Raw genomic sequence first — 144,179 nt, forward strand, 5'->3', positions numbered from 1 at the left:
AAATACCCCTGTCTGGGGGGGGTCCACTTTCCCCCAGTCTGTGGGGGGTCCACTTTCCCCCAGTCTGTGGGGGGGTGGGGTGGAATAGTCCACATTCCCCCAGTCTGTGGGGGGGGGAATAGTCCACTTTCCCCCAGTCTGCGGGGGGAGGAGGGGGGTGGAATAGTCCACTTTCCCCCAGTCTGCGGGGGAGGGGGGAATAGACCACTATCCCCCAGTCTGTGGGGGGGGGAATATTCCAGTATCCCCCAGTCTGCGCGGGGGGGAGGGAATAGTCCACTATCCCACAGTCTGTGGGGTGTGGAATAGTCCACTTTCCCCTAGTCTGCGGGGGAGGGGGGTGGTGGAATAGTCCACTATCCCCCAGTCTGTGGCGGGGGGGAATATTCCACTATCCCCCAGTCTGCGGGGGTGGGGGGAATAGTCCACTTCCCCCCAGTCTGCGGGGGGGGGGTGTGGAATAGTCCACTTTCCCCCAGTCTGCGAGGGGGTGGGGAATAGTCCACAATCCCTAAGTCTGCGGGGCGGGGAGGGGGAATAGTCCACTATCCCCCAGTCTGCAGGGTGGGGGGTGGTGGAAGAGTCCATTATTCCCCAGTCTGCGGGTGGGGGGGTGGAATATTCCACTTTCCCCCAGTCTGCTGGGGGGGGGGGGGATGGAAGAGTCCATTATTCCCCAGTCTATGGGGGGGGTGGAATATTCCACTATCCCCCAGTCTGTGGGGAGGTGTGGGAAGAGTCCATTATTTCCCAGTTGGGGGGGGTTGTGGAAGAGTCCACTATTGCCCAGGTGGGGGGTGTGGGAGAGTCCACTATTGCACAGTCTGTGGAGGGGGGGTGGGGGTTAGGACTGGGAAGAGCCCACTATCCCCCAGACTGCGGGGGGGAGCATTATTCTCCAGTCTGAGCACTCCCCCGCCGTTCCGGGGGCTCTCTGTCGACGTTGGGCTTGTGTACGTCTGTCTCCAGGACCCCAGAGGCTTCTAATCCCTCAGGCCCAGCTCCCAGGCCCTGCCCGCACCGTCCGTCTCCCCCAGAGGCTCCCGCAGCCGAGGTGCTGACCGGCGGGAGTCCTGGACGTCCCATTCTCGGCCCGTATAAAGTTAGGTCAGGCCCCCCGCCCGGCCCACTGACTCGAAAAACAGCCTCGCTGGGTCCCTCCCCTCCCGATCCTCCCTGCCACATCGTCCTGTGATTTACCCCGACTGACAGATCCAGATACCCTTTCTAAATATACCGGCTCCGAGCACCGCTCTCTTCTGGCAATACTCCCTCAGTACTGCCCCTCCGACAGTACGGCACTCCCTCAGTACTGCCCCTCCGACAGCGCAGTACGGCACTCCCTCAGTACTGCCCCTCCGACAGTGCAGCACTCCCTCAGTACTGCCCCTCCGACAGTGCGGCACTCCCTCAGTACTGCCCCTCCGACAGTGCAGCACTCCCTCAGTACTGCCCCTCCGACAGTGTGGCACTCCCTCAGTACTGCCCCTCCGACAGTGCGGCACTCCCTCAGTACTGCCCCTCCGACAGTGTGGCACTCCCTCAGTACTGACCCTCCGACAGTGCGGCACTCCTTCAGTACTGCCCCTCCGACAGTGCGACACTCCCTCAGTACTGCCCCTCCGACAGTGCGACACTCCCTCAGTACTGACCCTCCGACAGCACAGTACGGCGCTCCCTCAGTACTGCCCCTCCGACAGTGCGGCACTCCTTCAGTACTGCCCCTCCGACAGTACGGCGCTCCCTCAGTACTGCCCCTCCGACAGTGCGGCACTCCCTCAGTACTGCCCCTCCGACAGTGCGACACTCCCTCAGTACTGCCCCTCCGACAGTGCAGTACGGCACTCCCTCAGTACTGCCCCTCCGACAGCACAGTACGGCACTCCCTCAGTACTGCCCCTCCGACAGTGCAGTACGGCACTCCCTCAGTACTGCCCCTCCGACAGCGCAGTACGGCACTCCCTCAGTACTGCCCCTCCGACAGTGCGGCACTCCCTCAGTACTGCCCCTCCGACAGTGCAGCACTCCCTCAGTACTGCCCCTCCGACAGTGCGGCACTCCCTCAGTACTGCCCCTCCGACAGTGTGGCACTCCCTCAGTACTGCCCCTCCGACAGTGCGGCACTCCCTCAGTACTGCCCCTCCGACAGTGTGGCACTCCCTCAGTACTGACCCTCCGACAGTGCGGCACTCCTTCAGTACTGCCCCTCCGACAGTGTGGCACTCCCTCAGTACTGACCCTCCGACAGCACAGTACGGCGCTCCCTCAGTTCTGCCCCTCCGACAGTACGGCGCTCCCTCAGTACTGCCCCTCCGACAGTGCGGCACTCCCTCAGTACTGCCCCTCCGACAGTGCGACACTCCCTCAGTACTGCCCCTCCGACAGTGCAGTACGGCACTCCCTCAGTACTGCCCCTCCGACAGCGCAGTACGGCACTCCCTCAGTACTGCCCCTCCGACAGCGCAGTACGGCACTCCCTCAGTACTGCCCCTCCGACAGCGCAGTACGGCACTCCCTCAGTACTGCCCCTCCGACAGCGCAGTACGGCACTCCCTCAGTACTGCCCCTCCGACAGTACAGTGCGGCACTCCCTCAGTACTGCCCCTCCGACAGTACGGCACTCCCTCAGTACTGCCCCTCCGACAGTGCAGTACGGCACTCCCTCAGTACTGCCCCTCCGACAGCACAGTACAGCACTCCCTGAGTACTACCCCTCCGACAGCACAGTACGGCACTCCCTCAGTACTGCCCCTCCGACAGCACAGTACAGCACTCCCTGAGTACTACCCCTCCGACAGCACAGTACGGCACTCCCTCAGTACTGCCCGTCCGACAGCACAGTACAGCACTCCCTCAGTACTGCCCCTCCGACAGTACAATACGGCACTCCCTCAGTACTGACCCTCCGACAGTACAGTACGGCACTCCCTCAGTACTGCCCCTCCGACAGCACAGTACAGCACTCCCTCAGTACTGCCCCTCCGACAGTACAATACGGCACTCCCTCAGTACTGCCCCTCCGACAGTACAATACGGCACTCCCTCAGTACTGCCCTGGGAGGGTCAGCCTCGATTATTTTGTGCTCAAGTCCCTGGAGTGGGACTCGAACCCACGAGCTTCTGACTCAAACGAGAGTGTTACCGACTGACACACAGCTGACACTGTCAAGTAGACCCTCATTACTGGGCTCAATGCCGATTACTGGGACACTGCCAGGGATTGAGGGAGTAACGTGTGAGTGTTACTGTTTGACGACAGAGCCTGCCGTGTTTGCGAGTGTCACAATCCTATCAGAGATGGAGCTGGGACCTTTGGGAAGCGGACAAAACATTTACATTCATCACTTTTTCAACAGCGGGTGACCTGTTGCGAGAGAGCTTGCTCCCTCGAAGGTTGACAAGAGGCAGAAGTTCTCAGGTCATTTCATAGGCAGCCCCTCGGAATCGAGGAAGACTTGCCTCCACTCTAACACGAGTTCTCGGCTGACTGAACAGTCCAATACGAGAACCACAGACCCTGTCACAGGGTGGGACAGATAGACGTTGAGGGAAGGGGAGGGTGGGACAGGTTTGCCGCACGCTCCTTCCGCTGCCTGCGCTTGCTTTCTGCGTGCTCGCAATTGGCGACGAGACTCGAGGTGCTCAGCGCCCTCCCAGATGCACTTCCTCCACTTAGGGCGGACTGGTCTTTGGGCCAGGGACTCCCAGGTGTCGGTGGGGATGTTGCACTTTATCAGGGAGGGGTGGTCCCTTGTAACGTTTCCTCTGCCCACCTTTGGCTCGCTTGCCCGTGAAGGAGTTCCGAGTAGAGCGCTCGCTTTGGGAGTCTCGTGTCTGGGGCATGCGGACAATGTGGCCCTGCCCAGCGGAGCTGGTCGAGTGTGGTCAGTGCTTCGATGCTGGGGATGTTGGCCTGGTCGAGGACGCTAACGTTGGTGCGTCTGTCCTCCCGGGGGATTTGCAGGATCTCGCGGAGACAGCGTTGGTGGTATTTCTCCAGCGACTTGAGGTGTCTACTGTACATGGTCCATTCCCTCCAGTAATGTGAGATTATCTGTAACGTATTGGTGTCATGGGTTCTTAGCTTAAGAATTCCTGCCAACACACCACAAAGAACTAGTTGGTTTATTTAGCAAGGGTTTAACAATCACACTGCACATTACCGGTTCATCCACCAGGCTCACAACCACCTGCCCCATTGTGGATCCCCTGAACCCAACTGGCTGGGGTTTTATTGATTCTTAAGAACATAGGAACTTAAGAAATAGGGGAAGGAGTGGGCCATTCGGCCCCTCGAGCCTGCTCCGCCATTTAATACGATCGTGGCTGATCCGATCATGGACCCAGCTCCACTTCCCTGCCCGCCCCCTTATCGGTTAAGGAACTGTCTATCTCTGTCTTAAATATATTCAATGTCCCGGCTTCCACAGCTCTCTGAGGCAGCGAGTTCCACAGATTTACAACCCTCTGAGAGAAGAAATTCCTCCTCATCTCAGTTTTAAATGGGCAGCCCCTTATTCTAAGACCATGCCCCCTAGTTCCAGTCTCCCCCATCAGTGGGAACATCCTCTCTGCATCCACCTTGTCGAGCCCCCTCATAATCTGATACGTTTCGATAAGATCACCTCTCATTCTTCTGAATTCCAATGAGTAGAGACCCAACCTCCTCAACCTTTCCTCATAAGTCAACCCCCTCATCTCCGGAATCAACCGAGTGAACCTTCTCTGAACTGCCTCCAAAGCAAAGTATATCCTTTCGTAAATACGGAGAGCAAGACTGCACGCAGTACTCCAGGTGTGGCCTCACCAATACCCTGTATAACTGGAGCAAGACTTCCCTGCTTTTATACTCCATCCCCTTTGCAATAAAGGCCAAGATACCATTGGCCCTTCCTGATCACTTGCTGTACCTGCATACTATCCTTTTGTGTTTCATGTACAAGTAACCCCCAGGTCCCGCTGAACTGCGGCACTTTGTAATCTTTCTCCGTTTAAATAATAACTTGCTCTTTGATTTTTTTTCTGCCAAAGTGCATGACCTCACACTTTCCCACATTATACTCCATCGGACAAATTTTTGCCCACTCACTGAGCCTGTCTGTGTCCTTTTGCAGATTTTTTGTGTCCTCCTCACACCTTGCTTTTCCTCCCACCTTTGTATCGTCAGCAAACTTGGCTACGTTACACTCGGTCCCTTCTTCCACATCACGTGGCTCGCTAATAGACTCCCAATGCACCAGCTCTGCCAAACTTTGAGCATCCTTGCCGGTGCGCACATCACAGTGTCCTGCACTGGTTAACCGAGAACCTGAAAACAGATGTATCACGATCTATTTCTGTGGCTTCTGCCACTCAGAGATAGCAATGTCAGCGTGCCTCGTGGTCCCAGATAAAGATAGTACCATGTCTCTCCTTTATAAGGACATCTCAGCGAGTTGCACAAAGTATCTGAATATTGGAGACCCCTTCTCTTCCAAACAGGGCGTTTCTGAACCAATATTTTGTATCAGTCTTTACGGTAGAGGACACTAACAATATTCCGACAGTGGTTAGTCAAGGGGCTATAGGGGGAGTGGAACTTAACACAATCACAATCACTAAGGAGGTGGTTCTCAGTAAGATAATGGGACGAAAGGCAGATAAATGTCCTGAACCTGATGGATTGCATCCGAGATTCTGAAGAGAATCTCCAAATTTGCGGATGACACTAAGTTGGGTGGCGGTGTGAGCTGCGAGGAGGATGCTGTGAGGCTGCAGAGCGACTTGGATACGTTAGGTGAGTGGGCAAATGCGTGGCAGATGAAGTATAATGTGGATAAATGTGAGGTTATCCACTTTGGTGGTAAAAACAGAGAGACAGACTATTATCTGAATGGGGACAGATTAGGAAAAGGGGAGGTGCAACGAGACCTGGGTGTCATGGTCCATCAGTCATTGAAGGTTGGCATGCAGGTACAGCAGGCGGTTAAGAAAGCAAATGGCATGTTGGCCTTCATAGCGAGGGGGTTTGAGTACAGGGACAGGGAGGTGTTGCTACAGTTGTACAGGGCCTTGGTGAGGCCACACCTGGAGTATTGTGTACAGTTTTGGTCTCCTAACCTGAGGAAGGACATTCTTGCTATTGAGGGAGTGCAGCGAAGGTTCACCAGACTGATTCCCGGGATGGTGGGACTGACCTATCAAGAAAGACTGGATCAACTGGGCTTGTATTCACTGGAGTTCAGAAGAATGAGAGGGGACCTCATAGAAACGTTTAAAATTCTGATGGGTTTAGACAGGTTCGATGCAGGAAGAATGTTCCCGATGTTGGGGAAGTCCAGAACCAGGGGACACAGTCTAAGGATAAGGGGTAAGCCATTTAGGACCGAGATGAGGAGAAACTTCTTCACCCAGAGAGTGGTGAACCTGTGCAATTCTCTACCACAGAAAGTAGTTGAGGCCAATTCACTAAATATATTCAAAAAGGAGTTCGATGAAGTCCTTACTACTAGGGGAATCAAGGGGTATGGTGAGAAAGCAGGAATGGGGTACTGAAGTTTCATGTTCAGCCATGAACTCATTGAATGGCGGTGCAGGCTCGAAGGGCTGAATGGCCTACTCCTGCACCTATTTTCTATGTTTCTAAGTAGCGGCAGTGATAGTGGATGCATTGGTTGTAATTTACCAAAATTCCCTGGATTCTGGGGAGGTCCCAGCAGATTGGAAAACTGCAAATGTAACATCCCTATTTAAAAAAAGGAGGCAGACAAAAAGCAGGAGACTCCAGACCAGTTAGCCGAACATCTGTGGCTGGGAAAATGCTGGAGTCCGTTGTTAAAGAAGCAGTAGTGGGACATTTGGAAAAGCAGAATTCGGTCAGGCAGAGTCAGCATGGATTTATGAAGGGAAGTCATGTTTGACACATTTGCTGGAGTTCTTTGAGGATGTAATGAACAGGGTGGATAAAGGGGAACCAGTGGATGTGGTGTATTTGGACTTTCAGATGGCATTTGACAAGGTGCCACAGAAAAAGTACGGGTATTACAGACCCTGTCACGGGTGGGACAGACAGACATTGAGGGAAGGGGAGGGTGGGACTGGTTTGCCGCACGCTCCTTCCGCTGCCTGCGCTTGCTTTCTGCTCGCAATTGGCGACGAGACTCGAGGTGCTCAGCGCCCTCCCGGATGCACTTCCTCCACTTAGGGCGGACTGGTCTTTGGGCCAGGGACTCCCAGGTGTGAGTGGGGATGTTGCACTTTATCAGGGAGGTGTGGTCCCTTGTAACGTTTCCTCTGCCCACCTTTGGCTCGCTTGCCCGTGAAGGAGTTCCGAGTAGAGCGCTCGCTTTGGGAGTCTCGTGTCTGGGGCATGCGGACAATGTGGCCCTGCCCAGCGGAGCTGGTCGAGTGTGGTCAGTGCTTCGATGCTGGGGATGTTGGGCCTGGTCGAGGACGCTAACGTTGGTGCGTCTGTCCTCCCGGGGGATTTGCAGGATCTTGCGGAGACAGCGTTGGTGGTATTTCTCCAGCGACTTGAGGTGTCTACTGTGTATGGTCCAATGTAACCCCTCAAAGCTGAAGTCGGCAAAAAGGGGCAAACCATTGTAACGGCCCCCAAGTCACTGTCTGTTTTGAGCTCAACATAGAAACATAGAAAATAGGTGCAGGAGTAGTCCATTGGGCCCTTCGAGCCTGCCCCACCATTCAATATGATCATGGCTGATCATTCCCTCAGTACCCCACTCCTGCCTTCTCTCCATACCCCTCCTGATCCCTTTAGCCGTAAGGGCCACATCTAACTCCCTTTTGAATATATCCAACGAACTGGCCCCCAACAACTTTCTGAGGTAGAGAATTCCACAGGTTCACAATTCTCTGAGTGAAGAAGTTTCTCCTCATCTCGTCTTAAATGGCTTACCCCTTATCCTTAGACTGTGTCCCCTGGTTCTGGACTTCCCCAACATTGGGAACGTTCTTCCTGCATCTAATCTGTCCAGTCCCATCAGAATTTTATATGTTTCTATGAGGTCCCCTCTCATTCTTCTAAATTCCAGTGAATATAAGCCTAGTCGATCCAGTCTTTCTTCATATGTCAGTCCTGCCATCCCGGGAATCAGTCTGGTGAACCTTCGCTGCACTCCCTCAATAGCAAGAACGTCCTTCCTCAGATTAGGAGACCAAAACTGAACACAATATTCCAGGTGAGGTCTCACCAAGGCCCTGTACAACTGCAGTAAGACCTCCCTGCTCCTATACTCAAATCCTCTCGCTATGAAGGCCAACATACCATTTGCCTTCTTCACTGCCTGCTGTACCTGCATGTCAACTTTCAATGACTGATGTACCATGACACCCAGGTCTCGTTGCACCTCCCCTTTTCCTAATCTGTCACCATTCAGATAATATTCTGCCTTCCTTTTTTGCCACCAAAGAGGATAACCTCACATTTATCCACATTATACTGCATCTGCTATGCATTTGCCCACTCACCTAACCTGTCCAAGTCACCCTGCAGCCTCTTAGCATCCTCCTCACAGCTCACACCGCCACCCAGCTTAGTGTCATCTGCAAACTTGGAGATATTATACCCTATTCCTTCGTCTAAATCATTAATGTATATTGTAAATAGCTGGGGCCCCAGCACTGAACCCTGTGGTACCCCACTAGTCACTGCCTGCCATTCTGAAAAGGACCCGTTTATCCCGACTCTCTGCTTCCTGTCTGCCAACCAGTTCTCTATCCACGTCAGTACATTACCCCCAATACCATGTGCTTTAATTTTGCACACCAATCTCTTGTGTGGGACCTTGTCAAAAGCCTTTTGAAATTCTAAATACACCACATCCACTGGTTCTCCCTTATCCACTCTACTAGTTACATCCTCAAAAAATTCCAGAAGATTTGTCAAGCATGATTTCCCTTTCATAAACCCATGCTGACTTGGACCGATCCTGTCACTGATTTCCAAATGCGCTGCTATTACATCTTTAATAATTGATTCCAACAATTTCCCCACCACCGATGTCAGGCTAACCGGTCTATAATTACCCGTTTTCTCTCTCCCTCCTTTTTTAAAAAGTGGGGTTACATTAGCTACCCTCCAATCCATAGGAACTGATCCAGAGTCAATAGACTGTTGAAAAATGACCACCAATGCATCCACTATTTCTAGGGCCACTTCCTTAAGTACTCTGGGATGTAGACTATCAGGCCCCGGGGATTTATCGGCCTTCAGTCCCTTCAATTTCCCGAACACCATTTCCTGACTAATAAGGATTTCCCTCAGTTCACTCTTCTCGCTAGACCCTCGGGTCCCCTCAAATCCCCTCGCCGTGAAGGCCGACATGCCATTTGCCTTCTGCACCGCCTGCTGTACCTGCATGCCAACCTTCAATGACGGATGTACCATGAGCCATGACTATCCCTTTCTCTTCCCTCTTGTACTCGGCAGCAACCCGATGATGGCAGCCAGCCAGATGGATCTCAGCAAACGCAGGAGAGCGAGGATGGCAAGGCCCAACCCAAGCGGCTTCACGTTTCCAACATACCCTTCAGATTCAGGGACCCCGACCTCCGGCAGATGTTTGGGGTGAGTTTGTGAGGCCGTATTGAAGACGCGTCACGGGGGCCTTGTCTGACGTAAGAGGGCTGGTATCTTGGCCTTTATTGTAAAGGGGATGGAGTATAAAAGCAGGGAAGTCTTGCTCCAGTTATACAAGGTATTGGTGAGGCCACACCTGGAGTACCGCGTGCAGTTTTGCTCTCCGTATTTACGAAAGGATATACTTTGCTTTGGAGGCAGTTCAGAGAAGGTTCACTCGGTTGATTCCGGGGATGAGGGGGTTGACTTATGAGGAAAGGTTGAGGAGGTTGGGCCTCTACTCACTGGAGTTCAGAAGAATGAGAGGTGATCTTATCGAAACGTATCAGATTATGAGGGGGCTCGACAAGGTGGATGCAGAGAGGATGTTCCCACTGATGGGGGAGACTAGAACTAGGGGGCATGGTCTTAGAATAAGGGGCCGCCCATTTAAAACTGAGATGAGGAGGAATTTCTTCTCTCAGAGGGTTGTAAATCTGTGGAACTCGCTGCCTCAGAGAGCTGTGGAAGCCGGGACATTGAATATATTTAAGACAGAGATAGACAGTTTCTTAACCGATAAGGGGGCGGGCAGGGAAGTGGAGCTGGGTCCATGATCGGATCAGCCATGATCGTATTAAATGACGGAGCAGGCTCGAGGGGCCGAATGGCCCACTCCTGCTCCTATTTCTTATGTTCTTCTGTCCAAGGTACGGTTGATGGTCTGGTCACCATGTAACTTATGGTGAAGAGGGTGGGATCACCTTCGGACAATGTCCCAGTACATAATTTAGGTTGGGGTCACCAGGAGGTCACTGCCAAAAAGATAGCTAACAGTAAACAGAGAGTCGGGATAAATGGTTCATTCTCTGGTTGTCAATCAGTAACTAGTGGGACCGCAGGGATCAGTGCTGGGGCCCCAACTATTTACAATCTATATTAACGACTTGGAAGAAGGGACCGAGTGTAACGTAGCCATGTTTGCTGACGATACAAAGATGGGAGGAAAAGCAATGTGTGAGGAGCACACAAAATCTGCAAAAGGACATAGACAGGCTCAGTGAGTGGGCAAAAATTTGTCCGATGGAGTATAATGTTGGAAAGTGTGAGGTCATGCACTTTGGCAGAACAATAGAAAAGCAAATTATATGTTATTATTTAAAAAGAAAGACTTGCCTTTATATCGCGCCTTTCTCGACCACTGGACGTCCCAAAGCGCTTTACAGCCAATGAAGTACTTTGGGAGTGTGGTCACTGTTGTATTGTGGGAAACGCGACTGCCAATTTGTGCACAGCAAGATCCCACACACAGCGCTGTGATAATGACCCGGATTATCTGTTTTAGTGATGTTGGTCGAGGGATAAATATTGGTCCCAGGACACCGGGGAGAACTCCCCCTGGTCTTCTTCCAAATAGTGGCCCCGGGATCTTTTACATTCTCCTGAGAGGGCAGACGGGGCCTCGGTTTAAGGTCTCATCCCTCAGTACTGCCCCTCCGACAGTACAGTACGGCACTCCCTCAGCACTGCCCCTCCGACAGTGCGGCACTCCCTCAGTACTGCCCCTCCGACAGTACGGCACTCCCTCAGCACTGCCCCTCCGACAGTACGGCACTCCCTCAGCACTGCCCCTCCGACAGTGCGGCACTCCCTCAGCACTGCCCCTCCGACAGTACGGCACTCCCTCAGCACTGCCCCTCCGACAGTGCGGCACTCCCTCAGTACTGCCCCTCCGACAGTACGGCGCTCCCTCAGTACTGCCCCTCCGACAGCACATTACGGCACTCCCTCAGTACTGCCCCTCCGACAGTACGGCACTCCCTCAGTACTGCCCCTCCGACAGTACGGCACTCCCTCAGTACTGCCCCTCCGACAGTACGGCACTCCCTCAGCACTGCCCCTCCGACAGTACGGCACTCCCTCAGTACTGCCCCTCCGACAGTACGGCACTCCCTCAGTACTGCCCCTCCGACAGTACGGCACTCCCTCAGTACTGCCCCTCCGACAGCGCAGTACGGCACTCCCTCAGTACTGCCCCTCCGACAGTACGGCACTCCCTCAGTACTGCCCCTCCGACAGTGCAGTACGGCACTCCCTCAGTACTGCCCCTCCGACAGTACGGCACTCCCTCAGCACTGCCCCTCCGACAGTACAGTACGGCACTCCCTCAGTACTGCCCCTCCGACAGCGCAGTACGGCACTCCCTCAGTACTGCCCCTCCGACAGTACAGTACGGCACTCCCTCAGTACTGCCCCTCCGACAGTACAGTACGGCACTCCCTCAGCACTGCCCCTCCGACAGTACAGTACGGCACTCTCTCAGTACTGCCCTTCCGACAGCGCAGTACGGCACTCCCTCAGTACTGCCCCTCCGACAGTACGGCACTCCCTCAGTACTGCCCCTCCGACAGCGCAGTACGGCACTCCCTCAGTACTGCCCCTCTGACAGTGTGGCACTCCCTCAGTACTGCCCCTCCGACAGTGCAATACGGCACTCCCTCAGTACTGCCCCTCCGACAGTGCGGCACTCCCTCAGTACTGCCCCTCCGACAGCGCAGTACGGCACTCCCTCAGTACTGCCCCTCCGACAGTACGGCACTCCCTCAGTACTGCCCCTCCGACAGCGCAGTACGGCACTCCCTCAGTACTGCCCCTCTGACAGTGTGGCACTCCCTCAGTACTGCCCCTCCGACAGTGCAATACGGCACTCCCTCAGTACTGCCCCTCCGACAGTACAGTACGGCACTCCCTCAGTACTGCCCCTCCGACAGTACGGCGCTTCCAGAGTACTGCCCCTCCGACAGTACAGTACGGCACTCCCTCAGTACTGCCCCTCCGACAGCACAGTACGGCACTCCCTCAGTACTGCCCCTCCGACAGTACGGCACTCCCTCAGTACTGTCCCTCCGACAGCACAGTACGGCACTCCCTCAGTACTGCCCCTCCGACAGTACGGCACTCCCTCAGTACTGCCCCTCCGACAGTACGGCACTCCCTCAGTACTGCCCCTCCGACAGTGCGGCTCTCCCTCAGTACTGCCCCTCTGACAGTACGGCACTCCCTCAGTACCGCCCCTCCGACAGTACGGCACTCCCTCAGTACCGCCCCTCCGACAGTACGGCACTCCCTCAGTACTGCCCCTCCGACAGTACGGCACTCCCTCAGTACTGTCCCTCCGACAGCGCAGTACAGCACTCCCTCAGTACTGCCCCTCCGACAGCGCAGTACGGCACTCCCTCAGTACTGCCCCTCCGACAGTACGGCACTCCCTCAGTACTGTCCCTCCGACAGCGCAGTACAGCACTCCCTCAGTACTGCCCCTCCGACAGCGCAGTACAGCACTCCCTCAGTACTGCCCCTCCGACAGCGCAGTACAGCACTCCCTCAGTACTGCCCCTCCGACAGCGCAGTACGGCACTCCCTCAGTACTGCCCCTCCGACAGTACGGCACTCCCTCAGTACTGCCCCTCCGACAGTACGGCACTCCCTCAGTACTGCCCCTCCGACAGTACGGCACTCCCTCAGTACTGCCCCTCCGACAGCGCAGTACGGCACTCCCTCAGTGCTGCACTGGGAATGTCGGTCTGGATTTATGAGTTCAGATCGCTGGATTGGGACTTGAACCCACAACCTTCTGACTCAGGGGTAGTGTGCGACCTCAGTCAGTAAAGAGGGGTCCAGTTTGTCTTTGCAATTGATCTCTTGCACAACACGGTATGGATGTATCTGTTGGCAACCCATGTGATGTTCCAATCACGTGTACTAACCCGTTTCTTCTTTTACTTCGTAGCAATTTGGTAAAATTCTGGACGTTGAAATTATCTTTAACGAACGAGGATCGAAGGTTTGTATGACAAGAGCGTATGTTTTCCTCATTATTTGCTGCGTCAATTCTCTTCCCATTCTTTCTCAGTCCGTTTGCTTTCATTCTTGTCCTTCAACTAGTGTGCAAGGTCATTTTTCGAGTCTACCCTGCTGGGATCAGTGCTGGGGCCCCAACTATTTACAATCTATATTAGCGACTTGGAAGAAGGGACCGAGTGTAACGTAGACAAGTTTGCTGACGATACAAAGATGGGAGGAAAAGCAATGTGTGAGGAGGACACAAAATCTGCAAAAGGACACAGACAGGCTCAGTGAGTGGGCAAAAATTTGTCCGATGGAGTATAATGTGGGAAAGGGTGAGGTCATGCACTTTGGCAGAAAAAAATCAAAGAGCAAGTTATTATTTAAATGGAGAAAGATTGCAAAGTGCCGCAGTACAGCGGGACCTGGGGGTTACTTGTACATGAAACACAAAAGGTTGGTATGCAGGTACAGCAAGTGATCAGGAAGGGCCAATGGTATCTTGGCCTTTATTGCAAAGGGGATGGAGTATAAAAGCAGGGAAGTCTTGCTCCAGTTATACAGGGTATTGGTGAGGCCACACCTGGAGTACTGCGTGCAGTTTTGCTCTCCGTATTTACGAAAGGATATACTTTGCTTTGGAGGCAGTTCAGAGAAGGTTCACTCGGTTGATTCCGGAGATGAGGGGGTTGACTTATGAGGAAAGGTTGAGGAGGTTGGGCCTCTACTCATTGGAGTTCAGAAGAATGAGAGGTGATCTATCGAAACGTATCAGATTATGAGGGGGGCTCGACAAGGTGGATGCAGAGAGGATGTTCCCACTGATGGGGGAGACTAGAACTAGGGGGCATGGTCTTAGAATAAGGGGGCCGCCCATTTAAAACTGAGATGAGGAGGAATTTCTTCTCTCAGAGGGTTGTAAACCTGTGGAACTCGCTGCCTCAGAGAGCTGTGGAAGCCGGGACATTGAATATATTTAAGGCGGAGAGGGACAGCTTTATAATCGGTTGAGAAACTCTCTATCCAGCGGAGCTGGTCGAGTGTGGTCAGTGCTTCGATGCTGGGGATGTTGGGCCTGGTCGAGGACGCTAACGTTGGGGCGTCTGTCCTCCCGGGGGATTTGCAGGATCTCGCGGAGACAGCGTTGGTGGTATTTCTCCAGCGACTTAGGGGTGTCTACTGTACATAGGTCTGGTGATATGTACCATCGATGTAATGCTGCGATTCTAATCTTCATTGACAGGGGTTTGGCTTTGTTACCTTTGAGAACACTGTGGACGCAGACCGAGCTCGGGACAAGCTGAATGGGACCATCGTGGAGGGCCGTAAAATCGAGGTGTGTATGCATTGCCGTTCCCATCGTCAGCGTCGGGTTTGGCAACGTTTAACCGGGAGCGGCCGTCTTAGTGATCACCACGTGTCCGAACTCACACCCAGTCAGTGAGCACAGGGGGTGATGGGTGAGTGGGACTGGGTGTGAGTTAGGACACGGGGTCAGTGAGCACAGGGGGTGATGGGTGAGTGGGACTGGGTGTGAGTTAGGACACGGGGACAGTGAGCACAGGGGGTGACGGGTGAGTGGGACTGGGTGTGAGTTAGGACACGGGGTCAGTGAGCACAGCGGGTGATGGGTGAGTGGGACTGGGTGTGAGTTAGGACACGGGGTCAGTGAGCACAGGGGGTGATGGGTGAGTGGGACTGGGTGTGAGTTAGGACACGGGGTCAGTGAGCACAGGTGGTGATGGGTGAGTGGGACTGGGTGTGAGTTAGGACACGGGGTCAGTGAGCACAGGGAGTGATGGGTGAGTGGGACTGGGTGTGAGTTAGGACACGGGGGCAGTGAGCACAGGGGGTGATGGGTGAGTGGGACTGGGTGTGAGTTAGGACACGGGGACAGTGAGCACAGGGGGTGATGGGTGAGCGGGACTGGGTGTGAGTTAGGACACGGGGCAGTGAGCACAGGGGGTGATGGGTGAGTGGGACTGGGTGTGAGTTAGGACACGGGGCAGTGAGCACAGGGGGTGATGGGTGAGTGGGACTGGGTGTGAGTTAGGACACGGGGGCAGTGAGCACAGGGGGTGATGGGTGAGTGGGACTGGGTGTGAGTTAGGACACGGGGTCAGTGAGCACAGGGGGTGATGGGTGAGTGGGACTAGGTGTGAGTTAGGACACGGGTCAGTGAGCACAGGGGGTGAAGGGTGAGTGGGACTGGGTGTGAGTTAGGACACGGGGTCAGTGAGCACAGGGGGTGATGGGTGAGTGGGACTGGGTGTGAGTTAGGACACAGGGCAGTGAGCACAGGGGGTGATGGGTGAGTGGGACTAGGTGTGAGTTAGGACACGGGTCAGTGAGCACAGGGGGTGAAGGGTGAGTGGGACTGGGTGTGAGTTAGGACACGGGGTCAGTGAGCACAGGGGGTGATGGGTGAGTGGGACTGGGTGTGAGTTAGGACACAGGGCAGTGAGCACAGGGGGTGATGGGTGAGTGGGACTGGGTATGAGTTAGGACACGGGGCAGTGAGCACAGGGGGTGATGGGTGAGTGGGACTGGGTGTGAGTTAGGACACGGGGTCAGTGAGCACAGGGCGTGATGGGTGAGTGGGACTGGGTGTGAGTTAGGACACAGGGCAGTGAGCACAGGGGGTGATGGGTGAGTGGGACTGGGTATGAGTTAGGACACGGGGCAGTGAGCACAGGGGGTGATGGGTGAGTGGGACTGGGTGTGAGTTAGGACACGGGTCAGTGAGCACAGGGGGTGATGGGTGAGTGGGACTGGGTGTGAGTTAGGACACGGGGTAAGTGAGCACAGGGGGTGATGGGTGAGTGGGACTGGGTGTGAGTTAGGACACGGGGCAGTGAGCACAGTGGGTGATGGGTGAGCGGGACTGGGTGTGAGTTAGGACATGGGGCAGTGAGCACAGCGGGTGATGGGTGAGTGGGACTCGGTGCGAGTTAGGACATGGGGCAGTGAGCACAGCGGGTGATGGGTGAGTGGGACTGGGTGCGAGTTTGGACACGGGGTCAGTGAGCACAGGGGGTGATGGGTGAGTGGGACTGGGTGTGAGTTAGGGCACGGGGTCAGTGAGCACAGGGGGTGATGGGTGAGTGGGACTGGGTGTGAGTTAGGACATGGGGCAGTGAGCACAGCGGGTGATGGGTGAGTGGGACTGGGTGCGAGTTTGGACACGGGGTCAGTGAGCACAGGGGGTGATGGGTGAGTGGGACTGGGTGTGAGTTAGGACACGGGGTCAGTGAGCACAGGGGGTGATGGGTGAGTGGGACTGGGTGCGAGTTAGGACACGGGGTCAGTGAGCACAGGGTGTGATGGGTGAGTGGGACTGGGTGTGAGTTAGGACACGGGTCAGTGAGCACGGGGGGGGTTGGGTGAGTGGGACTGGTTGTGAGTTAGGACACAGGGTCAGTGAGCACAGGGGGTGATGGGTGAGTGGGACTGGGTGTGAGTTAGGACATGGGGTCAGTGAGCACAGGGGGTGATGGGTGAGTGGGACTGGGTGTGAGTTAGGACACGGGGCAGTGAGCACAGGGGGTGATGGTTAAGTGGGACTGGGTGTGAGTTAGGACACGGGGACAGTGAGCACAGGGGTGATGGGTGAGTGGGACTGGGTGTGAGTTAGGACACGGGGTCAGTGAGCACAGGGGGTGATGCGTGAGTGGGACTAGGTGTGAGTTAGGACACGGGTCAGTGAGCAAAGCGGGTGATGGGTGAGTGGGACTGGGTGTGAGTTAAGACACGGGGTCAGTGAGCACAGGGGGTGATGAGTGAGTGGGACTGGGTGTGAGTTAGGACACAGGGCAGTGAGCACAGGGCGTGATTGGTGAGTGGGACTGGGTATGAGTTAGGACACGGGGCAGTGAGCACAGGTGGTGATGGGTGAGTGGGACTGCGTGTGAGTTAGGACACGGGGTCAGTGAGCACAGGGGGTGATGGGTGAGTGGGACTGGGTGTGAGTTAGGACACGGGGTCAGTTAGCACAGGGGTTGATGGGTGAGTGGGACTGGGTGTGAGTTAGGACACGGGACAGTGAGCACTGGGGGTGATGGGTGAGTGGGACTGGGTGTGAGTTAGGACACGGGTCAGTGAGCACAGGGGGTGATGGGTGAGTGGGACTGGGTGTGAGTTAGGACACGGGGACAGTGAGCACAGGGGGAGTTTGGGTGAGTGGGACTGGGTGTGAGTTAGGACACGGGGACAGTGAGCACAGGGGGTGATGGGTGAGCGGGACTGGGTGTGCGTTAGGACACGGGGTCAGTGAGCACAGGGGGTGATGGGTGAGTGGGACTGGGTGTGAGTTAGGACACGGGGTCAGTGAGCACAGCGGGTGATGGGTGAGTGGGACTGGGTGTGAGTTAGGACACGGGGCAGTGAGCACAGGGGGTGATGGGTGAGTGGGACTGGGTGTGAGTTAGGACACGGCGTCAGTGAGCACAGGGGGTGATGGGTGAGTGGTACTGGGTGTGAGTTAGGACACGGGGTCAGTGAGCACAGGAGGTGAGGGGTGAGTGGGACTGGGTGTGAGTTAGGACACGGGGTCAGTGAGCACAGGGGGTGATGGATGAGTGGGACTGGGTGTGAGTTCGGACACGGGGTCAGTGAGCACAGGGGGTGATGGGTGAGTGGGACTGGGTGTGAGTTAGGACACGGGGTCAGTGAGCACAGGGGGTGATGGGTGAGTGGGACTGGGTGTGAGTTAGGACACGGGGCAGTGAGCACAGGGGGTGATGGGTGAGTGGGACTGGGTGTGAGTTAGGACACGGGGTCAGTGAGCACAGGGGGTGATGGGTGAGTGGGACTGGGTGTGAGTTAGGACACGGGGTCAGTGAGCACAGGGGGTGATGGGTGAGTGGGACTAGGTTTGAGTTAGGACATGGGTCAGTGAGCACAGGGGGTGATGGGTGAGTGGGACTGGGTGTGAGTTAGGACACGAGCCGTGAGCAAAGGGGGTGATGGGTGAGTGGGACTGGATGTGAGTTAGGACACGGGGTCAGTGAGCACAGGGGGTGATGGGTGAGTGGGACTGGGTGTGAGTTAGGACACGAGCCGTGAGCAAAGGGGGTGATGGGTGAGTGGGACTGGATGTGAGTTAGGACACGAGGTCAGTGAGCACAGGGGGTGATGGGTGAGTGGGACTGGGTGTGAGTTAGGACACGGGGCAGTGAGCACAGGGGGTGATGGGTGAGTGGGACTGGGTGTGAGTTAGGACAGGGGGCAGTGAGCACAGGAGGTGATGGGTGAGTGGGACTGGGTGTGAGTTAAGACACGGGTCAGTGAGCACAGGGGGTGATGGGTGAGTGGGACTGGGTGTGAGTTAGGACACGGGGCACAGTGGGTGATGGGTGAGTGGGACTGGGTGTGAGTTAGGACACGGGGACAGTGAGCACAGGGGGTGATGGGTGAGTGGGACTGGGTGTGAGTTAGGACACGGGGCAGTGAGCACAGGGGGTGATGGGTGAGTGGGACTGGGTGTGAGTTAGGATACGGGGTCAGTGAGCAGAGGGGGTGATGGGTGAGTGGGACTGGGTGTGAGTTAGGATACGGGGGCAGTGAGCACAGGGGGTGATGGGTGAGTGGGACTGGGTGTGAGTTAGGACACGGGTCAGTGAGCACAGGGGGTGATGGGTGAGTGGGACTGGATGTGAGTTAGGACACGGGGCAGTGAGCACAGCGGGTGATGGATGAGGGGGACTGGGTGTGAGTTAGGACACGGGGTCAGTGAGCACAGGGGGTGATGGGTGAGTGGGACTGGGTGTGAGTTAGGACACGGGGTCAGTGAGCACAGGGGGTGATGGGTGAGTGGGACTGGGTGTGAGTTAGGACCCGAGGTCAGTGAGCACAGGAGGTGAGGGGTGAGTGGGACTGGGTGTGAGTTAGGACACGGGGTCAGTGAACACAGGGGGTGATGGGTGAGGGGGACTGTGTGTGAGTTAGGACAAGGGGTCAGTGAGCACAGGGGGTGATGGGTGAGTGGGACTCGGTGTGAGTTAGGACACGGGGCAGTGAGCACAGGGGGTGATGGGTGAGTGGGACTGAGTGTGCATTAGGACACGGGTCAGCGAGCACAGGGGGTGATGGGTGAGCGGGACTGGGTGTGAGTTAGGACACGGGGTCAGTGAGCACAGGGGGTGATGGGTGAGTGGGACTGGGTGTGAGTTAGGACACGGCGTCAGTGAGCACAGGGGGTGATGGGTGAGTGGTACTGGGTGTGAGTTAGGACACGGGGTCAGTGAGCACAGGAGGTGAGGGGTGAGTGGGACTGGGTGTGAGTTAGGACACGGGGTCAGTGAGCACAGGGGGTGATGGATGAGTGGGACTGGGTGTGAGTTCGGACACGGGGTCAGTGAGCACAGGGGGTGATGGGTGAGTGGGACTGGGTGTGAGTTAGGACACGGGGTCAGTGAGCACAGGGGGTGATGGGTGAGTGGGACTGGGTGTGAGTTAGGACACGGGGCAGTGAGCACAGGGGGTGATGGGTGAGTGGGACTGGGTGTGAGTTAGGACACGGGGTCAGTGAGCACAGGGGGTGATGGGTGAGTGGGACTGGGTGTGAGTTAGGACACGGGGTCAGTGAGCACAGGGGGTGATGGGTGAGTGGGACTAGGTTTGAGTTAGGACATGGGTCAGTGAGCACAGGGGGTGATGGGTGAGTGGGACTGGGTGTGAGTTAGGACACGAGCCGTGAGCAAAGGGGGTGATGGGTGAGTGGGACTGGATGTGAGTTAGGACACGGGGTCAGTGAGCACAGGGGGTGATGGGTGAGTGGGACTGGGTGTGAGTTAGGACACGAGCCGTGAGCAAAGGGGGTGATGGGTGAGTGGGACTGGATGTGAGTTAGGACACGAGGTCAGTGAGCACAGGGGGTGATGGGTGAGTGGGACTGGGTGTGAGTTAGGACACGGGGCAGTGAGCACAGGGGGTGATGGGTGAGTGGGACTGGGTGTGAGTTAGGACAGGGGGCAGTGAGCACAGGAGGTGATGGGTGAGTGGGACTGGGTGTGAGTTAAGACACGGGTCAGTGAGCACAGGGGGTGATGGGTGAGTGGGACTGGGTGTGAGTTAGGACACGGGGCACAGTGGGTGATGGGTGAGTGGGACTGGGTGTGAGTTAGGACACGGGGACAGTGAGCACAGGGGGTGATGGGTGAGTGGGACTGGGTGTGAGTTAGGACACGGGGCAGTGAGCACAGGGGGTGATGGGTGAGTGGGACTGGGTGTGAGTTAGGATACGGGGTCAGTGAGCAGAGGGGGTGATGGGTGAGTGGGACTGGGTGTGAGTTAGGATACGGGGGCAGTGAGCACATGGGGGTGATGGGTGAGTGGGACTGGGTGTGAGTTAGGACACGGGTCAGTGAGCACAGGGGGTGATGGGTGAGTGGGACTGGATGTGAGTTAGGACACGGGGCAGTGAGCACAGCGGGTGATGGATGAGGGGGACTGGGTGTGAGTTAGGACACGGGGTCAGTGAGCACAGGGGGTGATGGGTGAGTGGGACTGGGTGTGAGTTAGGACACGGGGTCAGTGAGCACAGGGGGTGATGGGTGAGTGGGACTGGGTGTGAGTTAGGACCCGAGGTCAGTGAGCACAGGAGGTGAGGGGTGAGTGGGACTGGGTGTGAGTTAGGACACGGGGTCAGTGAACACAGGGGGTGATGGGTGAGGGGGACTGTGTGTGAGTTAGGACAAGGGGTCAGTGAGCACAGGGGGTGATGGGTGAGTGGGACTCGGTGTGAGTTAGGACACGGGGCAGTGAGCACAGGGGGTGATGGGTGAGTGGGACTGAGTGTGCATTAGGACACGGGTCAGCGAGCACAGGGGGTGATGGGTGAGCGGGACTGGGTGTGAGTTAGGACACGGGGTCAGTGAGCACAGGGGATGATGGGTGAGGGGGACTGGTTGTGAGTTAGGACACGGGGTCAGTGAGCACAGGGGGTGATGGGTGTGCGGGACTGGGTGTGAGTTAGGACACGGGGTCAGTGAGCACTGGGGGTGATGGGTGAGTGGGACTGGGTGTGAGTTAGGACCCGAGGTCAGTGAGCACAGGAGGTGAGGGGTGAGTGGGACTGGGTGTGAGTTAGGACACGGGGTCAGTGAGCACAGGGGGTGATGGGTGAGGGGGACTGTGTGTGAGTTAGGACAAGGGGTCAGTGAGCACAGGGGGTGATGGGTGAGTGGGACTCGGTGTGAGTTAGGACACGGGGCAGTGAGCACAGGGGGTGATGGGTGAGCGGGACTGGGTGTGAGTTAGGACACGGGGTCAGTGAGCACAGGGGGTGATGGGTGAGTGGGACTGGGTGTGAGTTAGGACATGGGTCAGTGAGCACAGGGGGTGATGGGTGAGTGGGACTGGGTGTGAGTTAGGACACGGGGCAGTGAGCACAGCGGGTGATGGGTGAGTGGGATTGGGTGTGAGTTAGGACACGGGGCAGTGAGCACAGGGGGTGATGGGTGAGTGGGACTGGGTGTGAGTTAGGACACGGGGTCAGTGAGCACAGGGGGTGATGGGTGAGTGGGACTGGGTGTGAGTTAGGACACGGGGTCAGTGAGCACAGTGGGTGATTGGTTAGTGGGACTGGGTGTGAGTTAGGACACGGGGTCAGTGAGCACAGGGGGTGATGGGTGAGTGGGACTGGGTGTGAGTTAGGACACGGGGGCAGTGAGCACAGGGGGTGATGGGTGAGTGGGACTGGGTGTGAGTTAGGACACGGGTCAGCGAGCACTGGGGGTGATGGGTGAGTGGGACTGGGTGTGCATTAGGACACGGGTCAGCGAGCACAGGGGGTGATGGGTGAGCAGGACTGGGTGTGAGTTAGGACACGGGGTCAGTGAGCACAGGGGATGATATGTGAGGGGGACTGGTTGTGAGTTAGGACACGGGGTCAGTGAGCACAGGGGGTGATGGGTGTGCGGGACTGGGTGTGAGCTAGGACATGGTGTCAGTGAGCACAGGGGGTGATGGGTGAGTGGGACTGGGTGTGAGATAGGACACGGGTCAGTGAGCACAAGGGGTGATGTGTGAGTGGGACTGGGTGTGAGTTAGGACACGGGGTCAGTGAGCACAGGGGGTGATGGGTGAGTGGGACTGGGTGTGAGTTAGGACACGGGGTCAGTGAGCACAGGGGGTGATTGGTGAGTGGGACTGCGTTTGAGTTAGGACACGGGGGCAGTGAGCACAGGGGGTGATGGGTGAGTGGGACTGGGGGTGAGTTAGGACACGGGGTCAGTGAGCACAGGGGGTGATGGGTGAGTGGGACTGCGTTTGAGTTAGGACACGGGGTCAGTGAGCACAGGGGGTGATGGGTGAGTGGGACTGGGGGTGAGTTAGGACACGGGGTCAGTGAGCACAGGGGGTGATGGGTGAGCGGGACTCGGTGTGAGTTAGTACACGGGGTCAGTGAGCACAGGGGGTGATGGGTGAGTGGGACTGGGTGTGAGTTAGGACACGGGTCAGTGAGCACAGGGGGTGATGGGTGAGTGGGACTGGGTGTGAGTTAGGACACGGGGTCAGTGAGCACAAGGGGTGATGGGTGAGTGGGACTGGGTGTGAGTTAGGACACGGGGTCAGTGAGCACAGGGGGTGATGGGTGAGTGGGACTGGGTGTGAGTTAGGACACGGGGCCGTGAGCACAGGGGGTGATGGGTGAGTGGGACTGGGTGTGAGTTAGGACACAGGGCAGTGTGCACAGTGGGTGATGGGTGAGTGGGACTCGGTGTGAGTTAGGACACGGGGCAGTGAGCACAGCGGGTGATGGGTGAGCGGGACTGGGTGTGAGTTAGGACACGGGGCAGTGAGCACAGGGGGTGATGGGTGAGTGGGACTGGGTGTGAGTTAGGACACGGGGTCAGTGAGCACAGTGGGTGATGGGTGAGTGGGACTGGGTGTGAGTTAGGACACGGGGCAGTGTGCACAGGGGGTGATGGGTGAGTCGGACTGGGTGTGAGTTAGGACACGGAGCAGTGAGCACAGGAGGTGATGGGTGAGTGGGACTGGGTGTGAGTTAGGACACGGGGTCAGTGAGCACAGGAGATGAGGGGTGAGTGGGACTGGGTGTGAGTTAGGACACGGGGTCAGTGAGCACAGGGGGTGATGGATGAGTGGGACTGGGTGTGAGTTAGGACACGGGGTCAGTGAGCACAGGGGGTGATGGGTGAGTGGGACTGGGTATGAGTTAGGACACGGGATCAGTGAGCACAGCGGGTGATGGGTGAGTGGGACTGGGTGTGAGTTAGGACACGGGGGCAGTGAGCACAGGGGGTGATGGGTGAGTGGGACTAGGTTTGAGTTAGGACATGGGTCAGTGAGCACAGGGGGTGATGGGTCAGTGGGACTGGGTGTGAGTTAGGACACGGGGTCAGTGAGCACAGGGGGTGATAGGTGAGTGGGACTGGATGTGAGTTAGGACACGAGCCGTGAGCAAAGGGGGTGATGGGTGAGTGGGACTGGATGTGAGTTAGGACACGGGGTCAGTGAGCACAGGGGGTGATGGGTGAGTGGGACTGGGTGTGAATTAGGACACGGGGCAGTGAGCACAGGGGGTGATGGGTGAGTGGGACTGGGTGTGAGTTAGGACACGGGGCAGTGAGCACAGGAGGTGATGGGTGAGTGGGACTGGGTGTGAGTTAGCACACGGGGCACAGTGGGTGATGGGTGAGTGGGACTGGGTGTGAGATAGGACACGGGGACAGTGAGCACAGGGGGTGATGGGTGAGTGGGACTGGGTGTGAGTTAGGACACGGGGACAGTGAGCACAGGGGGTGATGGGTGAGCGGGACTGGGTGTGTGTTAGGACACGGGGTCAGTGAGCACAGGGGGTGATGGGTGAGTGGGACTGGGTGTGAGTTAGGATACGGGGTCAGTGAGCAGAGGGGGTGATGGGTGAGTGGGACTGGGTGTGAGTTAGGATACGGAGGCAGTGAGCACAGTGGGTGATGGGTGAGTGGGACTGGGTGCGAGTTAGGACACGGGGTCAGTGAGCACAGGGGGTGATGGGTGAGTGGGACTGGGTGTGAGTTAGGACACGGGTCAGTGAGCACAGCGGGGGGTTGGGTGAGTGGGACTGGGTGTGAGTTAGGACACGTGGCAGTGAGCACAGGGGGTGATGGGTGAGTGGGACTGGGTGTGAGTTAGGACACGGGGTCAGTGAGCACTGGGGGTGATGGGTGAGTGGGACTGGGTGTGAGTTAGGACACGGGGTCAGTGAACACAGGAGGTGATGGGTGAGTGGGACTGGGTGTGAGATAGGACACGGGTCAGTGAGCACAAGGGGTGATGGGTGAGTGGGACTGGGTGTGAGTTAGGACACGGGGCAGTGAGCACAGGGGGTGATGGGTAAGTGGGACTGGGTGTGAGTTAGGACACGGGGTCAGTGAGCACAGGGGGTGATGGGTGAGTGGGACTGGGTGTGAGTTAGGACACGGGGTCAGTGAGCACAGGGGGTGATGGGTGAGCGGGACTCGGTGTGAGTTAGTACACGGGGTCAGTGAGCACAGGGGGTGATGGGTGAGTGGGACTGGGTGTGAGTTAGGACACGGGTCAGTGAGCACAGGGGGTGATGGGTGAGTGGGACTGGGTGTGAGTTAGGACACGGTGGCAGTGAGCACAGGGGGTGATGGGTGAGTGGGACTGGGTGTGAGTTAGGACACGGGATCAGTGAGCAAAAGGGGTGATGGGTGAGTGGGACTGGGTGTGAGTTAGGACACGGGGTCAGTGAGCACAGGGGGTGATGGGTGAGTGGGACTGGGTGTGAGTTAGGACACGGGGCCGTGAGCACAGGGGGTGATGGGTGAGTGGGACTGGGTGTGAGTTAGGACACAGGGCAGTGTGCACAGTGGGTGATGGGTGAGTGGGACTGGGTGTGAGTTAGGACACGGGGCAGTGAGCACAGCAGGTGATGGGTGAGCGGGACTGGGTGTGAGTTAGGACACGGGGCAGTGAGCACAGGGGGTGATGGGTGAGTGGGACTGGGTGTGAGTTAGGACACGGGGTCAGTGAGCACAGTGGGTGATGGGTGAGTGGGACTGGGTGTGAGTTAGGACACGGGGCAGTGTGCACAGGGGGTGATGGGTGAGTGGGACTGGGTGTGAGTTAGGACACGGGGTCAGTGAGCACAGTGGGTGATGGGGGAGTGGGACGGGGTGTGAGTTAGGACACGGGGTCAGTGAGCACAGCGGGTGATGGGTGAGTGGGACTCGGTGTGAGTTAGGACACGGGGTCAGTGAGCACAGGGGGTGATGGGGGAGTGGGACGGGGTGTGAGTTAGGACACAGGGCAGTGAGCACAGGGGGTGATGGGTGAGTGGGACTGGGTGTGAGTTAGGACACGGGTCAGTGAGCACAGATGGTGATGGGTGAGTGGGACTCGGTGTGATTTAGGACACGGGGCAGTGAGCACAGTGGGTGATGGGGGAGTGGGACGGGGTGTGAGTTAGGCCACGGGTCAGTGAGCACAGGTGGTGATGGGTGAGTGGGACTGGGTGTGAGTTAGGACACGGGGTCAGTGAGCACAGGGGGTGATGGGTGAGTGGGACTGGGTGTGAGTTAGGACACGGGGTCACTGAGAACAGGGGGTGATGGGTGAGCGGGACTGGGTGTGAGTTAGGACACGGGGCACAGGGGGTGATGGGTGAATGGGACTGGGTGTGAGTTAGGACACGGGGTCAGTGAGCACAGGGGGTGATGGGTGAGTGGGACTGGATGTGAGTTAGGACACGGGGTCAGTGAGCAAAGGGGGTGATGGGTGAGTGGGACTGGGTGTGAGTTAGGACACGGGGCAGTGAGCACAGGGGGTGATGGGTGAGTGGGACTGGGTGTGAGTTAGGACACGGGGCAGTGAGCACAGGAGGTGATGGGTGAGTGGGACTGGGTGTGAGTTAGGACACGGGTCAGTGAGCAAAGGGGGTGATGGGTGAGTGGGACTGGGTGTGAGTTAGGACACGGGGCACAGTGGGTGATGGGTGAGTGGGACTGGGTGTGAGTTAGGACACGGGGCACAGGGGGTGATGGGTGAGTGGGACTGGGTGTGAGTTAGGACACGGGGACAGTGAGCACAGCGGGTGATGGGTGAGCGGGACTGGGTGTGTGTTAGGACACGGGGCAGTGAGCACAGGGAGTGAGGGGTGAGTGGGACTGGGTGTGAGTTAGGATACGGGGTCAGTGAGCAGAGGGGTTGATGGGTGAGTGGGACTCGGTGTGAGTTAGGATACGGGGTCAGTGAGCAGAGGGGTTGATGGGTGAGTGGGACTGGGTGTGAGTTAGGACACGGGTCAGTGAGCACAGGGGGTGATGGGTGAGTGGGACTGGGTGCGAGTTAGGACACGGGTCAGTGAGCACAGCGGGGGGTTGAGTGAGTGGGACTGGGTGTGAGTTAGGACACGGGGTCAGTGAGCACAGGGGGTGATGGGTGAGTGGGACTGGGTGTGAGTTAGGACACGGGGTCAGTGAGCACTGGGGGTGATGGGTGAGTGGGACTGGGTGTGAGTTAGGACACGGGGTCAGTGAGCACTGGGGGTGATGGGTGAGTGGGACTGGGTGTGAGTTAGGACCCGAGGTCAGTGAGCACAGGAGGTGAGGGGTGAGTGGGACTGGGTGTGAGTTAGGACACGGGGTCAGTGAGCACAGTGGGTGATGGGTGAGGGGGACTGTGTGTGAGTTAGGACACGGGGTCAGTGAGCACAGGGGGTGATGGGTGAGTGGGACTCGGTGTGAGTTAGGACACGGGGTCAGTGAGCACAGTGGGTGATGGGTGAGTGGGACTGGGTGTGAGTTAGGACATGGGGACAGTGAGCACAGGGGGTGATGGGTGAGTGTGACTGGGTGTGAGTTAGGACACGGGGTCAGTGAGCACAGGGGGTGATGGGTGAGTGGGACTGGGTGTGAGTTAGGACACGGGGTCAGTGAGCACAGCGGGTGATGGGTGAGTGGGACTGCGTTTGAGTTAGGACACGGGGGCAGTGTGCACAGGGGGTGATGGGTGAGTGGGACTGGGTGTGAGTTAGGACACGGGTCAGTGAGCACAGGGGGTGATGGGTGAGTGGGACTGGGTGTGAGTTAGGACACGGGGTCAGTGAGCACAGAGGGTGATGGGTGAGTAGGACTGGGTGTGAGTTAGGACACGGGGTCAGTGAGCACAGGGGGTGATGGGTGAGTGGGATTGGGTGTGAGTTAGGACACGGGGTCAGTGAGCACAGGGTGTGATGGGTGAGTGGGACTGCGTTTGAGTTAGGACACGGGGGCAGTGAGGACAGTGGGTGATGGGTGAGTGGGACTGGGTTTGAGTTAGGACATGGGTCAGTGAGCACAGGGGGTGATGGGTGAGTGGGACTGGGTGTGAGTTAGGACACGGGGTCAGTGAGCACAGGGGGTGATGGTTGAGTAGGAATGGGTGTGAATTAGGACACGGGGGCAGTGAGCACAGGGGGTGATGGGTGAGTGGGACTGGGTGTGAGTTAGGACACGGGGTCAGTGAGCACAGAGGGTGATGGTTGAGTCGGAATGGGTGTGAGTTAGGACACGGGGGCAGTGAGCACAGGGGGTGATGGGTGAGTGGGACTGGGTGTGAGTTAGGACACGGGGCAGTGAGCACAGGGGGTGATGGGTGAGTGGGACTCGGTGTGAGTTAGGACACGGGTCAGTGAGCACAGGGGGTGATGGGTGAGTGGGACTGGGTGTGAGTTAGGACACGGGGTCAGTGAGCACAGCGGGTGATGGGTGAGGGGGACTGGGTGTGAGTTAGGACACGGGGTCAGTGAGTACAGGGGGTGATGGGTGAGTGGGACTGGGTGTGAGTTAGGACACGGGGTCAGTGAGCACAGCGGGTGATGGGTGAGTGGGACTGGGTGTGAGTTAGGACACGGGGTCAGTGAGCACAGGGGGTGATGGGTGAGTGGGACTGGGTGTGAGTTAGGTCACGGGGCACAGGGGGTGATGGGTGAGTGGGACTCGGTGTGAGTTAGGACACGGGGTCAATGAGCACAGGGGGTGACGGGTGAGTGGGACTGGGTGTGAGTTAGGACACGGGCTCAATGATCACAGCGGGTGATGGGTGAGTGGGACTGGGTGTGAGCTAGGACACGGGGTCGGTGAGCACAGAGGGTGATGGGTGAGCGGGACTGGGGGCGAGTTAGGACACGGGGTCAGTGAGCACAGCGGGTGATGGGTGAGTGGGACTGGGTGTGAGTTAGGACACGGGGTCAGTGAGCACAGCGGGTGATGGTTGAGTGGGACTGGGTGTGAGTTAGGACACGGGGTCAGTGTGCACAGCGGGTGATGGGTGAGTTGGACTGGGTGTGAGTTAGGACACGGGGTACAGGGGGTGATGGGTGAGTGGGACTGGGTGTGAGTTAGGACACGGGGGCAGCCGAGTTTTGGATCGTCTCACGGTCTGGCTGGATTGCCGTAATGGACGTTGGTTTTGTGTTTCAGGTCAACAACGCAACAGCCCGTGTAGTGACGCCCAAGAAACCACCGACTCCATACATCAATGGTAGGTGGAGAAAACGCGGGGCGAGGTGCCGTGGATCGTGAGAACCTTCTGACAAAGCACCTTCGGTGTTCTGCGTGACTAACTGGGCCGCGAGTGATTCCTGAACCTCGCGACACTTAATCGTCTTTCCGGTCGTTGACATTTTCTGCATTGGCTCTGAACTCCCGTTGAATGTACATCAGAACATAAGAAATAGGAGCAGGAGTGGGCCATTCGGCCCCTCGAGCCTGCTCCGCCATTTAATACGATCGTGGCTGATCCGATCATGGACCCAGCTCCACTTCCCTGCCCGCCCCCTTATCGGTTAAGGAACTGTCTATCTCTGTCTTAAATATATTCAATGTCCCGGCTTCCACAGCTCTCTGAGGCAGCGAGTTCCACAGATTTACAACCCTCTGAGAGAAGAAATTCCTCCTCATCTCAGTTTTAAATGGGCGGCCCCTTATTCTAAGACCATGCCCCCTAGTTCTAGTCTCCCCCATCAGTGGGAACATCCTCTCTGCATCCACCTTGTCGAGCCCCCTCATAATCTGATACGTTTCGATAAGATCACCTCTCATTCTTCTGAATTCCAATGAGTAGAGGCCCAACCTCCTCAACCTTTCCTCATAAGTCAACCCTCTCATCTCCGGAATCAACCGAGTGAACCTTCTCTGAACTGCCTCCAAAGCAAGTATATCCTTTCGTAAATACGGAGAGCAAAGCTGCACGCAGTACTCCAGGTGTGGTCTCACCAATACCCTGTATAACTGGAGCAAGACTTCCCTGCTTTTATACTCCATCCCCTTTGCAATAAAGGCCAAGATACCATTGGCCCTTCCTGATCACTTGCTGTACCTGCATACTATCCTTTTGTGTTTCATGTACAAGTAACCCCCAGGTCCCGCTGTACTGCGGCACTTTGCAATCTTTCTCCGTTTAAATAATAACTTGCTCTGTGATTTTTTTCTGCCAAAGTGCATGACCGCACACTTTCCCACATTATACTCCATCGGCCAAATGTTTGACCTCCTTGTGACCTCCTTCTGTTCCCAGGATGGAAGCTGAACCCGATGGTCGGAGCTGTCTACGCCCCGGAAATATACACAGGTAACAAAACCGAAGACGTGCCTTTATATAGCGCCTTTCTCACCACCGGACGTCCCAAAGCACTTAACAGCCAATTAAGTACTTTTGGGAGTGTGGTCGCTGTTGCATTGTGGGAAATGCGGCCAATTTGCGCACAGCAAGCTCCCACACCCAGCGATGTGATAATGACCCGGAAAATCTGTTTTAGTGATGTTGGTCGAGGGATAAATATCGGCCCCAGGACACCGGGGAGAACTCCCCCTGCTCTTCTTCCAAATAGTGGCCCCGGGATCTTTTACATCCTCCCGAGAGGGCAGACGGGGCCTCGGTTTAAGGTCACACCCGAAACACGGCACCTCCGACAGTGCGGCACTCCCTCAGTACTGCCCCTCCGACAGTGCGGCACTCCCTCAGTACTGCCCCTCCGACAGTACGGCACTCCCTCAGTACTGCCCCTCCGACAGTGCGGCACTCCCTCAGTACTGCCCCTCCGACAGTGCAACACTCCCTCAGTACTGCCCCTCCGACAGTGCGGCACTCCCTCAGTACTGCCCCTCCGACAGTGCGGCACTCCCTCAGTACTGCCCCTCCGACAGTACGGCACTCCCTCAGTACTGCCCCTCCGACAGTGCGGCACTCCCTCAGTACTGCCCCTCCGACAGTACGGCACTCCCTCAGTACTGCCCCTCCGACAGTGCGGCACTCCCTCAGTACTGCCCCTCCGACAGTACGGCACTCCCTCAGTACTGCCCCTCCGACAGTACGGCACTCCCTCAGTACTGCCCCTCCGACAGTGCGGCACTCCCTCAGTACTGCCCCTCCGACAGTGCGGCACTCCCTCAGTACTGCCCCTCCGACAGTACGGCACTCCCTCAGTACTGCCCCTCCGACAGTGCAGTACGGCACTCCCTCAGTACTGCCCCTCCGACAGTACGGCACTCCCTCAGTACTGCCCCTCCGACAGTGCAGTACGGCACTCCCTCAGTACTGCCCCTCCGACAGCACAGTACGGCACTCCCTCAGTACTGCCCCTCCGACAGCACAGTACGGCACTCCCTCAGTACTGCCCCTCCGACAGTACGGCACTCCCTCAGTACTGCCCCTCCGACAGTACAGTACGGCACTCCCTCAGTACTGCCCCTCCGACAGCACAGTACGGCACTCCCTCAGTACTGCCCCTCCGACAGTACGGCACTCCCTCAGTACTGCCCCTCCGACAGTACAGTACGGCACTCCCTCAGTACTGCCCCTCCGACAGTGCAGTACGGCACTCCCTCAGTACTGCCCCTCCGACAGTGCAGTACGGCACTCCCTCAGTACTGCCCCTCCGACAGTGCAGTACGGCGCTCCCTCAGTACTGCCCCTCCGACAGTACGGCGCTCCCTCAGTACTGCCCCTCCGACAGTACGGCACTCCCTCAGTACTGCCCCTCCGACAGTACGGCGCTCCCTCAGTACTGCCCCTCCGACAGTACGGCACTCCCTCAGTACTGCCCCTCCGACAGTACGGCACTCCCTCAGTACTGCCCCTCCGACAGTGCAGTACGGCACTCCCTCAGTACTGCCCCTCCGACAGTACGGTGCTCCCTCAGTACTGACCCTCCGACAGTACGGCCATCCCTCAGTACTGCCCCTCCGACAGTACAGCGCTCCCTCAGTACTGCCCCTCCGACAGTACAGCGCTCCCTCAGTACTGACCCTCCGACAGTACGGCACTCCCTCAGTACTGCCCCTCCGACAGTACGGCACTCCCTCAGTACTGCCCCTCCGACAGTACGGTGCTCCCTCAGTACTGCCCCTCCGACAGTACAGCGCTCCCTCAGTACTGACCCTCCGACAGTACGGCCATCCCTTAGTACTGCCCCTCCGACAGTGCGGGGCTCCCTCAGTACTGCCCCTCCGACAGTACGGCACTCCCTCAGTACTGCCCCTCCGACAGTACGGCACTCCCTCAGTACTGCCCCTCCGACAGTACGGTGCTCCCTCAGTACTGCCCCTCCGACAGTGCGGCACTCCCTCAGTACTGCCCCTCCGACAGTACGGCACTCCCTCAGTACTGCCCCTCCGACAGTACGGTGCTCCCTCAGTACTGCCCCTCCGACAGTGCGGCACTCCCTCAGTACTGCCCCTCCGACAGTGCGGCACTCCCTCAGTACTGCCCCTCCGACAGTACGGCATTCCCTCAGTACTGCCCCTCCGACAGCACAGTACGGCCATCCCTCAGTACTGCCCCTCCGACAGTGCGGCACTCCCTCAGTACTGCCCCTCCGACAGCACAGTACGGCACTGCCTCAGTACTGCCCCTCCGACAGTACGGCACTCCCTCAGTACTGCTCCTCCGACAGTACAGTACGGCACTCCCTCAGTACTGCCCCTCCGACAGTACGGCGCTCCCTCAGTACTGCCCCTCCGACAGTACGGCGCTCCCTCAGTACTGCCCCTCCGACAGTACAGTACGGCACTCCCTCAGTACTGCCCCTCCGACAGTACGGCACTCCCTCAGTACTGCCCCTCCGACAGTACGGCACTCCCTCAGTACTGCCCCTCCGACAGTGCAACACTCCCTCAGTACTGCCCCTCCGACAGTACGGCACTCCCTCAGTACTGCCCCTCCGACAGTACGGCACTCCCTCAGTACTGCCCCTCCGACAGTACGGCACTCCCTCAGTACTGCCCCTCCGACAGTACGGCGCTCCCTCAGTACTGCCCCTCCGACAGTACGGCGCTCCCTCAGTACTGCCCCTCCGACAGTACAGTACGGCACTCCCTCAGTACTGCCCCTCCGATAGTGCAGTACGGCACTCCCTCAGTACTGCCCCTCCGACATACGGCACTCCCTCAGTACTGCCCCTCCGATAGTGCAGTACGGCACTCCCTCAGTACTGCCACTCCGTCAGTACGGTGCTCCCTCAGTACTGCCCCTCCGACAGTACGGCCATCCCTCAGTACTGCACTGGGAGTACAAACATCGATTATGGGCTCAAGGCTCTAAAGTGGGCTTTGAACCCGTGGCCATCGGACTTCGAGACAGGAGTGCTAACCATTGAGTCCTGGCTGACACAGGGAGAGAGTCTCGGTGAATTATCGAAACAGACAGGTGTATTCCGCTTCGAAAATGGTTCAGATATCACTGCATATCGTGATCAGAACAGATATTGTCCGAGAGGGTTTGAGTATAAAATTAAAGATGCTTTACTGCAATTATAGAAACACATAAAATAGGTGCAGGAGTAGGCCATTGGGCCCTTCGAGCCTGCACCACCATTCCCTCATTCCCTCAGTACCCCACTCCTGCCTTCTCTCCATACCCCCTGATCCCTTTAGCCGTAAGGGCCACATCTAACTCCCTTTTGAATATATCCAACGAACTGGCCCCCAACAACTTTCTGTGGTAGAGAATTCCACAGGTTCACAATTCTCTGAGTGAAGAAGTTTCTCCTCATCTCGGTCCTAAATGGCTTTCCCCTTATCCTTAGACTGTGAGCCCTGGTTCTGGACTTCCCCAACATCGGGAACATTCTTCCTGCATCTAACCTGTCTAAACCCGTCAGAATTTTACATGTTTCTGTGAGATCCCCTCTCATTCTTCTAAACTCCAGTGAATATAAGCCAAGTCGATCCAGTCTTTCTTCATATGTCAGTCCTGCTATCCCGGGAATCAGTCTGGTGAACCTTCGCTGCACTCCCTCAATAGCAAGAACGTCCTTCCTCAGATGAGGAGACCAAAACTGAACACAATATTCCAGGTGTGGCCTCACCAAGGCCCTGTACAACTGTAGCAACACCTCCCTGCTCCTATACTCAAATCCTCTCGCTATGGAGGCCAACATGCCATTTGTCTTCTTCACCGCCTGCTGTACCTGCATGCCAACTTTCAATGACTGATGTCCCATGAAGGTTCACTCGGTTGATTCCGGAGATGAGGGGGTTGACTTATGAGACAAGGTTGAAGAGGTTGGGCCTCTACTCATTGGAATTGAGAAGAATGAGAAGTGATCTTATCGAAACGTATCAGATTATGAGGGGGCTCGACAAGGTGGATGCAGAGAGGATGTTTCCACTGATGGGGGAGACTAGAACTATGGGGCATGGTCTTAGAATAAGGGGCCGCCCATTTAAAACTGAGATGAGGAGGAATTTCTTCTCTCAGAGGGTTGTAAATCTGTGGAACTCGCTGCCTCAGAGAGCTGTGGAAGCCGGGACATTGAATATATTTAAGACAGAGATAGACAGTTTCTTACCCGATAAGGGGACGGGCAGGGAAGTGGAGCTGGGTCCATGATCGGATCAGCCCACGATGGTATTAAGTGGCGGAGCAGGCTCGAGGGGCCGAATGGCCCACTCCTGCTCCGATTTCGGTGGTTCCGATGTAACCTCCATTCTCTCTGCTCCCCCATTCAGTGGCTGGATTTCCGTACCCTATGGCGGCCGCTGCCCCAGCAATGGCCTACCGAGGAGCTCACTTAAGAGGTCGAGGACGAGCTGTGTACAACACGATCCGCACAGCGACGGCTCCATCACCCATGCCAGCCTATGGAGGGTAAGTGCGGCTCATCACCTCGCCAAACACGTCCGTTGTTAAGGCCAGAGACCACCCGTGAGGGGAGGGGAGACCAATGGGCTATTAGTTCAAGCGATCACTGAATTATCGTCGCGTCTCACAGCCAATCGCCGCGCTTTGCCAGCCCTGGGTCGTCTGAATGCATCATCAGAGGCAGTCCCTCGGAATCGAGGAAGACTTGCTCCCACTCTAACACGAGTCCTCGGGTGACTGAACATTCCAACACGAGAGCCACAGTCCCTGTCACAGGGTGGGACAGATAGACGTTGAGGGAAGGGGAGGGTGGGACTGGTTTGCCGCACGCTCCTTCCGCTGCCTGCGCTTGCTTTCTGCGTGCTCGCAATTGGCGACGAGACTCGAGGTGCTCAGCGCCCTCCCGGATGCACTTCCTCCACTTAGGGGCGGACCGGTCTTTGGGCCGGGGACTCCCAGGGTGTGGGTGGGGATGTTGCACTTTATCAGGGAGGGGGTGTGTCCCTTGTCACGTTTCCTCTGCCCACCTTTGGCCCGTTGGCCCGTGAAGGAGTTCCGAGTAGAGCGCTTGCTTTGGGAGTCTCGTGTCTGGGGGGCGTGCGGACAATGTGGCCCCGCCCAGCGGAGCTGGTCGAGTGTGGTCAGGGCTTCGATGCTTCTGAATGAACTTTCCAATCAGCCCCACGTTCCTGCTCTTTACCCATCACTGTGCAAAATGACTCCACTTCCTGTATGTCCAATGCCCTTTTGAACGTCCCGACATAGCCTGCTCTCACCGACCTTTCAGGCGGCGCGTTCCATAGAAACATAGAAAATAGGTGCAGGAGCAGGCCATTGGGCCCTTCGAGCCTGCCCCACCATTCAATATGATCATGGGCTGATCATTCCCTCAGTACCCCACTCCTGCCTTCTCTCCACACCCCCTGATCCCTTTAGCCCTAAGGGCCACATCTAACTCCCTTTTGAATATATCCAACGAACTGGCCCCCAACAACTTTCTGTGGTAGAGAATTCCACAGGTTCACAATTCATCTCGGTCCTAAATGGCTTACCCCTTACCCTTAGACGATGTCCCCTGGTTCTGGACTTCCCCAACATCGGGAACGTTCTTCCTGCATCTAACCTGTCCAATCCCATCAGAATTTTATATGTTTCTATGAGGGCCCCTCTCATTCTTCTAAATTCCAGTGAATATAAGCCTAGTCGATCCAGTCTTTCTTCATATGTCAGTCCCACCATCCCAGGAATCAGTCTGGTGAACCTTCGCTGCACTCCCTCAATAGCAAGAATGTCCTTCCTCAGATTAGGAGATCAAAACTGTTCACAATATTCCAGGTGTGGTCTCACCAAGGCTCTGTACAACTGCAGTAAGACCTCCCTGCTCCTATACTCAAATCCTCTCGCTATGAAGGCCAACATACCATTTGCCTTCTTCACCGCCTGCTGTACCTGCATGGCCAACCTTCAATGACTGATGTACCATGACACCCAGGTCTCGTTGCACCTCCCCTTTTCCTAATCTGTCACCATTCAGATAATAATCTGCCTTCCTGTGTTTGCCACCAAAGTGGAGAACCTCACACTTATCCACATTAGACTGGGACCATTCTGCTCAATCGGCCTCTGTCGCCTTTCTAAGGCATTCACATCATTCCTAAATTGGACACAAAACAGCCCTTGAGGCCGAACATGTGGTTGATAAACGATTAACAAAACGTGCTTGTTTTTCTCCTCGATGCCTCTGTGTATAAAGCGCGTATGTATTTTAACTGTCTTCTCAACCAGCATTGCCACGTTCAAACACATGTGTGGACACTGAGTTCCCTGTTCCCGCACCAAATTAGCAATGGCACCGTTTATTTTATGTTACCTCTCTCGGTTTTCCCTCAAAAGTGCAACACCTCACCTTTCACTGTGTTTAACTGCACTTGCCGCTTGCCTGCCCAGCTCACCTGTCTGTCGATGTCCTGCTCTGTAATTACTGTCTGACAAATGTTCTCCAATTGAATATTGGGGAGGACCGAAGCCATTGCTTTCGGTCCCTGCCACAAACCCCGTTCCCCCGGCCCCCTGACTCCCTCCCTCTCCCCAACTCCGATCTGATGCTGAATCAAAACATTTCACACCCCGCTGTTGTATTTGACCCTGAAATGAGCTTCCAGCCACATATCTGCAGCGTAACTAAACCCGCCTGTTTCCCGCTCCGTAACATCGCACCGTCTCCGCCCCCCTGCCTCAGCTCTTCCGCTGCTGAAGCCCTCATCCGTGCCTCGCTCCCCTCCAGACTTGACCGCTCCAACGCACTCCTGGCCGGCCTCTCACGTTCTACCCGACGTAAACTCGAGCTGATCCAAAACGCGGCTGCCCCCGTGTCTTAACTCGCACCCAGTCCCACTCACCCATCACCCCCTGTGCTCACTGACCCCGTGTCCTAACTCACACCCAGTCCCACTCACCCATCACCCCCTGTGCTCACTGTCCCTGTGTCCTAACTCACACCCAGTCCCACTCACCCATCACCCCCTGTGCTCACTGACCCCGTGTCCTAACTCACACCCAGTCCCACTCACCCATCACCCTCTTTGCTCACTGACCCCGTGTCCTAACTCACACCCAGTCCCACTCACCCATCACCCCCTGTGCTCACTGACCCCGTGTCCTAACTCACACCCAGTCCCACTCACCCATCACCCCCTGTGCTCACTGACCCCGTGTCCTAACTCACACCCAGTTCCACTCACCCATCACCCCCTGTGCTCACTGACCCCGTGTCCTAACTCACACCCAGTTCCACTCACCCATCACCCCCTGTGCTCATTGACCCCGTGTCCTAACTCACACCCAGTCCCACTCACCCATCACCCCCTGTGCTCACTGACCCCGTGTCCTAACTCACACCCAGTCCCACTCACCCATCACCCTCTGTGCTCACTGTCCCCGTGTCCTAACTCACACCCAGTCCCACTCACCCATCAGCCCCTGTGCTCACTGACCCCGTGTCCTAACTCACACCCAGTCCCACTCACCCATCACCCTCTGTGCTCACTGTCCCCGTGTATTAACTCACACCCAGTCCCACTCACCCATCACCCTCTGTGCACACTGACCCCGTGTCCTAACTCACACCCAGTCCCACTCACCCATCACCCCCTGTGCTCACTGACCCCTGTCCTAACTCACACCCAGTCCCACTCACCCATCACCCTCTGTGCTCACTGACCCGTGTCCTAACTCACACCCAGTCCCACTCACCCATCACCCACTGTGCTCACTGACCCCGTGTCCTAACTCACACCCTCCCACTCACCCATCAACCCCTGTGCTCACTGTCCCCGTATCCTAACTCACACCCAGTCCCACCCAGCCATCACCTCCTGTGCTCACTGTCCCCGTGTCCTAACTGACACCCAGTCCCACTCACCCATCACCCGCTGTGCACACTGACCCCGTGTCCTAACTCACACCCAGTCCCACTCACCCATCACCCCCTGTGCTCACTGCCCCGTGTCCTAAATCACACCCAGTCCCACTCACCCATCACCTCCTGTGCTCACTGTCCCCGTGTCCTAACACACACCCAGTCCCTCTCACCCATCACCCCCTGTGCTCACTGCCCCCGTGTCCTAAATCACACCCAGTCCCACTCACCCATCACCCATTGTGCTCACTGACCCGTGTCCTAACTCACACCCAGTCCCACTCACCCTTCACCGCCTGTGCTCACTGACCCCGTGTCCGAACTCACACCCAGTCCCACTCACCCATCACCCCCTGTGCTCACTGACCCCGTGTCCTAACTCACACCCAGTCCCGCTCACCCATCACCCCCTGTGCTCACTGACCCCGTGTCCTAACTCACACCCAGCCCCGCTCACCCATCACCCCCTGTGCTCACTGACCCGTGTCCTAACTCACACCCAGTCCTACTCACCCATCACCCCCTGTGCTCACTGACCCCATGTCCTAACTCACACCCAGTCCCACTCACCCATCACCCTCTGTGCTCACTGACCCCGTGTCCTAACTCAGACCCAGTCCCACTCACCCATCACCCCCTCTGCTCACTGACCCCGTGTCCTAACTCACACCCAGTCCCACTCACCCATCACCCCCTGTGCTCTCTGACCCCGTGTCCTAACTCACACCCAGTTCCACTCACCCATCACCCACTGTGCTCACTGACCCCGTGTCCTAACTCACACCCAGTCCCACTCACCCATCACCCCTTGTGCTCACTGACCCCGTGTCCTAACTCGCACCCAGTCCCACTCACCCATCACCCCCTGTGCTCACTGACCCCGTGTCCTAACTCGCACCCAATCCCACTCACCCATCACCCACTGTGCTCACTGCCCCGTGTCCTAACTCACACCCAGTCCCACTCACCCATCACCCCCTGTGCTCACTGACCCGTGTCCTAACTCACACCCAGTCCCACTCACCCATCACCCCCTGTGCTCACTGACCCCGTGTCCTAATTCACACCAGTCCCACTCACCCATCACCCCCTGTGCTCACTAACCCCATGTCCTAACTCGCACCCAGTCCCACTCACCCATCACCCACTGTGCTCACTGACCCCATGTCCTAACTCACACTCAGTCCCACTCACCCATCACCCCCTGTGCTCACTGACCCTGTGTCCTAACTCACACCCAGTCTCACTCCCCCATCACCCCCTGTGCTCACTGACCCCGTGTCCTAACTCACACCCAGTCCCACTCACCCATCACCCCCTGTGCTCACTGACCCGTGTCCTAACTCACAACCAGTCTCACTCACCCATCACCCCCTGTGCTCACTGACCCCGTGTCCTAACTCACAACCAGTCTCACTCACCCATCACCCCCTGTGCTCACTGACCCGTGTCCTAACTCACACCCAGTCCCACTCACCCATCACCCACTGTGCTCACTGACCCCGTGTCCTAACTCACACCCAGTCCCACTCACCCATCACCCACTGTGCTCACTGCCCCGTGTCCTAACTCACACCCAGTCCCACTCACCCATCACCCCCTGTGCTCACTGCCCCGTGTCCTAACTCACACCCAGTCCCACTCACCCATCACCCGCTGTGCTCACTGCCCCGTGGCGTAACTCACACCCAGTCGCACTCACCCATCACCCCCTGTGCTCACTGACCCCGTGTCCTAACTCACACCCAGTCCCATTCACCCATCACCCCCTGTGTTCACTGACCCCGTGTCCTAACTCACACCCAGTCCAACTCACCCATCACCCCCTGTGCTCACTGCCCCGTGTCCTAACTCACACCCAGTCCCACTCACCCATAACCCCCTGTGCTCACTGACACCGTGTCCTAACTCACACCCAGTCCCACTCACCCATCACCCCCTCTGTGCTCACTGACCCCGTGTCCTAACTCACACCCAGTCCCACTCACCCATCACCCCCTGTGCTCACTGACCCCTTGTCCTAACTCACACCCAGTCCCACTCACCCATCACCCCCTGTGCTCACTGCCCCGTGTCCTAACTCACACCCAGTCCCACTCACCCATCACCCCCTGTGCTTACTGTCCCGTGTCCTAACTCACACCCAGTCCCACTCACCCATCACCCCCTGTGCTCACTGCCCCGTGTCCTAACTCACACCCAGTCCCACTCACCCATCACCCCCTGTGCTCACTGACCCCGTGTCCTAACTCACACCCAGTCCCACTCACCCATCATCTCCTGTGCTCACTGACCCCGTGTCCTAACTCACACCCAGTCCCACTCACCCGTCACCCCCTGTGCTCACTGACCCCGTGTCCTAACTCACACCCAGTCCCACTCACCCATCACCCACTGTGCTCACTGCCCCGTGTCCTAACTCACACCCAGTCCCACTCACCCATCACCCCCTGTGCTCACTGACCCCGTGTCCTAACTCACACCCAGTCCCACTCACCCATCACCCCCTGTGCTCACTGACCGACATTGTCTCCCGGTTGAGCAACGCCTCAATTTCACAATTCCCCATCCGTGTTTACAAATCCCTCCATGGCCCCTCGCCCCCTCCCTATCTCTGTAACCTCCTCCAGCCCCTACAATTCTCATCCTCCTGTTCAAATCCCTCCCTCGCCCCCCTGCCTATCTCTGTCACTCCCTCCAACCCCTACAATTCTCATCCTCCTGTTCAAATCCCTCCCTCGCCCCTCCTCCCTATCTCTGTAACCTCCTCCAGCCCCTACAATTCTCATCCTCCTGTTCAAATCCCTCCCTCGCCCCCCCTCCCTATCTCTGTAACCTCCCCCAGCCCCTACAATTCTCATCCTCCTGTTCAAATCCCTCCCTCGCCCCTCCTCCCTATCTCTGTAACCTCCTCCAGCCCCTACAATTCTCATCCTCCTGTTCAAATGCCTCCCTCGCCCCCCCTCCCTATCTCTGTAACCTCCCCAGCCCCTACAATTCTCATCCTCCTGTTCAAATCCCTCCCTCGCCCCCCCCTCCCTATCTCTGTAACCTCCTCCAGCCCCTACAATTCTCATCCTCCTGTTCAAATGCCTCCCTCGCCCCCCCTCCCTATCTCTGTAACCTCCTCCAGCCCCTACAACCCCCCGAGATGTCTGCGCTCCTCTAATTCTGCCCTCTTGACCATCCCTGATGATAATCGCTCCACCATCGGTGGCCATGCCTTCTGTTGCCTGGGCCCCAAGCTCTGGAACTCCCTCCCTAAACCTCTCCGCCTCTCTACCTCTCTCTCCTCCTTCAAGACGCTCCTTAAAACTGACCTCTCTGACCCAGCTTCTGGTCATCTGTCTCTAATATCTCCTTATGAGGAAAGGTTGAGGAGATTGGGCCTCTACTCATTGTAATTCAGAAGAATGAGAGGTGATCTTATCGGAACGTATCAGATTATGAGGGGGGCTCGACAAGGTGGATGCAGAGAGGATGTTCCCACTGATGGGGGAGACTAGAACTAGGGGGCATGGTCTTAGAATAAGGGGCCGCCCATTTAAAACTGAGATGAGGAGGAATTTCTTCTCTCAGAGGGTTGTAAATCTGTGGAACTCGCTGCCTCAGAGAGCTGTGGAAGCTGGGACATTGAATATATTTAAGACAGAGATAGACAGTTTCTTAACTGATAAGGGGGCGGGCAGGGAAGTGGAGCTGGGTCCATGATCGGATCAGCCATGATCATATTCAATGGCGGACCAGGCTCCTGCTCCTATTTCTTTTGTTCTTTTGTTCTAACGATACATTTCTGTAACACTGCTCTGTTCTTGTGTTTCTTTGAATTGCAGAGTTGTGTACCAGGAGGGTTTATACGGGACTGATGTTTACGTAGGTATCCTGCCATTGTGTGCAACGCTGCTGAGAAGTGCTTCACAACTAGTCTTTTATTCTGTGTGTTATTGCTCTCTCTCTCTCTACCTCTGTCTCTCTCTGTCTCTGTCTCTCTCTCTCTGTCTCTCTCTCTCTCCCTCTATCTTTCTCTCTCTCTATCTCTCTCTCCCTCTATCTCTGTCTCTCTCTGTCTCTCTCTCTCTCTGTCTCTCTCTCTCTCCCTCTATCTTTCTCTCTCTCTATCTCTCTCTCTCTCTATCTCTGTCTCTCTCTGTCTCTGTCTCTCTCTGTCTCTCTCCCTCTCCCTCCCTCCCTCTATCTCTGTCTCTCTCTCTCTCTCTCTCTCTCTCCCTGTCTCTCTCTGTCTCTCTCTCTGTCTTCCTCCCACTCTCTCTCTCTCTCTCTCTCTGTCCCTCTCACTCTCTCTCTATCTCTCTCTCTGTCCCTCTCTCTCTCTCTCTCTCTCTCTCTCCCGCTCTTTCTCTCTCTGTGTCTCACCTTGCCACCTACATAAATCGGTGCTCATCTAAAACTCGGCTACCCTGTGTCCTAACTCACACCCAGTCCCACTCACCCATCACCCCCTGTGCTCGCTGACCCCGTGTCCTAACTCACACCCAGTCCCACTCACCCATCACCCCTGTGCTCACTGCCCCGTGTCCTAACTCACACCCAGTCCCACTCACCCATCATCCCCTGTGCTCACTGACCCCGTGTCCGAACTCACACCCAGTCCCACTCACCCATCACCCCCTGTGCTCACTGACCCTGTGTCCTAACTCACACCCAGTCCCACTCACCCATCACCCCCTGTGCTCAATGACCCCGTGTCCTAACTCACACCCAGTCCCACTCACCCATCACCACCTGTGCTCACTGACCCCGTGTCCTAACTCACACCCAGTCCCACTCACCCATCACCCCCTGTGCTCACTGTCCCGTGTCCTAACTCACACCCAGTCCCACTCACCCATCACCCCCTGTGCTCACTGACCCCGTGTCCTAACTCACACCCAGTCCCACTCACCTATCACCCCCTGTGCACCGTGTCCTAACTCACACCCAGTCCCACTCACCCATCACCACCTGTGCTCACTGTCCCCGTGTCCTAACTCACACCCAGTCCCACTCACCCATCACCCCCTGTGCTCACTGTCCCCGTGTCCTAACTCACACCCAGTCTCACTCACCCATCACCCCCTGTGCTCACTGCCCCGTGTCCTAACTCACACCCAGTCCCACTCACCCATCACCCCCTGTGCTCACTGACCCCGTGTCCTAACTCACACCCAGTCCCACTCACCCATCACCCCCTGTGCTCACTGTCCCCGTGTCCTAACTCACACCGAGTCCCACTCACCCATCACCCCCTATGCTCACTGACCCCGTGTCCTAACTCATAACCAGTCCCACTCACCCATCACTCCCTGTGCTCACTGTCCCCGTGTCCTAACTCACACCCAGTCCCACTCACCCATCACCCCCTGTGCTCACTGCCCCGTGTCCTAACTCACACCCAGTCCCACTCACCCATCACCCCCTGTGCTCACTGACCCCGTGTCCTAACTCACACCCAGTCCCACTCACCCATCACCCCCTGTGCTCACTGTCCCCGTGTCCTAAATCACACCCAGTCCCACTCACCCATCACCCCCTGTGCTCACTGACCCCGTGTCCTAACTCACACCCAGTCCCTCTCACCCATCATCCCCTGTGCTCACTGACCAACATTGGCTCTCGGTTTAGCAACGCCTCGATTTGAAAATTCTCATACTTGTTTACAAATCCCTCTATGGCCCCTCGCCCCCTCCCTATCTCTGTAACCTCCTCCAGCCCCTACAATTCTCATCCTCCTGTTCAAATCCCTCCCTCGCCCCAATCCCTATCTCTGTAACCTCCTCCAGCCCCTACAATTCTCATCCTCCTGTTCAAATCCATCCCTCGCCCCCTCCCTATCTCTGTAACCTCCTCCAGTCCCTACAATTCTCATCCTCCTGTTGAAATCCCTCCCTCGCCCCCCTCCCTATCTCTGTAACCTCCTCCAGCCCCTACAGTTATCATGCTCCTGTTCAAATCCCTCCCTCGCCCCCCTCCCTATCTCTGTAACCTCCTCCAGTCCCTACAATTCTCATCCTCCTGTTCAAATCCCTCCCTTGCCCCCCTCCCTTTCTCTGTAACCTCCTCCAGCCCTTACAGTTATCATGCTCCTGTTCAATCCCTCCCTCGCCCCCCTCCCTATCTCAGTAACCTCCTCCAGCCCCTACAGTTATCATGCTGCTGTTCAAATCCCTCCCTCGCCCCCTCCCTATCTCTGTAACCTCCTCAAGCCCCTACAATTCTCATCATCCTGTTCAAATCCCTCCCTTTCCCCCTCCCTATCTCTGCAACCTCCTCCCGCCCCTACAATTCTCATCCTCCTGTTCAAATCCCTCCCTCGCCCCCCTCCCTATCTCTGTAACCTCCTCCAGCCCCTACAATTCTCATCCTCCTCTTCAAATCCCTCCCTCGCCCTCCCTCCCTATCTCTGTAACCTCCTCCAGCCCCTACAATTCTCATCCTCCTCTTCAAATCCCTGCCTCGCCTCCCTCCCTATCTCTGTAACCCCCCCGAGATGTCTGCACTCCTCTAATTCTGCCCTCTTGACCATCCCTGATTATAATCGCTCCACCATCGGTGGCCGTGCCTTCTGTTGCCTGGGCCCCAAGCTCTGGAACTCCCTCCCTAAACCTCTCTACCTCTCTCTCCTCTTTCAAGACACTCCTTAAAACTGACCTCCCTGACCAAGCTTCTGGTCACCTGTCTCTAATATCTCCTTATGTGGCTCGATGTTAAATTTTTTGTCTTATAATACTCCTGTGAACGCTTGCGACATTTCACGACATTAACGATGCGATATAACTGCAGGTGATGGTTGTTCGATTTCACTCCTGTGAAAAGCCTTGGGTTATACATAAATTAATGTTAATCTCTCTATCCCTCCCACTCTGCCTTTCTGCCAATTTGGTCGAGTAGTGCCCTCTCATCGTCTACGAGGTAGGAATTAAAATCCAGGCCAACATCCCCAGCATCGAAGCACTGACCACATTCGACCAGCTCCGCTGGGCGGGGCCACATTGTCCGCACGCCCCCCAGACACCAGACTCCCAAAGCAAGCGCTCTACTCAGAACTCCTTCACGGGCAAACGAGCCAAAGGTGGGCAGAAGTAACGTTACAAGGGACCACCCCTCCCTGATAAAGTGCAACATCCCCACCGACACCTGGGAGTCCCTGGCCCAAAGAACAGTCCGCCTTAAGTGGAGGAAGTGCATCCGGGAGGGCGCTGAGCACCTCGAGTCTCGTCGCCGAGAGCTCGCAGAAAGCAAGCGCAGGCAGCCGAAGGAGCGTGCGGCAAACCAGTCCCACCCTCCCCTTCCCTCAACGTCTGTCTGTCCCACCTGTGACAGGGACTGTGGTTCTCGTATTGGACTGTTCAGTCACCCGAGAACTCATGTTAGAGTGGGAGCAAGTCTTCCTCGATTTAAGAACATAAGAAATAGGAGCAGGAGTGGGCCATTCAGCCCCTCGAACCTGCTCCGCCATTTAATACGATCATGGCTGATCCGATCATGGACCCAGCTCCACTTCCCTGCCCGCCCCCTTATCGGTTAAGGAACTGTCTATCTCCGCCTTAAATATATTCAATGTCCCGGCTTCCACAGCTCTCTGAGGCAGCGAATTCCACAGATTTACACCCCTCTGAGAGAAGAAATTCCTCCTCATCTCAGTTTTAAATGGGCGGCCCCTTATTCTAAGACCATGCCCCCTAGTTCTAGTCTCCCCCATCAGTGGGAACATCCTCTCTGCATCCACCTTGTCGAGCCCCCTCATAATCTGATACGTTTCGATAAGATCACCTCTCATTCTTCTGAATTCCAATGAGTAGAGGCCCAACCTGCTCAACCTTTCTTCACAAGTCAACCCCCTCATCTCCGGAATCAACCGAGTGAACCTTCTCTGAACTGCCTCCAAAGCAAGTATATCCTTTCGTAAATACGGAGAGCAAAACTGCACGCAGTACTCCAGGTGTGGCCTCACCAATACCCTGTATAACTGGAGCAAGACTTCCCTGCTTTTATACTCCATCCCCTTTGCAATAAAGGCCAAGATACCATTGGCCCTTCCTGATCACTTGCTGTACCTGCATACTAACCTTTTGTGTTTCATGTACAAGTAACCCCCAGGTCCCGCTGTACTGCGGCACTTTGCAATCTTTCTCCATTTAAATAATAACTTGCTCTTTGATTTATTTTCTGCCAAACTGCATGACCTCACACTTTCCCACATTATACTCCATCAGCCAAATTTTTGCCCACTCACTGAGCCTGTCTGTGTCCTTTTGCAGATTTTGTGTCCTCCTCACACATTGCTTTTCCTCCCATCTTTGTATCGTCAGCAAACTTGTCTACGTTACACTCGGTCCCTTCTTTCAAGTCGTTAATATAGATTGTAAATAGTTGGGGCCCCAGCACTGATCCCTGTGGCACCCCACTAGTTACTGATTGCCAACCCGAGAATGAGCCATTTATCCAGACTCTCTGTTTTCTGTTAGTCAACCAATCCTGTATCCTTGATAATATATTACCTCCAACCCCGTGAACTTTTATCTTGTGCAGTAACCTTTTATGTGGCAGCTTGGCAAATGCCTTCTGGAAGTCCAAATACACCACATCCACTGGTTCCCCCTTTATCTACCCTGTTCGTTACATCTCCGGAATCAGCCGAGTGAACCTTCTCTGAACCGCCTCCAAACCAAGTGTATCCTTGGCACTTTGCAATCTTTCTCCATTTAAATAATACCTTGCTCTTTGATGTTTTTTGTTCTGCCAAAGTGCGTGACCTCACACTTTCCCACATTATACTCCATCGGCCAAATTTTTTGCCCGCTCACTGAGCCTGTCGGTGTCCTTTTGCAGATTTACAGCTTCTGATTGGTTCTCATCCCTTTTGTTGTATTTCAGGGTGGTTATGCCACGTACAGGGTAGCACAGCCTGCTGCTGCAGCAACAACCTACAGTGACGGGTAAGTATGTCTCCGTCAAACACTGCCCCCTCATGCCAACACGCTGGTGGACCAAATGGTCAGTTGGCCTTTTTTGCGCTGGTCACCAGACCGACACGTTTTGCGTCATCTGCAGCTTTTGAAATGGGGCCCCGTGCACCCAAGTCCAAGTTGGTACTTTATTAGGAGTTGTCGAGCGTTGGGTTGGGTTGGAGAGCTCGTGTTGGAGTGGTCCGTCGAAACGAGGATGACTTGCCACCATGCCATGGAAAGGCTGTGTTCACAGGTGGAAACATAGAAAGTAGGTGCAGGAGCAGGCCATTGGGCCCTTCGAGCCTGCACCGCCATTCAATACGATCATGGCTGATCATTCCCTCAGTACCCCACTCCTGCCTTCTCTCCATACCCCCCTGATCCCTTTAGCTGTAAGGGCCACATCTAACTCCCTTTTGAATATATCCAACGAACTGGCCCTCAACAACTTTCTGTGGTAGAGAATTCCACAGGTTCACCACTCTCTGGGTGAAGAAGTTTCTCCTCATCTCGATCCTAAATGGCCTACCCCTTATCCTTAGACTGTGTCCCCTGGTTCTGGACTTCCCCAACATCGGGAACATTCTTCCTGCATCTAACCTGTCCAGTCCTGTCAGAATTTTATATGTTTCGATGAGATCCCCTTTCATTCTTCTAAACTCCAGTGAATATAAGCCCAGTCGATCCAGTCTTTCTTCATATGTCAGTCCAGCCATCCTGGGAATCAGTCTGGTGAACCTTCGCTGTACTCCCTCAATAGCAAGAATGTCCTTCCTCAGATTAGGAGACCAAAACTGGACACAATATTCCAGGTGAGGCCTCACCAAGGCCCTGTACAACTGCAGTAAGACCTCCCTGCTCCTATACTCAAATCCTCTCGCTATGAAGGCCAACATACCATTTGCCTTCTTCACCGCCTGCTGTACCTGCATGCCAACTTTCAATGACTGATGTCCCATGACACCCAGGTCTCGTTGCACCTCCCCTTTTCCTAATCTGCTGCCATTCAGATAATATTCTGCCTTCCTGTTTTTGCCCCCAAAGTGGATAACCTCACATTTATCCACATTATACTGCATCTGCCATGCATTTGCCCCACTCACCTAACCTGTCCAAGTCACCCTGCAGCCTCTTAGCGTCCTCCTCACAGCTCACACCGCCACCCAGCTTAGTGTCATCTGCAAACTTGGAGATATTACATTCAATTCAATTCCTTTCTAAACAAACGACCTGATGTTCCAGATCCTGAACTACATCCTGAAGGGTGGAAGATGCCTGTGGGTGGATTGTTTTAACGTGGGGTGACCGTTGTACACCAGCCACCACACGGGGCTTGACAGAGCGAGGTCTTGGTCCAGTGGCAAGGGTTGACCAGGACGACTGGAGACCTGCTCTGCTGCACGGGCCTAGTGCGCACAACATACCGCACAGTGTGGGCTGGGCTCGTGCTACCCCTGGGCCCCGAACTCGTCGCTCCTGCTCTCCCTGCCCACGATCCAATCAGCGACCGGGACCTTGATCCAATCACCGATCTGGACCTTGCCAACGTCCCTCTTTGCTGCCATCGCTCTCCTGCAGCAGCTCGCGCTGTCCCTTGCCGTGGAACGCCATCACACAGCCCGAGGTCACCGCTCGCCGCCCCGTTTATGGCCCCGACCTGCGAGCGACCATCGGTGTGGTATACAAACTCACGGTCTACAGGGCTGTAGTGATACCCGCCCTCCTGTATGGCTCAGAGACATGGACCATGTACAGTAGGTATCTCACCCCCAGCACCCAGCTCATGGTCTACAGGGCTGTAGTGATACCCACCTCCTGTATGGCTCAGATACATGGACCATGTACAGTAGATATCTCACCCCCAGCACCGAGCTCATGGTCTACAGGGCTGTAGTGATACCCAGCCTCCTGTATGGCCCAGAGACGTGGACCATGTACAGTAGGTATCTCACCCCCAGCACCCAGCTCATGGTCTACAGGGCTGTAGTGATACCCGCCCTCCTGTATGGCCCAGAGACATGGACCATGTACAGTAGGTATCTCACCCCCAGCACCCAGCTCATGGTCTACAGGGCTGTAGTAATACCCACCCTCCTGTATGGCTCAGAGACATGGACCATGTACAGTAGGTATCTCACCCCCAGCACCCAGCTCATGGTCTACAGGGCTGTAGTGATACCCGCCCTCCTGTATGGCCCAGAGACATGGACCATGTACAGTAGGTATCTCACCCCCACCACCCAGCTCATGGTCTACAGGGCTGTAGTGATACCCACCCACCTGTATGACTCAGAGACATGGACCATGTACAGTAGGTATCTCACCCCCAGCACCCAGCTCATGGTCTACAGGGCTGTAGTAATACCCGCCCTCCTGTATGGCTCAGAGACATGGACCATGTACAGTAGGTATCTCACCCCCAGCACCCAGCTCATGGTCTACAGGGCTGTAGTGATACCCACCCTCCTGTATGGCTCAGAGACATGGACCGTGTACAGTAGACACCTCAAGTCGCTGGAGAAATACCACCAACGCTGTCTCCGCAAGATCCTGCAAATCCCCCGGGAGGACAGACGCACCAACGTTAACGTCCTCGACCAGGCCCAACATCCCCAGCATCGAAGCACTGACCACACTCGACCAGCTCCGCTGGGCGGGGCCACATTGTCCGCACGCACCCCCAGACACGAGACTCCCAAAGTGAGCGCTCGACTCGGAACTCCTTCACGGGCAAGTGAGCCAAAGGTGGGCAGAGGAAACGTTACAAGGGACACACCCCTCCCCTGATAAAGTGCAACATCCCCACTGACACCTGGGAGTCCCTGGCCCAAAGACCAGTCTGCCCCTAAGTGGAGCAAGTGCATCCGGGAGGGCGCTGAGCACCTCGAGTCTCGTCGCCAATTGCGAGCACGCAGAAAGCAAGCGCAGGCAGCGGAAGGAGCGTGCGGCAAACCTGTCCCACCCTCCCCTTCCCTCAATGTCTATCTGTCCCACCTGTGACAGGGACTGTGGCTCTCATATTGGACTGTTCAGCCACCCGAGAACTCGCGTTAGAGTGGGAGCAAGTCTTCCTCGATTCCGGGGGAGTGCCTTTTATGATGACATTTGGAAAGTCACGGATTAATCAGGGACAGTCAGCAAGGCTTTGTTACGGGAAGGTTGTGTCTGACTAAATTGATTGAATTTTTCGAGGAAGTAACCAGGAGGGGCAATGAGGGCAGTGTGTACGATGTAGTGTATGTGGGCTTTAGCAAAGCTTTTGATAAGGTCCCACATGGCAGGCTGGTCATGAAAATAAAAGCCCATGGGATCCAGGGCAAAGTGGCAAGTTGGATCCAAAACTGGCTCAGACGCAGGAAGCAAAGGTTAATGGTTGATGGGTTTTTGTGACTGGAAGGTGTATCCAGTGGGTTTCCGCAGGGCTCAGTGCTGGGTCCCTTGCTTTTTGTGATATACATCAATGATCTAGGCTTGAAGATCGGGGGCATGATTAAGAAGTTTGCAGATGATACAAAAATGGGCTGTGTGGTTGAGAATGAAGAAGAAAGCTGGGGAATGCAGGAAGATATTGATGAACTGGTCAGGTGGGCAGAGCAGGGGCAAATACAGTTCAATCCAGAGACATGTGAGGTAAGGCATATGGGGAGGGCTAACAAGGAAAGGGAATATACATTAAATGGTCGGACACTGAGAAGTGTAGATAAACAGAGAGACCTTGGAGTGCAGGTCCACAGATCCCTGGATGTAGCAGGCCAGGTGGATAAGGTGGTTGAGAAGACACACGAGATACTTGCCTTTATTAGCCGAGGCATGGGATACAAGTGCAGGGAGGTTATGCTTGAACTGTATAAACACTGGTTAGGTCACAGCTGGAGTACTGCGTGTACAGTTCTGGTCACCACATTACAGGAAGGTCGTGATTGCACTGGAGAGGGTGCAGAGGAGATTTACTAGGATGTTGGACTAGAGAGGGTACAGAGGAGATTTACCAGGATGTTGCACCGGAGAGGGTGCAGAGGAGATTTACCAGGATGTTGCACTGGAGAGGGTACAGAGGAGATTTACCAGGATGTTGCACTAGAGAGGGTGCAGAGGAGATTTACCAGGATGTTGCACTGGAGAGGGTGCAGAGGAGATTTACCAGGATGTTGCACTGGAGAGGGTACCGAGGAGACTTACCAGGATGTTGCACTGGAGAGGGTACAGAGGAGACTTACCAGGATGTTGCACTGGAGAGGGTACAGAGGAGAATTACCAGGATGTTGCACAAGAGAGGGTACAGAGGAGATTTACCAGGATGTTGCACTGGAGAGGGTACAGAGGAGATTTACCAGGATGTTGCACTAGAGAGGGTACAGAGGAGATTTACCAGGATGTTGCACTAGAGAGGGTACAGAGGAGATTTACCAGGATGTTGCACTGGAGAGGGTACAGAGGAGATTTACCAGGATGTTGCACTGGAGAGGGTACAGAGGAGATTTACCAGGATGTTGCACTGGAGAGGGTACAGAGGAGATTTACCAGGATGTTGCACTAGAGAGGGTACAGAGGAGATTTACCAGGATGTTGCACTAGAGAGGGTACAGAGGAGATTTACCAGGATGTTGCACTAGAGAGGGTACAGAGGAGATTTACCAGGATGTTGCCTGGACTGGAGAATTTTAGCGATGAGGAAAGATTGGATAGGCTGGGGTTGTTTTCCTTGGAACAGAGGAGGCTGAGGGGAGACCTGATTGAGGTGTATAAAATGATGGGGGGGGTGGATAGAGTGGATAGGACGGACCTGTTTCCCTTGGCAGAGGGGTCAACAACCAGGGGGCATGGATTGAAAGTAATTGGGGGGAGTTTTAGAGGAGAAATGTCTTCACCCAGAGTGGGGTTGGGGGTCTGGGGCACAGTCTGGGACGGAACTCACGGCCTGAAAGGGCGGTCGAGGCAGAAACCCTCACCACGGTTGGCAGGCAGTGCACCTTGAAGTGCCGTATGCTACAGGATTACCACCCTGTCCCCTGGGCATCCTTGTACATGAGTCACTGAAAGTTAACATGCAGGTACAGCAAGATATTCAAAAGCAAATGGCATGTTGGCCTTTACTACAAGAGGATTTGAGTAAAAACGTATACAGGGCCTTGGTGAGACCGCACCTGGAGTATTGTGAGCAGTTTTGGTCTCCTTACCTAAGGAAGGACATTCTTGCCATAGAGGGAGTGCAGCGAAGGTTCACCAGACTGATTCCTGGGATGGGGCAAGGAGAGGTTGAGCAGACGGGGCCGATATTCTCTCGAGTTTCGAAGAACGAGAGGTGATCACATTGAAAGAGACACAATTCTCGACAGGGTAGATGCAGGGAGGATGTTTCCCTGGGCTGGGGAGTCTAGAACCAGGGGGGGGGGTGGGTCACAGTCTCAGGAAAAGTGGTCGGACATCTAGGACTGAGACGGCGGAGGAATTTCTTCACTCAGAGGGTGGTGCATCTCTGGAATTCTCTGCCCCAGAGGCCTGTGGAGCCTCAGACTTTGAGGGTGCTCCAGAGAGATACAGGGGATATCGGGAGCGGGCGGGAACGTGGAGTTGACTTCGAAGGTCAGCCATGATCTCATTGAATGGCGGAGGAGGCTCGAGGGGCCGAGCGGCCGACTCCTGCTCCTAATTCTTACGCTCTTTTGCTCTTGTGTGCAGGTACGGGCGAGTGTTTACCACGGCTGATCCCTATCATCACGCATTAGGCCCCGCTGCGACTTACGGCGTTGGAACAGTGGTGAGTGTCAACCCATCGCAGAATGCAAATAAGTCAGCACAATCGAACAATCGGTTGCATGTGGAATCAATAATGTGAGGCACCCCTATGTTGGGTGTTTAGTAGCATCCTGGCCCTGTTACCGCACGAGCAATCCACAGGACCGGACTAATGTCGGGAAAAATGGGTCCTTTTCCGGTTGGCAAACTGTAACGAGTGGGGTGCCACAGGGATCAGTGTCGGGGCCTCAGCTATTTACAATCTCGATGAACGACACGGCAGGAAGGGGCCGAGTGCAACGTAGCCAAGTTTACCGTTGACACAATGATGGGTGGGAAAGCAATGTGTGAGGAGGACACAAGAAGTCTGCAAAAGAGATCGAGACAGGTAAAGTGAGTGGGCAAAAATCGGGCAGATGGAATATAATGTGGGAAAGTGTGAGGTTATCCACATTGGTGGAAATAATAAAACTGCAAATAGAATTTAAACGGAGAAAGATTGCAAAGTGCCGCAGTACAGCGGGACCTGGGGGTTACTTGTACATGAAACACAAAAGGATAGTATGCAGGTACAGCAAGTGATCAGGAAGGGCCAATGGTATCTTGGCCTTTATTGCAAAGGGGATGGAGTATAAAAGCAGGGAAGTCTTGCTCCAGTTATACAGGGTATTGGTGAGACCACACCTGGAGTACTGCGTGCAGTTTTGCTCTCCGTATTTACGAAAGGATATACTTTGCTTTGGAGGCAGTTCAGAGAAGGTTCACTCGGTTGATTCCAGAGGTGAGGGGGTTGACTTATGAGGAAAGGTTGAGGAGGTTGGGCCTCTACTCATTGGAATTCAGAAGAATGAGAGGTGATCTTATCGAAACGTATCAGATTATGAGGGGGGCTCAACAAGGTGGATGCAGAGAGGATGTTCCCACTGATGGGGGAGACTAGAACTAGGGGGCATGGTCTTAGAATAAGGGGCCGCCCATTTAAAACTGAGATGAGGAGGAATTTCTTCTCTCAGAGGGTTGTAAATCTGTGGAACTCGCTGCCTCAGAGAGCTGTGGAAGCCGGGACATTGAATATATTTAAGACAGAGAGAGACAGTTCCTTAACCGATAAGGGGGCGGGCAGGGAAGTGGAGCTGGGTCCATGATCGGATCAGCCATGATCGTATTAAATGGCGGAGCAGGCTCGAGGGGCCGAATGGCCCACTCCTGCTCCTATTCCTTATGTTCTTAATGTTCCGCGGACGTGAGTTTAAATCCCACTACGGCAGCTGGGGAATTTATCGTCAGTTAATTAAATAAATTGGCAATAAAAATGGTGTGATCAGAAATGGTGATCATGAATTTTCATAAAATTCATCTGGTTCACTAATGTTCTTCGGGGACGGATATCTGCCCGTCTTTATATATCTCGGTCAGGTGGGCAGAAGAGGGGCAAATACAGTTCAATCTGGAGACGTGTGGAGGTCTTGCGTTCGGGGAGGGCTAACAAGGCGAGGGAATACACATTAAATGGTCGGACACTGAGAAGTGTAGAGGAACAGAGAGACCTTGGAGTGCAGGTCCACAGATCCCTGAAGGTAGCAGGCCAGGTGGATAAGGTGGTGAAGAAGGCACACGGAATACTAGCCTTTATTAGCCGAGGCATGGAATACAAGAGCAGGGAGGTTATGCTTGAACTGTACGCAACACTGGTTAGGCCACAGCTAGAGTACTGCGTGTACAGTTCTGGTCACCGCGTTACAGGAAAGATGTGATTGCACGAGAGAGGATGATCGTATTGAATGGCGGAGCAGGCTCGAGGGGCCAAATGGCCTACTACTGCTCCTAATTCTTAGCTTTCTGATATCAATAATCTTCGATATCGATAGTGCATCAATAATTTGTGGCACCCTATATAATCTCTGATGTCCCCTGTATGTATTTTTCTCTCTCAATGTCTCGATAATTGAGCGTACTTCGACTTTCAAAAGGCTTTTGACAAGGTCCCACACAAGAGATTGATGTGCAAAATCAAAGCACATGGTATTGGGGGTAATCTACTGACGTGGATAGAGAACTGGTTGGCAGACAGGAAGCAGAGAGTCGGGATAAACGGGTCCTTTTCAGAATGGCAGGCAGTGACTAGTGGGGTACCGCAGGGCTCAGTGCTGGGACCCCAGCTATTTACAATATACATTAATGATTTAGATGATGGAATTGAAGGTAATATCTCTAAGTTTGCAGATGACACTAAGCTGGGTGGCAGTGTGAGCTGTGAGGAGGATGCTAAGAGGCTGCAGGGTGACTTGGACAGGTTAGGTGAGTGGGCAAATGCATGGCAGATGCAGTATAATGTAGATAAATGTGCGGTTATCCACTTTAGTGGCAAAAACAGGAAGGCAGATTATTATCTGAATGGTGACAGATTAGGAAAAGGGGAGGTGCAAAGAGACCTGGGTGTCATGGTACATCAGTCATTGAAAGTTGGCATGCAGGTACAGCAGGCGGTGAAGAAGGCAAATGGTATGTTGGCCTTCATAGCGAGAGGATTTGACTATAGGAGCAGGGAGGTCTTACTGCAGTTGTACAGGTCCTTGGTGAGGCCACACCTGGAATATTGTGTTCAGTTTTGGTCTCCTAATCTGAGGAAGGACATTCTTGCTATTGAGGGAGTGCAGCGAAGGTTCACCAGACTGATTCCCAGGATGGTGGGACTGACATATGAAGAAAGACTGGATCGACTAGGCTTATATTCACTGGAATTTAGAAGGATGAGAGGGGATCTCATAGAAACATATAAAATTCTGACGGGACTGGACAGGTTAGACGCCGGAAGAATGTTCCCGATGTTGGGGAAGTCCAGAACCAGGGCTCACAGTCTAAGGATAAGGGGTAAGCCATTTACGACCGAGATGAGGAGAAACTCCTTCACTCAGAGAATTGTGAACCTGTGGAATTCTCTACCACAGAAAGTTGTTGGGGGCCAGTTCGTTGGATATATTCAAAAGGGAGTTAGATGTGGCCCTTACGGCTAAAGGGATCAGGGGTGTATGGAGAGAAGGCAGGAGTGGGGTACTGAGGGAATGATCAGCCATGATCATATTGAATGGTGGTGCAGGCTCGAAGGGCCCAATGGTGGGGAAGGCTCGAAGGGCCCAATGGCGCGGCAGGCTCGAAGGGCCCAATGGTGGGGAAGGCTTGAAGGGCCCAATGGTGGGGCAGGCTCGAAGGGCCCAATGGCGCGGCAGGCTCGAAGGGCCCAATGGCCTGCTCCTGCACCTATTTTCTGTGTTTCTATGTTTCTATGATAACAGCAGCTGATCTGTGCTTATCTCTGTCTGATTCCAGGCCAGCCTGTATAGAGGAGGATATAACCGATTCACTCCGTACTAAGCACCCTTTTACCTGCTGACGTCCGTGAGGTGGAGGGGTTGTGGGGGCAAGGGTGGGGAGGGGTGAGAGACTCCCCAAACCATTACTGCACTCGCTGACTAACTTAAATTCCCTCCCCTTTGTGGGGTGATATGTGCCTTGGAGGTTATTTTGCTGTGCAAATCCGTAACTGCTTGGATTGAGGGTATCACCAGCCGTTGACTTGTTGACTTGGACTTGAGGAAGCTCCCTTGGATGCAGGCCGGGGTGCTACGGGTAGTGTTTGCTCCACCTTCTTAACCGTCTCATGAATGTTTAACCGCGAGCGGGAGTCACGATTAGTATTTATATTAACACTTAAGCGAGAACCTTGCGTTTCAGATTTGTGAAGAATTGCCTTGACTGTAAGAGACGGGGCCAATCATGCAGAATTCTTGACAGGGGCTTTGTGGGTGTTGAAAGCAGGTTCCTACTCCTGGGCTTGGCGTGTGTTGCAGAACCTGCAAGCTCACTAGCTAAAAGCACATCCTTCTGGGCATTTTACGGTGCATGTCATTGGTTGTGTTTCCCTCCCAAATCTCGCTTTCTGCTTTCAAAGTTCTCTCTGTCTCCCAGCTCCAATCTTGACCAACGACAGAGGACATTACAGCACAGAAACACGAGAACATAAGAAATAGGAGCAGGAGTCATCCGATACGGCCCCTCGAGCCTGCTCCGCCATTTAATACGATCATGGACTCAGCTCCACTTCCCTGCCCGCTCCCCTTATCCCCTTATCATTTAAGAAACTGTGTCTATCTCCGTCTTAAACATATTCAATGTCCCAGCCAGCACAGCTCTTTCCAGGCGCAGGAGCTTTCGCAGGGCAAGATATGGGTAAATCCCGCAATCTTGCCCTTGCGGACGTCCTCGCTCCCGAGGTGCGCGACATCTGTCAAGCCGGCAGCGTGACAGATCGGAAAAGCCGATTTTCCGCCCATTTTTCTGCGCATCCGCAATTCTCTGCGTCCGCGCATTTTTCTGCGCATCCGCATTTTTCTGCGCATCCGCATTTTTCTGCGCATGCACATTTTTCTGTGCACGCACTTTTTTCTGCGCATCCGCATTTTTTTGCTTTTGCACATTTTTCTGTGCACGCACATTTCTCTGCGCATCCGCATTTTTCTGCGCACGCACATTTTTCTGCGCATGCACATTTTTCTGCGCATCCGCATGTTTCTGCGCATGCACATTTTTCCGTGCACGCACTTTTTTCTGGGCACCCGCATTTTTCTGTGCATGCACATTTTTCTGCGCATGCACATTTTTCTGCGCATTCGCGTTGCGAGCTGAAAATGGTCTTTTCCGATGCCTTCCCGGGTCCGTCGACACTCCGTACGGACCCCGCGGAGGCCGCGATTCCCACGCCAACGTCTCATTGACTTATAAAACCGTGCCAAAAACCAGTCGGAAGGAACATGTCTGTTCAACATCTGCCTCGGGCTCCTCTTCCTCTCCCTGCTGTTCTGCACTGGCTCCGATGTTTCCTTTGATGTGATGGTTTGTGCATGTAGACTAAGATTAATAATAAAGTTTCATGGGTTTGTACACTACTGTGCATGGACTGGTTGCATTTTTCTGTAACTTTCCTCTTTGCACGAACACCGCGGCCATACTTATGTCCGCCACTCCGCCTGCTCCAGGTGTCTCCTGCTACATGCATTCTCATATTTCTGTTTGATTCACTGTGTGTTTCTGCATTATCTGTCCTGTCATTCGATTTGCACCACGCGCGGGGGACCTGATAAAGTAATATAATCGCGTGCTCTCTCTCACAATCTCCCGTTCCTCTCTTTAACGTGTGTCCCTTGTGCGCTCGCCTTCCCCTCTGACTCTCACGCAGTCGGAGCCGCTTTCCTTCCCGGGACTTTGCGATTGGCAAAACGGCGTGCACCCGTTTGCGAAACGGGACGGAATACGCTCGCACATCCCAGGCCCGCGAGTTCCCCCCCCCCCCCCCCCGTGTTGCGGGTGCATGTCGGCTGCCAAATAAGCCGTGGTTTATCGGGGCGAAGGAGCAGCGAGAGAATGTGGAGGGATGCGATCGGGGGATGGCGGAGAGCGAGGGGGGGGGGGGGGGCCCGGGAGGGGCGCGAGCTCGGGGGGCCCGGGAGAGGCGAGGGCCCCGGGGCAGCAGGGGCCAGCCCACGCCGCGATACGTGTGCGCCCCGGGTCCGTGCAAGATCCCGCGAATTCCCCCGGGGAGCACAGGCGCACAGGCCAACATCCCCCGGCACTGGAGCGCTGACCACGCTCGACCGGGCCACATAGTTCGCATGCCGGTTGCGAGGCTCCCGAAGCAAGGGCCTTGCGCGCGCGCTCTGTTCGCGGCAAACGCGCCAAAGGCGGGCAGCGGGAAACGTTGCGAGGGGCGCCCTCAAAGCCTCCCCGGTAACATGCGACATCACCACCCGAGGTGGAGAAAGTGCTTCAGGGAGGGCGTTGAGCTCTCCGGGTCTCGACGCAAAGAGCGTGACGAGGCCAACGGCAGGCAGCGGAAAGGAGCGCGCGGCAAGCCAGCCGCGACCGACCCCTTCCCACCTGTGACAGGGTCTGTGGCTCTGGCATCGGACTGTTCAGCCACCAACGAACTGACTTTGGGAGTGGAAGCAAGTCTTCCTCGATTCCGAGGGTTTGTCTATGATGGATGAAGACGGGTCCGTGCGGCAGGGCTGGTCTCCAGTCGCCTTGGTCAACCCTTGCCACTGGACCAAGACCTGGCTCGGTCAAGCCCCGTGTGCTGGCTGGTGTACAACGGCCAACCCACGTTAAAACAATCCACCCACAGGCATCTCCCACCCTTCAGGATACAGGTCAGGATCCGGAATATCGGCTCCGTCATTGAACTCATCCCTTTGGGGTGGGACCGAGTCATCCTCGCTTCGAGGGACTACCTAAGATGGTGACGTATCCCTGTGTTCCAGGCGGATTTCTGCTGACAAGCCAGCCGTGGCTAGTTCGATCGGTGTTCGTTTGCCACGGGCACGTCGGACTTGACGAATTGAAAGCGCCTCTGGGAATTTATTGTGTTGGCTAGAAGTTCGTTGGGTTATCATAAGAAGCAAAGACATAGGAGCAGGAGTGGGCCATTCGGCCCCTCGAGCCTGCTCCACCATTTAATACGATCATGGCTGATCCGATCATGGACCCAGCTCCACTTCCCTGCCCGCCCCCTTATCGGTTAAGGAACTGTCTATCCCTGTCTTAAATATATTCAATGTCCCGGCTTCCACAGCTCTCTGAGGCAGCGAATTCCACAGATTTACAACCCTCTGAGAGAAGAAATTCCTCCTCATCTCAGTTTTAAATGGGCGGCCCCTTATTCTAAGACCATGCCCCCTAGTTCTAGTCTCCCCCATCAGTGGGAACATCCTTTCTGCATCCACCTTGTCGAGCCCCCTCATAATCTGATACGTTTCGATAAGATCACCTCTCATTCTTCTGAACTCCAATGAGTAGAGGCCCAACCTGCTCAACCTTTCCTCATAAGTCAACCCCCTCATCCCCGGAATCAACCGAGTGAACCTTCTCTGAACTGCCTCCAAAGCAAAGTATATCCTTTCGTAAATACGGAGAGCAAAACTGTGCACGCAGTACTCCAGGTGTGGCCTCACCAATACCCTGTATAACTGGAGCAAGACTTCCCTGCTTTTATACTCCATCCCCTTTGCAATAAAGGCCAAGATACCATTGGCCCTTCCTGATCACTTGCTGTACCTGCATACTATCCTTTTGTGTTTCATGTACAAGTAACCCCCAGGTCCCGCTGTACTGCGGCACTTTGCAATCTTTCTCCATTTAAATAATAACTTGCTCTTTGAAGAAATCCCTCCTCAACTCAGTTTTAAATGGGCGGCCCCTTATTCTAAGACCATGCCCCCTAGTTCTAGTCTCCCCCCATCAGTGGAAACATAAGCTTGGACATCCCAGACCAGTTAAGTTTTCCCTGTGTTATAGGTGACTGCTGTCTAATAAGCCGTGGTTAATTCGATCAGTGTCGACTTGTCAAGGGCGCGTCGTGCTTGACGAATTGAAATCATGTCTGGGAATTTATTGTAGGAAATTCGGTAGGTTATCACTTCCTGTTACGCCTCGGGTCATTACGCTAAGGGTTTAGTTTGTCATCATCATAGGCAGTCCCTGGGAATCGAGGAAGACTTGCTCCCACTCTAACACGAGTTCTCGGGTGACTGAACAGTCCAATACGAGAGCCACAGACCCTGTCACAGGTGGGACAGATAGACGTTGAGGGAAGGGGAGGGTGGGACTGGTTTGCCGCACGCTCCTTCCGCTGCCTGCGCTTGGTCTCTGCACGCTCTCGGCGACGAGACTCGAGGTGCTCAGCGCCCTCCCGGATGCACTTCCTCCACTTAGGGCGGACTGGTCTTTGGGCCAGGGACTCCCAGGTGTCGGTGGGGATGTTGCACTTTATCAGGGAGGGGTGTCCCTTGTAACGTTTCCTCTGCCCACCTTTGGCTCGTTTGCCCGTGAAGGAGTTCCGAGTAGAGCGCTTGCTTTGGGAGTCTCGTGTCTGGGGGGACATGCGGACAATGTGGCCCCGCCCAGTGGAGCTGGTCGAGTGTGGTCAGTGCTTCGATGCTGGGGATGTTGGCCTGGTCGAGGACACTAACGTTGGTGCGTCTGTCCTCCCGGGGGATTTGCAGGATCTTGCGGAGACAGCGTTGGTGGTATTTCTCCAGCGACTTGAGGTGTCTACTGTGTATGGTCCACTTATGCAACATCTTCGGCCCTTCCCTTTAAGCGAGGACTGCGCTCTGCCAATATAACGCCTTGCTCTCGGACTTTAGCGCCCTAAGAGACGTGGTCAGCTCTTGAACGAGCGCTCCTCCTCTCTCCTGGAGCGCTCAAACCCGAATATCACTGGGGGAGAGAAAGAATAGTGACTGCTGCAAGTTTTTCCAACTTTTCAAAAGTTAATGCCCCCACCGGGGCGCTAATGAATTTCTCGTCCATGGACTTTCGAAGGATGTTTGATGGATGGACACAGTGGAGGCTTGTAAGGGTAAATGTAGGAACGGGAGTCGTCCATTCAGTCGCTTGAGCATGGTTCCACCATTCAATGAGATCATGGCTGACCTGTGACCTAACCCCATACACCCACCTTGGCTCCATGGCCATTGACACACTGACCGAACAAACTTTCAACACCGGTCCTAAACGCTCCCAATTGACCATCACGGTCCAGAGATTTAGACTTTTGAGGGAGAGAGTTCCACATTTACATAAGAGCATCAGAATTGGGAGCAGGAGTCGGCCATTCGGCCCCTCGAGCCTGCTCCGCCATCCAATAAGATCATGGCCGACCTTCGAACTCAACTCGACCTTCCCGCCCGATCTCCAGATCCCTCGATTCCCTCAATGTCCAGCAATCTATCAACTTCAGCCTTGAATATACTCAAAGACTGAGCCTCCACTGTCCTCTGGGGTGGGGACTTTGAAATATTCACCCCCCCCTCAGAGCGAAGAAATTCCTCCCCACCTCAGTCCTAAATGGCCGACCCCTTATCCTGAGTCTGTGCGAGCCCTGGTTCTAGACTCCCCAGCCCAGGGAAAGCATCCTCCCCGAATATTTCTCCCCGCGTCTACCCTGTCAATCATAGCACCAGAGACATTTACAGCACGGAAGGAGGCCATTTCGGCCCATCTTGTCCGCGCCGGCCGACAAAGAGCTACCCAGCCTAATTCCACTTTCCTGATCTCCGTCCAGAGCCCTTTGGGCTACGGCACGTCGAGTGCTCTGTTAATCTCCTTCAGAATCTTCATTGTTTCTGGTGCGTGATTGTGGAATTAACACGGTATATGTCAGTCTCTGCTTCTGTGTGAGTGAGGGTCTTATTAACAACAGAACCGAAGAAATAGGGGCAGGAGTGGGCCATTCGGCCCCTCGAGTCTGCTCCGCCATTCAATACGATCATGGCTGATCCGATCATGGACCCAGCTCCACTTCCCTGCCCGCCCCCTTATCGGTTAAGAAACTGTCTATCTCTGTCTTAAATATATTCAATGTCCCGCCTTCCACAGCTCTCTGAGGCAGCGAGTTCCACAGATTTACAACCCTCTGAGAGAAGAAATTCCTCCTCATCTCAGTTTTAAATGGGCGGCCCCTTATTCTAAGACCATGCCCCCTAGTTCCAGTCTCCCCCATCAGTGGGAACATCCTCTCTGCATCCACCTTGTCGAGCCCCCCTCATAATCTGATACGTTTCGATAAGATCACCTCTCATTCTTCTGAACTCCAATGAGTAGAGGCCCAACCTCCTCAACCTTTCCTCATAAGTCAACCCCCTCATCTCCGGAATCAACCGAGTGAACCTTCTCTGAACTGCCTCCAAAGCAAAGTATATCCTTTCGTAAATACGGAGAGCAAAGCTGCACGCAGTACTCCAGGTGTGGCCTCACCAATACCCTGTATATCTGTAGCAAGACTTCTCTGCTGTTATGCTCCTTAAACTGGTTCCCGGTCCAACACCACCTCGAGTTTAAAATCCCCATCCTTGTATTAAAATCCCGCCAGGGGACCTTGCGCCCCCTCCCTATCTCTTTAACCCCCTTCAGCCTTACAACCCTCCGAAAAATGTGCGATATTAACTGCTTGCCCTCCCCCCCCCCACCGATTTTAATCGCTCCACCATCGGTGGCCGTGCCTTCAGCTGCCCAGGTCATAAGCTCTGGAATTCCCTCCCTAAACCTCTCCACCTCTCTCTCCACCATTAAGACGCTGGTTTAAGCCTACCTCTATCAAAATAGAAAATAGGTGCAGGAGCAGGCCATTGGACCCTTCGAGCCTGCCCCACCATTCAATTTGATCATGGCTGATCATTCCCTCAGTACCCCACTCCTGCCTTCTCTCCACACCCCCTGATCCCTTTAGCCGTAAGGGCCACATCTAACTCCCTTTTGAATATATCCAACGAACTGGCCCTCAACAACTTTCTGTGGTAGAGAATTCCACAGGTTCAAAATTCTCTGAGTGAAGAAGTTTCTCCTCATCTCGGTCCCAAATGGCTGACCCCTTATTCTTAGACTGTGAGCCCTGGTTCTGGACTTCCCCAACATCGGGAACATTCTTCCTGCATCTAACCTGTCCAGTCCTGTCAGAATTTTATACGTTTCAATGAGATCCCCTCTCATCCTTCTAAATTCCAGTGTATAAAGGCCCAGTTGATCCAGTCTCTCCTCATATGTCAGTCCAGCCATCCCTGGAATCAGTCTGGTGAACCTTCGCTGCACTCCCTCAACAGCAAGAATGTCCTTCCTCAGATTAGGAGACCAAAACTGTACACAATATTCCAGGTGTGGCCTCACCAAGGCCCTGTACAACTGCAGTAAGACCTCCCTGCTCCTATACTCAAATCCTCTCGCTATGAAGGCCAACATACCATTTGCCTTCTTCACCGCCTGCTGTACCTGCATGCCAACATTCAATGGCTGATGAATCATGACTCCCAGGTCTCGTTGCACCGCCCCTTTTCCAAATCTGTCACCATTCAGATAATATTCTGCCTTTCTGATTTTGCCCCCAAAGTGGATAACCTCACATTTATCCACATTATACTGCATCTGCCATGCATTTGCCCACTCACCTAACCTGTCCAAGTCAATCTGCAGCCTCTTAGCATCCTCCACACAGCTCACTCTGCCACCCAGTTTAATGTCATCTGCAAACTTGGAGATATTACATTCAATTCCTTCATCTGAATCGTTAATGTATATTGTAAATAGCTGGGATCCCAGCACTGAGCCCTGTGACACTCCACTAGTCACTGCCCGCCATTCTGAAAAGGACCTGTTGATCCCGACTCTCTGCTTCCTGTCTGCCAACCAGTTCTCTATCCACATCAGTACATTACCCCCAATACCATGTGCTTTAATTTTGCACATCAATCTCTTGTGTGGAATCTTGTCAAAAGCCTTTTGAAAGTCCAAATACATCACATCCACTGGTTCTCCCTTGTCCACTCTGCTAGTTACATCCTCAAAAAATTCCAGAAGATTCGTCAAGCATGATTTCCCTTTCATAAATCCACGCTGACTTGGACCGATCCTATCACTGCTTTCTAAATGCGCTGCTATTTCATCCTTAATGATTGATTCCAACATTTTCCCCACGACTGATGTCAGGCTAACTGGTCTATAATTACCCGCTTTCCCTCTCCCTCCCTTTTTTAAAAGTGGTGTTACATTAGCTACCCTCCAGTCCATAGGAACTGATCCAGAGTCGATAGATTGTTGGAAAATGATCACCAATGAATCTACTATTTCTAGGGCCACTTCCTAAAGTACTCTGGGATGCAGACTATCAGGCCCCGGGGATTTATCGGACTTCAATCCCATCAATTTCCCTAACACAATTTCCCGACTAATAAGGATATCCTTCAGTTCCTCCTTCTCACTAGACCCACTGTCCCCCAGTATATTCGGAATGTTACTTGTGTCTTCCTTTGTGAAGACAGAACCGAAGTATTGGTTCAATTGGTCTGCTATTTCTTTGTTCCCCATTATAAATTCAACTGAATGTGACTGCAAGAGACCTCCGTTTGTCTTCACTAATCTTTTTCTCTTGACATATTTATAGAAGCTTTTGCAGTCAGTTTTTATGTTCCCTGCAAGCTTCCTCTCGTACTCTATTTTCCCCCTCCAAATTAAACCCTTTGTCCTCCTCTGTTGAATTATAAATTTCTCCCAGTCCTCAGGGTTGCTGCTTTTTCTGGCCAATTTATCCGCCTCTTCCTTGGCTTTAACACTATCCTTAATTTCCCTTGTCAGCCACGGTTGAGTCACCTTCCCCATTTTATTTTTACTGCTGACAGGGATGTACGATTGCTGAAGTTCATCCATGTGATCTTTAAATATTTGCCATTATTTATCCACTGTTAACCCTTTAAGTATCCTTTGCCAGTCTATTCGAGCTAATTCACACCTCATACCGTCGAAGTTACCTTTCCTTAAGCTCAGGACCCTAGTTTCCGAATTAACTGTTTCATTCTCCATCCTAATAAAGAATTCTACCATATTATGGTCACTCTTCCCCAATGGGCCTCGCACAACAAGATTGCTAATTAGTCCCTTTCTCATTACACATCACCCAGTCTAGGATGGCCTGCTCTCCAGTTGGTTCCTCGACATATTGGTCTAGAAAACCATCCCTAATACACTCCAGGAAATCCTCCTCCACCGCATTGCTACCAGTTTGGTTAGCCCAATCTATATGTAGATGAAAGTCAATCCAATCTTTCTTCATATGTCAGTCCTGCCAACCCGGGAATCAGTCTGGTGAACCTTCGCTGCACTCCCTCAATAGCAAGAATGTCCTTCCTCAGATTAGGAGACCAAAACTGTACACAATATTCCAGGTGTGGCCTCACCAAGGCCCTGTACAACTGCAGTAAGACCTCCCTGCTCCTATACTCAAATCCTCTCACTATGAAGGCCAACATACCATTTGCCTTCTTCACCGCCTGCTGTACCTGCATGCCAACTTTCAATGACTGATGTACCATGACACCCAGGTCTCGTTGCACCTCCCCTTTCCCTAATCTCTCACCATTCAGATAATATTCTGCCTTCCTGCTTTTGCCCCCAAAGTGGATAACCTCACATTTATCCACATTATACTGTATCTGCCATACATTTGCCCACTCACCTAACCTGTCCAAGTCACCCTGCAGCCTCTTAGCATCCTCCTCACAGCTCACACCGCCACCCAGCTTAGTGTCATCTGCAAACTTGGAGATATTACATTCAATTCCTTCGTCTAAATCATTAATGTATATTGTAAAGAGCTTGGGCCCCAGCACTGAGACCTGTGGCACTCCACTAGTCACTGCCTGCCATTCTGAAAAGGACCCGTTTATCCCGACTCTCTGCTTCCTGTCTGCCGACCAGTTCTCTATCCACGTCAGTACATTACCCCCAATACCATGTGCTTTAATTTTGCACACCAATCTCTTGTGCGGAACCTTGTCAAAAGCCTTTTGAAAGTCCAAATACACCACATCCACTGGTTCTCCCTGGTCCACTCTACTAGTTACATCCTCAAAAAATTCCAGAAGATTTGCCAAGCATGATTTCCCTTTCATAAACCGATGCTGACTTGGACCGATCCTGTCACTGCTTTCCAAATGCGCTACTATTTCATCCTTTATAATTGATTCCAACATTTTCCCCACTACTGATGTCAGGCTATAATTCCCTGTTTTCTCTCTCCCTCCTTTCTTAATGCTTTTGCACTTTGGCACTTTTTCCCACGTTAAATCTAACTTCGTGTGGTTTCCTCGCTGTCTCTGTACTCTCTTCCCTTTGGGATTAGGTCGGGTATACGGCACAGAAACAGCCCATTTGGCCCAACCAGTCCGTGCTGGCGTGTATGCTCCAGTCAAGCCTCCTCCCGTCTTTCCTCGTCTAAATCTATCTGTTCCCTTCTCCCTCATAGGCTTGTCGAGCCCGCCCGCCCTCCCCTGTTAAACGCATCGATAATATTCGCCTCAACCTCTCCCTGTGGTCGCGAGTTGCACATTCTTACCACCATAACATAGCAACATAAGGAATAGGAGCAGGAGTGAGCCATTCGGCCCCTCGAGCCTGCTCCGCCATTTAATACGATCATGGCTGATCTGATCATGGACTCAGCTCCACTTCCCTGCCCGCCCACTTAGCCCCTTATCACTCAAAAATCTGTCTATCTTTGCCTTATATCTATTCAATGTCCCGGCTTCCACAGTTCTCTGAGGCAGCGAATTCCACAGATTCACCAGAAGAAATTCCTCCTCATCTCAGTTTTAAAAGGGCGACCCCTTATTCTGAGACCATGCCCCCTAGTTCTAGTCTCCCCCATCAGTGGAAACATCCTCTCTGCATCCACCTTGTCGAGCCCCCTCAGAATCTTACACGTTTCAATAAGATCGCCTCTCATTCTTCTGAATTCCAATGAGTAGAGGCCCAACCTGCTCAACCTTTCCTCATAAGACAACCCCTTCATCCCCGGAATCAACCGAGTGAACCTTCTCTGAACTGCCTTCACTCTCTGGGTAAAGAAGTTTCTCCTGAATTCTCTGTTGGGTTTCTGGGTGACTGTCTTATATTGATGGTCTCTCATTATACTCTTCCCCATAAGTGGGAACGTTCTCTCTGTATCCAATCGATCAAAACCTTCCATCGTTTCAAACACCTCGATTAGGTCACGCCTCAAGAGGAAAGAGACCCGGCCTGTTCATCCTTTCCTGATATGTACACCCTCGCATTACTGGTATCGTCCTTGTAAATCTTCTCTGCGTCCTCTCCAGTGTCTCAATATCCTTTTTATGGTGACCAGAACTGTGCACAGTGCTCCAAGTGTGGTCTAACCCAGGTATATGGAGACCAGAACTGTTCACAGTGCTCCAAGTGTGGTCTAACCCAGGTATATAGAGACCAGAACTGTGCACGGTGCTCCAAGTGTGGTCTAACCGAGGTATATAGAGACCAGAACTGTTCACAGTGCTCCAAGTGTGGTCTAACCGAGGTATATGGAGACCAGAACTGTGCACGGTGTTCCAAGTGTGGTCTAACCGAGGTATATGGAGACCAGAACTGTGCACAGTGCTCCAAGTGTGGTCTAACCAGGTATATAGAGACCAGAACTGTGCACGGTGCTCCAAGTGTGGTCTAATCCAGGTATATAGAGACCAGAACTGTGCACAGTGCTCCAAGTGTGGTCTAACCCAGGTATATGGAGACCAGAACTGTGCACAGTGCTCCAAGTGTGGTCTAACCCAGGTTCGCTACTGGTTTAGCACTCAATTAATTTATTTAATTGCAGTGAGAATCCAGCTGTAACTGTCTATAATTTCAGTTCGTTTGGTACAATCTTCCTTCTTTTAATACTGTGTCGGTCGTCTCTGTCCATTTGCCTATCATACAATCATAGAATCACAGAATGGTTACAGCACAGAAAGGGCCAATCAGCCACTCGAGCCCGTGACGGCTCTCTGCAAGAGCACTTCAACCAGTTCCACTCCCCCCGCCCATTCCCCGTAGCCCCGCACATTCATTTCCTACAGGTACTTATCCAACACCCTTTTGAAAGCCACGATTGAGTCTGTTGGCATGCAGGTACAGCAGGCGGTGAAGAAGGCAAATGGTATGTTGGCCTTCATAGCGAGAGGATTTGACGATCGGAGCAGGGAGTTCTTACTGCAGTTGTACAGGTCCTTGTTGAGGCCACACCTGGAATATTGTGTGCAGTTTTGGTCTCCTAATCTGAGGAAGGACATTCTTGCTATTGAGGGAGTGCAGCGAAGGTTCACCAGACTGATTCCCGGGATGGCAGGATTGACATGTGAAGAAAGACTGGATCAACTGGGCTTATATTCACTGGAATTTAGAAGAATGAGAGGGCATCTCATAGAAACATATCAAATTCTGACGGGTTTAGACAGGTTAGATGCAGGAAGAATGTTCCCGATGTTGGGGAAGTCCAGAACCAGGGCTCACAGTCTAAGGATAAGGGGTAAGCCATTTAGGACCGAGATGAGGAGAAACTTCTTCACCCAGAGAATTGTGAACCTGTGGAATTCTCTACCGCAGAAAGTTGTTGGGGCCAGTTCGTTGGATATATTCAAAAGGGAGTTAGATGTGGCCCTTACGGCTAAAGGGATCAGTGGGTATGGAGAGAAGGCAGGAGTGGGGTACTGAAGTTGCATGATCAGCCATGATCATATTGAATGGTGGTGCAGGCTCGAAGGGCCCAATGGGCTGCTCCTGCACCTATTTTCTATGTTTCTATACCTCTCAGGTAGTGCATTCCAGATCCTAACCTCTCGCTGCGTAAAAAGGTTTATCCTCGTGTCGCCTTTGGTTCTTCCAATCACCTTAAATCCGTGTCCTCTGGTTCTTGACCCTTCCGCCAATGGGAACACTTTCTCTCTATGTACTCTGTCCCGACCCCTCATGATTTTGAACACCTCGATCAAGTCTGTCTGCCTCTCTATCTATCTGTGCTTTGGAGGCAGTTCAGAGAAGGTTCACTCGGTTGATTCCAGGGATGAGGAGCTTGATTTATGAGGAAAGGTTGAAGAGTTTGGGCCTCTACTCATTGGAAATCAGAAGAATGAGAGGTGATCTTATCGAAACGTATCAGATTAGGAGAGGGCTCGACAAGGTGGATGCAGAGAGGATGTTTCCACCGATGGGGGAGACTAGAACTAGGGGGCATGGTCTTAGAATAAGAGGCCGTCCATTTCAAATTGAGATGAGGAGGAATTTCTTCTCTCAGAGGGTTGTAAATCTGTGGAATTCGCTGCCTCAGAGAGCTGTGGAAGCCGGGACATTGAATATATTTAAGACAGAGATAGACAGTTCCTTAACAGATAAGGGGGCGGGCAGGGAAGTGGAGCTGGGTCCATGATCGGATCAGCCATGATCGTATTAAATGGCGGAGCAGGCTCGAGGGGCCGAATGGGCCCACTCCTGCTCCGATTTCGTTTGTTCTTACGTATAAACCCACGAACAATGGCAGAAAGCCAAAGAGCACCCCTAGCCCAACCAGTCCGCCCCGCACAACACGTCCTCTCAATATATTCCGTCCAGACCCCTCCACACGATTGTGAACACCTCCGTCAAATCTCCTCTCGACCTTCTCTGCTCCAAGGAGATGAACCCCGGCTTCTCCAGTCTATCCTCATCCCTGGAACCATGCGTCTCCCTCTGCACCCTCTCCAAGGCCTTCAGATCCGTCCTGAAGTCCGTCGCCCAGAATTGGACGCGATACTCCAGTTCTGGCCGCACCAGTGCTGCAGAAAGCTTTGTCGTAACCTCCTTGCTTTTGTGCTCTGTGCCTCAACTTATGCCCGGTGTAAAGTCCTGTCCCCTCAGTACAGATTCACACGAGGCATGTCGTGAAGTCAAGGTCACTCTGGACCTGAACCTTTCATTTCACACCTCTGGAACGCTGCACTTGCCTGAGACCTCCCCTTATATACCTGTCTCTTGCAAGTGCACCCCTGGTGGTAAGGTATGCTGGTTCTTACAGCTCATATCTTATTACAGTCATGTATAGCATGTGGGGATACAGTTATATACAATAATGTAAGACACATGACGCCCAGGTTCCCGTCGACTTTCTCAACCTGCCCTGCCACCTTCAACGATTCGCGCACCCGTACCCCCGGGTCTCTCTGTCCACCTGCCCTCTTTTGGATTGTACCCTTGTGTTTACAATTGTTGCCCCTTGCTCCCCCAACCCCACCCCCCCCCCGCACCCCCCCCCCCGACTAAAATGCACTTTTCCGCACTAAACTGCTTCTGCCACGTGCCCGCCCACGCCACCAGCCTGCCTCTGTCTTCTCGATGTCTATCACTCTCCTGTTCAATCTGCTTCCAAGTTGTGCGCGTCGCCCGGGGAGCGTCGAAACCGGCGCGGCCAATCCGCCGTGGTGTCCTGCGTCGCACAGCCGTCGGCCTTCGAAGTCGCCGGCGGCCGCGGGAGTGGAAGTCGGGGCGTGCGTGGACCGACGGCGCCCGTGGTCTCGTCTCCTCCGCCCGCCGTCCGAGGGAAACGTGACGTTAATCGCTTTGGTAGGAAAATACAAATATCGCGGAAATGTTTGCGAGCGGCTCGGAAGTGTTGGGGTTCAGCAGGACCGGGGGTCCTTGTGCACAGAAGGTTAACGTGCAGGGAACACTTGGGAAAGAATTGAGTGTAATATCTCCAAGTTTGCGGATGACACTAAGCTGGGTGGCGGTGTGAGCTGCGAGGAGGACGCTAAGAGGCTGCAGAGCGACTTGGACAGGTTAGGTGAGTGGGCAAATGCATGGCAGATGAAGTATAATGTGGATAAATGTGAGGTTATCCACTTTGGTGGTAAAAACAGAGAGACAGACTATTATCTGAATGGCGACAGATGAGGAAAAGGGGAGGTGCAACGAGACCTGGGTGTCATGGTACATCAGCCATTGAAGGTTGGCATGCAGGTACAGCAGGCGGTGAAGAAGGCAAATGGCATGTTGGCCTTCATAGCTAGGGGATTTGAGTATAGGAGCAGGGAGGTCTTACTGCAGTTGTACAGGGCCTTGGTGAGGCCACACCTGGAATATTGTGTTCAGTTTTGGTCTCCTAACTTGAGGAAGAACATTCTTGCTATTGAGGGAGTGCAGCGAAGGTTCACCAGACTGATTCCCGGGATGGCGGGACTGACCTATCAAGAAAGACTGGATCAACTGGGCTTGTATTCACTGGAGTTCAGAAGAATGAGAGGGGACCTCATAGAAACGTTTAAAATTCTGACGGGTTTAGACAGGTTCGATGCAGGAAGAATGTTCCCGATGTTGGGGAAGTCCAGAACCAGGGCTCACAGTCTAAGGATAAGGGGTAAGCCATTTAGGACCGAGATGAGGAGAAACTTCTTCACCCAGAGAGTGGTGAACCTGTGGAATTCTCTACCACAGAAAGTTGTTGGGGCCAATTCACTAAATATATTCAAAAGGGAGTTAGATGAAGTCATAGAAACATAGAAACATAGAAAATAGGTGCAGGAGTAGGCCATTCGGCCCTTCTAGCCTGCACCGCCATTCAATGAGTTCATGGCTGAACATTCAACTTCAGTACCCCATTCCTGCTTTCTCGCCATACCCCTTGATCCCCCTAGCAGTAAGGACCTCATCTAACTCCTTTTTGAATATATTTAGTCCTTACTACTCGGGGGATCAAGGGGTATGGTGAGAAAGCAGGAATGGGGTACTGAAGTTGCATGTTCAGCCATGAACTCATTGAATGGCGGTGCAGGCTCGAAGGGCCGAATGGCCTGCTCCTGCACCTCTTTTCCATGTTTCTATGTTGGCCTTGTTATGTTTCTGAACCTAACTTACGTGTCATGCTTGTTGCCGCTGAGCTACGATGCTGTGAAGATATCTGTTTCCCATTGCCGCTCGATGATGTGGACGGCTGGGTTTTCGTGGCGGCCTTGCTCGGGTCGAAGCATTCTGCAGACACTCGTTGGCGGAGGCTGGCCTCCTGGCCCATTCCGAGCGCAAGAAAGTCCCGCGACGTTTCCCAACAAAAGCTGCCTCAATTTCGCACGGTCCCGCAAGGCGCCTTCGGCCGGCGAGAAAGCTCGCCACGTTCAGACCCTGCGGAGCGATGGTGCGCGGAAAAGTGATCCCTGGCCGTCACGATGCTCTCCTTCGGCTGGAGGTGTTCCCGAGCCAGCGCGCGCAGCTCTGCGTAAGTCTTGCCCGTTGGCTTGTCTGGGATTTTTGCGGCGGCCACATACCGACGACTCGCAGGGCAGTGAGGAGAACCGCCCTGCGCCCGGCCTCCGTCTGAGCCGTGTCCAGCTCAGTGGCCACGAAGTGCTGGCCGACACGTTCAACGAAGGCGTCACCCGCAACAACTCTCTCAAGAATACCAACGGCAGCTATTTCCGCGTGAAAGTTCATGATCCTACCCTCGTCGCCAGTTGTTCAGTTCAGAATAACTCCACGGGACTGTGATGTGAGCGCGAGCCGTTGTGACCTTGGTCTCTTTAATGTAACTCCAAAGTGAGGCACCAGTGTGGTGGGCTGCCTTTTGTACCTGCCTGCCCAGAGTGCAGAGGTGACCCTCAGGCCTCCCGCAGCTGTGCCCCCTAGTGGCAAGTCTGACACACAGGTTAGGTTCACAGACATAACAGGCCTTTGTTTCAAAACGAATGGAGGATAAGGGTAAAGAAATCTTGCCACAGTGATGCAGGGTTTTGGTGAGGCCACACCTGGAGTACTGCGTGCACAGTTTTGCTCTCCGTATTTACGAAAGGATACACTTTGCTTTGGAGGCAGTTCAGAGAAGGTTCACTCGGTTGATTCCGGGGATGAGGGGGGTTGACTTATGAGGAAAGGTTGAGCAGGTTGGGCCTCTACACATTGGAGTTCAGAAGAATGAGAGGTGATCTTATCGAAACGTATCAGATTATGAGGGGGGCTCGACAAGGTGGATGCAGAGAGGATGTTTCCACTGATGGGGGAAGACTAGAACTAGGGGGCATGGTCTTAGAATAAGGGGCCGCCCATTTAAAACTGAGATGAGGAGGAATTTCTTCTCTCAGAGGGTTGTAAATCTGTGGAACTCGCTGCCTCAGAGAGCTGTGGAAGCCGGGACATTGAATATATTTAAGACAGAGATAGACAGATTATTGAACGATAAGGGAGTGATGGGTTATGTGGAGCGGGCAGGGAAGTAGAGAAATAGGAGGAGGCCCATTCAGCCCCTCGAGCCTGTTAGACAGGAACAGGAGGAGGCCCATTCTAACCCTCGAGCCTGATACACAGGAACAGGAGGAGGCCCATTCAGCCCTTCGAGCCTGTTAGACAGGAACAGGAGGAGGCTCATTCAGCCCCTCGAGCCTGTTACACAGGAACAGGAGGCCCATTCAGCCCCTCGAGCCTGTTAGACAGGAACAGGAGGAGGCTCATTCAGCCCCTCGAGCCTGATACACAGGAACAGGAGGAGGCCCATTCAGCCCCTCGAGCCTGATACACAGGAACAGGAGGAGGCCCATTCAGCCCCTCGAGCCTGTTACACAGGAACAGGAGGAGGCCCATTCAGCCCCTCGAGCCTGATACACAGGAACAGGAGGAGGCCCATTCAGCCCCTCGAGCCTGTTCCATCATTCAATAAGATCATGTCTGATCTGCGACTGAACTCCATGTACCGACTTTTATGCAGTTCGGGTCTCCTTACCTAAGGAAGGATACACTTGCCGTAGAGGGAGTGCAGCGAAGGTTCACCAGACTGATTCCTGGGAGGGCAGGACTGTCGTATGAGGAGAGATTGAGCAGACTAGGCCGATATTCACTGGAGTTTAGAAGAATCAGAGGGGATCTCATTGAAACACGCACAATGCTTACAGGGCTTGACAGGGTAGATGCGGGGAGAATGTTTCCCTGGGCTGGGGCGTCGAGAACCAAAGGTCACAGTCTCAGGATAAGTGGTCGGACATTTAGGACGGAGGTGAGGAGGAATTTCTTCACTCAGAGGGTGGTGTAATTCTGGAATTTTCTGCCTCAGAGGTTTGCAGAGGCTCGGTCTTGAATATATTTTTGGGGAACTATGAGAATTAATGGATATGTAGAGCGGGCAGGAAGTGGGTTTGAAATCGACAATCAGCCACGATCGTATTAAATGGCGGAGCAGGCTCGAGGGGCCGAATGGCCCACTCCTGCTCCTATTTCTTATGTTCAACAGCAGCAAAGGTAATTCAAACAGATAACGTTATTAACTCCAGTCATTAATCTCATCTATTACATCAGATCTGTTAACAACATTCATCAAATTCTCATCCTTGTTTACAAACCCTTCCCTCGCCCCCCGCCCTATCTCCGTAACCTCCCCCAGCCTCTACAATTCTCATCCTCCTGTTCAAATCGCTCCCTCGCCCTCCCCTCCCTATCTCCGTAACCTCCTCCAGCCCCGACAATTCTCATCCTCCTGTTCAAATCCCTCCCTCGCCCCCCTCCCTATCTCTGTAACCTCCTCCAGCCCCGACAATTCTCATCCTCCTGTTCAAATCCCTCCCTCACCCCCTCCCTATCTCTGTAACCTCCTCCAGCCCCGACAATTCTCATCCTCCTGTTCAAATCCCACCCTCGCCCCCTCCCTATCTCTGTAACCTCCTCCCGCCCCGACAATTCTCATCCTCCTGTTCAAATCCCTCCCTCGCCCCCTCCCTATCTCTGTAACCTCCTCCAGCCCCTACAATTCTAATGCTCCTGTTCAAATCCCACCCTCGCCCCCTCCCTATCTCTGTAACCTCCTCCCGCCCCGACAATTCTTATCCTCCTGTTCAAATCCCTCCCTCGCCCCCTCCCTATCTCTGTAACCTCCTCCAGCCCCTACAATTCTAATGCTCCTGTTCAAATCCCTCCCTCGCCCCCTCCCTATCTCTGTAACCTCCTCCCGCCCCGACAATTCTCATCCTCCTGTTCAAATCCTTCCCTTGCCCCCTCCCTATCTCTGTAACCTCCTCCAGCCCCTACAATTCTAATGCTCCTGTTCAAATCCCTCCCTCACCCCCCTCCCTATCTCTGTAACCTCCTCCAGCCCCTACAATTCTCATCCTCCTGTTCAAATCCCTCCCTCGCCCCCCTCCCTATCTCTGTAACCTCCTCCCGCCCCTACAATTCTCATCCTCCTGTTCAAATCCCTCCCTCGTCCCCCCCCCCTATCTCTGTAACCTCCTCCAGCCCAGACAATTCTCATCCTCCTGTTCAAATCCCTCCCTCGCCTCCCTCCCTATCTCTGTAACCTCCTCCAGCCCCTACAATTCTCATCCTCCTGTTCAAATCCCTCCCTCGCCTCCCTCCCTATCTCTGTAACCTCCTCCAGTCCCTACAATTCTCATCCTCCTGTTCAAATCCCTCCCTCGCCCTCCTCCCTATCTCTGTAACCCCCCGAGATCTCTGCGTTCCTCTAATTCTGCCCTCTTGACCATCCCTGATTATAATCGCTCCACCATCGGTGGCCGTGCCTTCTGTTGCCTGGGCCCCAAGCTCTGGAACTCCCTCCCTAAAGCTCTCCACCTCTCTCTCCTCCTTCAAGATGCTCCTTAAAACCGAACTCTTTGACCCAGCTTTTGGTCACCTGCCCAAATTTAGTCTTGCGCGGCTCAGTTTGAAATTCATCTGTCTTGTCTTGTAACCCTGCTGTGAAACATCTTGGGACATTTCATGACATTAAGAACATAAGAAATAGGAGCAGGAGTGGGCCCATTCGGCCCCTCGAGCCTGCTCCGCCATTTAATATGATCGTGGCTGATCCGATCATGGACCCAGCTCCACTTCCCTGCCCGCCCCCTTATCGGTTAAGAAACTGTCTATCTCTGTCTTAAATATATTCAATGTCCCGACTTCCACAGCTCTCTGAGGCAGCGAGTTCCACAGATTTACAACCCTCTGAGAGAAGAAATCCCTCCTCATCTCAGTTTTAAATGGGCGGCCCCTTATTCTAAGACCATGCCCCCTAGTTCTAGTCTCCCCCATCAGTGGAAACATCCTCTCTGCATCCACCTTGTCGAGCCCCCCTCATAATCTGATACGTTTCGATAAGATCACCTCTCATTCTTCTGAACTCCAATGAGTAGAGACCCAACCTCCTCAACCTTTCCTCATAAGTCAACCCCCTCATCCCCGGAATCAACCGAGTGAACCTTCTCTGAACTGCCTCCAAAGCAAGTGTATCCTTTCGTAAATACGGAGAGCAAAACTGCACGCAGTACTCCAGGTGTGGCCTCACCAATACCCTCCCTGTACAGGGCTCGGGTGTCAAATTCAATAAAAATCTCATATTACTCCTGTGAAGTGCCTTGTGATGTCTCACTATGTTGAAGGCACTATATAAATGTTGTAAATATAAGTTCTGCTTAATCCACCAGTCTGTGTTGAGATGAATGTTTCAAGCTCTCTGTCTCTGCGGCTCTCTCTCTCTCCCAGGGGTAACTTTGAACATTGGAGTGGGTATAAAATGAGTAGAGTAGTATTGTTCATCGTCATTATCAGAGGCGGCCCCTCGGAATCGAGGAACAGTTGCTTCCACTCTAACACGAGTTCTCTGGTGACTGAAAAGTCCACAGTCCCTGTCACAGGTGGGACAGATAGATGTTGAGGGAAAGGGAGGGTGGGACTGGTTTGCCGCACGCTCCTTCCGCTGCCTGCGCTTGCTTTCTGCACGCAATTGGCGACGAGACCCGAGGTGCTCAGCGCCCTCCCGGATGCACTTCCTCCACTTCGGGCAGCCTGGTCTTTGGGCCGGGGTCTCCCAGGTGTGGGTGGGGATGTTGCACTTTATCAGGGGAGGGGTGTGTCCCTTGTAACGTTTCCTCTGCCCACCTTTGGCTCGCTTGCCCGTGAAGGAGTTCCGAGTAGAGCGCTTGCTTTGGGAGTCTCGTGTCTGGGGGGACATGCGGACAATGTGGCCCCGCCCAGCGGAGCTGGTCGAGTGTGGTCAGTGCTTCGATGCTGGGGATGTTGGGCCTGGTCGAGGACGCTAACGTTGGTGCGTCTGTCCTCCCGGGGGATTTGTGGGATCTTGCGGAGACAGCGTTGGTGGTATTTCTCCAGCGACTTGAGGTGTCTACTGTACATGGTCCATGTCTCTGAGCCATACAGGAGGTGGGTATCACTACAGCCCTGTAGACCATGAGCTGGGTGGTGGGGGTGAGATACCTACTGTACATGGTCCGTGTCTCTGAGCCATACAGGAGGTGGGTATCACTACAGCCCTGTTGACCATGAGCTGGATGGTGGGGGTGAGATACCTACTGTACATGGTCCATGTCTCTGAGCCATACAGGAGGGTGGGTATCACTACAGCCCTGTAGACCATGAGCTGGGTGGTGGGGGTGAGATAGCTACTGTACACGGTCCGTGTCTCTGAGCCATACAGGAGGGCGGGTATTACTACAGCCCTGTAGACCATGAGCTGGGTGCTGGTGGTGAGATAGCTACTGTACACGGTCCGTGTCTCTGAGCCATACAGGAGGGTGGGTATCACTACAGCCCTGTAGACCATGAGCTGGGTGCTGGGGGTGAGGTATCTACTGTACATGGTCCATGTCTCTGAGCCATACAGGAGGGTGGGTATCACTACAGCCCTGTAGACCATGAGCTGGGTGCTGGGGGTAAGGTATCTACTGTACATGGTCCGTGTCTCTGAGCTACACAGGAGGGCGGGTATCACTACAGCCCTGTCGACCATGAGCTGGGTGGTGGATTTGAGGGCCTGGTCTTCGAACACTCTTTGCCTCAGGCGGCCGAAGGCTGCACTGGCCCACTGGAGGCGGTGTTGGTCCTCGTCGCCAATGTCTGCCCTTGTTCATACGCGGCTGCCGATGTATGGGAAATGGTGCACCTTGTCCAGGGCCATGCCGTGGACCTTGACGTCATATTTGAATGGGGTAGCATTGCATCGTTGAGCACTTCTGTTGACTGCGTGGACGTCTGATAATCTGATCACTTGTGCATGTGTTCTTGTCCCTCCAGATGCCGAGAATCCAGCGGCCGCTCGACTAATGGCCGCCTCAACTCCCCCTCCATGGACAGCCACTGGGTTTGAGTCGATCTTTCCGCCTCGCTCTCCCCTTCACTCTCCTCTTCTCTCTCTTCTGCCTCGGCCACCACCTTCGTACCTCCTCCTCGGTCTTCGTCTGTCGATGCCTGTCGCCAAAGCGAGATTCTTTGCTGCCTCTCTCTGTATCTCTATCTGTGTCTGCACTGCAGTGTGACAGCGTGCCTCGAGTGCGAAGCTCGCTCCCTATCTCTGTGTCCCTTTCGATGTCTATCCACTACCGAGCCCTTCCTGCGTTGCTGCTGAAATTGACCATCACTACTTCCTAATCTGTATCTGCCTCTAAGCCCCTCTCCTGTATCTATCTACCTCTCTGCCGCTGTATGTAAAAGAGCATGTAATGCCATCTCTATAATTTCTACCTGTATCTCTTTCAATGCTTTGCCTTTTCTGTATTCCAATTGATACAACTGTGCGATGTACACCTGCTCCTTATTGCATCGTCGGACCATGTACCTGAAACGTTGGCGTGTATCGAGAGCTGTATCTGTCTCACCGTCTCGATTTTTCAGAGAATTGTGCTGCTGCTACACCTTTTCCTCTGCCTCGGCATTTGGGGTGAAAAATCCACCTCTTCCCACTCCCCCCCCCCCCGCCTGCCCTGACACTAACTTCACCTCTGCGTCCATCTGTACCTCCGTCTCTCGCTCGCTCTGTCCCCCGTTTCTCAACTCTGGAGGGCGATGCTGAACTGGCCTCTGAGCGCTTCACAACACGAGAAACAGGGGCAGGAGTGGGCCAATCGGCCCCTCGAGCCTGCCCCGCCATTTAATACGATCATGGCTGATCCGATCATGGACCCAGCTCCACTTCCCTGCCCGCCCCCTTATCGGTTAAGGAACTGTCTATCTCTGTCTTAAATATATTCAATGTCCCGGCTCCCACAGCTCTCTGAGGCAGCGAGTTCCACAGATTTACAACCCTCTGAGAGAAGAAATTCCTCCTCATCTCAGTTTTAACTCGGGAAGTGGAGCTGGGTCCATGAACGGATCAGACATGATTGTATTAAATGGCGGAGCAGGCTCGAGGGGCCGAATGGCCCACTCCTGGCCCCTATTTCTCATTAAATTGGCAGCCCCTTATTCTAAGACTATGCCCCCTAGTTCCAGTCTTCATAGCGAGAGGATTTGAGTACAGGAGCAGGGAGGTCTTATTGCAGTTGTACAGGGCCTTGGTGAGACCACACCTGGAGTATTGTGTACAGTTTTGGTCTCCTAATCTGAGGAAGGACATTCTTGCTGTTGAGGGAGTGCAGCGAAGGTTCACCAGACTGATTCCCGGGATGGCAGGACTGACATACGAAGAAAGACTGGTTCGACTAGACTTATATTCACTGGAATTTAGAAGAATGAGAGGGGGATCTCATAGAAACATATAAAATTCTGACGGGACTGGACAGGTTAGATGCAGGAAGAATGTTCCCGATGTTGGGGAAGTCCAGAACCAGGGCTCACAGTCTAAGGATAAGGGCTAAGCCATTTAGGACCGAGATGAGGAGAAACTTCTTCACTCAGAGAATTGTGAACCTGTGGAATTCTCTACCGCAGAAAGTTGTTGGGGGCCAGTTAATTGGATATATTCAAGAGCGAGTTAGATGTGGCCCTTACGGCTAAAGGGATCAGGGGGTATGGAGAGAAGGCAGGAGTGGGGTACTGAAGTTGCATGATCAGCCATGATCATATTGAATGGTGGGGCAGGCTCGAAGGGCCGAATGGCCTGCTCCTGAAGCTATTTTCTATGTTTCTATGTTTCCCCTATCAGTGGAAACATCCTCTCTTGTCAAGCCCCCTCATAATCTGATGCGTTTCGATAAGATCACCTCTCTTTCTTCTGAACTGGAATGAGTAGAGGCCCAACCTCCTCCACCTTTCCTCATAAGTCAATCTCCGGAATCATAGAAACATAGAACAGAAGGAAGCCATTTCCGGCCATCGTGTCCGTCGAGTGAATCAACCGAGTGCACCTTCTCGGAGCTGCCTCCAAAGCGAGTGCACCCTTTCTTTGGACCAGCGAACCAGAGGCCTGGACTGTTGATCCGGAGACATGAGTTCGAATGCCACCACGGCAGCTGGGGAATTTAAATTCCGTTCGTTCAATAGATAAACAGCCCGTGTCAGTAATGGTGGCTCTCGGATTGTCGGAAGAACCCAGTCCGGCTGACTGATGTCCTTTAGGGAAGGAAATCTGCCGCCCTTACCCGGTCTGGCCGATATGTGACTCCAGACCCACAGCAATGTGGCCGACTCTTAACTTGCCCCCTGCCATGGACTAGCGAGGCACTCAGTTAAGGGAAATGAGTGATGGGCAACAGTGAAGCGCACATCATGTGAATTAAGAAACATATTGTGATGGGCGTATCGCTGGGAGCTGTTGCGATTGTGGAGTGTTTTTGCATGCTGCTGCAATGCATTTCCCGAGCGCAATGGCCAGGCGGTAAGCTGAGAGTCTAACGATTGATATTCTGTGATCAACCACGCAATCTGTCCCGCCCGCCCACCAGCATCAGGCCCGCCTCACACCATCTCGACACTCCGATCAACGGCCGTCCACGACTGTGTCTTCGATCTCTCACCGTCAACAACCCTGCTTCCGAGTTACGAAACGTTGTGGGGTAGCAATTTGACCTGGGATCTGGCACAGAGGGGGGGGGAGGCGGTGCATTGAGGTGAATTTCGGGAGGGGCGTAAAGCCAAGTGATCGGTCCAATTCCACCGATCAATTCTTCACCCAAGCTTTCGCTTGACAATCAGCTCTTTTTTGATCTGCGTTTCCCTGCGGGTACATTTCAATCCGATGCCAGCTCTCGACTTGCTGTCCTGAATATCAATGAATGGGGTAGAAGTCAGCTTTGCTGCGGGCGTACAATAGACACAGTCCCACCTGCTGTACAGCGTATAGGGCGGGGCCTGAGACAACCCGAAATAGGCTACCAACACTTTCATGCGAATGACCCGACTGATTTTCTTCCGAATATAAATTTGATCTCTATCGCTATCTCTATCTCTATAGTTATCTCTGTCTCTATCTACATCTCCATCTCTATCTCTATCTTTATCTCTATCCCTATCTCTATCTCTATATCTATTTCTATCTCTACCTCTGTCTCTATCTCTTACTCTATCTCTGTCTCTATCAATATCCTTATCTCTATCTCTATCTCTATCCCCATCAAATTCTCGATCTCTATCTCTATCTCTATCTCTATCTCTATCTCTATCCCCATCAAATTCTCTATCGCTATTTCTATCTCTATCTCTATCTCTATCTCTATCCCCATCAAATTCTCTATCGCTATCTCTATCTCTATCTCTATCTCTATCTCTATCTCAATCCCTATCTCTATCTCTATCTCAATCTCTATCTCTATCTTTATCCCTATCTCTATCGCTATCTCTATCTTTATCGATATCGCTATCTCTATCGCTATCCCTATTTCTATCTCTATCTCTATCTCTATCTCTATCACAATCTCTATCTCTATCTCTATCTCTATCTCAATCTCTATCTCTATCTTTATCCGTATCTCTATCTCTATCGATATCGCTATCTCTATCGCTATCCCTATTTCTATCTCTATCGCTATCGCTATCTCTACCTCTATCACTAACTCGATCTCGATCTCTATCTCTACCTCTATCACAATCTCTATCTCTATCCCCATCAAATTCTCGATCCCTATTTCTATCTCTATCGCTATCGCTATCTCCATCTCTATCACTAACTCTATCTTTATCTCTATCTCTATCCTTGTCACTATCTCTATCTCTACCTCTACCTCTGTCTCTAATTCTCTGTCTCTCTATCTCTATCTCAATCAATATCTCTATCTCCATCTCCATCTGTCTCTATCTCTATCTCTACCTCTATCTCTGTCTCTATCAATATCCTTATCTCTATCTCTATCTCTATCTCTATCTCTATCTATATATCTATCTCTATCTATATATCTATCTCTATCTATATATCTATCTATATCTCTATCTCTATCTCTATCTTTATCTTTATCCCTATCTCTATCTCTATCTCTATCTCTATCTCTATCGATATCGCTATCTCTATCGCTATCCCTATCTCTATCTCTATCGATATCGCTATCGCTATCTCTATCGCTATCCCTATTTCTATCTCTATCGCTATCGCTATCTCTATCTCTATCTTTATCTCTATCTCTATCTCTATCGGTATTGCTAACTTTATCTCTATCTCTATCTCCATCTGTCTCTATCTCTATCTCTACCTCCATCTCTATCTCTACCTCTATCTCTGTCTCTATCAATATCCTTATCTCTATCTATATCTCTATGTCTATCTCTATCCCTATCTCTATCTCTAACTATCTCTATCTCTAACTATCTCTATCTATCTCTAACTATCTCTACTTCTACCACTACCTCTGTCTCTAATTCTATATCTTTCTCTATCTCTATCTCTATCCCTATCTCTGTCTCTATCACTATCTCTATCTCTAACTCTCTCTACCTCTAACTATCTCTATCTCTAACTAGATCTCTATCCCTACCGCTACCTCTACCTCTGTCTCTAATTCTATCTCTATCTCTGTCTCTACCTCATTCTCGATCTCTATCTCTATCTCTATCCCTATCCCTATCTCTGTCTCTATCACTATCTCTATCTCTATCTCTATCCCTATCGCTATCCCTGTCTCTATCTCTATCTCTATCTATATATCTATCCCCATATCTATCTCTATCTCTATATCTCTCTCTATCACTATCGCTATCTCTATCGCTATCTCTGTCTATACCTCTAACTCTATCTCTGTCTTTGCCTGTGTCTCAGTCTGTGTCTCTATCCCTATCGCTGCCCTATCTATATCCCTATCCCTATCGCTATCTCTATCTCTATCTCTATCTCTATCTCTATCTCTATCTCTATCTCTATCTCTATCTCTGTCTCTGTCTCTGTCTCTATCTCTATCCCTATCACTGCCCTATCTCTATCCCTATCTCTATCTCTATCTCTGTCTCTATCTATATATCTATCTCTATCTCTATCACTATCTATATCTATATCTCTATCGCTATCTCTATCCCTATCTTTATCTCAATCGCTATCTCTATTGATATTTCTATCTCTATCGCTATCTCTATCTCTATTGCTATCTCTGTCTCTGTTCAATCTCTAACTCTCTATCTCTATCTATATCTATATCGATATCTCTATCTCTATCTCCATCTATCGCGATCTGTGTCTCTGTCTCTATCCCATCTCTAACTCTCTATCTCTATCTCTAACTCTATAACTATCTCTAATTCTATATCTCTAACGCTCTATCTCTATCACAACCTCTGTCTTTACCTGTATCTCAAACTCTGTCTCTATCTCTATGTCTATCTCTATCTGTCTCTATTTCTATCTCTATCTCTACCTTTGTCTCTACCTCTGTCTCTATTATTACCTCTACCTCTGTCTCTAACTCTATCTCTGTGTATGTCTCTATCTCTATCTGTATTTCTATCTCTATCTCTGTCTCTACCTCTATCGCTATCCCTATCGCTATCCCTATCTCTATCTCTATTTCTATCTCCATCACTATCATTATCTCTATCTTTGTCTCAGTCTCTATCATTGTTTGTACCTCTAGCTCTGTCTCGATCTCCATCTTTACCTCTATCCCTGTAACTGGGTCACTACAATATTCTCTGTCTCTCACACTCTACCTATTCCACCTCTGTCTCCGTTTCTATTTCTATCTCTGTCACCTATATCTATCCTTATCTCCATAACTATCACTATCTCAGTCCCTGTCTCCACATTTTATCTATCTCTATCACTATCTATAACTATCTATCTCAAGATCTCTCCCTATCACTATCACTATCTGTATCTGAATCTTTATCTGTCCCAGTTTCGATACATTATCTCAATCTCTGTGTCTGTCTCTGTCTCTGTCTCTATCTCTATCCCTATTTCTATCTCTATCTCTATCTCTAGCTAGCTCTATCTCTATCTCTATCTCTACATCGTTATCTCTATCTCTGTCTCTATCTCTATCTCTATCTCTATCGCGAATGCTATCATTATCTCTATCTTTATCTCTATCTCTATCACTATCTCTAGCTCTATCTCTATCTCCAGCTCTATTTCTATCTCTACGTCCATCTCTAATTCTATCTCTGTCTCTATCTCAGTCTCTATCTCTGTGTCTGTCTCTATCTCTACCTCTATCCATGTCGCTGCCCTATCTCGATCCCTATCCCTATCGCTATCTCTATTTCTATCTCTATCTCTATCTATATCGCTATCTCTATCTCTATCTCTATCCCTATCCCTATCGCTATCTCTATTTCTATCTCTATCTCTATCTATATCGCTATCTCTATCCCTATCTCTATCCCTATCTCTATCGCTATCTCTATTTCTATCTCTATCTCTATCTATATCGCTATCTCTATCTCTATCTCTATCTCTACCGATATATCTATCTCTATCACCATCTCTATCTCTATCTCTATCTATATCACTATCTCTATCTTTATCTCTATCCTTATTTCTATCACTATCTCCAGCTCTATCATTATCTATATATCTATCTCTATCTCCATCTCTATCACTATCTCTATCGCTATCACTATCTCTATCAATGTCTCTATCTCTGTCTCTGTCTCTGTCACTATCCCTATCCGTATCTCTATCTCTATCACATTCTCTATCCTGATCACATTCTATACCCCTATCTCGACCTCTATCTCTATCTGTAACTGTATCTGTATCTCTATCTGTATCTCCATCTCTATCCCGATCCCTATCTCTATCTCAGTCTCTACCTCTATCTCGAACTCTATTCCTATCCCTATCCCTATCGCCATCTCTATCTCTATCTCTATCTCTATCTCTATCTCTATCTCTATCTCTAGCTATCTCTATCTCGATCTCTATCTCTATATCGTGATCTGTATCTGTATCTCTATCTCTATCTCGATCGCGAACGCTATCATTATCTCTATTTCTATCTATATCTCTAGCTATCTCTATCTCTATATCTCTATCTGTATCTCTATCTGTATCTCTATCTCTATCGCGAACGCTATCATTATCTCTATCTCTAGCTCTATCTCTATCTCTAGCTCTATTTCTACCTCTAAGTCCATCTCTAATTCTATCTCTGTCTCTACCCTATCCCTATTGCTATCTGTATTTCTATCTCAATCTCCATCGATATCGCTATCTCTATCTCTATCTCTATCTCTATCTCTATCTCTATCCCTATCTCTATCGCTATCCCAATCGCAATCTCGATTTCTATTGCTATCGCTATTTCTATCACTATCTCTACCCCTGTCTCTATCTCTATCCCTATCCCTATCTCTATCTCTATCTCCATCTCCATCTCTATCTATATCTCTATATTTGTCTCTATCTCTATGTCTATCTCTATCTCTACTTCTGTCACTACCTCTGACTCTATCTCTGTCTCTATCTCTACCTCTATCTCTATCTCTATCCCTATCTCTATCCCTATCCAATCGCTATCTCGATTTCTATCTCTATCGCTATCTCTATCGCTATCTCTATCTCTATCACTGTCACTATCTATATCTCTCTGTCTATCTCTATCTATACCTCTCTCTCTCTCTATCTGTTCTATCTTTATCTCTATATCTATCTCTATCTCTATCTCCATCTCCATATCTATCTCTACCTCTCCATCTATATTCCTATCTCTGTCTCTATCTCCACCTCTACCTCTACCTCTATCTCTATCTCTATCTCTATCTCTATCTCTATCTCTATCTCTATCTCTATCTCTATCTCTATCTCTATCTCTAACTCCATCTCTATCTCTATCTCTCCATCTGTATCCCTATCTCTATCTCTATCCCTATCGCGATCGCTATCTCTATCCCAATGTTTATCTCTATCTCTATCACATTCTCTATCCTTATCACGTTCTCTATCTCTATCACATTCTCTATCTCTATCTCTATCCCTATCAAATTCTCTATCCTTCTCTCTATCTCTATCCCTATCACATTTTCTATCCCTACCTCTATCTCTATCTCTATCGCTATCTCTATCTCTATCGCTATCGCCATTTCTGTTGCTATCCCTATCTTTCAATCTCTATCCCTAACACTACCTCCATCTGTATCTCTATCTCTATCACTCACATTATATTGATTAAAATCTCTATCTCTATCGCTATCTATCTCTATCCCTATCTCTATCTCCATCTGTCACTATCTCTAGCTCTATCTCTACCTCTGTCTGTTCCTCTGTCTCTATCTCTACCTCTATCTCTGTCTCAAGTTCTATCTATCTCTATCTCTATCTCTATCTCTATCCCTATCCGTATTGCTATCTCTATTTCTATCTCTATCGCTATCTCTATCTCTATCTCTATTGCTATCTCTATCGCTATCTCTACCTCTATCCCTATCCCTATCACTATCTCTATCTCCATCTCCATCTCTGTCTCTCCATTTGTATCGCTATCTCTGTCCCTATCACATTCTCTATCTATCTCTATCGCATTCTCAATCCCGATGACATTCTCTGTCATTATCGCTATCTCTATCGCTATCACATTCTCTATCTCTATCTCTTTCTCTATCCCTATCACATTCTCTATTCCTAACTCGATCTCCATCACTATCACATACTCAGTCCCAATCTCTATCTCTATCTCTATCTCTATCTCTATCTCTATCTCTATCTCTATCTCTATCTCAATCTCTTTCATTAACTCTATCTCTATCTCTATCTCTATCACAATTTCTAACTCTATCCCCATCAAATTCTCTACCTCTATCTCTATCGCTATCGCTATCTCTATTGCTATCTTTATCTCTATATCTATCTCTATCTCTATCTCCATCTCCATATCTATCTCTACCTCTCCATCTATATTCCTATCTCTGTCTCTATCTCCACCTCTACCTCTATCTCTGTCTCTATCTCTATCTCTATCTCTATCTCTATCTCTATCTCTATCTCTATCTCTATCTCTATCTCTCCATCTGTATCCCTATCTCTATCTCTATCCCTTTCGCGATCGCTATCTCTATCCCAATGTTTATCTCTATCTCTATCACATTCTCTATCCTTATCACGTTCTCTATCTCTATCACATTCTCTATCTCTATCTCTATCTCTATCCCTATCAAATTCTCTATCCTTCTCTCTATCTCTATCCCGATCACATTTTCTATCCCTACCTCTATCTCTATCTCTATCGCTATCGCCATTTCTGTTGCTATCCCTATCTTTCAATCTCTATCCCTAACACTATCTCCATCTGTATCTCTATCTCTATCACTCACATTATATTGATTAAAATCTCTATCTCTATCTCTATCGCTATCTATCTCTATCCCTATCTCTATCTCCATCTGTCTCTATCTCTAGCTCTATCTCTACCTCTGTCTGTTCCTCTGTCTCTATCTCTACCTCTATCTCTGTCTCAAGTTCTATCTATCTCTATCTCTATCTCTATCTCTTTCCCTATCGCTATCTCGATTTCTATCTCTATCGCTATCTCTATCTCTATCTCTATTGCTATCTCTCTCGCTATCTCTATCTCTATCCCTATCCCTATCACTATCTCTATCTCCATCTCCATCTCTGTCTCTCCATTTGTATCGCTATCTCTGTCCCTATCACATTCTCTATCTATCTCTATCGCATTCTCAATCCCGATGACATTCTCTGTCATTATCTCTATCTCTATCGCTATCACATTCTCTATCTCTATCTCTTTCTCTATCCCTATCACATTCTCTATTCCTATCTCGATCTCCATCACTATCACATTCTCAGTCCCAATCTCTATCTCTATCTCTATCTCTATCTATATCTCTATCACATTCTCTATCCCTCTCTCATTTTCTATCACTATCCCTGTCTCTATCTCTATCCCTCCCAGATTCTCAATCCCTATCACATTCTCTATCGCTATCACTTTCTCTATCTCTATCACATTCTCTGTTCCAATCAATTTCACTATCTCTATCTCTATCACATTCTCGATGCCTATCTCTATCTCTATCTCTATCTCTATCTCTATCTCTATCTCATTCTCCATCTCCATCTCTATCTATATCTCTATATCTGTCTCTATCTCGATCTATATCTCTATATTTGTCTCTATCTCTATCTCTATCTCCACTTCTGTCTCTATCTCTGTCTCTATCTCTGTCTCTAATTCTCTCTATCTCTGTCTCTATCTCTACCTCTATCTCTGTCTTTAATTCTCTCTATCTTTGTCTCTATCTCTATCACTGCCTCTATCTCTATCACTGCCTCTATCTCTATCTCTATCACATTCTCTATCTCTATCTCTATCTCTATCCCTATCAAATTCTCTATCCTTCTCTCTATCTCTATCCCTATCACATTTTCTATCCCTACCTCTATCTCTATCTCTATCGCTATCGCCATTTCTGTTGCTATCCCTATCTTTCAATCTCTATAACTAACACTATCTCCATCTGTATCTCTAACTCTATCACTCACATTATATTGATTAAAATGTCTATCTCTATCTCTATCGCTATCTATCTCTATCCCTATCTCTATCTCCATCTGTCTCTATCTCTAGCTCTATCTCTACCTCTGTCTGTTCCTCTGTCTCTATCTCTACCTCTCTCTCTGTCTCAAGTTCTATCTATCTCTATCTCTATCTCTATCTCTATCTCTATCTCTATCTCTATCACATTCTCTATCCCTCTCACATTTTCTATCTCTATCCCTGTCTCTATCTCTATCCCTCCCAGATTCTCTATCCCTATCACATTCTCTATCGCTATCACATACTCTATCTCTATCACATTCTCTATTCCAATCAATTTCACTATCTCTATCTCTATCACATTCTCGATGCCTATCTCTATCTCTATCTCTATCTCTATCTCTATCTCATTCTCCATCTCCATCTCTATCTATATCTCTATATCTGTCTCTATCTCTATCTATATCTCTAAATTTGTCTCTATCTCTATCTCTATCTCTACTTCTGTCTCTATCTCTACCTCTATCTCTGTCTCTAATTCTCTCTATCTTTGTCTCTATCTCCATCACTGCCTCTATCTCTATCACTGCCTCTATCTCTATCTCTATCACATTCTCTATCCCTATCACATTCTCTATCTCTATCTCTATCTCTATCACATTCTCTATCCCTATCACATTCTCTATCCCTATCTCTATCTCTATCCCTATCATGTTCTCTATCTCTATGTCTATCTCTATCACTATCACATTCTCTATCCCGATTTAAATCTCTCTCCCCATCAAATTCTCTATCTCTATCGCTCTCACATTCTCTATCCCTATCTCTATCTCTATCCTCATCAAATTCTCTATCTCTATCTCTATCACATTCTCTATCCCTATCTCTATCTCAATCCCTATCACATTATCTATCCCTATCTCTATCTCTATCCCAATACCTATCTCTATCTCTATCTCTATCTCTATCTCTGTCTCTATCCCTATCTCAATCCCTATCACAATCGCTATCTCAATTTCTATCTCTATCGCTATCTATATCGCTATCTCTACTGATATATCTATCTCTATCACCATCTCTTTCTCTATCTCTATCTATATCACTATCTCTATCTTTATCTCTATCCTTATTTCTATCACTATCTCCAGCTCTATCGCTTCTATATATCTATCTCTATCTCTATCTCTATCCCTATCTTTATCTCTATCACTATCTCCAGCTCTATCGTTATCTATATATCTATCTCTATCTCTATCTCTATTACTATCTCTATCGCTATCACTATCTCTATCAATGTCTCTATCTCTGTCTCTGTCTCTATCACTATCCCTATCCATATCTCTATCTCTATCACATTCTCTATCCCGATCACATTCTATACTCCTATCTCGACCTCTATCTCTATCTGTAACTGTATCTGTATCTCTATCTGTATCTCCATCTCTATCCCGATCCCTATCTCTATCTCTGTCTCTGTCTCTATCTTTATCTCAGTCTCTACCTCTATCTCGAACTCTATCCCTATCTCTATCTCTATCTCTATCTCTATCTCTATCTCGATCTCTATCTCTATATCGCGATCTGTATCTGTATCTCTATCTCTATCTCGATCGCGAACGCTATCATTATCTCTATTTCTATCGATATCTCTAGCTATCTCTATCTCTGTATCGCTATCTGTATCTCTATCTCTATCTCTATCACTATCGCGAACGCTATCATTATCTCTATCTCTAGCTCTATCTCTATCGCTATCTCTAGCTCTATCTCTATCTCTAGCTCTATTTCTACCTCTACGTCCATCTCTAATTCTATCTCTGTCTCTGCCCTATCCCTATTGCTATCTGTATTTCTATCTCAATCTCTATCGATATCGCTATCTCTATCTCTATCTCTATCTCTACCGATATATCTATTTCTATCAACATCTCTATCTCTATCTCCATTTATATATCTATCCCTAACTTTATCTCTATCGTTATCGATATATCTATCTCCATCCCTATCGCTGCCCTATCTCTATCCCTATCCCTATCGCTATCTTTATTTCTATCTCTATCTCTATCTCTATCTCTATCCCTATCCCTATCGCTATCTTTATTTCTATCTCTATCTCTATCTCTATCTCTATCTCTATCTCTATCTCTATCTATATCACTATCATTATCTCTATCCCTATCCCTATGTCTATCTCTATCTCTATCTATATCACTATCTCTATCTCTATCTCTATCCCTATCTCTATCTCAATCTCCATCTCCATCTCTATCTATATCTATATCTATATCTATATCTCTATCTCTATATGTTTCTATCTCTATCTCTATCTCTACCTCTGTCTCTGTCTCTACCTCTACCTCTATCTCTGTCTCTAATTCTCTCTATCTCTGTCTCTATCTCTATCTCTATCCCTATCAGTATCTCTATCTATATCACTATCTCTATCTCTATCCCGATCTTTATCTCTATCACTATCTCAATCTCCATCTCCCTCTCAATCTCCATCTCCATCTCTATCTCTATCTCTATCTCTATCTCTTTCTCTATCTCTATCCCTATCTTTATCCCTATTCCAATCGCTATCTCGATTTATATCGCTATCTCTATCTCTATCACTATCTCTATCTCTATCACTGTCACTATCTCTATCGCTATCTCTATTGCTATCTCTATCTCTATCACTATCTCTATCTCTATCTCCATCTCCATATCTATCTCTACCTCTCCATCTATATTCCTATCTCTGTCTCTATCTCCACCTCTACCTCTATCTCTGTCCCTATCTCTATCTCTATCTCTATCTCTATCTCTATCTCTATCTCTATCTCTCCATCTGTATCCCTATCTCTATCTCTATCCCTTTCGCGATCGCTATCTCTATCCCAATGTTTATCTCTATCTCTATCACATTCTCTATCCTTATCACGTTCTCTATCTCTATCACATTCTCTATCTCTATCTCTATCTCTATCCCTATCAAATTCTCTATCCTTCTCTCTATCTCTATCCCTATCACATTTTCTATCCCTACCTCTGTCTCTATCTCTATCGCTATCACTATCTCTATCGCTATCGCCATTTCTGTTGCTATCCCTATCTTTCAATCTCTATCCCTAAAACTATCTCCATCTGTATCTCTATCTCTATCACTCACATTATATTGATTAAAATCTCTATCTCTATCTCTATCGCTATCTATCTCTAACCCTATCTCTATCTCCATCTGTCACTATCTCTAGCTCTATCTCTACCTCTGTCTGTTCCTCTGTCTCTATCTCTACCTCTATCTCTGTCTCAAGTTCTATCTATCTCTATCTCTATCTCTATCTCTATCCCTATCACTATCGCTATCTCTATTTCTATCTCTATCGCTATCTCCAGCTCTATCTCTATTGCTATCTCTATCGCTATTTCTATCTCTATCCCTATCCCTATGATTATCTCTATCTCCATCTCCATCTCTGTCTCTCCATTTGTATCGCTATCTCTGTCCCTATCACATTCTCTATCTATCTCTATCGCATTCTCAATCCCGATGACATTCTCTGTCATTATCTCTATCTCTATCGCTATCACATTCTCTATCTCTATCTCTTTCTCTATCCCTATCACATTCTCTATTCTTATCTCGATCTCCATCACTATCACATTCTCAGTCCCAAACTCTATCTCTATCTCTATCTCTATCTCTATCTCTATCTCTATCACATTCTCTATCCCTCTCACATTTTCTATCTCTATCCCTGTCTCTATCTCTATCCCTCCCAGATTCTCTATCCCTATCACATTCTCTATCACTATCACATTCTCTATCTCTATCACATTCTCTATTCCAATCAATTTCACTATCTCTATCTCTATCACATTCTCGATGCCTATCTCTATCTCTATCTCTATCTCTATCTCTATCTCTATCTCTATCTCATTCTCCATCTCCATCTCTATCTATATCTCTATATCTGTCTCTATCTCTATCTATATCTCTATATTTGTCTCTATCTCTATCTCTATCTCTACTTCTGTCTCTATCTCTGTCTCTATCTCTGACTCTAATTCTCTCTATCTCTGTCTCTATCTCTACCTCTATCTCTGTCTCTAGTTCTCTCTATCTTTGTCTCTATCTCCATCACTGCCTCTATCTCTATCACTGCCTCTATCTCTATCTCTATCACATTCTCTATCCCTATCACATTCTCTATCCCTATCTCTTTCACTATCCCCATCAAATTCTCTATCTCTATCTCTATCACATTCTCTATCCCTATCTCTATCTCTATATCTATCACATTCTCTATCCCTATCTCTATCTCTATCCCTATCACATTCTCTATCCCTATCGCTATCTCTATCACTATCTCTATCTCTATTGCTGTTGCCATTTCTGTTGCTATCCCTATCTTTCAATCTCTATCCCTAAAACTATCTCCATCTGTATCTCTATCACTATCACTAACAATATATTGATTAAAATCTCTATCTCTATCTCTATCTCTATCTCTATCTCTCTCCCAATCACATTCTCTATCCCTATCTCTATCTCTATCCCTGTCACATTCTCTATCTCCATCTCTATCTCTATCCCTATCTCTATCTCTATCAGTATCTCTATCTCTATCTATATATCTCTGTCTATCTCTATCTATACCACTATCTCTATCTCTATCTGTCTCTATCTCTATCACTATCTCTATCTCTCTCTATCTCTATCACATTCTCTATCTCTATCTCTATCCCAATCACATTCTCTATCTCTGTCTCTATCTCTATCTCTATCTCTATCTCTATCTCTATCCCTATCTGTATCCCTGTCACATTCTCTATCACTATCTCTATCTCTATCCTTATCGCATTCTCTATCTCTATCTCTATCCATGTCACATTCTCGATTCCCATCACATTCTCTATCTCTATCTCTATCCCTGTAACATTCTCTATCCCTATCTCTCTCTTGACCCCTATCCCTATCTCTGTCTCTATCTCTATCTCTGTCTGTACGTCTGTCTCTATCTCTGTCTCTAATTCTCTCTATCTCTATCTCTATCACATTCTCTATCCCTATCTCTATCCCCATCTCTATCTCGATCCATATCTCTATCGCTATCTCTATCTCTGTCTCTATCTCGATCTCTATCTCTATCGCGAATGCTATCATTATCTCTTTCTTTATCTCTATCTCTATCACTATCTCTACCTCTATCTCTATCTCTAGCTCTATTTCTATCTCTACGTCCATCTCTAATTCTATCTCTGTCTCTATCTCAGTCTCTATCTCTGTGTCTGTCTCTATCTCTATCTCTATCCATGTCGCTGCCCTATCTCTATCCCTATCCCTATCGCTATCTCTATTTCTATCTCTATCTCTATCTATATCGCTATCTCTATCTCTATCTCTACCGATATATCTATCTCTATCACCATCTCTATCTCTATCTCTATCTATATCACTATCTCTATCTTTATCTCTATCCTTATTTCTATCACTATCTCCAGCTCTATCGCTTCTATATATCTATCTCTATCTCTATCTCTATCCCTATCTTTTTCTCTATCACTATCTCCAGCTCTATCGTTATCTATATATCTATCTCTATCTCTATCTCTTTCACTATCTCTATCGCTATCACTATCTCTATCAATGTCTCTATCTCTGTCTCTGTCTCTGTCACTATCCCTATCCGTATCTCTATCTCTATCACATTCTCTATCCCGATCACATTCTATACCCCTATCTCGACCTCTATCTCTATCTGTAACTGTATCTGTATCTCTATCTGTATCTCCATCTCTATCCCGATCCCTATCTCTATCTCTGTCTCTGTCTCTATCTTTATCTCAGTCTCTACCTCTATCTCGAACTCTATCCCTATCCCTATCTCTAGCTATCTTTATCTCGATCTCTATCTCTATATCGCAATCTGTATCTGTATCTCTATCTCTATCTCGATCGCGAACGCTATCATTATCTCTATTTCTATCTATATCTCTAGCTATCTCTATCCCTATATCTCTATCTGTATCTCTATCTATATCTCTATCTCTATCGCGATCTCTAGCTCTATCGCTATCTCTAGCTCTATTTATACCTCTAAGTCCATCTCTAATTCTATCTCTGTCTCTGCCCTATCCCTATCGCTATCTGTATATCTATATCAATCTCCATCGATATCGCTTTCTCTATCTCTATCTCTATCTCTACCGATATATCTATTTCTATCAACATCTCTATCTCCATCTCCATCTATATATCTATCCATATCTTTATCTCTATCGTTATCGATATATCTATCTCCATCCCTATCGCTGCCCTATCTCTATCCCTATCCCTATCGCTATCTTTATTTCTATCTCTATCTCTATCTATATCTCTATCTCTATCTCTATCTCTATCTCTGTCTCTATCTCTATCTCTATCTCTATCTCTATCCCTATCTCTATCCCTATCCAATCGCTATCTCGATTTCTATCTCTATCGCTATCTCTATCGCTATCTCTATCTCTATCACTGTCACTATCTCTATCGCTATCTCTATCTCTATCACTTTCTCTATATATATCTCTCTGTCTATCTCTATGTATACCTCTATCTCTTTCTCTATCTGTTCTATCTTTATCTCTATATCTATCTCTATCTCTATCTCTATCTCCATATCTATCTCTACCTCTCCATCTATATTCCTATCTCTGTCTCTATCTCCACCTCTACCTCTATCGCTATCTCTATCTCTATATCTATCACTATCACTATCTCTATCTCCATCTCCATCTCTGTCTCTCCATTTGTATCGCTATCTCTGTCCCTATCACATTCTCTATCTATCTCTATCACATTCTCAATCCCGATGACATTCTCTGTCATTATCTCTATCTCTATCGCTATCACATTCTCTATCTCTATCTCTTTCTCTATCCCTATCACATTCTCTATTCCTATCTCGACCTCCATCACTATCACATTCTCAGTCCCAATCTCTATCTCTATCTCTATCTCTATCTCTATCTCTATCACATTCTCTATCCCTCTCACATTTTCTATCTCTATCCCTGTCTCTGTCTCTATCCCTCCCAGATTCTCTATCCCTATCACATTCTCTATCGCTATCACATTCTCTATCTCTATCACATTCTCTATTCCAATCAATTTCACTATCTCTATCTCTATCACATTCTCGATGCCTATCTCTATCTCTATCTCTATCTCTATCTCTATCTCTATCTCTATCTCATTCTCCATCTCCATCTCTATCTATATCTCTGTATCTGTCTCTATCTCTATCTATATCTCTATATTTGTCTCTATCTCTATCTCTATCTCTACTTCTGTCTCTATCTCTGTCTCTATCTCTGACTCTAATTCTCTCTATCTCTGTCTCTATCTCTACCTCTATCTCTGTCTCTAATTCTCTCTATCTTTGTCTCTATCTCTATCACTGCCTCTATCTCTATCACTGCCTCTATCTCTATCTCTATCACATTCTCTATCCCTATCACATTCTCTATCCCTATCTCTATCTCTATCCCTATCATGTTCTCTATCTCTATCTCTATTTCTATCTCTATCACATTCTCTATCCCTATCGCTATCTCTATCCCCATCAAATTCTCTATCTCTATCTCTATCACATTCTCTATCGCTATCTCTATCTCTATCCCTGTCACATTCTCTATCTCCATCTCTATCTCTATCTCTATCTCTATCTATATCTCTCTGTCTATCTCTATCTATACCACTATCTCTATCTCTACCTGTCTCTATCTCTATCACTATCTCTATCTCTCTCTATCTCTATCACATTCTCTATCTCTATCTCTATCCCAATCACATTCTCTATCTCTGTCTCTATCTCTATCTCTATCTCTATCTCTATCTCTATCTCTATCTGTATCCCTGTCACATTCTCTAACACTATCTCTATCTCTATCCTTATCGCATTCTCTATCTCTATCTCTATCCATGTCACATTCTCTATTCCTATCACATTCTCTATCTCTATCTCCATCCCTGTAACATTCTCTATCCCTATCTCTATCTCTATCCCGAACACATTCTCTATCCTTATCTCTCTCTTGACCCCTATCCCTATCTCTGTCTCAATCTCTATCTCTGTCTGTACCTCTGTCTCTATCTCTGTCTCTAATTCTCTCTATCTCTATCTCTATCTCTATCTCTCTATCTGTATCCCTATCTCTATCTCTATCCCTATCACTATATCTATCGCCATCTCTTTCCCTATGTCTATCTCTATCTCTATCACATTCTCTATCCCTATCTCTATCCCCATCTTTATCTCTATCCATATCTCTATCGCTATCTCTATCTCTGTCTCTATCTCTATCTCTATCTCCATCGCGAACGCTATCATTATCTCTATCTTTATCTCTATCTCTATTGCTATCTCTAGCTCTATCTCTATCTTTAGCTCTATTTCTATCTCTATGTCCATCTCTAATTCTATCTCTGTCTCTATCTCAGTCTCTATCTCTGTCTCTGTCTCTATCTCTACCTCTATCCATGTCGCTGCCCTATCTCTATCCCTATCTCTATCGCTATCTCTATTTCTATCTCTTTCTCTATCTATATCGCTATCGCTATCTCCATCTCTATCTCTACTGATATATCTATCTCCATCTCCATCTCTATCTATATCTCTATATCTGTCTCTATCTCTATCTATATCTCTATATCTGTCTCTATCTCTATCTCTATCTCTACTTCTGTCTCTATCTCTGTCTCAATCTCTGTCTCTAATTCTCTCTATCTCTGTCTCTATCTCTACCTCTATCTCTGTCTCAAATTCTCTCTATCTCTGTCTCTATCTCTGTCTCCAATTCTCTCTATCTTTGTCTCTATCTCTATCACTGCCTCTATCTCTATCACTGCCTCTATCTCTATCTCTATCACATTCTCTATCCCTATCTCTATCTCTATCCCTATCATGTTCTCTATCTCTATCTCTATCTCTATCACATTCTTTATCCCTATCTCTATCTCTATCCCCATCAAATTCTCTATCTCTATCTCTATCACATTCTCTATCCCTATCTCTATCTCTATCCCTATCACATTCTCTATCCGTATCTCTATCTCTATCCCAATACCTATCGCTATCTCTATCTCTATCTCTATCTCTGTCTCTATCCCTGTCACAATCGCTATCTCAATTTCTATCTCTATCGCTATCTCTATCTCTATTGCTGTTGCCATTTCTGTTGCTATCCCTATCTCTCAATCTCTATCCCTAAAACTATCTCCATCTGTATCTCTATCACTATCACTAACAATATATTGATTAAAATCTCTATCTCTATCTCTATCTCTATCTCTATCCCAATCACATTCTCTATCCCTATCTCTATCTCTATCCCTGTCACATTCTCTATCTCCATCTCTATCTCTATCCCTATCTCTATCTCTATCAGTATCTCTATCTCTATCTATATCTCTCTGTCTATCTCTACCTATACCACTACCTCTATCTCTATCTGTCTCTATCTCTATCACTATCTCTATCTCTCTCTATCTCTATCACATTCTCTATCTCTATCTCTATCCCAATCACATTCTCTATCTCTGTCTCTATCTCTATCTCTATCTCTATCTCTATCTCTATCTGTATCCCTTTCACATTCTCTATCACTATCTCTATCTCTATCCTTATCGCATTCTCTATCTCTCTCTGTATCCATGTCACATTGTCTGTTCCTATCACATTCTCTATCTCTATCTCTATCCCTGTAACATTCTCTATCCCTATCTCTATCTCTATCCCGAACACATTCTCTATCCCTTTCTCTCTCTTGACCCCTATCCATATCTCTGTCTCTATCTCTATCTCTGTCTGTACCTCTGTCTCTATCTCTGTCTCTAATTCTCTCTATCTCTATCTCTATCTCTATCTGTATCCCTATCTCTATCTCTATCCCTATCGCTATATCTATCGCCATCTCTTTCCCTATGTCTATCTCGATCTCTATCACATTCTCTATCCCTATCTCTATCCCCATCTTTATCTCTATCCATATCTCTATCGCTATCTCTATCTCTATCTCTATCTTTATCTCCAACACTGTCTCGATTTCTGTCTGTATCTCTATCGCCATTTCTGTCGGTATCTCCTATCTTTAAATCTCTATCACTATCTCTATCTCTATCACTACCTCGATCTCTATCCCTGTCTCTATCGCTATTGCTATCTCTTTTGCTATCGCTATCTCTATCTCTATCTCTATCTCTATCTCTATCTCTATCTCTATCTCTCCATCTATAGCCCTATCTCTGTCTCTATCTCTAATTCTATCTCTATCTCTATCCCGATCGCTATCGCTATCTCTATCTCTATCTCTATCTCTATCTCTATCTCTGTCACATTCTCTATCTCTATCATATTCTCTATCCATACCACATTCTCTATCTCTATCACACTCTCTATCTCCATCACATTTTCTATCTTTATCTCTATCTCGATCACTATCACATTCTCTATCCCTATCTCTATCTCTATCCCTTTCTCTATCTCTTTCTCTATCTCTATACCTATCTCTATCTCTACCTATCTCTAGCCAATCTCTATATCTATCTCTATCCCTATCTCTTTCCCTATCTCTATCCCATCTCTATCTCTATAGCTATCTCTATCCCATCTCTATCTCTATCTCTATCCCTATCTCTATCGCAATCACTATCTATATCCCTATCTCTATCTCTATCTCTATCTCTTTCTCCATCTGTATCACTGTCTCTCTATCTCTATCTCTATCACTGTCTCGATTTCTGTCTCTATCTCTATTGCCATTTCTGTCGCTATCCCTATCTTTAAATCTCTATCGCTAACAATATCTCAATCTGTATCTCTATCTCTATCACGAACAATATATTGATTAAAATCTCTATCATCTTCTCTATCTCTATCTCTATCTCAATCTCTATCTCTATCTCTATCACTGTCTCTCTATCTCTATCTCTATCTCTATCTCTATCACTGTCTCGATTTCTGACTCAAGCTCTATCGCCATTTCTGTCGCTATCCCTATCTTTAAATCTCTATCGCTAACACTATCTCAATCTGTATCTCTATCTCTATGACGAACAATATATTGATTAAAATCTCTATCTCTATCTCTAACTCTATCTCCATCTCTATCATTAACAATATATCGATTACTATCTCAATCTCTATCTCCACTCTACCTCTACCTCTTCCTCTGCCTATAAATCTGTCTCTATCTCTATCCCTATCTCTATCCCTATCTCTATCTCTATCACTATCCCTATCTCTATATCTATCACATTTTCTATCCTTATCTCTATCTCTATCTCTATCAATATCTCTATCCCTATCTCTATCCCTTCCCTATCTCTATATCTATCTCTATCACTATCTCTATCCCTATCCCTATTAAGATCTCGATCTCTATCTCTATCTCTAATTCTATCACTATCTCTATCTCTATCTATATCTCTATCTCTATCTCCATCTCTATCATTAACAATATATCGAATACTATCTCAATCTCTATCTCCAACTCTACCTCGACCTCTTCCTCTGCCTATAAATCTGTCTCTATCTCGATCTTTATCCCTATCCCTATCTCTATCCCTATCTCTATCTCTATCCCTATCTCTATATCTATCACTTTCTATTTCTCTATCTCTATCCCTACCTCTATCTCTATCCCTATCTCTATATCTATCACTGTCTATTTCTCTATCTCTATCTCTATCTGTATATCACTATCTCTATTGCTATCGCAATCTCTATCTATATCTCTATCCCTATCTCTATCCCTATCTTTATCCCTATCCCTATCCCTATCTCTTTCTCTATCTCTATCTCTCCATATGTATCCCTATCTATCCCCCATCCCTATTGCTTTCTCTATCGGTATCTCTATCTCTATCCCTATCTCGACCTCTATCCCTATCTCTATCCCTAATTTAACTCTATCCCTATCTCAATCTCTATCTCTATCACATTCTCTATCCCTATCTGTATCTCTATCCCTTTCTCTATCTATTTCTCCCTCTCTATACTTATCTCTATCTCTACCTATCTCTATCCAATCTCTATCTCTATCTCTATATGTATCTCTATCCCTATTTCTTTCCCTATCTCTATCCCATCTCTATCTCTATAGCTATCTCTATCCCATCTCTATCTCTATCCCTATCTCTATCCCAATCACTATCTCTACCCTTATCTCTATCTCTATCTCTATGTGTATCACTGTCTCTCTATCTCTATCTCTATCTCTATCACTGTCTCGATTTCTGTCTCTATCTCTATCGCCATTTCTGTCGCTATCCCTATCTTTAAATCTCTATCGCTAACACTATCTCAATCTGTATCTCTATCTCTATCACGAACAATATATTGATTAAAATCTCTATCACATTCTCTATCTCTATCGCTATCTCCACCTCTATCTCTATCACTCTCTCTATCTCTATCTCTATCACTGTCTCGATTTCTGTCTCTAGCTCTATCGCCATTTCTGTCGCTATCCCTATCTTTAAATCTCTATCGCTAACACTATCTCAATCTGTATCTCTATCTCTATGATGAACAATATATTGATTAAAATCTCTATCTCTATCTCTAACTCTATCTCCATCTCTATCATTAACAATATATCGATTACTATCTCAATCTCTATCTCCACTCTACCTCTACCTCTTCCTCTGCCTATAAATCTGTCTCTATCTCTATCTCTATCTCTATCCCTATCTCTATCTCTATCACTATCCCTATCTCTATATCTATCACTGTCTATTTCTCTATTGCTATCTCTATTGCTATCGCTATCTCTATCTCTATCTCTATCTCTATCTCTACCTCTATCTCCATCTCCATCTCCATCTATCTCTCCATCTGTAGCCGTATCTCTGTCTCTATCTCTACCTCTATCTCTATCTCTATCCCGATCGCTATCACTATCTCTATCTCTATCTCTATCTCTATCTCTATCTCTATCTCTATCTCTGTCACATTCTCTATCGCTATCACATTCTCTATCTCTATCATATTCACTATCCATACCACATTCTCTATCTCTGCCACATTCTCTATCTCTATCACATTTTCTATCCCTATCTCTATCTCTATCTCTATCTCTATCTCTATCTCTATCAAAATCACTATCCCTATCTCTATCCCTTCCCTATCTCTATATCTATCTCTATCCCTATCTCAATCCCTATCCCTATTACGATCTCGATCTCTATCTCTATCTCTAACTCCATCGCTATCTCTATCTATATCTCTATCTCTATCATGAACAATATATTGATTAAAATCTCTATCTCTATCTCTAACTCTATCTCCATCTCTATCATTAACAATATATTGATTACTATCTCAATCTCTATCTCCACTCTACCTCTACCTCTTCCTCTGCCTATAAATCTGTCTCTATCTCTATCTTTATCCCTATCCCTATCTCTATCTCTATCCCTATCCCTATCTCTATATCTATCACTGTCTATTTCTCTATCTCTATCTCTATCTCTATCTGTATATCTTTATCTCTATTGCTATCGCAATCTCTATCTATATCTCTATCCCTATCTCTATCCCTATATTTATCCCTATCCCTATCTATATCTCTTTCTCTATCTCTATCTCTCCATATGTTTCCCGATCTATCCCCTATCCCTATCGCTTTCTCTATCGGTATCTCTATCTCAATCCCTATCTCGACCTCTATCCCTATCTCTACCTCTATCCCTATCTCAATCTCTATCTCTATCTCTATCACATTCTCTATCCCTATCTCTATCTCCATCCCTTTCTCTATCTCTTTCTCTATCTCTATACCTATCTCTATCTCTACCTATCTCTATCCAATCTCTAACTCTATTTCTATATCTATCTCTATCCCTATCTCTTTCCCTATCTCTATCCCATCTCTATCTCTATAGCTATCTCTATCCCATCTCTATCTCTATCCCTATCTCTAACCCAATCACTATCTCTATCCCTATCTCTATCTCTATCTCAATCTCTACCCCTATCTCTATCTCTATCTCTATCTCTATCTTTATCAATATCTCTATCCCTATCTCTATCCCTTCCCTATCTCTATAGCTATCTCTATCCCTATCTCTATCCCTATCCCTATTACGATCTCGATCTCTATCTCTATCTCTAACGCTATCGCTATCTCTATCTATATCTCTATCTCTATCTCCATCTCGATCATTAACAATATATCGATTACTATCTCAATCTCTATCTCCAACTCTACCTCGACCTCGACCTCTTCCTCTGCCTTTAAATCTGTCTTTATCTCTATCTTTATCCCTATCCCTATCTCTATCTCTATCCCTATCTCTATCTCTACATCTATCACTGTCTATTTCTCCTTCTCTATCTCTATCTGTATATCTCTATCTCTATTGCTATCGCAATCTCTATCTATATCTCTATCCCTATCTCTATCCCTATCTTTATCCCTATCCCTATCTTTATCTCTTTCTCTATCTCTATCTCTCAATATGTATCCCGATCTATCCCCTATCCCTATCGCTTTCGCTATCGGTAGCTCTATCTCTATCCCTATCGCGACCTCTATCCCTATCTCTATCTCTATCACATTCTCTATCCCTATCTCTATCTCTATCACATTCTCTATCCCTATCTCTATCTCTATCCATTTCTCTATCTCTTTCTCTCTCTCTATACCAATCTCTATCTCTTTCTCTATCTCTATTCCTATCTCTATATCTACCTATCTCTATCCAATCTCTACCTCTATCTCTATATCTATCTCTATCCCTATCTCTTTCCCTATCTCTATCCCATCTCTATCTCTATAGCTATCTCTATCCCATCTCTATCTCTATCCCTATCTCTAACCCAATCACTATCTCTATCCCTATCTCTATCTCTATCTCTGTCTCTATCTCTATGTGTAACACTGTCTCTCTATCTCTATCACTATCTCTATCACTGTCTCGATTTCTGTATCTATCTCTATCGCCATTTCTGTCGCTATCCCTATCCTTAAATCTCTATCGCTAACACTATCTCAATCTGTATCTCTATCTCTATCACGAACAATATATTGATTAAAATCTCTATCTCTATCTCTAACTCGATCTCCATCTCTATCATTAACAATATATCGATTACTATCTCAATCTCTATCTCCACTCTGCCTATAAATCTGTCTCTATCTCTATCCCTATCTCTATCCCTATCTCTATCTCTATCACTATCCCTATCTCTATATCTATCACTGTCTATTTTTCTATTGCTATCTCTATTGCTATCGCTATCTCCATCCCTATCTCTATCTCTATCTCTATCTCTATCTCTATCTCTATCTATATCTCCATCTCCATCTCCATCTCTATCTCTCCATCTGTAGCCATATCTCTGTCTCTATCTCTACCTCTATCTCTATCTCTATCCCGATCGCTATCGCTATCTCTATCTCTATCTCTATCTCTATCTCTATCTCTGTCACATTCTCTATCGCTATCACATTCTCTATCTCTATCACATTCTCTATCCATACCACATTCTCTATCCCTATCTCTACCTCTACCACTATCTCTATCTCTATCTCTATCTCTATCTTTATCAATATCTCTATCCCTATCTCTATCCCTTCCCTATCTCTATAGCTATCTCTATCCCTATCTCTATCCCTATCCCTATTACGATCTTGATCTCTATCTCTATCTCTAACTCTATCGCTATCTCTATCTATATCTCTATCTCTACCCATCTCGATCATTAACAATATATCGATTACTATCTCAATCTCTATCTCCAACTCTACCTCGACCTCGACTTCTTCCTCTGCCTTTAAATCTGTCTTTATCTCTATCTTTATCCCTATCCCTATCTCTATCCCTATCTCTATCTCTATCCCTATCTCTATCTCTATATCTATCACTGTCTATTTCTCTATCTCTATATCTATCTGTATATCTCTATCTCTATTGCTATCGCAATCTCTAACTATATCTCTATCCCTATCTCTATCCCTATCTTTATCCCTATCCCTATCTTTATCTCTTTCTCTATCTCTATCTCTCCATATGTATCCCGATCTATCCCCTATCCCTATCGCTTTCTCCATCGGTATCTCGATCTCTATCCCTATCTCGACCTCTATCCCTATCTCTATCTCTATCACATTGTCTATCCCTATCTCTATCTCTATCCATTTCTCTATCTCTTTCTCTATCTCTATACCTATCTCTATCTCTTCCTATCTCTATCCAATCTCTACCTCTATCTCTATATCTATCTCTATCCCAACTCTTTCCCGATCTCTATCCCAGCTCTATCTCTATAGCTATCTCTATCCCATCTCTATCTCTATCCCTATCTCTATCCCAATCACTATCTCTATCCCTATCACTATCTCTATCTCTATCTCAATCTCTATCTGTATCACTGTCTCTCTATCTCTATCTCTATCTGTATCACTGTCTCGATTTCTGTCTCTATATCTATCGCCATTTCTGTCGCTATCCCTATCTTTAAATCTCTATCGCTAACACTATCTCAATCTGTATCTCTATCTCTATCACGAACAATATATTGATTAAAATCTCTATCACTTTCTCTATCTCTATCTCTATCTCTATATCTATCACTGTCTCGATTTCTGTCTCTAGCTCTATCGCCTTTCTGTCGCTATCCCTATCTTTAAATCTCTATCGCTAACACTATCTCAATCTGTATCTCTATCTCTATCACGAACAATATATTGATTAAAATCTCTATCTCTATCTCTAACTCTATCTCCATCTCTATCATTAACAATATATCGATTACTATCTCAATCTCTATCTCCACTCTACCTCTACCTCTTCCTCTGCCTATAAATCTGTCTCAATCTCTATCTTTATCCCTATCCCTATCTCTATCCTTATCTCTTTCTCTATTCCTATCCCTATCTCTATATCTATCACTGTCTATTTCTCTAACTTTATTTCTATATCTATCTGTATACCTCTATCTCTATTGCTATCGCAATCTCTATCTATATCTCTATCCCCATCTCTATCCCTATCTTTATCCCTATCCCTATTTCTACCTCTTTCTCTATCTCTACCTCTCCATATGTATCCCTATCTATCCCCTATCCCTATCGCTTTCTCTATCGGTATCTCTATCTCTATCCCTATCTCGACCTCTATCCCTATCTCTATCCCTATCTCTACCTCTATCCCTATCTCAATCTCTATCTCTATCTCTATCACATTCTCTATCCCTATCTCTATCTCTATCCCTTTCTCTATCTCTTTATCTCTATACCTATCTCTATCTCCACCTATCTCTATCCAATCTCTATCTCTATCTCTATATTTATCTCTATCCCTATCTCTACATCTATCCCTATCTCAATCTCTATCTCTATCTCTATCACATTCTCTATCCCATCTCTATCTCTATAGCTATCTCTATCCCATCTCTATCTCAATCCCTATCTCTTTCCCAATCACTATCTCTATCCCTATCTCTATCTCTATCTCTATCTCCATCTCTATCTCTATCTCTATCACTGTCTCTCTATCTCTATCTCTATCTCTATCACTGTCTCGATTTCTGACTCTATCTCTATCGCCATTTCTGCCGCTATCCCTATCTTTAAATCTCTATCGCTAACACTATCTCAATCTGTATCTCTCTCTCTATCACAAACAATATATTGATTAAAATCTCTATCACTTTCTCTATCTCTATCTCCATCTCTATCATTAACAATATATCGATTACTATCTCAATCTCTATCTCCACTCTACCTCTACCTCTTCCTCTGCCTATAACTCTGTTTCAATCTCTATCTCTATCCCTATCCCTATCTCTATCTCTATCCCTATCTCTATCTCTACATCTATCACTGTCTATTTCTCCTTCTCTATCTCTATCTGTATATCTCTATCTCTATTGCTATCGCAATCTCTATCTATATCTCTATCCCTATCTCTATCCCTATCTTTATCCCTATCCCTATCTTTATCTCTTTCTCTATCTCTATCTCTCAATATGTATCCCGATCTATCCCCTATCCCTATCGCTTTCGCTATCGGTAGCTCTATCTCTATCCCTATCGCGACCTCTATCCCTATCTCTATCTCTATCACATTCTCTATCCCTATCTCTATCTCTATCACATTCTCTATCCCTATCTCTATCTCTATCCATTTCTCTATCTCTTTCTCTCTCTCTATACCAATCTCTATCTCTTTCTCTATCTCTATTCCTATCTCTATATCTACCTATCTCTATCCAATCTCTACCTCTATCTCTATATCTATCTCTATCCCTATCTCTTTCCCTATCTCTATCCCATCTCTATCTCTATAGCTATCTCTATCCCATCTCTATCTCTATCCCTATCTCTAACCCAATCACTATCTCTATCCCTATCTCTATCTCTATCTCTGTCTCTATCTCTATGTGTAACACTGTCTCTCTATCTCTATCACTATCTCTATCACTGTCTCGATTTCTGTATCTATCTCTATCGCCATTTCTGTCGCTATCCCTATCCTTAAATCTCTATCGCTAACACTATCTCAATCTGTATCTCTATCTCTATCACGAACAATATATTGATTAAAATCTCTATCTCTATCTCTAACTCGATCTCCATCTCTATCATTAACAATATATCGATTACTATCTCAATCTCTATCTCCACTCTGCCTATAAATCTGTCTCTATCTCTATCCCTATCTCTATCCCTATCTCTATCTCTATCACTATCCCTATCTCTATATCTATCACTGTCTATTTTTCTATTGCTATCTCTATTGCTATCGCGATCTCCATCCCTATCTCTATCTCTATCTCTATCTCTATCTCTATCTCTATCTATATCTCCATCTCCATCTCCATCTCTATCTCTCCATCTGTAGCCATATCTCTGTCTCTATCTCTACCTCTATCTCTATCTCTATCCCGATCGCTATCGCTATCTCTATCTCTATCTCTATCTCTATCTCTATCTCTATCTCTGTCACATTCTCTATCGCTATCACATTCTCTATCTCTATCACATTCTCTATCCATACCACATTCTCTATCCCTATCTCTACCTCTACCACTATCTCTATCTCTATCTCTATCTCTATCTTTATCAATATCTCTATCCCTATCTCTATCCCTTCCCTATCTCTATAGCTATCTCTATCCCTATCTCTTTCCCTATCCCTATTACGATCTCGATCTCTATCTCTATCTCTAACTCTATCGCTATCTCTATCTATATCTCTATCTCTACCCATCTCGATCATTAACAATATATCGATTACTATCTCAATCTCTATCTCCAACTCTACCTCGACCTCGACTTCTTCCTCTGCCTTTAAATCTGTCTTTATCTCTATCTTTATCCCTATCCCTATCTCTATCCCTATCTCTATCTCTATCCCTATCTCTATCTCTATATCTATCACTGTCTATTTCTCTATCTCTATATCTATCTGTATATCTCTATCTCTATTGCTATCGCAATCTCTAACTATATCTCTATCCCTATCTCTATCCCTATCTTTATCCCTATCCCTATCTTTATCTCTTTCTCTATCTCTATCTCTCCATATGTATCCCGATCTATCCCCTATCCCTATCGCTTTCTCCATCGGTATCTCGATCTCTATCCCTATCTCGACCTCTATCCCTATCTCTATCTCTATCACATTGTCTATCCCTATCTCTATCTCTATCCATTTCTCTATCTCTTTCTCTATCTCTATACCTATCTCTATCTCTTCCTATCTCTATCCAATCTCTACCTCTATCTCTATATCTATCTCTATCCCAACTCTTTCCCGATCTCTATCCCAGCTCTATCTCTATAGCTATCTCTATCCCATCTCTATCTCTATCCCTATCTCTATCCCAATCACTATCTCTATCCCTATCACTATCTCTATCTCTATCTCAATCTCTATCTGTATGACTGTCTCTCTATCTCTATCTCTATCTGTATCACTGTCTCGATTTCTGTCTCTATATCTATCGCCATTTCTGTCGCTATCCCTATCTTTAAATCTCTATCGCTAACACTATCTCAATCTGTATCTCTATCTCTATCACGAACAATATATTGATTAAAATCTCTATCACTTTCTCTATCTCTATCTCTATCTCTATATCTATCACTGTCTCGATTTCTGTCTCTAGCTCTATCGCCTTTCTGTCGCTATCCCTATCTTTAAATCTCTATCGCTAACACTATCTCAATCTGTATCTCTATCTCTATCACGAACAATATATTGATTAAAATCTCTATCTCTATCTCTAACTCTATCTCCATCTCTATCATTAACAATATATCGATTACTATCTCAATCTCTATCTCCACTCTACCTCTACCTCTTCCTCTGCCTATAAATCTGTCTTAATCTCTATCTTTATCCCTATCCCTATCTCTATCCTTATCTCTTTCTCTATTCCTATCCCTATCTCTATATCTATCACTGTCTATTTCTCTAACTTTATTTCTATATCTATCTGTATATCTCTATCTCTATTGCTATCGCAATCTCTATCTATATCTCTATCCCCATCTCTATCCCTATCTTTATCCCTATCCCTATTTCTACCTCTTTCTCTATCTCTACCTCTCCATATGTATCCCTATCTATCCCCTATCCCTATCGCTTTCTCTATCGGTATCTCTATCTCTATCCCTATCTCGACCTCTATCCCTATCTCTATCCCTATCTCTACCTCTATCCCTATCTCAATCTCTATCTCTATCTCTATCACATTCTCTATCCCTATCTCTATCTCTATCCCTTTCTCTATCTCTTTCTCTATCTCTATACCTATCTCTATCTCCACCTATCTCTATCCAATCTCTATCTCTATCTCTATATCTATCTCTATCCCTATCTCTACCTCTATCCCTATCTCAATCTCTATCTCTATCACATTCTCTATCCCATCTCTATCTCTATAGCTATCTCTATCCCATCTCTATCTCAATCCCTATCTCTTTCCCAATCACTATCTCTATCCCTATCTCTATCTCTATCTCTATCTCCATCTCTATCTCTATCTCTATCACTGTCTCTCTATCTCTATCTCTATCTCTATCACTGTCTCGATTTCTGACTCTATCTCTATCGCCATTTCTGTCGCTATCCCTATCTTTAAATCTCTATCGCTAACACTATCTCAATCTGTATCTCTATCTCTATCACAAACAATATATTGATTAAAATCTCTATCACTTTCTCTATCTCTATCTCCATCTCTATCATTAACAATATATCGATTACTATCTCAATCTCTATCTCCACTCTACCTCTACCTCTTCCTCTGCCTGTAACTCTGTTTCAATCTCTATCTCTATCCCTATCCCTATCTCTATCCCTATCTCTATATCTCTCCATATGTATCCCTATCTATCTCTATCCCTATCGCTTTCTCTATCACCATCTCTATCTCTATCTCTATCTCTATCCTTATCTCTACCTCTATCCCGATCTCAATCTCTATCTCTATCTCTATCACATTCTCTATCCCTATCTCTATCTCTATCCCTGTCATATTCTCTATCCCTATCTATGTCTCTATCCTTGTCACGTTCTCTATCCGTAACTCTATCTCTATCTCTATCTCGATCGCTATCACTATATCTATCTCTATCCCAATCCCTATGACTACCCATATTTCAATCTCTTTCGCTATCTCTATCATTATCTCTATCGCTATCTCTATCCCTATCACATTCTCTATCCCTATCTCTGTCCCTATCTCTATCCATTATCTCTATCCTTACCTCTATCACTATCCCTATCTCTATCCCCATCTCTATACCTATCTTTATCTCTATACCTATTTCTAATCCGATCTATATCCCTATCTCTGTGCTTATCTATATCCCTATATCTATCTGTATCTCTATCTCTATCCCTATCTCTATCTCTATCTCTATCTCTATCACTACCTAATTCACTATCTCTATCTCTATCTTTATCTGTATCTCTATCTCTATCTCTATCGCTATCATAATCTGTATCTATATCTCTATCCCTATCTCTGTCCCTATCTCTACCCTATCTCTATCTCTATCCTTATCTCTTTCCCTATCCCTATCTCTATTCCTATATTTAACTCTATTCATATCCCTATCTCTATTCATATCTTTATATCTATCCCTATCTCTATCTCGAGCCCTATCTCTATCTATATCCATATCGAGAGCCCTATCTCTATTCCTATCTCTATCTCCATCACTATCTCTCTCTCTATCACTATCTCTATCTCTATCTCTATCCCTATCTATCTCTATCTCTATCTCTATCTCTATCCCTATCTCTATCTATATCTCTAGCTCTATCCATATCATGATCTCTATCGCTATTTCTATTCTATCTCCATCTCTATCACTATCTCTATCTCTCTCGCTATCACTATCTCTATCTGTCTCGCTATCTCTATCGCTATCTCTATCACTATCTCTATCTCTATCTCTGTCACTGTCTCGATTTCTGTCTCTATCTCTATCACCATTTCTGTCGCTATCCCTATCTCTAAAACTCTATCGCTAACACTATCTCAATCTGTATCTCTATCTCTATCACGAACAATATATTGTTTAAAATCTCTATCACTATCTCTATCACTATCTCTATCTCTATCCATATATCTATCCTTATCTCTATCTCTATCTCTATCTCTTTCTCTATCTCTGTCTCTATCACTATCTCTATCTCTATCTCTATCTCTATCCCTGTCTCTACATCTAACCTTATCTCTATCTCTATCTCTATCCTTATCTCTATCTCTATCCAAATCTCTATCTCTATCCTATCTTTATCTCTATCCCTATGTCTATCCTTATCTCTATCTCTATCCGTATCTCTATCTCTATCTCTATTTCGGTCTCTACCTCTAACCTTATCTCTATCTCTATCCCTATCCATATCCCTATCTCTATCTCTATTCCTATCTCGAGCTCTATCTCTATCTTTATCTCTATCTTTATCAATATCCCTATATCTATCTCTATCTCTATATTCGTATGTTTATCTCTTTCGTTATCTCTATCTCTATCTTTATCACTATCTCTATCACTATCTCTATCTCTATCTCTATCTTTATTTCTATCTTTATCTGTATCTCTATCTCTATCTCTATCTCTATCCTTATTTCTAACCCTATCCCTATCCCTATCCGTATCCCTATCCCCAGCTCTATCTCTATTACTATCTCTATCTCTATCGCTATCTCTACCCTTATCTCTATCTCTATCCCTATCTCTATCTCTATCTCTATCTCTATCTCTATCCCTTTCTCTACCTCTAACCTTATCTCTATATCTATCTCTATCCTTATCTCTGTCTCTATCCAAATTTCTATCTCTATACTTATCTCTATCCCTATCCCTATCTCTATTCTTATCTCTATCTCTATCGCTGTCTCTACCTCTAACCTTATCTTTTTCTCTATCCCTATCCCTATCCCTACCTCTGTTCCTATCTCTAGCTCTATCTCTATCTCTATTCCGATGTTTACCTCTTTCCTTATCTCTATCTTTATCCTTATCACTATCTCTATCACTATCTCTATCTCTATCTCTATCTCTATCTTTATCCCTGTCTCTATTCCTATCTTTATCTGTATCCCTATCTCTATCTCTATCCATATCTCTATCCTTATCTCTATCCCTATCTCTATCTCTACCTCTATCTATCTCTATCTCTATCTCTATCCCTATCCCTATCTCCATCCCTATCTCTATCTCTATCTATATCTCTATCTCTATCCCTATCTCTATCCCTATCCCTATCTCTATCTCTATCTCTATCTCTATCCTTATCTCTATCCTTATCTCTATCTCTATCTTCATCTCTATCCCTATCTCTATCCCTATCTTTAGCTCTATCTCCATCCCTATCTCTATCTCAATCTCTGTCACCTATCGCTATCTCTATCGCTATTTCCTGCACTATCTCAATCTCTATCTCTATCGCTCTCTCCATGTCTATCACTATCTCTATCTCTATCGCAATCTCTATCTCTATCTATCTCTAACCCTATCTCTATCACTTTCTCTATCCCTATCTCTATCTCTATCCCTATCTCTATCTCGATCTATCTCTATCTCTATATCTATCTCTATCTTAATCTCTATCCCTATCTCTACCTCTAATCTTATCTTTTTCGCTATCTCTATCCTTATCTCTCTCCCGATCTCTATCTCCATCTCTATCTCTATTCCTATCTCTATTCCTATCTCTATCCCTCTCTTTATCTCTATCTCTATCGCTATCTTTATCTCCATCTCTATCGCTATCTCTATCACGAAATCTATCTCTATCTCTATCACTGTCTTGATTTCTATCTCTATCTCTATCGTCATTTCTGTTGCTATCTCTATCTTTAAATCTCTATCGCTAACACTATCTCACTCTGTATCTCTATCTCTATCAGGAACAATATACTGATTAAAATCTCTGTATCTATCACTATCTCTATCTCTATCTCTATCTCTATCACTGCCTCTATCTCTATTGCTGTCGCTATCTCTATCTCATCTCCATCTTCATCTCTATCTCTCCATCTCTTTCTCTATCAGCATCTCCATCTCTATCACATTTTCTATCTCTATCACATTCTCTATCCCTATCTATATCTCTATCCCTATCTCTATCCCTATCTCTATCTCTATCCCTATCTCTATCCTTATCTCTATCCCTATCTCTATTCCTATCACTATTCCTATCTTTATTTCTATCCCTATCTCTATCTCTATCTCTGTCTCTATCTTTATCTATCCCTATCTCTATCTCTATCCCTATCTCTATCCCTATCCCTATCCCTATCCATATCCCTATCTCTATCCCTATCTTTATTTCTATCCCTATCTCTATCTCTATCCCTATCTCTGTCCTTATCTCTATCCCTATCTCTATCTCTCCCTCTATCTATCTCTATCTCTATCTCTATCCCTATCTCCATCCCGATCTCTAACTCTATCTCTATGCTTATCTCTATCTCCATCCCTATCTCTATTTGTATATCTCTGTCTCTATCCCTATCTTTATTTCTATCACTATCTCTATCTCTATCTCTATCTCTATTCCAATATTTATCTCTATCCCTATCTCTATCTCTATCCCTATCTCTATCTCTATCGCTATCTCTATCTCGATCTATCTCTATCTCTATCTCTATCCCTATATCTACCTCGAACCTTATCTCTATCGCTATCTCTATCCTTATCTCTACCCCGATCTCTATCTCCATCTCTATCTCTATCCCTATCTCTATTCCTATCTATATCCCTCTCTTTATCTCTATCTCTATCGCTATCTTTATCTCCATCTCTATCGCTATCTCTATCACGATCTCTATCTCTATCTCTATCACTGTCTTGATTTCTATCTCTATCTCTATGGTCATTTCTGTCGCTATCCCTATATTTAAATCTCTATCGCTAACACTATCTCACTCTGTATCTCTATCTCTATCACGAACAATATACTGATTAAAATCTCTATCTCTATCACTATCTCTATCTCTATCACTGCCTCTATCTCTATTGCTGTCGCTATCTCTATCTCCATCTCCAACTTCATCACTATCTCTCCATCTCTTTCTCTATCAGTATCGCCCTCTCTATCACATTTTCTAACTCTATCACATTCTCTATCCTTATCTCTATCTCTCCCTCTATCTATCTCTATCTCTATCTCTATCCCTATCTCCATCCGGATCTCTAACTCTATCTCTATCTCTATTTGTATATCTCTGTCTCTATCCCGATCTTTATTTCTATCACTATCTCTATCCCTATCTCTATCTCTATCTCTATCCCTATTCCTATATTTATCTCTATCCCTATATCTACCTCTAACCTTATCTCTATCGTTATCTCTATCCTTATCTCTATCCCGATCTCTATCTCCATCTGTATCTCTATCCCTATCTCTATTCCTATCTCTATCTCTCTCTTTATCTCCATCTCTATCACTATCTCTATCACTATCTCTACCTCTATCTCTATCACTGTCTTGATTTCTATCTCTATCTCTATCGTCATTTCTGTTGCTATCTCTATCTTTAAATCTCTATCGCTAACACTATCTCAATCTGTATCTCTATCTCTATCACGAACAATATACTGATTAAAATCTCTATCTCTATCTATCTCTCTCTCTATCTCTATCCCTGTCTCTATCTCTATTGCTATCGCTATCTCTATCTCCATCTCCATCTCCATCTCTATCTCTCTATCAGTATCGCCATCTCTATCACATTTTCTATCTCTATCACATTCTCTATCCCTATCTCTATCTCTATCTATCTCTATCCCTATCTCTATCTCTATCTATCTCTATCCCATCTCTGTCTCTATCTCTATCTCTATCTCTATCCCTATTTCTATCCCTATCTCTATTCCTATCACTATTCCGATCTTTATTTCTTTCCCTATCTCTATCTCTATCCTTTTCACTATCTCGATCCATATCCCTATCTCTATCTCTATCTCTATCTCTATTTCTATTCCTGTCTTTATCTCTATCCCTATCATTATCTCTATCTCTATCTCTGTCTCTATCCCTATCTCTATCCCTATCTCTATTCCTATCTCTATCCCTCTCTTTATCTCTATCACTATCGCTATCTTTATCTCCATCTCTATCGCTATCTCTATCACTATCTCTACCTCTATCTCTATCACTGTCTTGATTTCTATCTCTATCTCTATCGTCATTTCTGTCGCTATCTCTATCTTTAAATCTCTATCGCTAACACTATCTCAATCTGTATCTCTATCTCTATCACGAACAATATACTGATTAAAATCTCTATCTCTATCACTATCTCTATCTCTATCTCTATCTCTATCACTGCCTCTATCACTATTGCTGTCGCTATCTCTATCTCCATCTCCAACTTCATCTCTATCTCTCCATCTCTTTCTCTATCAGTATCTCCATCTCTATCGCATTTTCTATCTCTATCACATTCTCTATCCCTATCTCTATCTCTATCTATCTCTATCCCTATCTCTATCTCTATCTATCTCTATCCCATCTCTGTCTCTATCTCTATCTCTATCTCTATCCCTATTTCTATCCCTATCTCTATTCCTATCACTATTCCGATCTTTATTTCTTTCCCTATCTCTATCTCTATCCTTTTCTCTATCTCGATCCATATCCCTATCTCTATCTCTATCTCTATCTCTATTTCTATTCCTGTCTTTATCTCTATCCCTATCATTATCTCTATCTCTATCTCTGTCTCTATCCCTATCTCTATCCCTATCTCTATTCCTATCTCTATCCCTCTCTTTATCTCTATCACTATCGCTATCTTTATCTCCATCTCTATCGCTATCTCTATCACTATCTCTACCTCTATCTCTATCACTGTCTTGATTTCTATCTCTATCTCTATCGTCATTTCTGTCGCTATCTCTATCTTTAAATCTCTATCGCTAACACTATCTCAATCTGTATCTCTATCTCTATCACGAACAATATACTGATTAAAATCTCTATCTCTATCACTATCTCTATCTCTATCTCTATCTCTATCTCTATCACTGCCTCTATCTCTATTGCTGTCGCTATCTCTATCTCCTTCTCCAACTTCATCTCTATCTCTCCATCTCTTTCTCTATCAGTATCTCCATCTCTATCGCATTTTCTATCTCTATCTCATTCACTATCCCTATCTCTATCTCTATCCCTATCTCGATCCTTATCTCTATCCCTATCTCTATTCCTATCACTATTCCTATCTTTATTTCTATCCCTATCTCTATCTCTATCTCTGTCTCTATCTTTATCTATCCCTATCTCTATCTCTATCTCTATCCCTATCCCTATCTCTATCCCTATCCCTATCTCTATCCCTATCTTTATTTCTATCCCTATCTCTATCTCTATCCCTATCTCTATCCTTATCTCTATCCCTATCTCTGTCTCTATCCCTATCTTTATTTCTATCACTATCTCTATCCCTATCTCTATCTCTATCTCTATCTCTATCTCTATTCCTATATTTCTCTCTATCTCTATATCTATCTCTATCTCTATCTCTATCCCTATATCTACCTCTAAACTTATCTCTATCGCTATCTCTATCCTTATATCTATCCCGATTTCTATCTCCATCTCTATCTCTATCCCTATCTCTATTCCTATCTCTATCTCTCACTTTATCTCTATCTCTATCGCTATCTCTATCTATATCTCTATCCCCATCACTATCTTTATCTCCATCTCTATCGCTATCTCTATCACTATCTCTATCTCTATCACTGTCTTGATTTCTATCTCTATCTCTATCGTCATTTCTGTCGCTATCTCTATCTTTAAATCTCTATCGCTAACACTATCTCAATCTGTATCTCTATCTCTATCACGAACAATATACTGATTAAAATCTCTATCTCTATCACTATCTCTCTCTCTATCTCTATCCCTGTCTCTATCTCTATTGCTATCGCAATCTCTATCTCCATCTCCATCTCCATCTCTATCTCTCCATCTCTTTCTCTATCAGTATCGCCATCTCTATCACATTTTCTATCACAATCACATTCTCTATCCCTATCTCTATCTCTATCTATCTCTATCCCTATCTCTGTCTCTATCTCTATCTCTTTCTCTATCCCTATCTCTATCCCTATCTTTATCTAATCCGTATCTCGATCTCTATCCCTATCTTTAACTATATCCCTATCTCTATCTCTATCTCTTTCTCTATCCCTATCTCTATCTCTATCGATCTCTATCTCTATCTCTATCTCTATCCCTATCTCTATCTATATTTCTAGCTCTATCCATATCATGATCTCTATCACTATCTCTATTCTATCTCCATCTTTATCACTATCTCTATCTCTATCGCTATCTCTATCACAATCTCTATCTCTATCTCTATCACTGTCTCGATTTCTGCCTCTATCTCTATCACCTTTTCTGTCGCTATCCCAATCTTTAAATCTCTATCGCTAACACTATCTCAATCTGTATCTCTATCTCTATCACGAACAATATATTGTTTAAAATCTCTATCACTATCTCTATCTCTATCATTATCTCTATCTCTATCTCTATCTCTATCCCTATCTCTATCTCTATCTCTGTCTCTATCCCTATCTCTATCTCTATCTCTATCTCTATCTCTATCTCTAACCCTATCTCCATCCAAATCTCTATCTCTATCTCTATACTTATCTCTGTCTCTATCGCTATCGCAATCTCTATCTATATCTCCATCTCTATCCATATCTCTATCGCTATTCCTTTCGCTATCTCCTGCACTATCTCTATCTCTATCTCTATCGCTCTCTCCATGTCTATCACTATCTCTATCTCTATCTCTATCACTATCTCAATCTCTATTTCTATCTCTATTTCTATCTCTATCTGTATCTCTATCTCTATCCCTATCTCTATCCTTATCTCTATCCCTATCTCTATCCCTATCTATCCCCATCTCTATCTCTATCACTATATATTTCTCTATCTCTATCTCTATCTGTATATCTCTATCTCTATCGCTCTCTCCATGTCTATCACTATCACTATCTCTATCTCTATCCCTATCTCTGTCTCTATCTCTAACTCTATCTCTATCTCTATCTCTATCTCTATCTCTATCTGTATATCTCTATCTCTATCGCTCTCTCCATGTCTATCACTATCACTATCTCTATCTCTATCCCTATCTCTATCCTTATCTCGATCCCTATCCCTATCCCTATCCTTATCTCTATCACTATCTCTATCCCTAACTCTACCTCAAACCTTATCTCTATCCCTATCTCTATCTCTATCGCTATCTCTATCCCTATCTCTATCTCTATCTCTATCATTATCGCTATGCCTATCTTTATCTATATCCCTATCTCTATCTGTATATCTATCTCTATCTCTATCTATCTCTGTCTCTATCTATATCTCTGTCTCTATCTATATCTCTATCTCTATCTATATCTCTATCCCTATTTCTATCCTTATCTCGATCCCTATCCCTATCCCAATCCTTATCTCTATCACTATCTCTATCCCTAACTCGACCTCAAACCTTAGCTCTATCCCTATCTCTATCTCTAATGCTATCTCTATTCCTATCTCTATCTCTGTCACTATCACTATCTCTATGCCTATCTTTATCGATCTATCCCCATATCCATCTCTATCACTATATATTTCTCTATCGCTATCTCTGTCACTATCTCTATCTCTATCTCTATCCCTATCACTATCTCTATCTCTATCTCTATCCCTATCTTTAGCTCTATCCCTATATCTATCTGTATCTCTATCTCTATCTCTATCTCTATCCCTATCGCTATCTCAATCCCTATCTCTATCCCTATCTCTATCTCTATTCCTATCTCTATCTATATCTCTACCCCATCTCAATCTCTATCCTTATCTCTATCTCTATCCCTATCTCTATCTCTATCTTTATCTCGATCTTTATCTCTATCCCTATGTCTATCTCGATCCTGATCACTATCTCTATCCCTATCTCTACCTCTCACCTTATCTCTATCGCTATTTCATCCCTATCTCTATCTCCATCTCTATCTCTATCTCTATGCCTATCTTTATCTCTATCCCTATCTCCATCTCTATCTCTCTCTTTATCTCTATCCCTATCTCTATCTCTATCTCTATCCCCATCTCTATCTCTATCACTATCTATTTCTCTATCTCTATCTCTATCCCCATCTCTATCTCTATCACTATCTATTTCTCTATCTCAATCTTTATCTCTATCTCTACAACTCTCTCCATGTCTATCACTATCTCTATCTCTATCTCTATCTTTATCTCTATCCCTATCTCTATCTCTATCCTTATCTCTATCCCTATCGATAGCCCTATCCCTATCTCTATCCCTATCTCGACCTCTATCCCAATCTATATCTCTATCTCTATCTCTATCTCTATCTCTATCTCTATCACTATCTCTATCTCTATCTATATCTCTATCTCTATCTCCATCTCTATCATTAACAATATATCGATTACTATCTCAATCTCTATCTCCAACTCTACCTCGACCTCTTCATCTGCCTATAACTCTGTATATATCTCTATCTTTATCCCTATCCCTATCTCTATCCCTATCTCTAACTCTATCCCGATCCCCATCTCTATATCTATCACTATCTCTTTCTCTATCTCTATCTCTATCTGTATATCTTTATCTCTATCCCTATCTTTATCCCTATCCCAATCGCTATCTCTTTCTCTGTCTCTATCTCTCCATATGTATCCCTATCTATCCCCAATCCCTCTCGCTTTCTCTATCGCTATCTCTATCTCTATCCCTATATCGACCTCTATCCCTATCTCTATCCCTATCTCTACCTCTATCCCTATCTCAATCTCTATCTCTATCTCTATCACATTCTCTATCGCTATCTCTATCTCTATCTCTATCCCTGTCATATTCTCTATCCCTGTCTCTGTCTCTATCCCTATCACATTCGCTATCCGTATCTCTATCTCTATCTCTATCTCTATCTCTATATCTATCCCTATCTCTATCTCTATCCCAATCCCTATCACTATCCATATTTCTATCTCTTTCGCTATCTCTATCATTATCTCTATCGCTATCTCTATCCCTATCACATTCTCTATCCCTATCACATTCTCTATCCCTATCACTGTCCCTATATCTATCCATTCTCTCTATCCTTATCTCTATTACTATCACTATCTCTATCTCTATCCCTATACCTATCTCTATCTCTATCTCTATCCCTATCTCTATCTCTATCTCTATCCCGATCTCTAACTCTATCTCTATCTCTATCAGTATCTAATTCTCTATCTCTATCTCTATCTTTATCTGTATCTCTATCTCTATCTCTATCGCTATCATAATCTGTATCTATATCTCTATCCCTATCTCTGTCCCTATCTCTACCCTATCTCAATCTCTATCCTTATCTCTCCCCCTATCCATATCTCTATCGCTATCTTTATCTCTATTCATATCCCTATCTCTATTCATATCTTTATCTCTTTCTCTCGCCTTATCTCTATCTCTATCCCTATCGATAGCTCTATCTCTATCCCTATCTCTATCCCATTTCTATCTCTATCCCTTTCTCTATCCCATCTCTATCTCTATCCCTATCTCTATCCCAATATCTATCGCTATCACTATCTCTATCTCTATCTTTATCTCTATCTCTGTCCTTATCTCTCTCCCAATCCCTATCACTATTCCTATCTTTATCTCTATCACTATCCCTATCTCTCTTCCTATCTTTATCTCTATCCCTATCTCTATCTCTATCTCTATCTCTATCCCTATCTCTATCTCTATCCCTATCGATAGCCCAATCCTACCTCTATCGCAATCTTATCTCAATCACTATCTTATCTCTATCGCTATCTCGATCTCTATCTCTATCCCTATCTCTATCTCTACCTCTCTTCCTATCTTTATCCCTATCTGTATCCCTATCTCTATCTCTTTCTCTATCCCAATCTCTATCCCTATCTTTATCTAATCCCTATCTCGATCTCTATCCCTATCTTTAGCTATATCCCGATCTCGATCTCTATCTCTTTCTCTATCCCTATCTCTATCTCTATCTATCTCTATCTCTATCTGTATCCCTATCTCTATCTATATTTCTAGCTCTATCCATATCACGATCTCTATCGCTATCTCTATTCTATCTCCATCTCTATCACTATCTCTATCTCTATCGCTATCTCTATCGCTATCTCTATCATTATCTCTATCTCGATCTCTATCACTGTCTCGATTTCTGCCTCGATCTCTATCGCCATTTCTGTCGCTATCCCTATCATTAAATCTCTATCGCTAACACTATCTCAATCTGTATCGTTATCTCTATCACGAACAATGTATTGTTTAAAATCTCTATCACTATCTCTATCTCTACCTCTATCTCTATCCATATCTCTATCCTTATCTCTATCTCTATCCCTATCTCTATCTCTATCTCTGTCTCTATCACTATCTCTATCTCTTTCTCTGTCTCTATCCCTGTCTCTACCTCGAACCTTATCTCTATCTCTATCTCTATCCCAATCTCTATCTCTATCCTTATCTCTATCTATATCCCGATCTGTATCCTTATCCCTATCTCTATCCCTATCTCTTTCTCTATCTCTGTCTCTACCTCTAACCTTATCTCTATCCCTATCCTTATCTCTATCTCTATTCCTATCTCTACCTCTATCTCTATCTCTATCTCTATCTTCATCTCTATCCCTATCTCTATCTCTATTCTTACCTCTACCCCTATCTCTATCTTTACCTCTATCTTTAACTCTGTCCCTATCTCTATCTCTATCCTTATCACTATCTCTATCCCTATCTCTATCCTTATCTCTATCTCTATCCCTATCCCTATCTCTATCTCTATTCCTATCTCTAGCTCTATCTCTATCTCTATCTCTATCTTTATCTCTATCCCTGTCTCTATCCTTATCTCTATCTCTATCCCTATCCCTATCTCTATCTCTATTCCTATCTCTAGCTCTATCTCTATCTCTATCTCTATCTTTATCTCTATCCCTGTCTCTATCTCTATTCTTACCTCTACCCCTATCTCTATCTTTATCACTATCTTTATCTCTATCCCTATGTCTATCTCTATCCTTATCTCTATCTTTATCCCTATCTCTATTCCTACCTTTATCTGTATCCCTATCTCTATCTCTATCTCCATCTCTATCTCTATCTCCATCTCTATCTTTAACAATATATCGATTACTATCTCAATCCCTATCTCCAACTCTACCTCTACCTCTTCCTCTGCCTATAACTCTGTCTCTATCTTTATCTTTATCCGTATCCCTATCTCTATCCCTATCTCTATCTCTATCCCTATCCCTATCTCTATATCTATCACTATCTATTTCTCTATCTCTATCTCTATCTCTATCTGTATATCTCTATCGCTATTGCTATCGCAATCTCTATCTTTATCTCTATCCCTATCTCTATCTCTATCTTTATCCCTATCCCTATCTATATCTCTTTCAGTTTCTCTATCTCTCCATATGTATCCCTATCAATCTCTATCCCTATCGCTTTCTCTATCGCTATCTCTATCTCTATCCCTATGTCTACCTCTATTCCTATCTCTATCCCTGTCATATTCTCTATCCCTATCTCTGTCTCTATCCCTATCACATTCTCTATCCGTATCTCTATCTCTATCTCTATCTCTATCTATCCCTATCTCTATCTCTATCCCAATCCCTATAACTATCCATATTTCTAGCTCTATCACTATCTCTGTCCCTATCTCTATCCATTATCTCTATCCTTATCTATATTACTATCCCAATCTCTATCTCTATCCCTATCTCTATCTCTATCTCTATCTCTATCACTATCTAATTCTCTATCTCTATCTCTATCTTTATCTGTATCTCTATCTCTATCTCTATCGCTGTCATAATCTGTATCTATATTTCTATCCCTATCTCTGTCCCTATCTCTACCTATCTCAATCTCTATCCTTATCTCCCTCCCTATCCCTATCTCTATTTGTATCTTTATCTATATTCATATCCCTATCTCTATTCATATCTGTATCTCTATCCCTATCTCTATCTCTAGCCCTATTTCTATCTCTATCCCTATCGATAGCCCTATCTCTATCACTATCTCTATCCCTATCACTATCTCTATCCTTATCTCTCTCCCAATCCCTATCACAATTCCTATCTTTATCTCTATCACTATCCCTATCTCTATTCCTATCTTTATCTCTATCCCTATCTCTATCTCTATCTCCATCTCAATCCCGATCTCTATCTCTATCCCTATCTCTAACTCTATCCCTATCGATAGCCCTATCCTATCTCTATCCCTATCTCTATCTCTACCTCTCTTCCTATAGATATCCCTATCTATACCCGTATCTCTATCTCTTTCTCTATCCCTATCTCTATCCCTATCTTTATCTAATCCCTATCTCGATTCCTATCCCGATCTTTATCTGTATCCCTATCTCTATCTCTATCTCTTTCTCTATCCCTATCTCTATCTCTATCTCTATCTATCTCTATCTCTATCTCTATCCCTATCTCTATCTATATTTCTAGCTCTATCCATATCACGATCTCTATCACTATCTCTATTCTATCTCCATCTCTATCACTATCTCTATCTCTATCGCTATCTCTATCACTATCTCTATCTCTATCTCTATCACTGTCTCGATTTCTGCCTCTATCTCGATCACCTTTTCTGTCGCTATCCCTATCTTTAAATCTCTATCGCTAACACTATCTCAATCTGTATCTCTATCTCTATCACGAACAATATATTGTTTAAAATCTCTGTCACTATCTCTATCTCTATCACTATCTCTATCTCTATCCCTATCTTTATCCTTATCTCTATCTCTATCCCTATCTCTATCTCTATCTCTGTCTCTATCACTATCTCTATCTCTATCTCTTTCTCTATCCCTGTCTCTACTCTAACCTTATCTCTATCTCTATCTCTATCCTTATCTCTATCTCTATCCCAATCTCTATCTCTATCCTTATCTCTATCTATATCCCTATCTGTATCCTTATCCATATCTCTATCCCTATCTCTATATCTATCTCTGTCTCTATCTCTATCCGTATCTCTACCCTTATCTCTATCTCTATCCCTATCTCTATCTCTATGTCTCTATCACTATCTCTATCTCTATCTCTGTCTGTATCCCTGTCTCTACCTTGAACCTTATCTCTATCTCTATCTCTATCATTATCTCTATCTATATCCCTATCTGTATCCTTATTCCTATCTCTATCCCTATCTCTATCTCTATGTCTCTATCACTATCTCTATCTCTATCTCTGTCTCTATCTCTGTGTCTACCTCTAAATTTATCTCTATCTCTATCACTATCCCTATCTCTATCTCAATTCCTATCTCTAGCTCTATCTCTATCTCTATCTCTATCTTTATCTCTATCCCTATATCTATCGCTATCTCTATCTCCATTCCTATGTTTACCTCTTTCCTTATCTCTATCTTTATCCTTATCACTATCTCTATCACTATTTCTTTCTCTATCTCTATCTTTATCTTTATCCCTATCTCTATTCCTATCTTTATCTGTATCCCTATCTATATCTATATCTCTAACCCTATCTCTATCCCAATCTCCATCTCTATCTCTATCACTATCTCTAAGACTATCTAATTCTCTATCTCTATCTCTATCTTTGTCTGTATCTCTATCTGTATCCTTATCTCTACATCTATCCCTATCTCTATCTCTGTCTCTACCTCTAACCTTACCTCTATCTCTATCCCTATCCCTATCGCTATCTCTATTAGTATCTCTAGATCTATCTCTATCTCTATCTCTATCACTATCTCTATCTCTATCTTTATCTCTATCTCTATATCTATCTCTATCTCGATCTCTATTCCTATGTTTATCTCTTTCCTTATCTCTATCTCTATCCTTATCACTATCTCTATCACTAACTCTATCTCTATCTTTATCTTTATCCATATCTCTATTCCTATCTTTATCTGTATCCCTATCTCTATCTCTATCCCTTTCTCTATCCCAATCTCCATCTCTATCACTATCTCTAAGACTACCTAATTCTCTATCTCTATCTCTATCTTTATCTGTATCTGTATCTCTATCTCTATCGCTATCGCAATCTCTATCCTTATCTATATCCCTATCCTTATCTCTATCCATATCCCTAACACTATCTCTAACTCTATCCCTATCCCTATTTTTATTTCTACCGCTATCTCTATCCATATCTCTATCTCTATCCCTATCACTATTTCTATCTTCATCCCTATCTCTATATCTATCCTTATTTCTATCCCTATCCCTATCCCTATCTCTATCTGTATCTCTATCCCCATCAATATTTCTATCCCGATCTCTATCTCTATCCCGATGTCTATCCTTATCTCTATCCCTATCTCAATTTCTATCTCTATGTCTATCTCTATCCCTATCTCCATCCCTATCTCTATCTCTATCCTCATCTCTATCCCTATCGATAGCCCTATCTCTATCCCTATTTTATCTCTATCCCGATCGCTGCTCTACCTCTGTCTATATCTCTATCCCTATCTCTATCTCTATCTCTATCTCTATCTCTATCTCTATCCCTATCTCTATCTCTATCCTTATCTCTATCCCTATCGATAGCCCTATCTGTATCCCTATTTTATCTCTATCCCTATCACTATCTCTCCCTCTGTCTCTATCTCTATCCCTATCTCTATATCTATCTCTATCTCTATCACTATCTCTATCCCTATCTCGACCTCAAACCTTATCTCTATCCCTATTTCTATCTCTATCGCTATCTCTATCCCTATCTCTATCTCTATTTCTGTCTCTATCACTATCTCTATCTCTATCTCTATCTGTATCTCTATCTCTGTCTCTACCTCTAACCTTATCTCTATCTCTATCTCTATCCCTATCTCTATCTCTATTCCTATCTCTAGCTCTATCTCTATCTCTATCTCTATCTTTATCTCTATCCCTATCTCTATCTCTATTCTTACCTCTACCCCTATCTCTATCTTTATCTCTATCTTTATCTCTGTCCCTATCTCTATCTATATCCTTATCTCTATCTCTATCCCTATCTCTATCCTTATCTCTATCTCTATCCCTATCCCTATCTCTATCTCTATTCCTATCTCTAGCTCTATCTCTATCTCTATCTCTATCTTTATCTCTATTCCTATCTCTATCTCTATCTCTATCTCTATCACAATCTGTATTTCTATCTCTATTGGTATCCCTATCTCTATCTCTATTCCTATCTCTATCAACATCCCTACCCTCATCTCTATCTCTATCTCTATCTATATCTCTATCTCTGTCTCTATCTCCATCACAATCTGCATTTCTATCGCTATCTCTATCTCAATCTCGACCTCTATTCCTATCTCTATCTATATCCCTACCCCCATCTCTATCTCTATCTCTATCTTTGTCTCTATCCCTATCTCTATCTCTATCCTTATCTCAATCTCTACCGGTATCTCTATCTCTATCTTTATCTCTATCTCTATCTCTACCCCTATGTCTATTCCTATCTTTATCTCTATCTATATCCCTACCCCTATCTCTATCTCTATCGCTTTCTTTCTCTCTATCTCTACCACTATCTCTATCTCTATCTCTATCGATATCTCTATCCCTATCTCTATCTCGATCATGATCACTATCTTTATCCCTATCTCTACCTCTATACTTATCTCTATCTCTATCTCTATCTCTATCTCTATCCATATCCCTATCTCTAATCCTTATCTCTCTCCTTATCTCTATCTCTACCTCTATCTCGATCAATATCCCTACCCCTATCTCTATCACTATCTCTATCCCTATCTCTACCTCTATACTTATCTCTATCCCTATCTCTATCCCTATCACTATCTCTATCTCTATCACTATCTCTACCTGTATCGCTATCTCTATCACTATCTCTATCTCTATCTCTATCACTGTCTCGATTTCTGCCTCTATCTCTATCGCCATTTCTGTCGCTATCCCTATCTTTAAATCTCTATCGCTAACACTATCTCAATCTGTATCTCTATCTCTATCACAAACAATATATTGTTTAAAATCTCTATCACTATCTCCATCTCTATCACTCTCTCTATCTCTATCCGTATCTCTATCCTTATCTCTATCTCTATCCCTATCTCTATATCTATCTCTGTCTCTATCACTATCTCTATCTCTATCTCTGTCTCTATCCCTGTCTCTACCTCTAACATTATCTCTATCTCTATCTCTATCCTTATCTCTATCTCTATCCCAATCTCTATCTGTATCCTTATCTCTATCTATATCCCTATCTGTATCCTTATCCCTATCTCTATCCCTATCTCTATCCCTATCTCTATCTCTATCTCTGTCTCTACCTCTAAACTTATCTCTATCTCTATCACTATCCCTATCTCTATCTCTATTCCTATCTCTAGCTCTATCTCTATCTCTATCTTTATCTCTATCCCTATATCTATCTCTATCTCTATTTCCATTCCTATGTTTATGTCTTTCCTTAACTCTATCTCTATCCTTATCACTATCTCTATCACTATCTCTTTCTCTATCTCTATTTTTATCTTTAACCCTATCTCTATTCCTATCTTTATCTGTATCCCTATCTCTATCTCTATCTCTATCACTATCTCTAAGATTATCTAATTCTCTATCTCTATCACTATCTCTAAAACTATCTAATTCTCTATCTCTATCTCTATCTTTATATGTATCTCTATCTGTATCCTTATCTCTATCTCTATCCCTATCTCTATCTCTGTCTCTACCTCTAACCTTATCTCTATCTCTATCCCTATCTCTATCTCTGTCTCTACCTCTAACCTTATCTCTATCTCTATCCCTATCCCTATCGCTATCTCTATTCCTATCTCTAGCTCTATCTCTATCTCTATCTCTATCTTTATCTCTATCCCTATATCTATCTCTATCTCCAGCTCTATTCCTATCTTTATCTCTTTCCTTATCTCTATCTCTATCCTTATCACTATCTCTATCACTATCTCTATCTCTATCTCTATCTTCAACTCTATCTCTATCTTTATGCCTATCTGTATTCCTATCTTTATCTGTATCCCTATCTCTATCTCTATCTCTATCCCTATCTCTATCCCAACCTCCATCTTTATCTCTACCTCTATCTCTAAGACTATCTCATTCTCTATCTTTATCTCTATCTTATCTGTATCTCTATCTCTATCTCTATCGCTATCGCAATCTGTATCTATATCTCTATCCCTATCTCTGTCCCTATCTCTATACCTATCATTATCTCTATCCTTATCTCTCTCCCTATCCCTATCTCCATTCCTATCTTTATCTCTATCCATATCTCTATCTCTATCTCTATCTCAATCCCTATCTCCATCTCTATCCCTATCTCTAGCTCTATCCCTATCGATAGCCCTATCCCTATTTCTATCCCTATCTTATCTCAATCCCGATCTTATCTCTATGCCTCTCTCTATCTCTATCTCTATCCCTATCTCTATCTCTACCTCTATCCCTATCTTTATCCCTATCTGTATCCCTATCTGTATCCCTATCTATCTCTTTCTCTATCTCTATCTGTATCTCTATCTCTATCTATCTCTATACTTATCCCTATCTTTATCTATATGCCTATCTCTATCTCTATCCCTATCGTTATCTATATCCCTATCTCTATCTCTATCTCTTTCTCTATCCCTATCTCTATCTCTATCTATCTCTATCGCTATCTCTATCACTATCTCTATCTCTATCTCTATCAGTGTCTCGATTTCTGCCTCTATCCCTATCGCCATTTCTGTCGCTATCCCTATCTTTAAATATCTATTGCTAACACTATCTCAATCTGTATCTCTATCTCTATCACGAACAATATATTGATTAAATTCTATATCACTATATCTATCTCTATCACCATCTCTAGCTCTATCCCTATCTCTATCCTAATCTCTATCTCTATCCCTATCTCTATCTATATCTCAGTCTCTATCACTATCTCTATCTCTATCTCTGTCTCGAACCCTGTCTCTACCTCTAACCTTATCTCTATCTCTATTTCTATCCTTATCTCTATCGCTAACCAAATCTCTATCTCTATCCTTATCTCTATCTCTGTACCTATCTGTATCTCTATCTCTGTCTTTACCTCTAACCTTATCTCTATCTCTATTCCTATCTCTAGCTCTATCTCTATCTCTATCTCTATCTTTTTCTCTATCCCTATATCTATCTCTATCTCTATCTCCATTCCTATGATTATCTCTTTCCTTATCATATCTCTATCACTATCTCTTTCTCTATCTCTATCTTTATCTTTATCCCTCTCTCTATTCCTATCTTTATCTGTATACCTATCTCTGTCTCTATCTCTATCTCTATCCCTATCTCTATCCCAACCTCCATCTCTATCTCTATCTTTATCTGTATCTCTATCTCTATCGCTATCTCTATCCCTATCACTACTTCTATCTCTAGCTCTATCTCTATCTCTATCCCTCCCTATCTCTATCCTTATCTCTATCCCTATCTCTATCTCTATCCCTATCCCTATCTCTATCTATATTTCTATCTCTATCTGTATCCCTATCTCTATCTCTATTCCTATCTCTATCTATATCCCTACCCCTATCTCTATCTCTATCTCTATCTCTATTCCTATCTCTATCTCTATCTCTATCTCTATCACAATCTGTATTTCTATCTCTATTGGTATCCCTATCTCTATCTCTATTCCTATCTCTATCAACATCCCTACCCTCATCTCTATCTCTATCTCTATCTATATCTCTATCTCTATCTCTATCTCCATCACAATCTGTATTCCTATCTCTATCTCTATCCCAATCTCTACCTCCATTCCTATCTCTATCTATATCCCTACCCCTATCTCTATCTCTATCTTTCTCTCTATCCCTATGTCTATTCCTATCTTTATCTCTATCTATATCCCCACACCTATCTCTATCTCTATCTCTATCTTTCTCTCTAACTCTACCACTATCTCTATCCCTATCTCTATCGTTATCTCTATCCCTATCTCTATCTCGATCCTGATCACTATCTCTATCCCTATCTCTACCTCTATACTTATCTCTCTCCCTATCTCTATCTCTACCTCTATCTCGATCAATTTCCCTACCCCTATCTCTATCGCTATCTCTATCTATATCTCTATCTCTTTCTCTATCTCTATCTTTCTCTCTATCCCTATCTCTATCTCTATATTTATCTCTATCCCTATCTCGATCCTGATCACTATCTCTATCCCTATCTCTATCCTTATGTCTATCCCTATCTCTATCCCTATCTCTATCTCTATTTCTATCCCTATCTCTTCCTCCAACCTTATTTCTATCGCTGTCTCCATCTCTATCTCTATCTCTATGCCTATATTTATCTCTATTCCTATCTTTATCCCTATCTCTATCCTTATCTCTATCTCTATCCCTATCTCTATCCCTATCTCTATCCCCATCTCTATCTCGATCACTATCTATTTCTCTATCTCAACCTGTATCTCTATCTGTATATCTCTATCTCTATCGCTCTCTCCATGTCTATCTATATAATTCTCTATCTTTATCGCTATCTCTATCACTATCTCGATCTGCATCCCTATCACATTCTCTATCTCTATCTCTATCTCTATCGCTCTATGTATCTATATCTCTATCTTTATCCATATCTCAATCGCTATCTCTATCGCTATCTCCTGCACTATCACCATCTCTATCTCTATCGCTGTCTCTATCTCTATCTATCTCTATCCCTATCTCAATATCTCTATCCCTATCTCTATCTATATCTCTATCTTAATCTCTCTCTCTATCCCTATCGATAGCCCTATCCCGATCTCTATCCCTATTTTTATCTCTATCCCTATCTCTATCTCTATTTCTATCTCTCTCCCTATCTCTCTCCCTATCTGTAACCCTATCTCTATCCCTATCTTTATCTCTATCCCTATTCTATCTCTATCTCTATCTCTATCCCAATGTCTATCCCCATCTCTATCCCCATCTCGATCTCAATCACTATCTATTTCTCTATCTCTATCTCTATCATATATCTATCGCTAACTCTATCGCTATCTCCTGCACTATCTCTATCTCTATCTCTATCGCTCTCTCCATGTCTATCACTATCTCTAGCTCTATCGCTATCTCTATCTCTATCTCTATCTCTATCTATCTCTATCCCTATCTCTATCATTATTTATTTTTCTATCTCTATCTCTATCTCTATCTTTATCTATCCCTATCTCTATCTCTATTCTTATCTCTATCTCTATCTCTACCTCTAAGCTTATCTCTATCCCTATCACTATCTCTCCCTCTCTCTCTATCACTATCTCTAACTCGACGTCTATCCCTATCTTTATCTCCATCACTATTCTTCTATATCTCTATCTCTATCCCTATCTTTATCTCTGTCACTATATCTATCTCTATCTCTATTTCTATCTCTATATCTATCTCTATCCCGATCTCTATCTCTATCCCTATCTCTATCCCCATCTCTATCTCTATCACTATCTATTTCTCTATCTATCTCTTTATCGCTATCCCTATCTCTACCTCTACCCCTATCCCTATCTCTACCTCTATCTCTATCTCTATCTTTATCTCTATCTCTATCCCTATCTCTATCTCTATCCTTATCTCTATCTCTATCCCTATCTCTATCTCTGTCCCTATCTGTACCTCTAACATTATCTCTATCTTTATCTCTATCGCTATCTCTATCACTATCTTTATCTCATTCCCTATCTTTATCTCTATCACTATCTCTATCTCTATCTCTATCTCTATCTCTGTCCCTATCTCTACCTCTAACCTTTCTCTATCTCTATCTCTACCTCTATCTCTATCACTATCTCTATCTCTATCCCTATCTCTACTCCTGTCTTTATCTCTATCCCTATCCCTATCTCTTTCTCTTTCTCTATCTCTATCCCTATCTCTACCTCTAACCTTATCAATATCCCTATCTCAATCTCTATCCCTATCTCTATCCCTATCTCTATCCCTATCTCTATCCCCATCTCTATCTCTATCGCTCTCTCCATGTCTATCACCATCTCTATCTCTATCTCTATCTCTATCTCTATCTCTATCCCTATCTTTATCTCTATCCCTATCTGTATCTCTATCTCTATCCCTATCTCTATCCCTATCACATTCTCTGTCCCCATCTCTATCTCTGTCTCTATCACATTCTCTATCGCTATCTCTATTACTATATCTATCTCTATCTCGATCACATTCTCTATCTTTAAAACATTCTCTATCCATACGATATTCTCTATCTCTATCACACTCTCTACCTCTATCACATTTTCGGTCCCTATCTCTGTCTCTATCTCTAACTCTATCTCTATCTCTATCTCTATCTCTATCTGTATATCTCTATCTAGATCGCTCTCTCCATGTCTATCACTATCTCTATCTCTATGACTATCTCTATCCCTATCTCTATCTCTATCTCTAACCCTATCGATAGCCCTATCCCTATCTCTATCACTATCTCTATCCCTATCCCTATCTCTATCTCTATCTCTATCTCTATCTCTATCCCGATCTCTATCACTATCTCTACCTCTATCTCTATCTCTATCTCTCTCTTTATCTCTATCCCTATCTCTATCTATATCTATATCTCTATCCCTATCTCCAACCCTATCTCTATCTCTATCTCTATCACTATCACTATCTCTGTTTCTATCACTATCTATTTCTTTATCTCTACCTCCATCTCTATCTATATATCTCTATATGTATCGCTATTGCAATCTCTATCTATATCTCTATCTCTATCTCTACCTCTATCGCTATCGCTATCTCTGTCTCTATCTAGCTCTATCCCTATCTCTATCTCTATCTCTAGCCCTATCTCTATCCTGATCTCTATCCCCATCTCTATCTCTATCACTATCTATTTCTCTATCTCTATCACATTAACGATCCCTATCTCTATCTCTATCCCTATCACATTCTCTATCCCTATCTCTATCGCTATCTCTATCTATATCTCTATCTGTATATCTCTATCTCGATCGCTCTCTCCATGTCTATCACTATCTCTATCTCCATGACTATCTCTATCCCTATCTCTATCTCTATCTCTATCTCTATCACTATCCATTTCTCCATCTCTATCACATTCTCTATCCCTATCTCTATCTCTATCCCTATCACATTCTCTATCCCTATCTCTATCGCTATCTCTATTGCTATCGCTATCTCTATCTCTATCTCTATCACATTCTCTATCCCAATCACATTCTCTTTCTCTATCAGATTCTCTATCTCTATCTATACCTCTATCCCTATCTCGATATCTATCTCTATCCATATCACATTCTCTATCTCTATTTCTATCTATATCTCTATTCCTATCACATTTTCTATCCCTATCCCTATCTCTATCTATATCTATATCTCTATCTCTATCCCTATCTCCAACCCTATCTCTATCTCTATCACTATCACTATCTCTGTTTCTATCACTATCTATTTCTCTATCTCTACCTCCATCTCTATCTGTATATCTCTATATGTATCGCTATCGCAATCTCTATCCATATCTCTATCTCTATCTCTACCTCTATCGCTATCGCTATCTCTGTCTCTATCTAGCTCTATCCCTATCTCTATCTCTATCTCTATCTCTATCACAATCTGTATTTCTATCTCTATTGGTATCCCTATCTCTATCTCTATTCCTATCTCTATCAACATCCCTACCCTCATCTCTATCTCTATCTCTATCTATATCTCTATCTCTATCTCTATCTCCATCACAATCTGTATTACTATCTCGATCTCTATCCCAATCTCTACCTCCATTCCTATCTCTATCTATATCCCTACCCCTATCTCTATCTTTATCTCTATCTTTCTCTCTATCCCTATCTCTATCTCTATCCTTATCTTAATCTCTATCCCTATCTCTATCTCTATCTTTATCTCTATCTCTATCTCTACCCCTATGTCTATTCCTATCTTTATCTCTATCTATATCCCCACACCTATCTCTATCTCTATCTCTATCTTTCTCTCTATCTCTACCCCTATCTCTATCTCTATCGTTATCTCTATCCCTATCTCTATCTCGATCCTGATCAATATCTCTATCCCTATCTCTACCTCTATACTTATCTCGATCCCTATCTCTATCCCTATCACTATCTCTATCTCTATCTCTATCTCTGTCTCGATCTCTATCCATATCCCTATCTCTAATCCTTATCTCTCTCCCTATCTCTATCTCTACCTCTATCTCGATCAATTTCCCTACCCCTATCTCTATCGCTATCTCTATCTATATCTCTATCTCGATCCTGATCACTATCTCTATCCCTATCTCTACCTCTATCTCTATCCCTATCTCTATCCTTATGTCTATCCCTATCTCTATCCCTATCTCTATCTCTATTTCTATCCCTATCTCTTCCTCTAACCTTATTTCTATCGCTATCTCTATCTCTATCTCTATCTCTATGCCTATATTTATCTCTATGCCTATCTCTATCTCTATTCCTATCTTTATCCCTATCTCTATCCTTATCTCTATCTCTATCCCTATTTCTATCCCTATCTCTATCCCCATCTCTATCTCTATCACTACCTATTTCGCTATCTCAATCTGTATCTCTATCTGTATATCTCTATCTCTATCGCTCTCTCCATGTCTATCACTATATAATTCTCTATCTCTATCGCTATCTCTATCACTATCTCTATCTGCATCCCTATCACATTCTCTATCTCTATCTCTATCTCTATCGCTCTATGCATCTATATCTCTATCTTTATCCGTATCTCAATCACTAACTCTATCGCTATCTCCTGCACTAGCCCCATCTCTATCTCTATCGCTCTCTCTATCTCTATCTCTATCTCTATCTGCATCCCTATCACATTCTCTATCTCTATCTCTATCTCTATCGCTCTATGTATCTATATCTCTATCTTTATCCGTATCTCAATCACTAACTCTATCGCTATCTCCTGCACTATCCCCATCTCTATCTCTATCGCTCTCTCTATCTCTATCTCTATCTCTATCTCTATCTCTCTCTCTATCCCTATCGATAGCCCTATCCCGATCTCTATACCTATTTTTACCTCTATCCCTATCTTTATCTCTATCTCTATCTCTCTCCCTATCTCTCTCCCTATCTCTAACCCTATCTCTATCCCTATCTTTATCTCTATCCCTATTCTATCTGTATCTCCATCTCTATCCCAATATCTATCCCCATCTCTATCCCCATCTCGATCTCAATCACTATCTATTTCTCTATCTCTATCTCTATCTGTATATCTCTATCACTATCGCTATCACTTATCTCAATCTCTATTTATATCTCTATCCATATATCTATCGCTATCTCAATCGCTATCTCCTGCACTATCTCTATCTCAATCTCTATCGCTATCTCTATCTCTATCTCGATCTATCTCTATCCCTATCTCTATCACTATTTATTTCTCTATCTCTATCTCTATCTCTATCTTTACCTATCCCGATCTCTATCTCTATTCTTATCTCTATCTCTATCTCTATCCCTATCTCTATCCCTATCTCTACCTCTAATCTTATCTCTAACCCTATCTCTATCTTTCCCTCTCACTCTATCACTATCTCTATCTCTATGTGTATCCCTATCTTTATCTCTGTCCCTATTCTTCTATATCTCTATCTCTATCCCTATCTTTATCTCTGTCACTATCTCTATCTCTATCTCTATTCCTATCTCTACATCTATCTCTATCCCTATCTCTATCTCTATCCCTATCTCTATCCCCATCTCTATCACTATCTATTTCTCTATCTATCTCTCTATCGTTATCCCTATCTCTACCTCTACCCCTATCTCTACCTCTATCTCTATCTCTGTCTTTATCTCTAATCCCATCTCTATCCTTATCTCTATCTCTATCCCTATCTCTATCTCTGTCCCTATCTGTACCTCTAACATTATCTCTATCACTATCTCTATCGCTATCTCTATCACTATATTTATCTCATTCCCTATCTTTATCTCTATCACTATCTCTATCTCTATCTCTATCACTGTCCCTATCTCTACCTCTAACCTTATCTCTATCTCTATCTCTACCTCTATCTCTATCAATATCTCTATCTCTATCCCGATCTCTATTACTATCTCTATCCCGATCTCGATTCCTGTCTGTATCTCTATCCCTATCCCGATCTCTTTCTCTATCTCTATCTCTATCCCTATCTCTACCTCTAACCTTATCTCTATCCCTATCTCTATCCCTATCTCTATCCCTATCTCTATCACCATCTCTATCTCTATCGCTCTCTCCATGTCCATCACTATCTCTATCTCTATCGCTATCTCTATCACTATCTCTATCACTATCTCTATCTCTATCGCCATTTCTGTCGCTATCCCTATCTTTAAATCTCTATCGCTAACACTATCTCAATCTGTATCTCTATCTCTATCACGAACAATATATTGATTAAAATCTCTATCACTATCTCTATCTCTATCATCATCTCTAGCTCTATCCCTATCTCTATCCTTATCTCTATCTCTATCCCTATCTCTATCTATATCTCAGTCTCTATCACTATCTCTATCTCTATCTCTATCTCTATCCCTGTCTCTACCTCTAACCTTATCTCTATCTCTATCCCTAACTCTATCTTTATCTCTATCCCTATATCTATCTCTATCTCTATCTCCATTCCTATGTTTATCTATTTCCTTATCACTATCTCTATCACTATCTCTTTCTCTATCTCTATCTTTATCGTTATCCCTCTCTCTATTCCTACCTTTATCTGTATCCCTATCTCTGTCTCTATCTCTATCTCTATTCCTATCTCTATCCCAACCTCCATCTCTATCTCTATCTTTATCTGTATCACTATCTCTATCTCTATCTCTATCCCTATCTCTATCTATATCCCTATCACTATCTCTACCTCTATCTCTATCTCTATCCCTATCTCTATCTCTATCTCTATTCCTATCTCTATCTCTATCCCTATCACTATCTCTACCTCTATCTCTATCTCTATCCTTATCTCTATCTCTATTCCTATCTCTATCTATATCCCTACCCCTATCTCTATCTCTATCTCTATCTCTATTCCTATCTCTATCTCTATCTGTATCTCTATCACAATCTGTATTTCTATCTCTATTGGTATCCCTATCTCTATCTCTATTCCTATATCTGGCAACATCCCTACCATCATCTATATCTCTATCTCTATCTATATCTCTATCTCTATCTCTATCTCCATTAAATCTGTATTTCTATCTCTATCTCTATCCCAATCTCTACCTCTATTCATATATCTATCGATATCCCTACCCCTATATCTATCTCTATCTCTATCTTTCTCTCTATCTCTACAACTATCTCTATCTCTATCTCTGTCGTTATCTCTATCCCTATCTCTATCTCGATCCTGATCAATATCTCTATCCCTATCTCTACCTCTATACTTATCTCGATCCCTATCTCTATCCCTATCAATATCTCTATCTCTATCTCTATCTCTATCTCTATCTCTATCCATATCTCTATCTCTAATCCTTATCTCTCTCCCTATCTCTATCTCTACCTCTATCTCGATCAATATCCCTACCCCTATCTCTATCGCTATCGCTATCTATGTCTCTATCTCTTTCTCTATCTCTATCTTTCTCTCTATCCCTATCTCTATCTCTATCTTTATCTCTATCCCTATCTCTATCTCGATCCTTTTCACGATCCCTATCTCTATCTCGATCCTTTTCACTATCTCTATCCCAATCTCTACCTCTAAACATATCTCTATCTCTATCTCTATCTCTATCCCTATCTCTATCCTTATGTCTATCCCTATCTCTATCCCTATCTCTATCTCTATTTCTATCCCTATCTCTTCCTCTAACCTTATTTCTATCGCTATCTCTATCTCTATCTCTATCTCTATGTCTATCTTTATCTCTATGCCTATCTCTATCTCTATTCCTATCTTTATCCCTATCTCTATCCTTATCTCTATCTCTATCCCTATCTCGATCTCTATCTCTATCTCTATCCCTATCATATTCTCTGTCCCTATCTCTATCTCTGTCTCTATCACATTCTCTATCGCTATCTCTATCACTATTCCCATCTCTATCTCTATCCCTATCTCTATGTCTACCTCTATCTCTATCTCTATCTCTATCCTGATCTCTATCCCCATCTCTATCTCTATCACTATCCATTTCTCTATCTCTATCACATTCTCTATCCCTATCTCTATCTCTATCCCTATCACATTCTCTATCCCTATCTCTATCGCTATCTCTATCTATATCTCTGTCTCTATCCATATCTCTATCACTATCTCCATCGCTATCTACTGTACTATCTCTATCTCTATCTCTATCGCTATCTCTATCACTATCTCTATCGCTATCTCTAGGCTATCTCTATCTCTATCTCCATCGCTATCTCTATTGCTATCACTATCTCTATCTCTATCTCAATCACATTCTCGATCCCAATCACATTCTCTTTCTCTATCAGATTCTCTATCTCTATCTATACCTCTATCCCTATCTCCATATCTATCTCTATCCATATAACATTCTCTATCTCTATTTCTATCTCTATCTCTATTCCTATCACATTCTCTATCCCTATCTATATCTCTAACCCTGTCACATTCTCTATCCCTATCTCTATCTCTATCACTTTCTCTGTCGCTATCTCTATCTCTACTCTATCTCTATCTCTATCTCTATTTCTATTGCTCATTCCATGTCTATCACTATCTCTATCTCTATCTCTATCTCAATCTCTAGCCCTATCTCTATCCTGATCTCTATCCCCATCTCTACCTCTATCACTAACTATTTCTCTATCTCTATCACTATCTATTTCTCTGTCTCCAACGCTATCTACTGCACTATCTGTATCTCGATCCCTATCTCTATCTCTATCTATCTCTATCTCTATCCCTATCTCTATCCATATCACATTCTTATCCCTATCTATCTCTATCTCTATCACATTCTCTATCTCTATTTCTATCTCTATCGCTATCTCTATCACTCTCTCTATCGCTCTCTCTATCACTATCTCTATCTCTATCTCGATCACATTCTCTATCTCTACCACATTCTCTATCCATACCACATTCTCTATCTCTATCACACTCTCTATCTCTATCATGTTTTCTATCCCTCTCTCTATCTCTATCTCTATCCCTATCACATTCTCTATCCGTATCTCTATTTCTATCCCTATCACATTCTCTATCTCTATCTCTATCTCTATCTGTATATTTCTATCTCTATCTCTATCTCTATCGCTATCTCTATCCCCATCTCTATCTCTATCACTATCTATTTCTCTATCTATCTATCTATCTATCTCTATCTGTATCTGTATCTCTATCTCTATCTCTATCTCTATCTCTATCTCTATCTCTATCGCTATCTCTATCCCCATCTCTATCTCTATCACTATCTATTTCTCTAACTATCTATCTATCTCTATCCGTAACTCTATCTCTATCTCTATCTCTACCCCTTTCTCTATCTCTTTCTCTATCTCTATCTATCTCTCTATCTATCTCTCTATCTCTATCTCTATCTCTATCTCTATCTCTGCACCTATCTCTTTCTCTAGCTCTATCTCTATCTCTATCTCTATCTATTTCTCTATCTCTATCCCAATCAATATCTCTATCTCTATCTCTACCCCTATCTCTATCTGTATTCGCATCTCTATCTCTATCACTATCTATTTCTCTATCTATCTCTCTATCTCTATCCCTATCTCAATCTCTATCACTATCTCTATCCCCATCTCTAACTCTATCACTATTTATTTCTCTATCTCTATCTCTATGTCTATCCTTATCTCTATCCCTATCTCTACCTCTAACCTTATCTCGATCCCTATCTTTATCTCTACCTCTATCTCTATCCCTATCTCTTTCTATCTCTATGTCTATCTCTATCTATCTCTATCTCTATCCCTATCTCTATCCCTATCTCTATCCCTATCTTTATCTATATCCCTATCACTATCTCTATCTCGATCTCTATCTCTATCTCTATCTATCTCTATCTCTATCTCTATCCCCATCTCTATCTCTATCCCCATCTTTATTTCTATCCCTATCACATTCTCTATTCCCAATCTCTATCTCTATCGCTATCACATTCTCTATCTCTGTCTCTATCTCTATCGCTATCTCCATCACTATCTCTATCTCTATCTCTGTCGCTATCTCTATCACTATCTCTATCTATATCTCTATCACTGTCTCGATTTCTATTGATATCTCTATCGCTTTCTCTATCACTATCTCAATCACTATCTCTATCTCTATCTCTAACTCTATCTCTACCTCTATCTCCATCTCCATCTCTTTCTCTATCTCTCCATATGTATCCCTATCTATCTCTATCCCTATCGCTATCTCTATCGCTATCTCTATCTCTATCTCTATCAAAATGTCTATACCTATCTCATTCTCTATCTCTATCACATTTGAATATCTATCTCTACATCTATCCCTATCTCCATATCTATCTCTATCCATATCACATTCTCAATCACTATCTCTGTCTCTATCACTATCTCTATCACTATCTCGATCCCTATCTCTATCTCTATCTCTAAATCTATCCCTATCTCTATCCCAATCCCTATCACTATCCCTATCTTTATCTCTATCCCTATCGATAGCCCTATCACTATCTCTTTCCCTATTGTTATCTCTATCCCTATCTCTATCCCTATCTCTGTCCCTTATTTATCTCTATCTCTATCTCTATCTCTATTTCTGTCACCTATCTCTATCCCTATCTCTATCCCTATCTCTATCTCTATCTCTATCTCTATCTGTCTCTATCTCTGTCCCTATCTCTATCTCTACCTCTATCTCTATCCCTATCTCTATCCCTATCTTTATCTCTATCCCTATCTATTTCTCTATCCCTATCTCTATCTCTATCCCTATCTCTATCCCTATCTCTATCTGTCTCTATCTCGGTCCCTATCTCTATCTCCACCTATATCTCCATCCCTATCTCTATCCCTATCTCTATCTCTATCTCTATCTCTATCTGTCTCTATCTCTGTCCCTATCTCTATCTCTACCTCTATCTCTATCCCTATCTCTATCCCTATCTTTATCTCTATCCCTATCTATTTCTCTATCCCTATCTCTATCTCTATCCCTATCTCTATCTCTATCTCTATCTGTCTCTATCTCGGTCCCTATCTCTATCTCTACCTATATCTCCATCCCTATCTCTATCCCTATCTTTAGCTCTCGCCCTATCTCTATCTGTCTCTATCTCTATCCCGATCTCTATCTCTATCTCTATCTCTATCTCTATCCCCATCTCTATCCCCATCTCTGTCTCTATCACTATCTATTTCTCTATCTCTATCTCTATCTATATCCATATCTCTATCGCTATCTCTATTGCAATCTCCTGCACTGTCTCTATCTCTAACTCTATCGCTCTCTCCATGTCTATCACTATCTGTATCTCTATCGCTATCTCTATCTCTATCTCTATCTTTATCTCTAACCCTATCTCCATCTCCATCTCTCTCTGTCCATCTGTAGCCATATCTCTGTCTTTATCTCTACCTCTATCTCTATCTCTATCCCGATCGCTATCGCGATCGCTATCTCTATCTCTATCTCTATCTATATCACATTCTCTATCTCTATCACATTCTCTATCCATACCACATTCTCTATCTCAATCACACTCTCTATCTCTATCACATTTTCTATCCATATCATATTCTCTATCCGTATCTCTATTTCTATCTCTATCACGTTGTCTATCCCTATCACTTTATACTTCCCTATCTCTATCTCTATCTCTATCCCTATCACATTCTCTATACCTATCTCATTCTCTATCCCTATCTCTATCTCTATCCCTATCTCTACCTCTACCTCTATCTCAATCTCTATCACATTCTCTATCTCTATCACATTCTAAATCCATACCACATTCTCTATCTCTATCACACTCTCTATCTCTATCACGTTTTCTATCCCTGTCTCGATCCCTATCCTTATCACATTCTCTATCCATATCTCTATTACTATCTCGATCACATTCTCTATCCCTATCACATTAAACTTCCCGATCTCTATCTCTATCTCTGTCCCTATCACATTCTCTATCCCTATCTCTATCTCTATCTCTATTCCTATATTTGTCTCTATCCCGATCTCTATCTCTATCTCTATCTCTATCCCTATCTCTATCTCTATTCCTATCTCTATCTCTATCCCTTTCGATAGCCCTATCCCTATCTCTATCTCTATCTCTATCCCTATCTATTTCTCCATCGCTATCACTATCTTTATCTCTATCTCTATCTCTTTCTCTGTCACTATCTCTATCTCCATCACTATCTCTATCACTATCTCTATCTCTTTCTGTATCCCTATCTCTATCTCTATATCTATCCCTATCTCTATCCCTAACTCGATCCCTATTTATCTCTAGCCCTATCTCTATCCCATTCTGTATCTCTATTTCTATCCCTATCTCGATCCCTATCTTTATCTATATCCCTATCTCTATCCCTATCTGTATCCCTATCTTTATCTCTATCCCTGTCCCTGTATCTTGCCCTATCTGTATCCCTATCTCTATCCCTATCTTTATCTCTAGCCCTATCTCTATCCCTATCTGTATCCCTATCTCTATGCTTATCTCTATCCCTATCTCTATCTTTATCCCGATCTCTATCCCTATCTTTATCTCTATCCCTATCTCTATCCCTATCTCTATCTCGTTCTTTATCTATATCCCTATCTCTATCTCTATCTCTATGCCTATCTTTATCTCTATCCCTATCCCTATCTCTTGCCCTATCTGTATCCCTATCTCTATCCCTATCTTTATCTCTAGCTCTATCTCTATCCCTATCTCTATCCCTGTCACATTCTCTATCCCTATCTCTGTCTCTATCCCTATCACATGCTCTATCCGTATCTCTATCTCTATCTCTATCACATTCTCTATCCCTATCTCTGTCTCTATCCCTATCACATGCTCTATCCGTATCTCTATCTCTATCTCTGTCACATTCTCTATCCCTATCTCTGTCTCTATCCCTATCACATGCTCTATCCGTATCTCTATCTCTATCTCTGTCACATTCTCTATCCCAATCACATTCTTTTTCCCTATATTTATCTTTATCTCTATCGCTGTCTCGATCTCTATCGTTATCGCTGTCACAATCTCTATCGCTATCTATCGCTAGCGCTATCTCTATCTACATCTCTATCTCTGTCTCAATCTCGATCTCTGTCTCTATCTTTAACTCTATCGTCAACAATATATCGATTACTATCTCAATCTCTATCTCGAACTCTACCTCGACCTCTTCCTCTGTCTATAACTCTGTATCGGTCTCTATCTCTATTTCTATCCCGAACCCTATCCATATTACTATCCCTATTTCTATGTCTATCTCGATCTCTATCCCTATCTCTATCTCTATCTCTATCCCTATCTCTATTTCTATTTCTATCTCTATCACTATCTATTTCCCTATCTCTATCTCTACCTTTATCTGTACCTCTATCTCTATCTCTATCGCTATCGCAATCTGTATCTATGTCAACTATCCCTATCTTTGTCCCTATCTCTATCCCTATCGCTATCCTTAACTCTATCTCTATTCCTATCTTTATCTCTATCCCTATCCCTATCTCTATTCCTATCGTTATCTCTATCCCTATTTCTATCTCTATCCATATCTCTATCCATATCTCTATCCCTATATCTATCTCTATCCCTATCGATAGCCCTATCCCTATCTCGATCCCTATATCTTTCTCTCTCCCTATCGATAGCCCTATCCCTATCTCGATTCCTATTTTTATCTCTATCCCTATCTCTATCTCTATCCCTATATCTATCCCTATCTCTATCACTTCTTCATCTCTATCCCTATATCGTTCTCTATCTCTATCCCTATCTCTATCTCTATCTTTCCATATCTCTATCCCTATATATATCTCTGTCCCTATCTCTACCTCTATCTCTATCCCTATATCTATCTCGATCT

The 144,179-nt window shown here is 46.7% G+C and overlaps 1 protein-coding gene across 4 annotated transcripts; it reads left to right on the forward strand.

Annotated features, from left to right (window-relative positions):
• Nucleotides 1-9,433: 9,433 nt before the first annotated feature.
• Nucleotides 9,434-78,518, forward strand: LOC139254636 (RNA binding protein fox-1 homolog 1-like). Of its 4 annotated transcripts, XM_070873753.1 has the most exons (11): nt 9,434-9,568; nt 13,350-13,403; nt 14,649-14,741; nt 28,837-28,897; nt 29,933-29,986; nt 34,366-34,504; nt 41,750-41,789; nt 46,791-46,852; nt 52,544-52,622; nt 70,372-70,564; nt 77,999-78,518. In XM_070873753.1, the coding sequence occupies exons 1-11, from the start codon at nt 9,560-9,562 to the stop codon at nt 78,238-78,240; spliced, it is 1,026 nt and encodes a 341-aa protein (XP_070729854.1). In that variant the 5' UTR covers nt 9,434-9,559; the 3' UTR covers nt 78,241-78,518. The 4 variants fall into 4 exon arrangements, with proteins under 4 accessions (XP_070729854.1, XP_070729855.1, XP_070729852.1 ...); XM_070873754.1 differs by lacking the exons at nt 70,372-70,564; nt 77,999-78,518 and adding an exon at nt 55,928-57,543; XM_070873751.1 differs by lacking the exon at nt 29,933-29,986 and having other exon boundaries at nt 9,484-9,568.
• Nucleotides 78,519-144,179: the final 65,661 nt, after the last annotated feature.

This window comes from Pristiophorus japonicus, unplaced genomic scaffold (genome assembly GCF_044704955.1).
Source record: "Pristiophorus japonicus isolate sPriJap1 unplaced genomic scaffold, sPriJap1.hap1 HAP1_SCAFFOLD_560, whole genome shotgun sequence".
NCBI lineage: Eukaryota > Metazoa > Chordata > Chondrichthyes > Pristiophoridae > Pristiophorus > Pristiophorus japonicus.

What these genes read in the sequence shown, in the direction of transcription:
- LOC139254636 (XM_070873753.1), top strand. An exon ending in TGGAGGGCCGTAAAATCGAG is followed by an intron (nt 14,742 to 28,836) that starts GTGTGTATGCAT and finishes TTTGTGTTTCAG; the next exon opens with GTCAACAACGCAACAGCCCG. An exon ending in TATACGGGACTGATGTTTAC is followed by an intron (nt 41,790 to 46,790) that starts GTAGGTATCCTG and finishes GTTGTATTTCAG; the next exon opens with GGTGGTTATGCCACGTACAG.